General features: G+C 40.0%; 3 protein-coding genes and 2 long non-coding RNA genes across 6 annotated transcripts; 2 read left to right on the top strand and 3 right to left on the bottom strand.

Moving 5' to 3' along the window:
* Window positions 1–45139: 45139 nt before the first annotated feature.
* FAM199X (family with sequence similarity 199, X-linked) lies at window positions 45140–72720 on the bottom strand. Its single transcript, XM_068533701.1, has 6 exons — window positions 72211–72720; window positions 64182–64401; window positions 54704–54853; window positions 54165–54326; window positions 52820–53086; window positions 45140–51533 (listed from the first exon to the last, which is right to left on the bottom strand). Exons 1-6 carry the CDS (start codon window positions 72405–72407, stop codon window positions 51363–51365), a joined length of 1167 nt encoding a protein of 388 aa, XP_068389802.1. The 5' UTR covers window positions 72408–72720; the 3' UTR covers window positions 45140–51362.
* Window positions 72721–84669: 11949 nt separating this feature from the next.
* On the bottom strand, window positions 84670–85945 carry LOC137756714 (uncharacterized). 2 transcript variants are annotated; one of them, XR_011072250.1, is made up of 3 exons: window positions 85660–85945; window positions 85111–85177; window positions 84670–84995 (listed from the first exon to the last, which is right to left on the bottom strand). It is a non-coding gene; the product is annotated as an uncharacterized lncRNA (long non-coding RNA). The 2 variants fall into 2 exon arrangements; XR_011072249.1 differs by having other exon boundaries at window positions 85726–85945.
* Window positions 85945–106080, top strand: LOC137756713 (uncharacterized). The gene is made up of 4 exons (XR_011072248.1): window positions 85945–86033; window positions 99773–99999; window positions 103937–103986; window positions 105770–106080. It is a non-coding gene; the product is annotated as an uncharacterized lncRNA (long non-coding RNA).
* Window positions 106081–121261: 15181 nt separating this feature from the next.
* On the bottom strand, window positions 121262–122499 carry ZCCHC18 (zinc finger CCHC-type containing 18). Its single transcript, XM_068533180.1, is given in 3 exon segments — window positions 121262–121858; window positions 121860–121961; window positions 121963–122499. Coding segments are annotated over 3 exon segments (1236 nt in total).
* A 1631-nt stretch (window positions 122500–124130) lies between these two features.
* Window positions 124131–133687, top strand: SLC25A53 (solute carrier family 25 member 53). The gene is made up of 2 exons (XM_068533478.1): window positions 124131–124211; window positions 131179–133687. The coding sequence occupies exon 2, from the start codon at window positions 131190–131192 to the stop codon at window positions 132108–132110; it is 921 nt and encodes a 306-aa protein (XP_068389579.1). The 5' UTR covers window positions 124131–124211; window positions 131179–131189; the 3' UTR covers window positions 132111–133687.
* Window positions 133688–144179: the final 10492 nt, after the last annotated feature.

Raw genomic sequence — 144179 nt, 5'->3', positions numbered from 1 at the left:
CGATTGCAGGACGCTTGAATTTGCCTGAAACCAGAGTGCAGGTCAGTAAATCTTAATTTTAAAATTGGCAGGGCAGCCATTCTAAAACATGCTTTAGGTTTTGTCCTGGAAACTCTCAAGTTGGTGTGTTTTGTTGTCTTTTCCGTGTTTAGCAAATAAGTTTTGAACAATGGGCGCTTTGGGGGTGGGAAATAGGACAAGTAAGTTCGAGCTTATGGAAATTGTACTTTACCAGAGGGAATTCGATTTCCTAAAGGGAAAAATATAAAACACACACCTCTCTCCTCCTCTCTTTATACACACACACACACACACACACACTTTTATTTCCAATAAATAAAGTTTATCTCCCTCTAACACTGGCATCCTTTAGGAAGGATGTTAGTACTCCCTAAAGGAATATTTCTATGTGGAATTTATTGGGGCTCAGTCTCACCTGGGAAGTATTCAAATGAATACACTGAAGAGCTAGGTTATAAGAAAGTTCAACTGTACTAAATTATTTAAACTACTTAAAACCAGGCATAAGCTCTTGGCTAAATGAGTGAACTTATAAATATTTAGACATTGGGGTGAGGGAGTAATTCAAACACAGAACATAGTACATGAGTAACTAATACACATTTAGTTAAACTGAAACTGATGGCCGGGGGTGGCTAAAAAGTCCAAGTCCCAGGGCCTAATCTTCCTGCTGCTGTTTTTAAGTGTTTTGCAAATCAGTGTAGAGAGTGGCAGTCTTAAATTGTAATTTTTTTGGAAGACTTTGATGTCAGCCTGAAGACATTGCTAAAATACTGCAGTTACGGTGGTAATGGGAAAAGGTTTGTAAGCTTTGGAAAATTATCCTCAAAAAATGAATCCAAAAAAGAGAAAGAATAATTTTGAATAAAGTTCCACTGACCTAAGAAGGAGTGAAATGTTAGAGAAGAATCGTATACATTCAAATATATGCATCGCAGGTGACATACAAATTCAACTTTATGAAACTACTAAATGCATAAGTGAATATTCCCTTGAAGAATTTTTAACATCTAAGATTTTTTTATCCTTTTTGGTGGTATTGTTTTGAAAAGGTGGGTTTCCGGAATTTGATTGGTTGTGAGGGTGATCTCACTTCAGGCCAGATTCTCACCTGTGTTAATTTAAAATACTTTTTCATTTATTCAGGCAGTGATTACAAATTTGTAGATCATGGAATCAAAAAGTGACTATTTGAGGTCATAGAATACCATAGTTACATCAAAGAAGTATTTTCCCCCCTCAATATAAATATATAAATAAATGAATATACATATATATATATATATCAGATGGCTTACTTGTTTTGCCCCAGAGCACATGCATGAGTACAGTGATGGAAACGTACTGCCCATCTGTCCGTGGTATGCAGAAAAGCAGGCCACTGGATGGTGGCATCCTAATGCCACAGGCTGGACCAACAGTCAGGCTTGGTCTCAGGACGAGTCTCAGACAGGCAAGGTAAACCCAGAGGAAAAGAAAAACAAGGTTTGCTGAATTGCTTTTCCTCATGCCTTGGTTTACATAGTCCTCTTAATGGATTTCTGAAGGGAAAATGAGCCAGAAGACACAAGTAAGGAAAAAGACAGTGTTCTCATAAATTTCCAAACACTACAGCATGTATTTCCCCAAGAAACTTAATAGATGCTTCCCCCACCCATCTTGTGCAAATATAGTAGATCTCTTTTATGAAACCAGTTTTGGGAATATGGACCTAATATTGGCCCATACCAAAATTTGCCATACGTGGGCTTTTGGTTATGTTTAGGGAGATTAGACCACAGGTACATTTGAATCCCTCCAAAATGAGCTCTATTACAGTGGCCTTCTTCAGACTATATATTCATATAGTAGAAGGACACCAAATCCTAAAATGGGAGAGAGAGAAGGTGGCTTCGGGCAGGCAGAGAGAAGAGGCCATTTGTCTCACTTAAAACCTGCCATTTGGGCACGTCCAAAAAGATTAAATACAATGTAAACCCCATCAACTAGTACACTAAGAGGACACTAAAGTCTAATTGATAGCTTGTTTGTTTGTTTGTTTGTTTGTTAATAGTTGGCAAGCGTTTAGGGAGAAGCCTCTTTTGTGACCCCTGTCCCCACAGGATTGAACATAATTGGACCTTCCTGCCTTAGGAATGAGTGATGGGATTGGGGACTCCTGGTTAAGGAGTGGAGCTGGCAGGGCCTTGGGTACCCTAACACTCTGGGTAACAGTGGCTCCTGTCCAGCATCCTGAAACTGAAACTGGGACCAAATGAGCTGACCTTGTCCTGAGTCCAGAAAGGTTTGGAGGGTAGGGCAAATTGGAGAACACAAAATTGACAGTGGTGACAATAGGGTGCCCAATATCTTATCTGGGGAAAAGGATTTTGGGTTTAGTGAATTTGGGTTTAGTTAAGCTAAACTTTCCTTAACACTAACGGCTGAAATATCAAGGCAGTGTCCAGGGCTTCAGCACCTCTCATGTCCCAGCAAGACAAGCCACCAAGTCCCTGGGACCCCCATGATCAGGCCTCCATTGACATACCATCTGTTTTGAGTCTTACGAGGTTTCAGAGAAAGAATGATCTGTTAAACATCATTGAAGGAAACCTGTCTAAAAGTGCACCATGCCCCTATGGATTAGTTACTTCAGACTGAAGATGGGCTTTTCAAATAGGGTATGGTTCCCCTCGGTATGACTTTAATTGGACCCATCTTTATCCCACACTCAGCTTCCCTCACAACCATGATGACACTACTCCTGGTGAGAAGGGGGTGGAGGCAGCTGGACAGCGATAGCCCAACATTTCTTTACCTTGTTTCCAGGCATAGACATTAACAGCAGGGACCCGGTGCAATTCATCAGTTAGGCCTGCATCCAAGACTCGGAAAAAACCTATTAAGGAATATTAAAAATGAGAGATAAATCAATGTGCCAAAGTCTGGACTAGGCTTGGTTCACTAAGGGTTAGCTGAGGGAGGTGTGCTGTTTGCTTTCCTAAGATATTTTAGCAATAAGGGAATAGCCTCTCCTGCTGCAGTGTAAAATCTCAATGGCAGACTTGCATGGTGTGTGTTTTCTATTATGACATTAACTGTTCAATATACTAAACCAATCTCTTTTTCCCTCTGATTGAAGGTTTGGTTTCAGAACAGAAGGGCCAAGTGTAGAAGAGAAGAGAGGGCACTGATGTTCAGAAATGTGCCCCCCGTTGCCTTGGGCCCCCATATGGGGATAACCTTTGATGAGCCCTATCAGGCAGTCCCTGTTTTAGAGCCTCCATGGGGATATGTTCCTGCAGTGCCACAGCCAGTCATGGCACTTGCACCACCTGTGCTACCCGGGCCACCACCTCTGCCACCCGGCCCACCACCTCTGCGACCCGGCCCACCACCTCTGCCACCCGGGATGCCTTTGCCACCCCCACCACCTGTGCCTCCCTTTGCTGTGGGCCCTGTAGGTATGGCATGGGGCCCTGTCATCAATGGTCATCTCATGGGTCCCATTTTCTGAATATGGTATTCATGACAGTTCTTCCATAGTATCTTTGTACCAGATAGAAGTTGTTCACAGAACATCAAAAGCAATTCAGCAAAATCCTGTTGGATAAATTGAATAAATGGACAAAATCAGTACCTGTTGTTTTTGGAGAAAACATTGTGTTTTCAATAAAGATGCAAGTTAGCAATATATTGATTTTTTGGTGTCAAATGGACTAAGTTGGGTACGCATGGGAATGGCTAAGGCAATGCAATTCAAACAGAATGTCGAAGAAGCTTCCTTTCATAATGTAATAGCTCTGAGTCACCAGAATAGGTAACGGAGTCCTCCCAGTGCCTGTGGCAGGTTTACACTGACCACACGTTCTCCTCCCCCCATCCCCATCTGTACCCTGACCCGTTGGGAGCACATACATGTGCAAGGTGGGAAGGGATGACCCTCTGGTGAGAGTACAGTGTGTTTCCAGGCAGGGACATGTTCTATTCAAGGAGCTCAACAGCCATGGACTCTAAGGGAATCTTCCTAAGAGGCTGCTCACAGGGCTGTAAGGAAAGGACGTGGCAGCCAAACATCCATCTGATACTCTCCAAATTCTGTTCACTGCCCTCCATTTTATGGAGGTGATAGGGGAATAGGAACCATTCTGGTTCCAAGACACAAGAGGGGGCTCCATTAAGATCAGAAAATGGTTCTCTGTTTTCTCACCCCGCACTCCCAGCCCAAAAGAACCTATTATTGTAGCTTCCCCAGCCCAGAGGCAGACAGTCACACTTTGAGGTGTATTTTGTCACCCTCAACATCTGAGAGATGGTCCCCTGAACAGAGTTCCAGAATAGGCACTCATTAAAAAGAAGCAGATCTTTGCTTTACCCATAATGTCGTCTTCATGTAAAACTGCCAGGTGAGAAAAGAAAAACAAAAATGGGAGGTGGGAAAAGGAGGCCAGGCCAACTATTTTTAAAATATTACTTTCTTTTCAGTAGAACTCATGCTTCTGATCAATTTCTAGCAATGTACAGTGATTTTATGAACAGTCATGCTATGAAGTGACTGCAGTGACTTCAGATAGGGGTGTCACAGTGACACCAGAATTTCCTCGCACAGGAAGTGGGTTGGGGAGAAGGGACTTACCGAAGACAAGTTTCACAGCAGTTACATGTTCCTAGTTTGAAGGGAGGCTTTATTTTCATGGAAAAGCATATGACTTTTGCAGTATTGTCCAATACTTTGCATTCCTTTCTTCCCTCCCTTCACACATATGGATGCCAAATGTCAGCAAGGTGGTTGTATCAAATGTGGGACTCCTGCAGAAAAGAGGTTATTGCTACTGCAGAGGCCCCAGCCCCTGTTGGGAGTGAGGGACCTCCAGGATGCGCCTGTGCATACCCATTGCCATCCTCCGCCAGTGATTTTGAAACAACCATTCTCATTTCCCATTTTTGCCCCCTTTCCTTGTTGTTAAACATCAGGTTCCTCAATGCTGTAAGTCCTCTTGGAACTATGGGATCTGTACAAATTGAAGCTCCAGGACCCCATACAGCCTTGCCACCCTGAGACTCAAACAGTACCCAGTGCACAAATCCCACAGTTCACCCTCAGCTGCAGTCTGGCAAACACAGAACATTTTTTCATCTCAGGCTGCCTGGAAGAAGCAAAAAAGTAAATACCCTTCCCCATAAGTGGATGGGGTCTTCAAGAGACATATATACTATTTTAAAAAACACAGGACTTCCCTGGTGGCTCAGTGGTTAAGAATCCGCCTGCCAATGCAGGGGACATGGGTTCGATCCCTGGTCTGGGAAGATCCACATGCCGCGGAGCAACTAAGCCCGTGTGCCACGACTACTGAGCCTGTGCTCTAGAACCTGCGTGCCACAACTACTGAGCCCACGTGCTGCAACTAATGAAGCTCGCGCACCTAGAGCCTGTGCTCCGCAACAAGAGAAGCCACTGCAATGAGAAGCCCACGCACCACAATGAAGAGTAGCCCCCGCTCACCACAAGTAGAGAAAGCCCGCACACAGCAACGAAGACCCGATGCAGCCAAAAATAATAAAATTTTTTAAAAAACCAAAAAACAAAAAGGAAAACACATCTACTTCTTCCAGGTGCCAGATGATTTAAGGAAGGATGGTGGGATGGGGGCAAAGGAAATATGCAAAAAGTTTCTGCGTAAGATAGGTTCCGCTCAGTCTGGGTTTTAAAAGGGAGAGGTCTTTTAAAATAATCTCACAAAGAGCATCCTCTTAAAGTGCATTTCAAATATCCCCAAAGCATAGATCAGAAATTAATTATTTTAATATAAGGAAATTATTTCCATTTATTAAAAATCATTAGAAATTGACTATGGGCAAATATATTTACCTGAGATAGATGGTCTATAAAGACCTATAAAGGTGGCAGTTTTGGGTGACAAATTTTAAAAACATAATCTCAGGAGAAGTACAAGTGCTTCAGCATTTTACAGTAATAATTCTGGATGTGCTCTTTCTTTCTAAAGTTGTTTCACATTGATGAACACATGACAGTTTTCACAATAGTCATTTTTTTTTTAATTTTTATTTTATTTTTGGCTGTGTTGTGTCTTCGTTGCTGCACGTGGGCTTTTCTCTGGTTGCAGTGAGCAGGGGCTACTCTTCGTTGTGGTGCGCGGGCTTCTCATTGCAGTGGCTTCTCTTGTTGTGGAGCACGGGCTCTAGGCACGCAGGCTTCAGTAGTTGTGACACATGGGCTCAGTAGTTGTGGCTCGCGGGCTCTAGAGCGGAAGTGCAGTAGTTGTGGTGCACAGGCTTAGTTGCTCCGTGGCATGTGGGATCTTCCCAGACCAGGGCTCGAACCCGTGTACCTTGCATTGGCAGGCAGATTCTTAACCACTGCGCCACCAGGGAAGCCCACACAATAGTCATTTTTGTGGTCAAATTAAGCAGGGAGAAGGTATGAGGTATTTGGGGGGAAAGAAAGCTTTTTGGATTAGAATTAGATTTATGTAACCTGGATCTTGTTTCAAACAAATCTAGTCAGAACCTTGGAGGTCTAACTTGGAAGAGCCTGAGAATCAAAATCCCAGCCATCCTTTGGACTACAAGTACTTAGGAAAAAAGGGCAAGGAAAGGAGAGACTAGAAATAATTATTTGGTTGAGAATACAAGTATCTTCCTTGAGATCGGTGTGAAAAGTGACTTTTTAAACAAAGAGTTACAGTACTGTAAGTGTATTTTTATTTATTTATTTATTTTGGCAGCATTGGGTCTTCGTTGCTGCGCACGGGCTTTCTCTAGTTGCGGCGAGCGGGGGCTACTCTTCGTTTTGGTGCACAGGCTTCTCATTGCGGAGGCTTCTCTTGTTGGGAGCATGGGCTCTAGGCATGTGGGCTTCAGTAGTTGCGGTGCATGGGCTCAGTAGTTGTGGCTCACGGGCTCTAGAGTACAGGCTCAGTAGTTGTGGCACACGGGCTTAGTTGCTCCGCGGCATGTGGGATCTTCCCAGACCAGGGCTCGAATCTGTGTCCCCTGCATTGGCAGGCAGATTCTTAACTACTGCACCACCAGGGAAGTCCCTGTAAGTGTATTTTTATAAAGGGGAAGAGAGTTTGATCTGAGTTGTTTTCAAAAAAACAATCAGACATTTGCTTGCATTCTGAACATAGGGTAATATGCTTAAAGTTGGGCGTGCTCTGAACACATACAGATATACTGTTTTCCCACCCAGACATTTAGTGCTGGTATGACTCTCGGAATTGATGAAAACCTGAAAGTAAAATACCAGAGTCCTTCCCTGTATTTCCTGATTGGTAAATCCTACTTTGTCTAATTTGAATCCTGTAGCCCAGGGCCTCCTGTTGATGGAGGTGGGGGATCTGGTATAAAGTGGTACATAGGCAGGGGTTCTCAGACCTTGAGTGGACACTTGCTGGAGGCAAATCATATCATAATGTAACTCTCATCACATGCCCTTCTTCCTAAGAATGCTGCATGAAATTATCATTTGGGGATTCATTTCAGGCTTTCCTAATGCTCCCTCCCAACTAGTCAAGGCAATAGAACGTCCCAAAGAGAATGAACTCTTGTGTCAGACACCTCCTCTTCTTAGCAGACACTTTCTCATCTTCCTTTAATGTACTTCCACACAAGGTCACGTTAATTTGGCAAATGAGACAAATGTTCACAAGTCCTGCAGTCAAAGGACAGTGATGACAGAGAATCAGTGCAGTCATTTCATGCCACTCTTCCAAGCCAAGTGCCTTTCTTTTTCTGAGGGATACTCAGCTTAGAGGAAGAGACCCTGGTATTCTCTCTGAACTGGAGGGGGCTTTCACGGTCATCCAGTCCACCCCCTTCATTTTGCAGATGAGAAAACACAGGCCCAGAGCAGTGGAGTGGCCTGCCTTGGGTAGCATGCACAGTTCATCCTGGAGAAGGCCAGCCTCTGTGTGGCCGTACACTCCCCTGGGCCCAGGATTTCCAAGCCAGGGGCAGCACACACGAGGCCAGGTTCAGCTCCTCTGTGCTCATCACCTCCATCCGCCCAGAACTCTTTCCTTCAAGGGGCTACAAACTCAAGGTTCCTTCCCAAGCTTCGGCACTGGGCCATTTTACCTCTAGGAAAAGTAAGCAGCTTCCCCTGAAGGCATGCAGTATCCTGGTGTCTACTCTTGAACACTGAACAGCAGGGGCTTGAGAGAGTGATGCAGTTTGTACCCTCCTCACAAAAGGCCAAGTGTGCTTCCGTTACAATAACCCGCGTTTCTCCCAATCCCCTGGCAAAGCTGTGCCTGCCAACTGGCAGCACAGAACATAAGCCATAGCCAGCTCTGGGCTTGTGTTGAATTAACTTTTTTTGTAAAGTAGGCTAATAGTTTGGAAACTGTCATTATGCAATTAGTATTCATTTTGAAATGTGGTTATTTATGCTTTGCCTTGATCAATGTCACACTCTCTCCTTCTCAGATGTCACTGCAATGCTCTGGGGCAGGGACCCAAAGTGCAATGGTGTAAATTTAATTTTCAAATGCACCCCGATGGTCTGCATGCCTCCCCATGCAAAGCATAGATCTTAAGGAGACTGTCTGGATTCCCAACATTTACATGCAAATATTTTTAGACTCTAGGAATACAAAAGACTCCCTCTGAAAGCACACTCTGTTGTGCTTCACAAACAAGGGGACACAAGTGATTGAAGAGGCGGCACCCAGGCATGGGCAGCATAATTGATACACCTGGACCCTTCTGAACCACAGCCCAGACAAAACTAGGGCCTCTCTGAGAACTGCAGAGCTGGAACACAATTTTCTATTCTTGGCCCAAGAATCTTGGTTTAGGAAAAAACAGGAGGCAGAGTAGAGATTAAGGAATAGTCTGACCAGTTCCCCTTGAACAAGGGAGACAAAGAGATGAAGCAAAAGATGTTTTGAAGTCAGGAGTGGAAATAAAAGGCCTTGGTGACCCACGTGCATGGCTGGGCCCTGAGCTGTTGCTGGGGAGTAGGGAGCTGGGGAGTTAGTGGGCACTGGCAGCTGAGTAGTGTCTCTGGGAGGTAGCCAGTGGGGCACAAGGAGGTGGCCCTGGCTAGCTGAGCTTTACAAAAAAGAAGAAAGGAAAAACAGAACTCAGGTTAATATGCAAATCAGTCCCTAATATCTCCGTCCATAGTCCCCATCACAAGATAAAACAAGGCGGCAACTCTTTCTCTTTTCCTCTCATCTCTACATTCCTTTAACTCAAATGATCACTTCAAGGGGTCTCACCAGGATTGAAATATTCATGAGGAAAGAGGGAAAGTCAGCACAGAGAGGGAACCCTATTACCATGTGATTGCCCCTGGCCCAGGTCCCCAGCCCTAGCACCTCAAAATAAAAACAAACAAAAAACCCCACCCAAAATGGTTCTATACCTTCATTTTATCCTGAAGGAATTTCTAAGGGTGTCCAGTGAATTCCATGGGCTCACCTACCATGTCAAAACCTCAACTCCAACAGGGAGTCAGATGGAAATATTGCAGGGTGCTAAGCTGGTTCTTCTGTTGTTTATTTAACACAAAAGCTTAGACTTCAGGAATCTGCATGGCCAAATCTGTTCTTGCATTAGGTGAACATATTCTAGAGCCTCATAACTCTCTCAGCTTAACACTCTATTTAAGAGAGTGATAGTTTAATTAGGTCCCGTTTGTTTATTTTTGTTTTTATTTTCATTACTCTAGGAGGTGGATTGAAAAAGGTCTACCTGCAACTTATGTCAAAGAGTGTTCTGCCTATGTTTTCCTCTAAGAGTTTTATAGTATCCGGCCTTACATTTAGGTCTTTAATCTATTTTGATTTTTTTTTTGTATGATATTAGGGAGTGTTCTAATTTCATTCTTTTACATGTAGCTGTCCAGTTTTCCCAGCACCATTTATTGAAGAGACTGTCTTTTCTCCACTGTATATCCTTGCCTCCTTTGTCATAGATTAGGTGACCATAGGTGCGTGGGTTTATCTCTGGGCTTTCTATCCTAATGAAACTTCAAAGCTTTTGCACAGCAAAGGAAACCATAAACAAGCGAAAAGACAACCCTCAGAATGGGAGAAAATATTTGCAAATGAAGCAACTGACAAGGGATTAATCTCCAAAATATACAAAGAGCTCATGCAGCTCAATATCAAAAAACAAAAACCCAATAAAAACTGGGCAGAAGATCTAAGTAGACCTTTCTCCAAAGAAGACATACAGATGGCCAAAACGCACATGAAAAGATGGTCAACATCACTAATTATTAGAGAAATGCAAGTCAAAACTACAATGAGATATCACCTCACACCAGTCAGAATGGCCATCATCGGAAAATCTACAAACAACAAATGCTGGAGAGGGTGCCAAGAAAATGGAACCCTCCTACACTATTGGTGGGAATGTAAATTGGTACAGCCACTATGGAGAATGGTATAGAGATTCTTTAAGAGACTAAAAATAGAGCTACCATATGATCCAGCAATTCCACTCCTGGGCAGATATCCAGAGAAAACCATAATGCAAAAAAATACTTGCACCCCAATGTTCATTGCAGCACTATTTACAATAGCCAGGACATGGAAGCAACCTAAATGTCCATCAACAGAGGAATGGATAAAGAAGATGTGGTACATATATACAATGGAATATCACTCAGTCATAAAAAAGAACAAAATAATGCCATTTGCAGCAACACGGATGGACTTAGAGATTGTCATACTGAGTGAAGTAAGTCAGACAGAGAAAGATAAATAGCATATGATATCACCTATATGTGGAATCTAAAAAAGTGGTACAAATGAACTTATTTACAAATCAGAAACAGACTCACAGATGTAGAAAACAAACTTGTGGTTACCAAGGGGGAAAGGGGGGGTGATAAATTGGGAGATTGGGATTGACATATACACACTACTATATATAAAATAGATAACTAATAAGAACTGACTGTAGCACAGGGAACTCTACTCAGTACTCTGTAATTGCCTATATGGGAAAAGAATCTAAAAAAGAGTGGCTATATGTATATGTATAACTGATTCACTTTGCTGTACACCTGAAACTAACACAACATTGTAAATCAACTATACTCCAATAAAAATCAATTTTTTAAAAAGTGATCAATCCATTCATTCCAAACAGAAAGTAAGGAAGCTGGTTACCAGCTGTGATCCTAGTAAACATGTGGGACATGAAGAGATGAGGAAGTCATCTTCACAAGTCATGAGATCGCTGTCCAGGAGTAACAAGCAAAGTCAAGGCCAGAAACCAAGGTCCTTTAGCCTCACCCTACTCCTCCTTATCATTCCCTCCCCTGAGAACCATGAGAAAGCCTCAATTCACTGGCAAAAATCAAAAGGTATTTTTTTTACATCTTTATCGGGTTATAATTGCTTTACAATGTTGTGTTAGTTTCTGCTGTACGACAAAGTGAATCAGCTATATGTACACATATATCCCCATATACCCTCCCTCTTGAGCCTCCCTCCCACCCTCCCCATCCCACCCCCTAGGTGGTCACAAAGCAGCGAGTTGATCTCCCTGTGCTATGCAGCTGCTTCCCACTAGCTACCTGTTTTACACATGGTAGTGTATATATGTCAATGCTAATATCTCAATTCGTCCCAGCCTCCCCTTCTCCCGCTGTGTCCACAAGTCTCTTCTCTACATCTGCATCTCTATTCCTGCCCTGCCACTAGGTTCATCAGTACCATTTTTCTAGATTCCATATATACGCGTCAAACGGTATTTTTAATAACTCTTTTAATACCTCCTCTGCTACATTTCAGGGACCTGTGCACAAGTGTAGCTTCTTCTCCCATATAACTGATAAGCCTTATAACATTATACACCATCCTCTCAATTAAATAACATCACATTTGCAAGGAACTTCAGTTTATCAGGACTGTATATTTATTACAGGAAAAAACAAATTGCCAGGAAAGCCTTTTTCTCCCTTTTCTCCGTTTTTTTAAATTTTAATTTTCCTGGGGTTTTTTTCCTGTTGCTTTCATTGTGTTATGCTTTGTATAATCTTTTAAAGAAAGTCCCAGGGGTCAGCACACATTCAGTCTAATTGCCTACATCTTTCCCAGTTACTGTCTCAGCAAAGAAATTTGCTCTCCAGAATGATAAGTCTGAAATACTACAACCTCACAGCCTATCCCCAGAACATGCCATGCTCATTTCTGACCCTACGTCCTTGCTTGTACTATTCCTGTGCCCTCCCCTCATCTAGCTGAATCATTCAGGGCTTACCTGCTTCTCTTTTGCCTTTTCCTCCTTCTGTCACTGCTCCTTCCTTTCCTAATCCCTCCTACCCAGCTGTTGCCTCCCTTCCCTACATTCCTGTAGGCTTGAGGTATGGATCAGAACCTTCATAGCTTCTGGCATCTCACTGAAACTTAACCATTTCATAGATGCAATTCTTATATCCCTTACCTGCACAGGAAGCACCTGAAATTTCTGCCCACTGCGTCTCCTATTTTCTTGTTCCCCAATTGCACCAAGGATGTTGCAGAATTCAAAAAACAAAAAAACAAAACAGTGGTAATGGATGGTAACAGCTAAAATTTCCTGAGGGCTTATGATGTGCCAAATACTGTGCTGAGCAATATGCATGGATTACGATGATCACTATTTTGCAGATAAGGAAACTAAGACACAAAGAGGATAAGTAACCTGCCCCAAATCACACAGCTGATGAGTGGCTATAATAGAATTCAAACCAAAGTCTTTTCACTTTGATGTATACATACTCGTTGAAGTAAACATTGAATTTTGTTTACTATGCTCTAAATTTGAGAGGAAAATGGACTAATGAATGTTTTCACAAGTTTTTCAACAGAAAAGATGGAAATACACAAAAACATGATTTTCTTGTTAAATTTCAATTCATCGGAAAGCTCCATTAAGAAGAAGAACCCCATTTCTTGGACATTCTGATGTATTAAGCATTTACTTTAATATATCATCATGTAATTTTCTGGATAAAACTTAAGCAGGTAAAATCATTCTGTATCAACCTGGCTTTTTTTTTTTAATTTGTTCTTCTACCTGAACTATTGGATATTTAACTGCATCCCTTTTTCTCTGTTTTAAGCTGTCCTTTTTAAAAGAGAACATGATCTCCCTTTCTCTGGGTGAATTATAAGCAGTCTATGAACACACAATATCATTGGAATCTGGAAGTGTCATACTTTAAAAAGCAAGGCAAAATCAGAGGATGAACGTGACCAACTCTCTCCTACTTTGAATCCAATGTTTCCAAAATGTTCCTATTTTAGTGGGTTTGTGTGTGTGCATGTTTTTTTAGTTTATTGGTATGGTTTGTCTGGCAATACTTATAAAAGCAGTTCGTGGATCACATATATGGCCAAATGATTTTCAGCAAGGGTGCCAAGACCATTCAATAGGGAAAGGACAGTCTCTTCAACAAATGGTGCTAGGAAAACTGTATATCCACTTGCAAAAAAAATGAAGGTGGACTCTTACCTTACACCATATCCAAAAATTACCTCGATGTGGATCAAAAACCTAAATAACCTCTTCCCTTAGGGACCTGTTGCACTCAGATGCTCTGTCCTAGTCATGCTCTGAGCTCTGCATTATTGGCTCTTCTCTCTTTTTTTTTGGCATTATTGGCTCTTTTCTCTTTTGCACAAACGTGCACATGAGATCTTTAGCTTGAAAATATCCCAATGGTCACATCAGTCTATTTCATTCTGTGCTTCTTTTGGGCATCAGAATGTCCCCCACTAGCTGCCGAGTTGCTCCCAGTGAGGTCAAACAAGAAACAATTGTCCATTTATGGCAGAGTTTTTCCAATGTGAAATTCCAACTGGCTAACCCAAGGAATTCGGGAAATATTTCGTAAATCTAGTGGCCTAATACAGGGGTCCCCAAGCCCCGAGGCGCGGACCGATAGCGGTCCGCGGCCTGTTAGGAACCGGGCCGCACAGCAGGAGGTGAGCGGCAGGCGAGAGAGCAAAGCTTCATCCATCGCTCGCATTACCGCCTGAACCACTTCCCTCCCCGCCCCGCACCTACCGTGGAAAAATTGTCTTCCACGAAAACCGGTCCCTGGTGCCAAAAAGGTTGGGGACCGCTGGCTTAATATCATCAAACTCCTTCCTATAGAAAACATGAACAATTCTTCATCAGAGAAGAAAGCCTGGTGAGCCAGGCACTGACAAAGCCAGCGCCCCAGAAGGGTATCCCTGCTCACAAGTCTGCATTAACTAAGAGGTATTCAGGAAGGAAATTTTTAAAAGTCCTTTCAAAAACAGATTAGTGATTAAATTTTTTTTTTAGTCTTGCAATCTTTTAAACAATTAGTGGCATAATTGGTAAGGACCCACATATTCAAATGGACATAGACTGTAAAAAGCCCCACCCCCACCCCTACCCCCGCCCTCCAGTCCTACCCCCAAATCTCTGCCTTGGGGCTCTGGGTGCCAGCCACAGCCGCTAGAGGGTCTCAGATTGCGAAGAGGGGTAGCGAATGGAAGCCGAATGCCCCCGTAGCCCACGACACACAGTGGTTTAACTTCAGCGAAAAGGGGATCAGTGTAGTGATTCTGGAAATGAAAATGATTCCATCCTGTGGGCTGAGCTGAGCTTCCACTGGAACCGCCCGCGGCAAGCACGCCTACACTGGTCGCCCGCGCCTGCCTGCCCGTGCGCTCTGCCGCCCCGGGTTTCCCATTCAAGAAGCACGTGCTGCTGGCCTCTCGGAGGGCGGGCGGGCGGGCGGGGAGGGGAGGGAGTGTTCTCTCTGGGACTAAAGCTCTTACCCACCAACCCTGGGGCGCGTAGACCACCACTTTTGCAAAGTTGGCTTTTATAGGCAATCAACACTAAAACTTACCCCCTGGTTTCGCCAAGGTCAAGCGACAGGGTTCCCCACTGAAAAAGTCCTTATTAGAAATTTCCCGCAATTCCCATCCCAAGTCACAAAACTTTTCTGATTAAATTTAGCTCATGAATCTCACCCTGTGACCAGTTGTTTCTGCATAGAGGATATCCAATAGTGTGGTCAACTTTTTTTTTCCTTTAACATCATTTCATAAATTCTTTTACACATTTGATCATATTCTTCACATTGATCATTTTAATGTTTGCATTCGTATATTGGAATTTGCTTATAGTTTTTCCCCCTGGTAGATTATGAGCAATCAATAGCTATTTGTTGAATTAGTAAACATCTTTGTGTGCATAGTTAGATATAGACATGGATATAGAGAGGTTGTTTTTTCTTTGAAATTATTTTCGCAGGCTACATTTATGGGCCTGGAATACATTAGTCAGAGGGTAAGAATTTTTTCATTGCTCTAGTTACATATTGCTGTAGAAGGAGTTCTGCTTAAAAACACAGGGTTTGGACTTCAACAAAGTTTGATTAAGCTGGTTCTGCCTATACTAGCTATGTGAGGGTGGACTAGTTACCCCACCTCTCTGAGTCACAGTTTCCTCCGTTATTAAATGGGAGAAACCAAGTCCCCCTGCACAGAAATGTTATGAGGAATGTGGGTTGGTTACTGCAGTTATTATGATCATCATTTCTAACATTATGTATTTCCCCCAGCCTCACAAATATTGGGTTTTATCTTTCAAAACAATTTTTTGGTTAAGTAGGTATACAATGGTACTTTTTTGTATTTCTACTTCATTGTCCCATAATGAGGTATACATATTTTTCAAGTATTGATTTATGCTATGTGCTTTTTTTGTTCTGTGAATTGTCTGTCCTCTTCCCCACAGTTGTAATTATACTTTATCAAATAATTGTGCTTATGAAGAGTTGTCTATTCTATCCTTAGATTTGATTTTACCTGATTTTAACTCAGTGAAAATCCCAGCTGTGATCAATTGTGCTCTATAGTAGATGTGTAGTTCTAATTTTTTCTGCATTGCTACCCAGTTGTTTCAAAGTGCTTACTTAATATAAAATATTTTGCTCATTGCTTTATGGTGTATATTTGACATCTGTTAATGTTATATATGCTAAAGCTACTTCCAACCTCTCTCCTCTGTTCCATTGATAAATATCTCACTTTTGAGCCAGCATGACAGTCTTAAAGATTACTGCTTTGTAGCTTGCTCTAATTTGTGGTGAGATGAGTCTTCCTTATTACTTTTAAGACTATTTTTTGGTTTTCTTGCTTATTTTCCCCTTTTAATCGAAATTGTGTTAAAGTTAGAAAATCATTGGGAACAAATTGTCATACTTACAAGTACGCTATCTTCCCGTTCAAGAGCAGGTGTATAGCAGGCCATTTTACAAATAACACCTGAAACTTAAATAGTCTGTTGGTATTGCTGAAGTCCCAAAACTGTCCCTAATCTATTCTCTCTTTAGTAAGAGGGGCCAATTCTCTTTCTAACATTCAGCAGCTGTGGTAAGCAGAATAATACCTCCTCCCAAAGATGTCCATGTCCTATTCCCTGGAACCTGTGAATGTGCTACGTTATATGCCAAAGGAGAATTAAGGTAGAAGATAGAATTAAGGTTGTTAATCAGCTGACTTTAAAATAGAGAGATGATCTGGATTATCTGGATGGGCCCAATGTAAGCACAAAGGCACTTAAAAGTAAAAGAGAGGGGCTTCCCTGGTGGCGCAGTGGTTGAGAATCTGCCTGCTAATGCAGGGGACACAGGTTCGAGCCCTGGTCTGGGAAGATCCCACATGCCGCGGAGCAACTGGGCCCGTGAGCCACAGCTGCTGAGCCTGCGCGTCTGGAGCCTGTGCTCCGCAACAAGAAAGGCCACGATGGTGAGAGGCCCGCGCACTGCGATGAAGAGTGGCCCCCGCTTGTGCAACTGGAGGAAGCCCTCGCACAGAAACGAAGACCCAACACAGCCAAAAATAAATAAATAAATAAATAATAATTAAAAGGTGCTAATAATTAAAAAAAAAAGTAAAAGAGAGAGGCAGAAGAGTAGGTCAGAATGATGAGATGTGAAAAGGACTCTGAATGGCCTTGCTGGCTTTAAAGATGGAAGAGAGGGATCATGAGTCAAAAAAAATGTAGGCTGGAAAAAAGACAAGGAAACATACTAGTCTCCAGAGCCTCCAGAAGGGAATGCAGCTCTGCTGACACCTTGATTTCAGCCTAGTGAGACCCATGTTGGATTTCTAACCTACAGAGCTAAAAGATAATAAATATGTATTGTAAGCCACTAAGTTTGTGATAGTTATTTACAGCAGCTCTAGGAAACTAATTCATTAGCTAAGTGAAAGCTGTGCAAGGATTCTCCTTATATGGACCCTTGTGCTCTCTGCCCTTAACCTTATTTCCCTGAGGCCAATAAAAATTAGCAGGCCTGTCCTTGGCCCCTGCCTTTTTGGCTCCCAGAACACAGGCAATATCTTTCCAAAAATTAGTTGTTTCTGTTTGGTATATTCTATACCACTTTGTTTAGCCCACCCACTTTTGCTCTTTGATCTCATCCCTAAAATACTTCAGAATCTGTAGGTGCTAAGAAATGGGGAAAAGTGAGCAGGGGACCTTGAAATCACCCTCCCATTATACCACCTCCCTGGGGTGGGGGGTTGGCGATTGATCAGATTTGTGACATGTTTACACCATCTCAAGACTTTCTCAAACATACGTCTTCCCCTTAAACTCCAGAAAAGATTTCCAGAATCACTTGGCACTAGTTTTCAAGTATCTGAGAAGTTAGCTCTTAGGATGAAAAGCCAAGAGGCTTTGTGGCAGACTGGATTATGGAATTTCCACATCAAACCTGTTGTGCCTTTGACAATTAAAATCTTTAGAATTAGAATGAAAAATGCTCTTTCATTTCAAAGTATAAAGCATACTTTCATTTTACTTCCCATATAAAAATGTATAGAAACACCAATCGTGAACCACATGTTGCTGGGATAACGTAAGATAGAACTGATCCTTTTGCTGAGGCACTTTGGTGGCTATAGTACTATTATAAACCTCCCTCTTTTGGTAGCTTTCATTTATTGAGCCTTTACTCTGTGCCAAGTGATGTGCTAAATAATTAAAATGAATGATCTTATTTGATCGTCCCATTAATCCTAGGAGTTAGGTACTATTATTTCCATTTAAAGATGAGGAAAAAAATAAATAAATGAAGATGAGACAGTTGTTGCCCAGTCACAAAGTGAATAAAAGCTAGGATTCGAAGTCAAGTCCGTCTGACTCTAAAGCCCTTCCTCTGTCAAGATTAATAATGTGCTAAAGCACTGGGATGCTAGTGTTAGAGCGATCTGGCTTCCAGTCCTAGCTCTGCCGGTTGTTTGTTCCAGCTATTTGTTCCTGAGAAAGTTACCTAACCTCTATGTCTTCAGCATTCTTCTCTCTAAAATTGGAATAATAGAGAACTGATGAGAGGAATAAATAATATAACTTATGTACCTATCATAGCCCCTGGCCACAGAGTTAGTGCTCAGGAAAGGCTCACTACTATTACTCTATACTGCGTCCTATCATCACATATGCCTTTCATATGCGGCACAACAGAAAGAGGCCTGACTACGAGTCAGGTGGTCTGGGTTCTTGTGGCAGCTCTATTACTATCTCTGTAATTTGCAAAACCCACTTAACCCATTGTATCTATGTGGTTTCATACAAAATTGTGAAAGCAAAACCCAGCCCCATGTAAACAAAGTTGTTCTAGGGAGCAAGTGAAATCAGACATATTTTTTTAAAAAATCAGAAACGTATAAAGGGATAAAGATCTCACACAGACACAAGGAATCATTCCATCTGTTACTTTCTAGAGAACAGGATATCCTAGTCATATTTCTACTCCCATTCCCCTTTCCTAGACCAACCCTTCTTATTCTTATTTCTCCTCAAAGAAAGAGAAAGGAAATCAAATGAAGTGAATAATATGGAGAAGAATTAAAACGTTAGAGTGGATACTTGATGATAATGAAGAATTGGTCATGTTTTGGCTGTGATAGTAATACTATGGTTCTGTTGATTAAAAAGGGTCTATCTTTTAGAGACACATATTGAAATATTTACTGATAAGATGATATAATGTCTGGATTTGCTTCGAAATAATCCAGGGGTAGGAGGTAGCAGTGCTGGAGAATGGGTGAGGGCACTGATGTAACAAGATTGGCTATGAATGCAGTTGTTAAAACTGGATGGTGTGTGCATGGGGGTTCATCTTATGATTCTCTCTACTTTTGTATATGTTGGATTTTTTCCATAATAAAACTTGAAAAAAATCAAGGATTGCAAACTCACATGCCTACAGAGCCAGGCAGGTAACATAAATAAGTGAAGCAAATTGGATGGGAACTGTGGAAAACTGGGAAAGAATATGTCTCATCCAAAAGGGACGGCGGTACTCAGTTCCAGCTGACTGTTGCTGGATGGGAACGTGGGCCTGGGCAGCCAGATTTTCCCATTTTTTTCAAGAGAAGCCAAAAATAAAAAGTTTTATATGAAATCTTCCAATCCTTAAATGTTGGTAACTCATTCAAATATGTTTTATAGACACTGTGTTGGCCAACTAAAACAAGTTTGAGGACCAGATCCAGACTGCAATTGCCAATTCATAACCTCTGCCTAAAAGGCTAACTTTAGGCAAATTTCACAACTCGGAAGCAGTAGAAAGTAATGGAAAGCCCTTCCAAAATCAACAAAATTAGAATGCCATCATTCTGCCCTGATCTTCCTCATTACAAGTCCTGCTCCCATATATGTGTTGTTCTCCATCTTCCATTCCTACCTCTGAGTTTGTCTGACTTTATCTTTTACTCTTATTACCTAGTTCTGATCTCAAATCCCAGACCACTGAGAACCAAGACATCATGAGGTTCCAAGACAAGAGGCCTCACGATAAGAAACCAAGCTTTAGGCCCCACCTGACCTGACTCTTCTTTCTGGCACATTTTGCTGCTCTTTTTCATGATAAGCAGGTAACTTGGCAGAGTCTTAAGAAACACTGTGCCCCAAGGGGCAAGAGAATGGGCTGGGAAGGGCAAGGCATCCTAGGGGAGCAGCAGGTCTTGTGTTATTCTTGAAACCCAAAGTAATTCACTCCTGACCAACAACCCACAGGGCAGGCCTTTAGTCATGGCGGTGGAGGGAGAGGGTAGGTCTGTTCTGAGACCTCCACTCTCCCTCCCTCCCTCTCCCGTGACTGCGAGCTTATGAGATGTCTGGTGGGGTGATAAACATACAGTTTTTCTGAGAGGTCAAGGCAGGCTTCATTGAGAAGCGATGTTTTAAGCTCACATGAGAAGGATGAGTAGGAGTTAACCAGATGGCAAATGGATGGAAAAGGATTTCAGGCAGTGAAGACAGTGTGGGCAAAAGCCCCAAGGTAGGAGAGCAGTTGGCACTTTTGAAGAATTGACAGAAAGCCAGTGTGCTGTGGAAAGGAGGAGGGTGGCTAGAGATTTGGCTAAGGTAGCAGGCAAGAGCCAGATCATGCAGAGCATTGTCAGACCCAAAATGGAGAGTCCAGTGAGTCCATGACACTGTGCTGGACATTATGGAGGCTACAGACACAGGGCAGACCTGGTCCCTGCCCTCCATTGGCAGACAGTAGCCAGCAGGATATTAGGCAAGTGCCACCAGGGTTGCTGAAGAATGTTATTCAGAGGTATTGAGGAGGAAGCAGTTACTTCTGAATGGAGGGAGAGAAGAGGTGACGATTACTTGAACCTTGAAGGATAAATGGAATTTCAACAGAGAAGGTGGGTAGAGAATTTCTGGCAGCGGGAGCAGCCTGCACAAAGGAGCAGAGGCAAGGCAGTTCGGAGCATAGTGGGGAAGAAAGGAGAGCAAAGTTGGGGGTGGGAACAGTCTTTAAGAAATGATGCTAGCCTCTAGTAGGTCTGGTAGAGAATGGACTTGAGGACGCAGGGAGGAAGGGTAACCAGGGCCAAAATGAGAGAGTAGCATGTACATATATACACTACCAAATGTAAAACCGATAGCTAGTGGGAAGCAGCCGCATAGCACAGGGAGATCAGCTCGGTGCTTTATGACCACCTAGAGGGGTGGGATAGGGAGGGTGGAGGGAGGGAGATGCAAGAGGGAAGAGATATGGGGATATATGTATATATATAGCTGATTCACTTTGTTATAAAGCAGAAACTAACACACCATTGTAAAGCAATTATACTCCAATAAAGATGTTAAAAAAAAAGAAATGATGCTATCGTCGTACAATACAACTTTGGGGAGGCCTTGAATGCCAAGCTAAGAAGCTTTGTCTTCATTCTGTTGGTAGTGGAGAGTTACTGAAGACTTTTGACTAGAGAAGGCCTGTGTTTAGGAAACTCTCTCTGGCAGCAGTATGGACAGGGAGAGAAGCCATAGCATCAGGCTTTTCTAGCAATGTAACAATGCCTAAATGTGGCTGGCAATAGGGAATAAGATCTGCCAAAAACAGGTCTAGATCTAATGATACCTTAGGGGAAAAGGATACTTTTTGTGGCTGTGATGGTCCAGTTTGGGGAAAGGGGGAGGTCCAAATAATGAAATGTAGTGACAGGAACACTGTCTATTCTGTATAAGTGGTTGATTTGGGGCAGGGGGGGAGGGACAGAGAGACTGGAGTGAGAATGAGAATCTTATTTATCGTGGATCACGAAAAAAGAATAATCTGCCTGACTTTTCACACAAACATCTGCCCTGGCCCGATCAACGATAAAAAAGAAGAACCATCAAATACGGTGAACAAACTGACATTGGCTACTGTACAGCAAGACACTTACTACATAATCAAAGTAAACTTTCCAAGAGAAGCCGACCTGGTATCTCCAACACTTTATCACTTCTTTGACTGAGAAGAGCTGGATGTCACCTACAAGTATAGGATAAAGCAAACAAATTGCCATGTTACCTCCATAGATACTTAGATGGTAAATGGGGAAGGTACTGAGAATCCGGTATCAGAGCTAACAGTAATTTACTGGGAGATCATTCCTTTTGGTCCTAAAATCACTTGCCTCCTGTAAGCACAGGCAAATAAAGCTGGGTCTAACGGAAAATGAGCATGATAATATCACTCTTTAAATAGTGTTAACAATATGGAAATACAATAGACACATATACAAGATATATAGCAAACACTTCCCAAAAACATTTATGTTTTTATACTACCTCAAATCATGTTAGCTTTTCAGTTTCTCTCAATACAGGAATATTATTCTTTTTTAAAAAAAAAATCAGCAATAATGAAACAAACCAAAAATTTTTTTAACTTTTGAAATTACCTCAGCAAATAAGTTAGGACCAAAGCTAAGCCATTATCTCCGGTTAAGAATATTTAGTGAAAACTTTTGAAATCTTCCATGAGTTGCTGAAACACACAGTTTAAGCATTCAAAAATCGGTGTAATTACCATATTAACAGACAAAAAAGAAAAACGGTTTCAATAGATGCAGAAAAAGCATTTGGCAAAATTTAACCTCCATTCCTGATTAAAAAAAAAAAACCACTCTTAGCAATCCAGGAATAGATGGAAATTTCCTTAATCTGTTAAAGGCAACTATGAAAAATCTCCAGTTAATATTGTAATGGTAATAGACTGAATGCTTTCTGCTTAAGAACAGAAGCAAGGCAAGGAGGAAGTTGAGGGACTTGAAGCTATAGTCTCAATTTTCTCTGTGAAGGAGGTAATATTCTCTGCCTATACCCGGTACTCTAAGTTTATCACTCTGTTACTGTTCACAGATATTGAAGAACTAACAAAGAAGGAAAAGAACACTTGGCTTTGGCAAGTAATGTAAAAGCCAGTCATTTATTAGAATCGCTTGCTCTGTAATAATTCACTAAGCATCACTGTGCCAAGCACTACACAGGACACGATACGCACCTCAAGGATTTCTGCTCTAGTGAGGTAATAGTTCTCAAACTTTGGTATGCATCCAAAACATCTGGGAACGTATTAAAGTGTATATTCCTAGGCCTCACCTCCAAAAAGTCTAATTCAGTAGGTCTGGAGTGGAGCCTGGGAGTCAGGGTAGCTGTGTTTTTAAAAGCTTCTCTCAATCCCTGGTACTGATGAAAGTGGTTCCTAGAGTCCATTGGATACATATTGTAATAAAGACATCACAAATATGGCAACCTAATTTTGCTGTAAGGGCACTGGATGACTACGCTGTCACTTGGCATTCCAGCTTCCAAGTCATCAGTTTATAGCATCATAAACCACAAAGACATAGTCTTCAAACTTTCTCTACCCCTGCTTCCGAGGACCCCACTCTCTTCCGGGCTTCCTCCCTGTTCTCTGGCTGCCCACTTGACAATTTGATACGGACTGGCTATGTATTGAGATATGTGAAATTCCCAGAGGGAGAAGCGTTTTGTGGACCCCTCCCTGCTGAAATCATATTTGTTCCTGCTTCTCTACCTTCTTGGTCATTCCTCCTCTCCTCAGCCTCTGAAGGAGTCTGACAGCACCGCTTGCTACTGGGATCATCTCTCTTCATCAGCAGGGCTATCTATGTACAAAACCATGGATCACATTATATGTGTAATTAAGACCATTTAACGTCAAAAGTAATTGTATGCAGTGAAAAGATACACTGGTAAACTGGCCCAAATTACAACTGTTTTCTGTCCACATTAATTTGTTTCGTACATGCCAAGTGCAGTTGAAAGAACAGCTGTCTGACAGGCCCTGAAAAGCGGCACTTGCTGTGAGTAATTTAAATTTAGCACTATTATCGTTTACAGATTGATTCTGCTTAAAATCAATAAGGGAAGGCCTGAAAGTTTTAAGTTGATGCTAATCACTTTGGTTCGGTAACTCCTTGTAGTTAAGTTATATATTTTTTCCTTCGTCTCTTAGTCATTGTAGCCTCTTGGGCAGAAAACCGTTTAACTGATCTTTAAATATTTCACAAGTTCTCTTTTCTTTCCCATCCCTGTCATCAAATTTAGCATCTAGAAATTTTTTGCAATAGAAAACTTTCTTCGGAGAGAGTTGATCACAAGTTCCGGGGGGTGGGGGTGGGCGGGAGAAGCAGCTAATAGAAATAGATCTTGAGAACAAAATAGGGCTGGTACCTATGGTAACTTTATTATGCCCTATTGACATCCTCTACTGTCGACACAAGTCTTAGAATGAATATTGGCCTTGGAAGGACACTTAACAGATCATCTGGTTCAAGCTCCTTTTCTCAGACAGGAAAACTGAGATCCCAGCGATTCGAGCCTTGCCTTTCTTCTTCCCTCCTGTCCTCCCTCCTGCTAGCCTTCACTTGCCTCTGAGCCAGCCTAGACTCTAAGGTTAGCCATTTAAGTCATTTTATGCCTAGAACGCAGGAACCCCTGACCCTTTTGACCTGCTTTGTCAGTCCCCAAAACTGGGGAACCCCACTGGTTGCATTTACTGAATCCTCCTTGACTCACTCTCTGGGACTTGCATCAACCTACTGCCAAATCTAATGATTCTACTTCAGCAGTATTTTCCAAGTCAACCCATGCCTTCCTAATTCTTAATGCCAACAATCAAGTTCAGGGGCTTAGCGCTTTCCCCTGAATTATTGGCACAGCCTCCTAACTGTTTCCTATCACCAGTTTCTTTGTCTCCAACCTCATCTCCACTGCCACCCTCAATACAGCTGGAAGGCTAACATTCCTAAAACCAAGTCATCTTATGACAACTTTGCTTGAAACCTGTCAGTGGCTCCCTGTAATGGACAACACAAAGTCCCAACTTCATGGCCTGATATTCGAGTCCTGCTAAGAATTGATCCTCATTTATCCAGCCTCATCTTCTATTCTCCTTGCTGTACCATGTGTCCCAAACTAGACTACTAGCCTTTTCCCAAATGTACCCATGTTTCCTCTTATCCTCACCTTCATTATTAATCTTTCTAAGGACCAATTTAAATGTTCCCCCTGCCGCATGACACGCTAGAAAGTCTCTCTTCTTCCTCTTTCATAGTGCTTAATTATAATACAATTTTAAGAAAAATTTTGATTCTTTTATCCTTCCTACTCAAACTATAAGCTTCTTGACAGTGTGAACCATCTGCTTAATCTCTAATTCAAGCAAAAGTTGTGGTTTTAGCATGCAGCCACTGGAGCAGATCTGTGCAATGAAAATATAATGTGAGCCACATGTGATTTAAAATTCTCTAGTAGCCATATTAAAAAAGTTAAAAGACATAGATAAATTTAATTGTGCTCATATATTTAAATTCATATCAAAATATTAACATTGCAACATGCAATAATATAAAAATATCATTGAGATATTTTATATTCTTTCATACTACATCTTTGAAACCTGGTGTGTATTTTTTAAATTTATTTTTATTGAAGTAACATTGGTGTATAACATTATGTAAGTTTCATGCGTACAACATTATATTTCTACTTCTGTATACACTACAGCATGCTTATGCCCCCCCCAAAATTTAGTTTCCATCTGTTACCATACCCATTTCACCCTCCCCACCACCACCCCTTCCCCCCTGGTAACCACTACTCTGTTCTCTGTTCTCTGTATCTACATATTTGTTTCTGCTTTTTCATTTATTTTGTTTTTGTTTGTTTGCTTTTATATTACACATATGAGTAAAATCATACAGTATTTGTATTTCTCTGTCTGACTTTTTTCACTTAGGATAATACCTCAAGGTTGATCCATGTTGTTACAAAAGGTAAGATTTCATCTTTTTTATGGCTGATTAGTATCCATTATGTGTATGTATATATATATATATATATATATATATATATATATATATATATATATATATATATATATATACCACATCTTTATCCATTTGTCTGTCGATGGGCACTTAGTTTGTTTCTCTATCTTGGCTATTGTAAATAATGCTACAATGAACATAGGGGTGCATATATCTTTTTGAATTAGGGTTTTCGTATTCTTTAGATAAATACCCAGAAATGGAATAGCTGGATCATATGGTAGTTCTATTCTTAATTTTTTGAGGAATCCTCCTACTATTTTCTATAGTGGCTGCACCAATTTATATTCCCACCAACAGTGTATGAGGCTTCCCTTTTCTCCACATCCTCACCAACACTTGTTATTTCTTGCCTTTTTGATAATAGTCACTCTGATAGGTGTGAGGTGATATCTCACTGTGGTTTTGACTTGCATTTCCCTAAAAATTAATGTTAAACATTTTTTATGTGTCTATTGGCCATCCATATATCTTCTTTGGAAAAATGTCTATTCAGGTCCTCTGCCCGTTTTTTAATTGGGTTGTTTGTTTTTGTTGTTGTTGAGTTATAGGAGTTCTATATTTTATGGATATTAACCCCTTATCAGATATATGATTTGCAAATATCTTCTCCCATTCAGTAGATTGTCTTTTTGGTTTGTGGCTGGTTTCCTTTGTTGTGCATAAGCTTTTTCGTTTGATGTAGTCCTATTTGTTTATTTTTGCTTTGCTTTTCTTGTCTGAGGAGGTATATCCAGAAAGATTGCTAAGACCGATGTCAAAGAGTATGCTGCCTATGTTTTCTTCTAGAAGTTTTATGGTTTCAAGTTTTACATTCAAATTTTTAATCCATTTGTGTATAGTGTAACATAGCTGTCTAGTTTCATTTTTTTCCTTGTGGCTGTTCAGTTTTCCCAACACCTTTAATTGAAGAGACTGTCTTTTCTCCATTGTATGCTCTTTGCTCTTTTGTCATAAATTAGTTGTCCATATATGTAAGGGTTTATTTCTTTTTTTTTCATAAATGTAAATATTCTCTCTTTTAAAAAAAAATTTATTTATTTACTTGGTTGCACCGGGTCTTAGTTGCAGCATGCAGGATCTTCGTTGCCATGTGTGGGATCTTCGTTGAGGCATGTGGGATCTGTAGTTGCAGCATGCAGGATCTTTCAGTTGTGGCATGTGGGATTTAGTTCCTTGACCAGGGATCAAACCCGGGCCCCCTGCGTTGGGAGCATGAAGTCTTAACCACTGGACCACCAGGGAAGTCCCTTAAGGGTTTATTTCTGATCTCTTAATTCTGTTCCCTTGACCTATGTAACTGTTTTTCTGCCAGTACCATGCTGTTTTGATTAGTACAGCTTTGTAATATAGTTTCAAATCAAGGCATGAGATACCTCCAGCTTTGTTCTTTCTTCCCAGGATTGCTTTGGCTACTCAGGGTCTTTTGTGGTTCTACATAAAGTTTAGAATTTTTCGTTCTATTTCTGTGAAAAAAATGTCCTTGGAAATTTGAAATGGATTGCATTGGATCTGTAGGTTGCTTTTAGGTAATGTGGACATTTTAACAATGTAAATTCTTCCAATTCAGGAGCATGGAATATCTTACCATTTATTTATGTCTTCTTCAGTTTCTTTCAACAATGTCTTATAGTTTTCAGTGTACAGGTCTTTCACCTCCTTGGTTAAATTACCAGGTGTATATTTTAAATTTACAGCATGTCTCAATTTGAACTAGTTACATTTCAAGTGCTCAATAGTCCCTTGTGGCTAGTGGCTAGCAAATTGGACAGTGAAGCTCAGAGGTCTTGCTGCCATGGTTCAAATCCTGGCTCTGTAACTTATAGCTGTGTGATCTGGACTAATTGCTTAACGCCTATGTGCCTCAATGTGAGTATCTATAAAATGGGAACAATAATAGTACCTACCTCTGCAGTGAAGCTAAATGAGAAAATATGAGTAGAGAGCTTTAGTATCATCATCTTTGTAGTTACTGCAGGGTCCAGAGAACATCCATGATTGCCAACAATGAAGGCTTATTGAGTTGAACTGAATTCTGCTGAGTTCCTCAAATAGTGGACGGATTAAAAAGTAATGCTTTGGAGTGAGAGGGCCATAGGTTTAAACTCTAGTCCTGCCCCTTCTTAGCTCCATCCCTGACCCCACTTCTCTCACCGCAGCACCCCTCTTGTCTTTTCTGCTCTGTAACACCACTTTAATAGCTATACCTGCTCAGGTAGGTGCCTATGCTCCTTTATCTCTGGACAGGAAAAGCCCCTCTGAGATTGATAACCATCCCCACTCTCCACATCTCCCCCTTACTGCGCATGTGCAGTTGGTCAGTGGAAGCCGTTTTGTCTCACTTTCCTCCCTGTCCCCCGACCTGACATGACTTTCTGAACTCTTCCTCAAACATGGTTGCTAAGTTGTTAGAAATCATTGCTCTGACCAGCAAGCGCCTAGGTAGTGTATTTTATTATAAATGATTTATCCATATTCCAGGCTTTGTAGCAACATCAGCCCAAATGCACAAACTCAGGTGTAAAACCTCAGTCCCAATTGCCCTCCAGTCATCTCTATGACCTTAAATCAGTGATTCTCAGTGTGGTATGGGGAAGACAAGAATCAGAGTCACTTGGAAGAAAGTGTTAAAATATAGATTCCCAGGTCCCACCTAGATCTGCTGGATCAGAATCCCTAGGCATAGAGCCTGGGGATCTGACTTTTTTTTCTTTTTCTAAGCAACTCTCAATTGCAAATCCACATGAGGATGGAAGGAAGGGTAATGAGAGCATGGAGGATTGTATAGAAAAAGAGGGTGGTAGTGTCAAAGAAAAACTTTGCTTATCTCACTCTTTTTCACTTATTACTTTTCTGTTCCCCCTCACCCATGAAGGGCAGAGCGTAGGCAGTGGCAGAACTGTTGCTGGTTATTCTGACTCTGCATCCAGAACTTACTGGGAAGCCTGCTCCTGTGTCCAGGTTGTATATACACTTAGGACAATTTGACTAATCAGGTTATAGAAGTATGCTAAAAGGAAGTAATGGTATGGCATGTTCCCCTTCCTAGGGCTGTAAACTTTTTAACAGGATTCTAGGAAATAAATCTTAAATGCAGGAATGACCTATGATAGAATTTCAACCCTGCAGCAGATTGGTGGAAAGGAGAGGGAGCAACTGAGAGGTGGAGACCCAGAGAGAGGAGATTAAGGAGAATTGTAGCAATTCTTTTTTTTTTTAAATATGTATTTATTTATTTGGCTGCATCAGGTCTTAGTTGCTGCACGCGGGATCTTTCATTGCGGCTTGTGGGCCCTTTGCTGAGGCTTGTGGGCTTCTCTCTAGTTGTGGCATGCGGGCTCCAGAGCACTTGGGCTCAGTAGTTGTGGAGCACACGGGCTTAGTTGTCCCGCAGCATGTGGGATCTTAGTTCCCTGACCACGGATGGATGCCGCATCCCCTGCATTGGAAGGCGGATTCTTAACCACTGGACCACCAGGGAAGTCCCCGAGAATTGTAGCAATTCTGCTGATATACTGTGCTGGCAATTAACCCATAAAGGGACTCATTTTCTATGTTGCTCCCTGGAAACAACCCTCTTAGGGAATCACTGGCTGCTGCCAGGTAGCATTCTTGTTTAGCCTGAACCCTGGTCTAAAAAGCATCTCGTTCCTAGGAAGTGTGTGCCCCTCTAAAGTGCACTGTGCATATGATGGTGGCTCCATGAGTCCAGCTGGACCTTGGCAAGACCACAAGGCTTGGTTAGCAAATCCAATGGAAGTGGCTGGTGGCTGGCCAGATCTATTTGATGACCTCAGTGGTTCTCCCTTCTCTCGTCTGTGTGGGTATTGAGTTAGGTCTAGTGTTATCAATTACAGTGTTTGTATGGGAATGAATTTTTTAAAAATCATGAACCATTTTGCCTAAAGAGTCATCACATTTTAACTAGAAAAGCCATGGTAATAGGCAGCCATCCTTATGTGTTCAACAGGAATCTGCAAAGCGCCTATTTGGTATGCAGTACTGTGCTCTGTGCTGTCTCTTTGCCCTAGTGGGTCCCTTTGCCAAGAATGCATGACTGCTTCCTAATCTTGTCTTTTAAGACAAAGCTTAAATTTCTCCTCCTCAGTCTTCCCAAGTCTTAAGTGACTCACTTGCCAGTCACTCTCCATCACATTACCTGATTTTATCTTCTTCATAGTGCTTTTGTGTACCTGAAATTATCATTTCCTTTTCCCCTCTCTCCCTCCTTCACTTTCTCCCTCTCTCCCTTTCTCTCTCCTTCCCTCACTTTCTCCTTTTTCTCTCTCTTCCTCTCTCTTCCCCCTAACCCCCTAGAATGTAAGCTCCAGGAAAGAAAGCACGTCTTGTCTGTCTCTCAGTTCAATATTCCCAGTGAGTAGCCACTCAAAAATTATTTGTTGAGTACATGAGTGAGACACTTGGAAGATAGGAGTCTTCAGCCAGGTCTTAAAGGGCTTGTCCACGGATCAGAAGGGAAACTAGCTTTCCAGGTGAAGAGACTAGAATAGAAGGATCAATGACCTGAGTGTGTTGGGGGTTGGAGGCGGATCAGAGGGGAGCAGCCAGCTCATGGCCCAGGGGCCAGGTTAGGAAGCATTGAATGCTGTCATTGGAGGAATGGGAAGGTATGGAGGGAACAGGAAGAATACGTAGGATGCAAAACCACAGATGCTGTGGTGAGGATGTACATGATTTAAAGAGCAGTGAGGAAAAAAATCATCTGGTTATTGAATAGGAAGAAATAATGAAAACAGGGTTTAACAGAGTTTATCCTAAAAGAACAAACTAGAGCAAAATCCAGTCAGGTTCTACAAGTGCACTTGTTCCTTAAGTAAATCCTTGTGGGTGAACACAGCCTAGAACAGGTAACTGCCTCAACTCTCTCATGCTTCTTTTGTCCTTTCCATAGAACAGGAACTTAAGAAATGTCATCAACAATAATGATACAATAGCAATTCTATTGTCAGGCGCTAATCCATACAACAGCCTTATTAGATAAGTGCTATCATTAGCCCCATTTTAGAGATCAAGAAATCGAGACTTGGCGAGGAGATTACATAATTAGCCCAAATTCAAACCCAGATCTGGTCCAGAGTTCTATTGACCACTCTGTAACTTGGAGGTTTCAAAGATAAAAATCCCATTTGGAAACTTACTGCAAAAAGATACCACCTTGAAAGAAGCAAAATAAAGTTAGAATAGGAATTTCTGACCACCAAACCCTGAAATGAAAATGCTGTATCTGTATGCTGCTCTGACAGGAAGCAAATCTAAATGTATTATGAGGTACTATGTACTCTAAATGTATTATGAGGTACATCATAAATGTATTGTGATCGTGTTAAGAGCAAGGGCTTTAAGAATTTGGGAAACCTGAATTTGAATCACAGCTCAACTACTTCCTGGGGGTCTGATCTAGGTTAGTGAACAACTCTGAGCCTCAGCTGCCTCATCTATAAAATGAGGATGATACTAGTACTGAGGTCATAAAGATGTAGTGAAGATTAAGTAGACTAACACAGGTAACTTGTCACTGTAGAGGACAGAAGCACCAGCTTTAGAATCAGGGTTCAAACCTAGTTCAACAATCTAGTAGCTGCGTGACCTTAGGCTGGATACTTTACCTTTGTGAGTACTGGTTTTCATATGTGTAAAATGGGAAAGATAATATTTGCAACTCATTCTACCAACAAATATGTATTAAATGCCTGTGGTGCCAGGCATTCCACTCAGTTTGAGGGTAAAAAGATGAATAATCTTTATCTGCAAGGAATTTACAATTTTGTAGTAGGAGACACAACCAACACATAAGAATATTATTACAAGGATTATGATACAGTAAGGGACCAAAGAAAGGAGTCTACAACTCTATGTGGAGGAGTTAGGAAAGGCTTCACAGAGGAGGTGAGGAAGTTGTGAGAGCCAAATTGGATATATTCTGGAGTGTCAAATGAACAGTGAGTGAAAGTAGGTTGGAATTGGAGAATGAGATATAGAGATTTAATTTTTTTAATAAATTTATTTATTTTATTTATTTATTTTTGGCTGCATTGGGTCTTTGTTGCTGCACACGGGCTTTCTCTAGTTGTGGCGAGCGGGGGCTGCTCTTCGTTGCAGTGTGCGGGCTTCTCATTGCCGTGTCTTCTCTTGTTGCCGAGCACGGGCTCTAGGTGCGCAGGCTTCAGTAACTGTGGCACACAGGCTCAGTAGTTGTGGCATGCAGGCTCAGTAGTTGTGGCACACGGGCTTAGTTGCTCCGTGGCATGTGGGATCTTCCCGGACCAGGGCTCGAACCTGTGTCCCCTGCATTGGCAGGTGGATTCTTAACCACTGAGCCACCAGGGAAGCCCAAGATTTAATTTTTTATTGTAAAGTATAACACATACAGGAAAGTGCATAGGAAGTAAGTGTACAACTCCGTATATTGTCACAAAGTCACTACAAATGTGTAACCAGCACCCAGATGCTCCCCCCATGCCCTCTCCCTATTACTACTTATTTCTTCTTCTCCAAAGGCGACCATCACTTTCACTTTTAACAGCAGAGAATAGTTTTTCCTGTTTTTGACCTTCATATAATTGGAACCATACAATAGGTTCTCTTTTTGTGTCTGGATTGGTTTTTTCCACATTGTAACTGTGATATTCATCCATACGGTTTTGTGTACACTATATTATATAGTATGCTATTGTCTGAAGACAACACATTTAAAATTTTTCCATTCTTTTGTTAATGGAGATTTAGACTGCTTTCAATCGGGGTTGTTGCAAATAATGCGGCTATGAATATTCTTGGTGCACATATGCATGCATATCTGTTGTATATATACCCAGGGATAAATTTGCTTTGTCAAAGGGCATGTATATGTTCAAGCTTAGTAGATAATGCCAAGTTCTTTTCTAAAGTGGTTGCACCAAAATACACTTTCACAAGCAGCGAAGTCTGGGAGTTCCTATTGCTCCATATCCTTCGCCAACACTTGGTATTGTCAGTCTTTTTAATTTCAGTTATTTGGAGGAGTATGTAGTGGTATCTCATTGTTTTAACTTGTATTTTCCTAATTACAAAAGAGGTTGAGCACCATTTCATATGTTCATTGGCCATTTGGAGATGTTTTGTGAAGTACCTAAGAAGTCTCTTGCCCAGTTTTTAGTCTTTTTCCTGAATTGTCAATCTTGCCTTTTATCTTCTTTACCATATTAAGGATAGTTATTTTAAAGTCCGTGTCTGATAACTCCATTATATGGAGTACTTGTGAGCTTGTTTCTATTGTCTGTTGTTTTTCTTGGTTTTTGTTCACAACATTTTGTTCACTTTTATACATAGCTATTTTTGAATTTGTGATGAACACTGCATATGAACAATTGCAAAAGATAATTTGAGACCTAGAATGAAATCGCCTTACCCAGAGAGCTTTCTTGCAAGTGGCTAGAGTCCCAAGCAATCTGGTATTATCTTAATCCAATTTCAAGGATTGAGATTATTGGAAGCTGGGCTTTTGTTCCTGCAAGGATTGGTCTATTTCTAGTTTCCCATTATTCCTAGGATGTAGCCTTTTGAAGTCCAACTAAAAGCTTTGGGCAGAGTTGTCAGGCCCTTCTCTCCTTGGTGAGCTCTGGACTGCAGCTTTTTTATCTCCTTGCCCCTTGAAGCTGTCAAAGTACTGCTTGGCTTCTCAGTCATAGAACAGTGTCTTCTGGAATCAACAGAGGCCTTATAGGAAAAGCCGCAAATGTCAGACTCATCTCTCTGAGTTTCCGCCTTTTCTTGGCCCTCTAGACCTTGGCCTCCAAATTTCTTTATTGCTTTGAAGCAATGTATGTGTATGTGTGTGTGTGTGTGTGTGTGTGAATGCATGCATGTACACACACACATACACTTTTCATGGTATCCCTCAATGGGAGCGTTGTCCAAATTCCTAGTCCACCATTACCAGAGTGGAAATCCTGCTTGAAACATTTATTTTAAAATATTACCTCACATAAGCCTCACAATAATCCAAATTATTCTCTCAGCATCACATAGCTAAAAAGTGGGAGACACAGCAATGGTAACCTAGTCTCTCTGATTCCAAAGTATAAGTAATAAAACAAAGGGCAACGTAGCAGCTTGCGTGGTACATGATTAGAGCTGGCTAATTAGTTTCATTAGTTTCATTCCATCTCTAACATTTAATGCTAATTCAAGTATTATAGGAAAAGGAAAAATCTAAGTGAGTTATACGTTCAAGAAAGAAATATATCAAGATAAGAATGGCTAATATATATATTTATGTGTATATATATATAAATCTCAGAAAAAAATAAGTTGAGGCAAGTGGCTTCTACAAAATGAAGAATGCATTTGTCCCCCCTTTCCATCCTCATTACCATTGCCTTAGTTGAAACTCTAATCGTCTCTCACCTGGATTTCTCTCTGTAAGTTCTATTCTGCAAAAGAAGATAAGGATGATCAGACTTCCTAAGGCACTAATAGAGTCACCACCCTGCTTAAAAGCCTTCAAACTATAGCTCTAGTATTTCCCTTGATGCCACATGTCCCTCCAACTACCCCTCATTTCCCTGCTCCCTTTCATAGTAAAGTGCTTCAAAACAGTTGTCTCTACACTGGCTATCTTCATTTCCTTACTTCCCATTTTTTTCTCATACCCATTTCATTCTAGCTTCTGCTCCTGAACATTAAAAAAACCAAAAAAACAAAAACAAAAACCTGCTTACTTTTTAGGTCACCAATGACCTCCATGTTGCCAAATGCAATGGACCATTTTCCTACCTCATCTTAGTCTCAGTAGCATTCCACACAGTTGTTAACTGCCCCTTTCCAGAAACACTACACTAGCTCCTCTTCTGACTTTTCTCCCTAACAGCTTAATGTTGTTGTCTCAAGTCTTGGTCGTAAGAAACACCTCTCTATCTATATTCCCTTGATACATGATTCCATCTAGGCCTAGGTTGAAATACTACCTATCTGCTGTCTCCCAAATTTACATCATCAATCAGACCATTACTGAACTTTAGCCTCATTTATCTAACTTTTTATTTGGTATTTCTACTTGGATACCTCAAATTCAACATGTCAAAACAAAACTTTGATTCTCACTCTACTCAATCCCTCTCCCAGTTTTCCTCATCTCAGAAAATGTCATCTTTCCCTTTCTGCCACTATCATCCTAGTCCAAACTACCATCATTTCTTGCCTAGACTATACCAATTGCTTCCTGACAGATATTCCTCCTTTTATCTTTGTCTTCCTATAATACAGTCTCCACAGAGCAGCCAGAGTAAACCTTTAAAAACCTAAATCAGAACATAGAACTGCCCTTCTCAAATCCCTGTTTCTTCTGTACACCCAAAGTGGTTACACGTAGTATGAAGAATAGAATTTGTAAGATAGCCCTAGAATCATATGTATTTGTGCGTATGTCTAACTCTTCCTAAAAGAAAGCTAACATATAACTTCATAGACTCCACAGTGCCTTGCATATTTCTAAATATATACTAAGTCAGGGGTCTGCAAACTTTTTCTGTAAAGGGTGAGTTTTTAGACTTTATAAGCAATATAGCCTCTATATTTTGACTACTTATCTCAGCCACTGTAACATGAAAGCAGCCATGGACAAGAAATAAAGGAATAGGTGTGGCTATGTTCCAATAAAATTTTATTTACAAACCAGGTAGCAGGCTGGATTTGGCCCACAGGCCATACTTTGCTGAGCCCTGTACTGTGTCCTGAGTCTCATCTTGACAACATCAAAGAAAAATGAATACTGTGGTAGCCATGAAGGTGCACCAGTCAGAGACAATCAGCCTCCAAGAATGCAATCATCCAACAGCTTCTACATGCAGGTTCCTCCTTTAGGGCCTGCTGTTTTTAAGCTGAGGCCATGTGCTTCTCAGGCAGCTCTCAGCCTATGACTGAGCATGGTAGTGGTACAAAGGCTTGCCATTTCTGGCCAGCACAGGACAATCTTTGCACACGAGTAATCTTTGCAGAGCGCCCCATTCAGCTGGCCAAGATTTTTTAGAGCTGTGCTGCAATCTGAGGCTTTTTCTTCCCCAATTCTCCTTTCTTCCCTCTCTGTTTTCACATGTGTCAGAATTGCATCACAGTCTAAAGGCAAGTGATGTGATGGCAGCTTAGACCTCAGTGGTAGCAATGCTAGTGGTGAGAAGTGTTCAAGTTCTGGACAAATTTTGCAGATAGAGCCAACAGGCTTTGCTGATAGATTGAATGTAGATTGTGAGTTAAAGAAAGGATTCAAGGATGATGTCAAAGATGATTCTGTAGAGTGAAGCTGTGTTTTCTAGTTCATTTCTGCTATTTTTATTATTACTTGCCTTCTGTTCTCTGTAGTTTTACTTGGTTGTTCTGTCTCTGAATTCTTTTTTTTTTTAAATTTATTTATTTATTTATTTTTGGCTGTGTTGGGTCTTCGTTTCGTGTGAGGTCTTTCTCTAGTTGCAGCAAGCGGGGGTCACTCTTCATCGCGGTGCGCGGGCCTCTCATTATCGTGGCCTCTCTTGTTGCGGAGCACAGGCTCCAGACGTGCAGGCTCAGTAGTTGTGGCGCACGGGCTTAGTTGCTCCGCAGCATATGGGATCTTCCCGGACCAGGGCTCGAACCCGTGTCCCCTGCACTGGCAGGTGGATTCTTAACCACTGCGCCACCAGGGAAGCCCATGTCTCTGAATTGTTAACTTGTACACTTAATGAATTAATTTTAAGCCTTTCTTCTTGTTTTAATATAAGCATTTAAGGCTATAAATTTCCCACGAATAATATTTAGCTGCATACCATGAGTTTTGATGCATAATATTCTGTTCCATTCAGTTGTAAGTATTTTTTAATTTCAGAATTTCTTCATGGACACGAGTTGCTTAGAAGTGCATTTTCAAACTTCCAAAACTATGGGTTTTTCCTAATCATCTTTTAAAAATTTCTAATTTATCTGCATTGTGGTCAGAGGAAGTGGTCTGAAGAAGATTTTTTAAAAACTTTGTTCAGATGCTGTGTCGGCTTGCTGAAAATTCTGTAATAATTTGGCATAGTGTTCTATATATTCCATTAGGTTAAGCCTGCTAATTGTGTTGTTCAAATCTATATCTTTATTGAATTTTTATCTGCCTGGTCTAAAAAATACAGAGAGAAAATTGTTCAAAATTCCCACTATGATGTGGATTTGTCAATATCTCCTGTAGTTCTGTAAATTTTGCCTTGTATATTTTGAATCTAGGTTGTTAGGCACATTCAAGTTTAGAAGTTTTGTATTCTTATGGTGACTTAAAACTTATTACTTGTGATCACCTTCTTTGTAGTAATGATATTTGCCCTCAGGTCTATTTTGTTTGATATTAATACAGCTAAACCACCTTTCTTTTGATTAATATTTGCCTGATATATGTCTCCCCACTGTTTATATTTGCCTGATATATGTCTCCCCACTGTTTGACCTTCAACCTTTATGGGTCTTCATGTCATAGACATGTCTCTTTTTTAGTATAATTGACACACAGTGAAATGCACAGATCTTAAGTATAATCATCCTTCCTTCTTGAATATCAGACTTCCTTCTCGGATTATTTTTTTTTTTCCTGAAGCACATATTTAGAAACATATTTAGAGAGTCTGTTGGCGGTAATCTCTGCTTCTGAGTTTTAAAATGACTTTATATTGCCCTCATACTTTTAAACTTTTAGTTATTAAAATATTCAAACGTATTTAAAAATTGAGAGAATATAATTAACCTCCATGTACCTCCTGCCCAGCTTCAACAATTATCCAATCATACCAACGTTCTTTCATCTTTACCCCACATACTTTACCCACACCTGAATTATTTTGAAGGAAATTCCAGACATCATATGAATTCATCCATAAATATGCCAGTATAGATCCCTAAAATAAAAACTTTTTAAAAATTAAAGATAACTACAATATCATTATCACACTAGGAAAAATTAATGATTATTCTTTAATATTTGAGATTATTGAATATCCAGTCAGTGTTTTTGGCTGTGTTGGGTCTTTGTTGCTGCACGCGGGCTTTCTCTAGTTGCGACAAGCGGGGGCTACTCTACGTTGCGGTGTGAGGGCTTCTCATTGGGGTGGCTTCTCTTGTTGTGAATCACGGGCTCTAGGCACGCGGGCTTCAGTAGTTGTGGCTTGTGGGCTCTAGAGCGCAGGCTCAGTAGTTGTGGCGCACGGGCTTAGTTGCTCCATGGCATGTGGGATCTTCCTGGACCAGGGCTCGAACCCGTGTCCCCTGCATTGGCAGGCGGATTCTTAACCACTGCACCACGATGAAAGTCCCTCCCATGTCTCTTTTAATTGATAGGATTCCCCCTCCATCTTCTTGTTTTCCTTGCAATTTTTTGTTCAGGAAATTGGGTTGTTTGTTCTGTTGTGTTTCCTAGAGTATGGATTTGGCAAATTGTATCCTTTTGGTTTCATTTGAGTTCATTCGAACTCAAACCAACTAGCTATGTACAATCCTGAATCAAAGAACACACATATAAACCAGGCCATCAAAATTTACACTTAATTTCTTCCAGAGGTATGCAAACAAGGATGGCACACTTCCATCCAATGTGAAGTGCTAGGTAATCAGGCATCCTCCGTGTTTACTTACTATTCCTTTACAGTGTTTTACATGTATACCAAATGGTGACTTAAAACAACTAACAAGATTTAACAAAAAGATCAGATATCAGATAGAACTGGTAGACAATTTAATTTAAAAAGTGAGGAAAACATCAACTACTTGAAGAAATGTATGTGGTAACGTGGGGAAAGGTAGATGGAGAATTTGAAATTTTTAACTTAAAAACATATTTCTTTAAAAAATCAAGGAAAATGAGAACCTACTGTATAGCACAGGGAACTCTACTTGGTGCTCTGTGGTGACCTAAATGGGAAGGAAATCCAAAGAAGAGGGGATATATGTATGCATATGGCTGACTTACTTTGCTGTACAGCAGAAACTGACACAGCAGTGTAAAGCAACTATTCTCCAATAAAAATAAATAAATAAAAATATACAGTTAAGACAAAAAAAATCAAGGAAAAGCTAGGTGTCAAACTCCTCTGCTACAAATGATGGTGTTTTAAATTATATAATAAAGTATTTACTTAATCTGAATTCTTTGGGGAGGTTTTAAATGGTCATACTCTCAATGGAAATAAATCTTTTAATAACTGTCTTATTTAGATATAGTCCTCTGATGACAAGGCAATTTTCTGATTGCACATGAGATAAATGGAGTTAATACCATTAAGCAAACATGAAACTTTTGTTGTACTGTGATCATAGATGAGTCACTAAGTAAAATGATTAATCACAAATCAGTGTTGCTAGGTTCACTGAGTGACTATTCTTCCCTTGCAAGGCAGTTAGAAACTCTAAATTTATAAGCTAATAAGTTTATTCTAGCTATAAACAGACACAAGCATCAGAGTATTCAGGAAATTTGTACGCAATTAACCTAAAATGATGACTATCTTAAAATATATTTTGACATATTTCTATCATACAGGGTATTGTACAAATATATAAAATGAAATCAAATACCTGCAGATAAATTTTGAATAATGGAATACTAAGAGAACTATTTTAATGGAAGAAAATTTTAAAATAAGGGAATTTCAATACATGTCACTACAACATTAAAGAATCATAAATTATCTTCATTTCATCAGACTATAAATGGCTGTACTTCATGTTGCAATGACTAGAACTTGTAACCTTAATAAGTAGCATTATCATGACCTAAATCATGTTGAAAGGAACAGGGCTTTACAAAGAGACAAACAGTATTCGTGCTTTCAATAAATATCCTCTTTCAAAAACAGGAGAAAATGAAGAACAACATTGTTTGGATTTTGTAAAGAACTCTATTTGATTTTAAATCTTCATTAATCTCAGATTAACAAAGCTATTATTAATATTAAATTAGCAAAGTTCTTTGCACATGTGCAAGGAAGGAACCATGGGGATGTAAAAATGAAAATGAAGACTAGTGGGGAAGACAAATAAACCCTGCTAATTGTAAGAAAGAATGGCATACAGGCTAAAGCTCCTTTAGATTACTTCCTTCCTACTTTCTTGGCATTAAAAAATAGCTTTCCTTTAATGAAATGCATCTTGGTTCCATCTTTTGTGAAACTCTGAAAACCAAAGCAAAATAATGTAAGCTGTGTGAGGGCAGAGACTGTGTCTGCTTATTTACCACTTATCTCCTAGTGTTTACCACAGTGCCTACTATATAATAAGCATTACATAGATGAGGAAGCAGCAGCTGAGTTTTCCTTTGCAGGATAACAAGGATGCAACAGGAAGTTATTTCATTGTATATTTAGTAAATAATGTATGAGTTATCTATTGCTGCATAACTAATTACCCCAAAATTTAGCAGCTAAAAACAACACACATTTATTATCTCACAGTTTCTGTGGGTCAGGAATCTGGACATGACTTAGATGGGTGCTTGAGCTTAGGATCTCTCACAAGGCTGCAGTCATTCCAAGGCTCCACTGGGAAGGATCTGCTTCCTAGCTCACTCACGATTGTTGGCAGGATTCAGTTCTTCATGGGCTGAACAGGAGCAGCAGCATTCATATCACCTAAATACTTGCTAGAAAGACAGAATCTTGGGCTCCTACCACAGACCCATTTAATCAGTCTGCCATTTTAACAAGATCCTATGAACATTAAAGTTTCTAAAATGCCGCTCTTGTTGCTAAGAAGGAGAAAACAGCTTCCGTGAAAGGATTGAACGTGGAAGGAAAAGGAGGAGAAATGAATCAAAGATGACTATGTTTTTTGAAAATACAAGATCGGATTTGGTCTGATCATGGCATTAGGAGATTTACAGAAGAATATGGTTGACTCTCAATATCAGTGGTTCCCACACTTAATTCTGCACTAGAATCACCTGAGGAGCTTTTCAAAAGCTCCTTGGAGAAATTCTGATTCTAGGGCTGGAGCATCATGTAGTGCCAAAAATAAAGCGCTAAAAATACAAAAGGATAGGGGTAGGTCAAAGGGACACTGGAGCCAACCTTTAAGATGGGGGGGGGATGGAGGTCCAAGAGGGAGGGGATATAGGTATACATATAGCTGATTCACTTCATTGTACAGCAGAAACTAACACAACGTTGTAAAGCAATTTTACTCCAGTAAAAAAGAAAAGAGTTCCCGACATCCAAAGTTGCAAAAATGTGAGCAACAAAATAAATAACATAGTATTAGGTTATAACCCAAAGTATAAAATAAATATCCATGAACCCATACTGATATAAATGACTGAATAAATAAATAAATGGAGAGGCAAATCTCCAGGAGGTAGAATGTATTTCCTCTCACCACTGAGTATGGGATGGACTGAGAGACTTGCTTCTGAAGAACAGACTATGAAAAGGAAAACATAGTAGCTTTGCAATGGCTAACACTAGCCAGGTGACCAAAGCTAGCATGACTAGTGTTAAAGTCATGTTGATAGGATGCACCCTTCAGGATGATGTGATGAGAATGGTACCTCACCTCCCCAAATCTCAAAACCCCAGTTTAACCATGAGAAAAACTTCAGACAAACCCAAACTGAGGATGACACTCCACAAAATACCTGACCAATTCACCTTATATTTGTCAAGATCATGAAAAACAAGTGAAGACAGAAACTGTCACGGACTGGGGGAAGCTAAGTAGATGTGATGATTAAATGCAATGAGGGATCCTGGATTGGATTCTGGAATAGAAAAAGGATATTAGTGGGAAAACTAGTGAAATCAAATCATGAATGAAGAAATAACTCTGAATAAATCTGTAGTTTAGTTAATAGTAATGTACCAATGTTGATTTCTTAGCTTTGACAAATGTACCATAGTTATAAGATGTTAACATTAGGGCACTGGGTAACAGGTATACAGGAATTCTCTGTGCTATCTTTATAACTTGTCAGTAAACCTAAAATTATTCCAAAATAAAATGCTCATTACAAAACAATAGATGTCCAGGCCTCACTGCCTGAGATTCTGGTTTAATTTGTCTGGGTGGGTGAGGGGGGTGGGTGGTTAAGCACGATTATTTTTTAAAAATTCCCCAGGTGATTCTGGTGTTCAGCCAGAGTAGAGAATTATTACTCTATACTAGTGGTTCTCAAACTCAGGTATGCGTCAGAATTCTCAGCAGGGTGGGGGTGGAGCGTGTTAAAACACAGATTGCTAGGCCCCCATCCCCTGAGTTTGTGATTTGATAGGTCTGGGGTGGAGCCTGAGAATTTGCACCTCTTAAAAGTTCTCAGGTAATGCTGATTTTGCTGGTGTGGGGTCCACACTTTAACTACTGCTCTATACCAAAATCTTATAGTGATTTCTCTCAAAACAGTGTGAAAAGTAACAGCATGATACAAAGCAGTGTTATACAGTGCAAAGAGCACTAGTCTATAGCTCAAGAGACTTGGATTCTAGTCCTTAATTTGTCATCATTCAGCTATAGGACGTGGACGAAGCACTTCATCTCTCTTAGCCTCAAGCTTCTCATCTACAAAATAGGGAGACTGGTTTAATGACCATTAAATCAAAAAATCTATACCTCTTTCAACTTTTCAGATTACCATCTAGTTCTGTTATCTCAGACTTGATAAACAATTCCATAAAATCTAACCCAATATTTCTAAAACATTAGTGGAAGATTTTCCTCTAGAATACATGCTATGATTATGAAGTAATGAAGGCTATTTTAATCAATAAGCCAGAGCTAATATATTCAAATTAATAAGATCTACATTTCATGTCATCACCAAACACCTAGTCCAATGATGTTGTCATTGCCCAAAATACTTTTGGAACTCTTTTTTAAATATACATCAAAGCCAGTTTTTAGGCCATACAAGAAAGACAATCTTTTAAAATCACACTTCATTGACCAAATTTAGCCAGCTTTCTCACCGGCACGTAACCACCAGACAGCCCTCCAAATGACCCTTGGTTATTTCTAAAAACCAAAATTGCCCTAAAAGAACAGAGTCTTAGCCATTAGGGGAAAGAAAACTCGTTTGAGAACTTGATGAAAGATACACAGGCCTCCCCAGAAAAGTACATCAGAATGCAAAAAATTTTTGCTGACAATTTTAATCCCTAGACTCTAACTCAGAAACTCCCAGTCTGGGGAAATAAAGATGTACCACTACTAAGAAAATCTAAATGTTCTGAAAAGACTCAGAAGGAATCCTTTGGAGGCACCTTCTCTGAAGGAAACAAATGCACAATAGGAAAAGCATTGGGCTTGGGGTGTGAACAAGGCACCTCAGGATTTGGATGATTTGGCTGTGTCACTAACCAGTTTGGAGCGAAGAAGTCACTTTCCTCTGAGTGTCAATTTCCTCATTTGCAAAGTGGAAGAGGAAAAGGGATTGAGCTACATCAATGGTTCTCCATGTGTTCATTGGACCAGCATCAGCATCACCTAGGAACTCATTAAAAATGCCTACTGAATCAGAAACTCTGGGAGTGGGGCCTGGCCATCTGTGTTTTAACAAGCCCTCCACGGGATTCTGATGTACACTCAAGTTTGAGAACCACCAAGCTAAATGATCTCTAAAGTCTCTTCAAGCTCTCAAATTCTACAATTTATTTGGAAAGTATAAACTACAGTAAGTTAAAATAGAAAACCAGAACCAATAGTCTCGGTCACATCTGTTGAAAAAGATTTTCTAAAATTAATTTCTAAGGGATAAAAGCATAAGAATCTCTATTTTTACCTTATGTCCCCTATAGCACCCATGCATAACTCTTTACAAATACTAGACATTCATATCTTTACCATGTGGTCCAATTTGGCTGAAAAAGAAAATTTTTCAACCCAGAGGTAGGTGAGACAGAAAATACCTGGTTCAGCTTATCTTGAACAGTTATTTCCCTCCCTTCTGCCTGCTATCCAAATTATTCCATGGCTTTACTAACAAAGTAGTACGGAAAAAATCTGGACTTTGTTTTTATCTAAAAGCAACAAGTATCTCGTTTTCACTGAAAATGTGCTCAAGACACACCATCAGGACTTATCAAGCAATAATAAAAATTATTATTCTACCTTAGTGCTAACAAAAGCAGAATGATTTTGAAATTAAGACTAATGGTTATGGTTTTGATTTCAAACAAGTAAACCAGATATTTGATATTAAGGAATTATTTTTAATGAGATATGATGATATCATAGTTATGTATAATACAGAAGTATCCTTATCTTTTAAAAATCTGATACTGTAATATTTAAAAATGAAGTATGCCACCTGAAGTATGCGAGCTTTAGTATCATCAGTGTTAAGGTGAGTGGGTAGAGAGGAAAAAGAAAACAAGATTGGCCATGAGAGAAGAGTTGAAATATGGGTATGTGGGGATTCATTTTACTGCCCTACTTCAAAATTTCTATAAGACAAAGCAGAAAATGTACCAATTCAATTATCTGCTGTTCTTAAGAGAAAAAAAAAAGCATATAATGGGATCCTGGCCACCAAATGAATAAACTGGAATGTTAAAAATGTTATTCACACATTACAAAGGGAAGTAGCATTGTACCTAAATCTAGTATCTATCAAGCTATTACTAACAAACACAGATAATGTAATATAAATATTCCACTTACCATGAGATTCATACTGATAGTGAGGGAGAAGGTAGAGATTGTCAGACCTAAGTAAGAGTGATTCTATTAAGGCTCTCACATCACAAGAATAAAGAAACACTCTGAGGGATGATTCTGAAATTTACACTTCTACGTATTTGTAAGCCCAGTTTGTAAAAAATGGAGTCTTTAAAAATTTATGTCCCAGTATTGTCACTTAAAATTGATTTTGCATCAGAGAAGGATAAACTCATAGAAAGCTCCATGGTAGCACTCTTTGAAATAATCAAAACAGAAACTGGCACCCAATTTCCACGTTATTCAAACATTAAATTGTATTCATAGTCAAATGAAATAGTCAATATTTGAGAAATTTCTCCATTAAACCACCAAGTTCCCAACATAGATAGTGGCTTTAATGAAGTAGAAAATGAAATACAGCTCACTCTTCCTCTCACACCAATCACTAATAAATGATTAGTGGGCAGCAGTTCTGAGTCACTGATTACTGTTTACTGGTAAAATGATGATAGTGGTCACTGCATAAAACATCAAATATCTAGATCAGTACTATCCAACAGAACTTTCTGTGATGATGGAAACGTTCTGTAGCTTTTCCAATATAGTAGCCTCTCACCGTATGTGGCTACCGCGCACTTGAAGTGGTGCTAATGGGACGAAGGAACTAAATTTTAAGTTTAATTTTAATTCATTTAAATAGCTACATGTGGCTGGGGCTACCATAATGAACAGCATATACAGCTGTAGACTACCTAAGAAGCACACAGACACAGACACTTCACTTAATATCTAACTCACATTTATTAAAAATTGAAGATTACAGAAAAGCATGAATATTGGCTTTATTAAACAAGCTCAATTAACTTACCTTTGACTAACAAATCAGAGCATTTAATATCACAAAAGGAATTTTGAGCATGAGGTCAATTCCAACCTCTGAAATTAAAAACAAAAGAAAAGCAGCTAAGACATTTTCCGAAGGAGAGAGCAACCACAGACCTCCCTCTGGTGGCAGGAGATAAAGTTGCTGCTGAAAAGCTGATCTGCTTCTGTACCTATACATAAAACTGCTCACAGACATTTATATAATTATAACTTAAAAAGACTCTAGAACAATATATAAGGAAAATAGATCTGGTTTTTTGTAAACAATGTTAGACCTAATGTTCACTTACTATGAATGCTAATCTCTCTAGAAATCTGATCTTTCCAGGAAAAATAATGATTTGCCAATGACATTTGGGAAATTGGAGCTTTCACAAAACAAGTTTATGAAGCCTTAACCAAACCATGAGCAAAAGAAAAGAGAGAAATTCTTCTCTGTTGATAAATGTTCTGGGATGAGACATGAAAAGGAGTAGAATCAGAAGTATAAAGTAGTAAGCAGCAGTGGGTTTGTAAGAATTCATGGTACATCAAAAGAGACAGTTTAAAATATTACAAGAGTTCTTAATAACCAAAACACTTTTCATTCTGATAATCAGTTTCAAAAGACAGCTCTGCCACATTGCCATTTTAATTACAACCATATATACTCATTTAGATTTAACTACTGAACTACTACTTTCAAGTACAAGAAGAAACTCAAAATAGAAATGACTTGCATTACAGCTATTGCTTTTCCCTCACAGCTTCAGGAAAAACAGCTTTTATATACACTGTAGTAAGTACAGAATGTACAGAAGACAGTTATATATACAAAAGTGCATTAATATAGTAATACATTTAGCAGAAATACAGGAAAAAAATCCTGGTTAACAACCTGATACATTACAGTATTTAAGACTACTTGAAGATTCTCCAAACCAGTCAACTTCCTACTTGCTTTGGTTATGATATTGATGCTACATAACTAACCTTTGAAACTAAAACAAAAAATTGAAAGTTTTAACCGTTTGTGAAATGTTTTACATATACTTGTGTTTATCCTTAATAGCTTTTGAAAACAGTTCTATAAAACTCCCAACACAAAGATTTAGAATGGATAATACCTATATCTAAATTAGAGTACTCAAAGGAGAAATTAAATTGATCTACTATAGGAACAGACATGGTCTGCTCCATTCCTAAAAGCCTCAGCTTGATAACCTAACCCCAAAGTCTCAACTTAAATCCAATTGGTCAGCTACTATTAAAGAGCAAGCAGCTCCACAAAACAAGCCATGGCTTCAGGCCACTGTTCCTTAGAACAATTCAGAATAGGTAAGTGTTAACTTGTCATTTATACATATTAATTCTACATCTACCTTTATATAGTCAAAATGCATATGTATAATTAGAACAACTCTCCTCTTTTCTACCCCCATCCCTCACCACAAAAAAAGAACACAGATTTCCACAGGTTCCATTGACCACAAAGATGTAACAAAGAAATTTAACAATAAAAAGTATTACATATTGAAATCAGAGAAGACCAAATCAGTTCCTCCAAGTTCAGTATGAATATCTAATTAAAAATTAATTTACCATTATGTGATCTAGGTTAAAACATTAATAACCTTAATTTAAAATATAATTGTGAAGGGGGGCTTAAAACAAATAATTTTAATATTAGAAAAAATATGAAAATAAAATTTTAGTGAGTCAACTCAGCTATACCATGCAACCTCCTTACTCTTTTTTATCCTTAAAAAAAATTTTATCAAAGTATAGTTGACTTCTTACTCTTAATAGCCAGTTAACCTAGAGGAATTTTCAGAGTTCCTTCTAAGCCTTTTGGAATAAGTAAATAAGTAAGTTATTTTCCAAAGAAATAAGAATTAAGCATTTCTAAGGAGCTATGTTCCAGATACTGACAGGGATGCCTAGGTCTAAATATCTCTCAGATACCTCCTGCCACTTAGCATAATTTCATTGTAAAGATAAAACTTATCTTACTTTGTCAGACTTAAAATGAATCCAAAGTTACCACAGTACATGTGTATACAAATACTTATTTTCTACCTAATAGTCCTTTTAAGGATTAAATTTACCTCTAAGTTTAGACATGTTGAATGTCAGTGTAATCAACATCACTACTACTATTTGAATGTAACTGGAAATTTTCCTATCAACCATCTCAAACTATATACTGACTTTAAGTAACCCCCTCCCAATTCGAAGCAAACATTTTTTCTTCTAGATAGAAGTGCTAAAAGGTAATTTGTTAAAGGGAAAAGGAATGTTCAGCTATTACATGAATGAATACAAAGAATTCCTAAAGTTAACAAGAGAATCAACTTGCTATATAATCTCTGTTCTTGAAGTACTTTTGCCTTGAAAATTATCTTTCCAGAGTTATCTGGTTTTAAAAAGTATTCTCGGGAATTCCCTGGCAGTCCAGTGGTTACGACTCTGTGCTTTCACTGCCGAGGACCCGGGTTCAATCCCTGGTCGGGGAACTAAGATCCCGCAAGCCACACAGCGTAGCCAAAAAAAAAAAAAAGTATTCTGGTTTATGACTTTTTTCAGGGGAAAAAATAAAAGAATACATTAAGCTATACTTTAGTTGACTTCAATGTTCTTCCATGACCTAGCTGGGCCAAAAATCAAGTTATGCAAATGAAACTTGAGATCTGAAGGTTTTTGTTTTGTTATACACTCTTATCATTGATTACGTGGTTTGATTTAATGCCTTTGCTTACTGATATCCAACAGCATGGGCATTTTATAAAACGAATTACAACATTTAGATTACTTTTGAGTTTGGAACAGCCTGATATTGACGAAAAGTACAGAGTTCACCTTTAAGGCACATGAGGCTATATAGAGTAAGCCACAAACAAAAAATTCTGCTAGAGAATCCTGGGAACAAGACTTCTATATTTGTCATGTACTAACATTTTTGGCTTAAATATGAAGACATTTGATCAATTTCACAATTTTTAAAGCTCATCAGAATCTGGATACCTTTATACAATAGTTTCTTGAAATTTTTCCTTCATGAGGGGTTTTAGCACTTTTAAGAGCGAAATAAAATGAAATGTCCACCCAATTCATGGAGTCATCGAATTACAAGTCAGTTTCTGGGATTAATTCAGCAATATCTAGTTAACCCAAAGGACTGACGAAACGGACAAAACTGCCAACACACCTAACTAAAAATAAGACAAGTCTCAAGAAAAAAAAAGTTATTTTACTCTAAGTTCTTCTTGGGATAGAATGAATTAGCCCTTTATACTCCACTACACATTATACTACATTGCCTTACTTTAACTCCATTGCAAAACTGTGGAAAAAGACATGCCATTTTGTTTAAACTCAAGGTTCACACTTTTAAAAGCTGTGGTAGGGACCGACAGGCTTCTACGAAATCTTTTTTTTTCCAGTTTTGTTGAGATATAATTGACATACATACGAGATCTCTAATAAAATGTTTCTGGATAAATCTGATGTGACTTTATCATGCCCTTAGTTAACAAGGCTTATTTTTTATCATGCCCTCAGTTAAGAAGGCTGATTTTTAAAAGGAAAGACTTATTTGCTCCAACATCAACTCTCTACAGATGAGAACTGACACTGGAGCAAATAAATCTCACATTTTTATTAATTGGTTAGTTGGGGTTTATATTTAAAAAGAAATAAATATTGAGTTGGATTTGTTTTAAATTGAACTCAGAAAGAGACCAGACTGAATTTATTACTTATTCCAAGAAAGAATTCAAACTTCAATTACCTACAGGAGGCAATAAAACCAAAAAAAAGTATAGCACATTAACAAAGATGAGAACTTTTTGTCTTTTTCTGCTGTTTATTTGTGGGGGGGTAGGTAGAGAAAAACTTTGTAATCTCCCTCTTCGATGATAAGCAAACCCAAGTTGCTTAATTTCTTTTCTTTTCATTCTTTCAATCTCTTCCAAGCCAACTTAATGAGCTCTCTCTAATTTATGGTACCGTAAAAACAGCGCATCCAGTTTACACAAAATTTCAAGGCGCACTTTACTATAAACACTCAAACCTTTATAAACTTTAAAAATTGGCTCTGTGGTGCTTTGGTAAACTTGTTTAATAGTGACTTAAGTTAAATCTAGGGTAGTAAGACTACGTGATTGTTGGGAGAATAGAGGAATTGGTCTTATTAGGATTTTCTTCTACTGGTCACTGTCAAGTAAACTGTTGCCAAGTGTTTAATAGATAAATGCTGCTCTATGATCTCCAAAAGTAGCCTGTTTTCCTTGAAGAGCAGGTAAAGAGAACAGGCAATCATTCCCTGGAATTTTGCTTTTGCTAAGAGCAGGTAGAGAATTCACCTGTATTTGCTCTTCTCTCCATTTACTCTTAATATATTTGGAAGGGAAAACAACGAGGTGGACCCTTTCTGTCTTCCTCAGAATATTCTGGGATCTATCCCCAAGCTCTCTTTGGGCCCTCTAAGCTAGTTAGAAGCACAAACAGGGGGTAAGAGGAAAGTCAGAAGGACTACTCCAACTGATAACCATATATACGTATATACTTTTTAGTAAAAATTTGAAGTATGAATTTAGTAGTCTTCGAAATGTTACAACCATACCACAGTCCTCAGCAAAGCTGCAATATATCAATTTTTTCCTCAGTTTCAATTCTTTAACCTTCGGGGAACCAAAATAAAATCAAAATTTCAAAACACATGACTGTAAGAAAAGGTTAGGCCTTTCTATCAACTGAGAATTAAGAATCTAAGTTGTTAACCTTTTTAACAGGTTACTTGATATGATACAATGTAAAAAAAAAAAAGTAGGACTCTATCAACCGCTGACTCTAGAGTTTAAAAAATTATTGATTACAACTCCTCCTACAAAATTATGATTACCTCCCAAGTTTCCACAACAAAAAGAAAATTATGAAAGTCAGAAAGCAGCTTGATTGTCAGTAGTATCAGTTTCCTTTTTTTTTTAACCCATGTGAATGTTTAAAGATTTGTGGAAAAATAAAAGGAATCACACTACTTCTAATGTTCATAACAAACTCTCCATGAAAACATTTAAAGAGACTCCATGAGTTCACATTTAAAATTAGAGTTCTATTAGTAGCCAAGAAGCTAAGTTTTTTTTTTATATCTCACTGCTCAGTGTATTTCTAGCGATTTATAGAGTTTAGCAGAACTGTAAGGGTTTTCTTTAGTTAATTTTGAACATTAACCTGTTCACATGCCAGAAGCTGTTACACCAAATAGTTAAAAATTAGAGCTGTGCTGAAAATAAAAAGACCTACAAAAGAACTTGATAGAGATATTTTCTGCCTTTAAAACCGTTTCACAGCCTAAAATTTCAAAAAGCAGTGGAAAAGTAGAATTGGTTGTTTTGCTTAATTGATTTTGCCATTTGAATATTAATCAACATAGCATCAAGTCTAAAATTCAGCCACTAGTAACATTATTTTCTCAGTAGTCATCACTTGCAGAAAGGATTCTGAATTTACATAAAGTGAAAAACAAAAACAAACCTAACGAAAGATATCAGGGCCTGTTTTTACACCTTTGAGTTAATAATGAATGAAAACAGATAGAACTAAACCTAATGAAGGCACTATTGTAAACAGCAATCCACACCCTACCCCAACCTGGAAAAAAGATGTCCACTAGGAATTGAGAATTATGCTACGGCCCTTTAGAAAAACTAAACTAAGAAATCATAACATTAAGAAGGAAACTGAATTATGATCTCTACATATGTATACTGACATAATAGACTATTTGTCAGCAGTACCTTAAAGTCTTCTAAACTGTAAAAGTACTAGTCTTTGAAAAAGCCCACTTAACCACCCTGAAGTTTAAATAGTCAAAACATTTACTAAATCAGTGGTTCTTAAAACTAGAGTGTGTGGCAGAATAACCTAGTGCCTGTTAAAACACAATGCTAGGCCCCTCCCACAGCATTTCTGATTCACTAGGTCTGGGGTGGGGCCCAAGAGTATGCATTTCTAATAACTTCTCAGCTGATGCTGAAGCTGCTGGTCTGAGGACCACCTGCTGAGAACCACAGACCTAAATTATGAATAGTACATCAGCACAGCCCTAACCAACAAAAGTTTGGTCAAGATGCATGTAAACAAATAAGGATAGAATAATGCTTAGAAAGAACGCGGATAAATTCACCCTTATTACATCAAAACATCTACATCTGCTTCGTGGTCTTCCTCAGTCACTTTCAAGGACAGCACTTCTTCATTAAGGAATAGCCCACTGAGCCTCTCCTTCCGAGCCTGCCTCTGCTCTTTCAGCTGCCTCTTGCGCAAGGCCTTCTGCTGTAACTTCCGCTGCTTGGATCGCTTCTGTCAAAATAAAAATTTCTAAATCAGTGAGGTTCAGTTCTGGCCTATCTACCCCAAAGTATTTTATGGATCAAATTCTATATTTTCTGATTAGAGATGTTCAAATTCCTCTGCAGTACAATCCTGGTTCCAGTAAGTGAGCCATTAACTTAGACATGAAAATGATTCTTCAAGATTCTATTTCAGTGGTATTTGACCAGTGAATCTTCTTATAAGGAAGGGTTGAAACTTGATCATTTGACTAGTTATGGATAACCAATCATTTCTTAGACATTTTTATATCAAATTAAGGCACACTGGTGTCAGTGCAGAGGAAACATGTAGTGAACAATACTGAATACAAATATAGAGAACATTGTCAAAATCTCTAATGCTTATGCTTTTAAGGTGCCTTTCATCCAAAAGCACTAGCAATTTTACAATGGCTGGGAAAGAACCATGTCTTTTTCATATTAAGCAAATACCATCTTAAAAGTCCATTAGAAACCCAGTGGGTACTCTATTCCTTGTCACTGGTGAACTGATGCCAAAAAGGAATGACCACATATCCAAAGGAAACCCATGGCAACCAACATATCTGGCTATGTTTCTGCTACTTTGGTAAGAACCAGGGAAGGAATCACTGTGTATCCTTGTCACCACTGGGTTCCCAAAGAGTTATAGAGAAACCCTTATCATCCATAAGTTGGCTCCACACTGTCGCCACTGCAAGGAACCGAACTCCCCTGCTAAGCGTCACAGAACCATTCTATATACATTTAAACTTCTTATTTATGTGCCCAATAATATTATACAGAATTTTTTCAACTGTCAGAAGAGTAGACAGAAATTAGAGAAAGCATTATTACATTTTAAAAAGAGCTAAGAAGGAACATTCAAGATTAAAACATTAAGAAAACATTTAACACACACAAAAAACATACAGAACATTTTTAGGAGCTAATAGACAGCAACATCAGCAACATGGTAAGGTCCGCTTAGTAGTAAGCTGCAGTCAGTATTGCAATCTTGAGACTCACTCATTATTTCCATCAATTTATCTTACTTAAAACAGACATAAAAATCAGATAAAATTGAAGGTAATATGGCTGTGGGTCAAAACAGCATTTCAAAGCACTCAGCCTAGAGGGCTTTGATCAATAGGAGAGAATCCTGCTTGTTCAATTAAAACCAAAACCCACAGGCATCTATACAGCAGGATAATTATAACTCTTCAAGAAATTTATATGAAGGAATACTAATGTTAATATTGAAAGGTAAAGTTTTGTATTGATTAGACGTTTTACTTTTGAATCCCGAATCCGCTCTGCTGCACTTGCAGACAAGTTGCTGTCACTGTGTGCTCGACTCATGTTGGCACTGGAGTTTGAAGCAGAGTTTCCAACACTGGACCCACTGCTGCTTGCAGAACTGACCATGCTGGCACTGCTGCTGCTGGCACTGGCACTGGCACCGCTCACTCCACTGGTGCTTGCGCAACTAAAGTTGCTTCTCTTCCAGGCCTCTCTTGCAGGCCGTAGGCGAGGGCTATGCTCCTTGATATAGTTTCTGACCTTGGAACAGACAGACAAAAACTGGTTACTGCTGTTCCTCGACATTCTGCCTTCAAAATAATGGAGAAAAGAAGAATATTGTACTTAAAATTGTCAAAAGTGCTACAGATGCACATAGGTAGAATATAAAGACAAAAGAAATCTCTAAATGTAGAAACAAGTACCAGAAAAATTGACAATGTTCAAAATTCTAGAATACATATTATGAAGTTAGATTTTTAAAAGCATATAAAATATAATCAGTAAATGGAAGGCTACTAGCCTCTAGAATTTAGGATTATAAGAAAATAACACTCAGAAACAGAAACTAACAATAAAATAAAATGCATAAGAGTAGGCATTTTTTAAAGGTTGCACCTTAAGATGATTTAAGTAAGCTGCTGATTATATCTAAGATTAGAGTGTTTCCTAGATCTTAGCTAGGGGCCCACAGTACCTGTCTTCAAATGCAAGGCATCAATTTACCATACTAATGAAAAATGGGCTGGAATGTAGAAAATTATAGTATGTCTGTTGAGAGAAATACTGAGAGAAATTTTTCATAAATGATGATAAATGCAAGAAAATAAAAATTAGAACATAAGTACGCATTCAGCTATGCATCAGAGAAAGAGAAGTAAAGAAGATACCAGAAATGTGTACCTCAGAATAGCAGAAGGAAAATTCATTGTTTTATCCTAGCCAGGCTCAATTACAGCATAAGACTATTCAGATCCCCCAGCTCAGATGTTCACTCAAGTACAGCTCTCAATAATCAGTATTTTGATTCTGTCAATTGGTCTTCTGTAAACTGAGTTAGAATAAATCTATACTTTAGCATAACCACCCCTTAAATTGTGAAATTAGGTTTCAAAATCTGCATAACTAAAAAGCAGGTTCTAGATCCACATGGTCCCAGAAAGGTACAGCCAGGTGAGATGTACATAAAACTTCTTAAAACCACATGTTCTAATATTACATTTCACAGCAGTGATTTTGACCTTAATTATTTATGTATTTACATATGACTATTCAAGTATACATGTTATAAAACAATGGTATTTTCAATAGCTGTACAATCTGTATTTTCTTTACATACCTGCTTCAGTTTTTCATCTGTGAGACAGTTAAGTTCAATAATAAACTCACTGTCTGTAGGGGAGATTTGAGCAGAAGGATCAATTATTTTAATAATATCAAGTTGCTCCCGAAGACCCATCTCAGTACTGACTTTACGACTCAGATACTCAATATATTCCACCTATATGATGAAAAATTATAATAAACAAGATCAATGCCAAAACCTCTGATCTTTTAGTGTGTAATTTTTAATGTTTTAAATATCAGAAGCACTTAATATTATATTTGTTCCCTGCAAAACAATTAGTTAGAGCTCAAATTCATATTTACTAAGCAATCCACATTTATCCAGTAGCTTTAAATAGGCAATAAATCAAGCTTCACATATGTGTGGTTTTTTTTTTTTTTTGGCCACACCAGGCGGCATGTGGGATCTTAGTTCCCCGACCAGGGATCAAACCTGCATCCCCTGCATTGGAAGCGCGGAGTCTTAACCACTGGACCACCAGGGAAGTCCCCCACATATATGCTTTTAACTAAGAATGTTGAGATCGCTACCTGTTCATCATTTGTCATTGCACTCCAAGGAAGTTCATCTAAATTCCGGTGCTTGTTTTTCTTTTTAGGAAGCAGGCAAGGTGAACATGGAATACTGGGTATGACATCAGAAAGTACATCACTCCCACTGGCAATGTCACTGCCTGGTAACTTTATAAAAATAAGGAGAAGGGGGCAGGGAAAGAAAAATTAAAATAAATTTAAATGCCACATGTTTTGCATTGATTAAAAATGACTTTAATAAAAGACTAATGACAAATACAGAATCAGAAGACACTAACTCTGATCCACTCCTATGTTAGACAAAGCAGCAACATCAACATACTCTTTGTATATACAGTCACTTATTCAATGAGAGATATTTTCCAAAAGCTTAAAATCACAATCAAGGCTTGTTAAAATGCTAACTTAAGAGTCAATCATCATTAAGGTTTTAAATTCATAATGTGAATGTAGGACCCACACAGCATAATGAATAAGGAGCACTAGTCTCCATCTCAAGAGACCTGAGTGATCTGCCACCACCTGGCTCTTTGCCAGACACTGTGCTAGACATACTGCCAATATAAAGACAAATCATGGCCCTTGTCCTCATGTCTGTATTCATAACCTCGAGACAATTAAACTAATTTAAAATATGTTGTTAATATAAAGAAAAATACCTTAAAGACCAGAAGTATTATAAAAGAAAAATTAGAAAAAAATGGCAAGAGACAACGTGTAGACAAAGGAGAAAGCAAGCAAGCCTAACACACAGAAAATCAAATCAGCAAAAATATGTGCTATAATTTTATACTGACCATTAAAAATCAGTTAGAATGGATTTAATTTTTTAACAGCTTTGTTGAGCTATAACTGATATACAAAGAACTGTACATATTTCATATATACAATTTGATGACTTTGGACATATGCATACACCCATGAAAGCATCATCACAATCAAGGTAATAAACATATCCATCACTTCCAAAAGTTGGAATGGATTTAATTTTAAATAAATGTGTTTAAGTCATTTTTCAGAAAGATAAAATATTTTCTTCTACCATGGGTACATAACAATCTTCAAAAATAATGTTTTCATTTTTACAATGCACAAAACAGCACCTTTTTGTTGTTTTGGTTCTATAGACTTTGCAATTATATCTGAACTCTAGGTGATTACTAGGCTTTTGAAGTTACCAAAACATAAAAGCCATTTTATCCAAGCAGATTACTGCAATCACATGTGTTTGGCCTCCTATTGTATCCACAGCACTTTAATAGGTACAGGGAATCCAAAGGAGTGTAAGTCGTGGTCCTTACACAAGAACTTTATATTCTACTTGGAAAGATAATACAATAGCACAAACATATAATTTTTGTGCTATAATATAAACATAGTGTGAGTTGAAGCTACAAGATTAAAGCTTAGAGAACTACAAGGGGGCAGGCACTGGGGAGTCAACTGCATAGAAGAGATGAGTGAAGCCACAAAAAGGGGGTTGATCACTACACAAGGTGACCATGATGTTTAGAATGAAGTTATCCACGTTAGCTATTACTCTTAAAAACCACATTTTCACTTTGACTGTCATTGATGAATCTAAGCATATAAGTGACATCCAACAATCTGTATGACTTCCTTTAAAATCTCATTAACTAACACTGCTTGTTCACCCTTAGCCCAAATGTTACCTAGTCAGTGTAATGAAAGAATGATTGCTGAATGCACACATGAAGGCCATCTCTTTTCCAGCCTTTAACGTCAGTAAAACATTTTGCTATTTTCCCTTTGAAAAACTTCAAATCACAACATTACTATGTTAAAGATCTCCCTGGGGTTCCTAAAACAAAATGAGATGCTCCTTATCAGATGAAAGGCCTCCCCTACTTCAAGCTCCTTTGATAAATTAGGTAGAGAAAGGAACTCTCAAAGTATCTATACTCTCAAAACTTAAGAAAAGAATTCATCTAAATCTTTAGCCTATATCGGCTAAGTGCCAGACTGTATGTTAAGCATTTTAATTTGTGCCTTTAATTCTGTTTACATGTTTGTTGGGGGGTGGGTGGTAAAAGATAGGCAATTAATGATTCTTTGGCCATTTTTTTCTGGGGAGAGGTTAAAAGATCCCAAACAGAGTTCAAATCAAATCCCAGCCCCACTGCTCACTAGTCATGTGATCTTGTGTAGGTTAGTTCCCTTCTTTGAGCTTCAGAGTCTTCAGTAAGTTATGGTTACTGTCATCCATCTCAAAGGACTGTTGAGAGATTTACGTAAGGTAACATGCCTGGCACATGGGTGATACTCAATAAATCGCAGTATGTCCCTTTTTCTACACCTTGCCATAGTTTTAAACCCTTTTAAAAAAGGAGCATAGGGCTTCCCTGGTGGCGCAGTGGTTGAGAGTCTGCCTGCCAATGCAGGGGACACGGGTTCGAGCCCTGGTCTGGGAAGATCCCACATGCCGCGGAGCAACTGGGCCCGTGTGCCACAACTGCTGAGCCCGCACGTCTGGAGCCTGTGCTCCGCAACAAGGGAGGCCGCGATAGTGAGAGGCCCGCGCACCGCGATGAGGAGTGGCCCCCGCTCGCCGCAACTAGAGAGGGCCCTCGCACAGAAACGAAGACCCAACCATAAATAAATAAATAAATAAATAATTAAAAAAAAAAAAAAAAAGCTCAACCTTCAACATTCTATTAAAAAAAAAAAAAAGGAGCGTAAACCCTCAGAGAATACCTCATGTTGCTAAAGTGGCTGGGTTAAATTTCACAAGGTAGTCTCTTGGAATGACAGCATGGGGAAAAGGAAAAGGTATTCAGGTAAGGAGAATAAGTTAATAAAACCATAGGTGGAAGAAAAAAACATAGGATGAGGTTAAGGAGACCAATATAATTAAAACAGAAAATCAGTGCTAGGGATTTGAAAGTTTAACAAACGAACTAGAGCTGTTATATGATATGAAGAAGTAGGCCAATAACATTTCTAAGTAGAAGTAGTAATGATGAAATTGGTCTTGAGGGTAGATGAGTTAAAAAGCAGTATGGGGACAAAATAGAGGAAAGACTGGAATTAGGAAGCTCTTTTCTTGTGATCTGGGCCTGGACTAAAGATGGGAGCACATAGGGAAATTTTCAAATGAAATATAATTTATAAGATTATTTGATAACTGAATGGATAAGGATAATAGTCAAATGGCCATATGTGAGACCAGAAGAAAACTGGCAACATTTCACGGTCATACAACCCACCCTGGTTAACATACAACCCTTAAAGACCTCATTTTTTATGGCAAGAGACCTGAAGTAATGTTACATAGATCTTCTAGACCTACACCTCATTTTACAAATAAGGGAAAAATGATATCCAGGGAGGGTCATACGGTTAGTGGCAGCATCCAAAGAAGGACACAAGTCTAGTGCTTTCGACTATGTCAGCCTGTCCTGCCCTGCAGGTAGTTTGGAATGAGAGAAGAATGCAATTTGGGATATGGAGAGTTTGCAGTGATAATGAGAAAAGCAAGTACAAGTGTCCTTTGAAATGACAATAATCATTTTACAATACACTATAAGACATGTCACAAAGCAGAGTCTTTTTTTTTCCCCCATGGAAACACTGTAATTGGAAGTTGCATTACTGATCAAGGACTCAGCATCAGATAATGGGCTAGCACTAAATAATAAGGTCATTCAACTGGAAATGTCAAGTAGTCAATTGGAGATATGGGATTAGAGCTGCAGATGTACAGGAGAATTAATTGTATGTGCTCCTGTGTATTTATTAGACAGCAATTTTCCATTTTATAACTGATAATATACTTCAGGGTAAAAATGCTTAATAATTCTCATCTCGTATTTTTCATGGACAACAATATTTGGTATATCTATATTAGAATCAGTAATTGTGACAAGTAAGGAGAATTAAATCAAACCTCTGCCATATTTTCTGCAGTATGCAGCAAAATTTTATGAGTAAGCTCATTTCTGTACCAGCTGATGCGCAATTTCAAATTGTACCTAGGTTTCAAGCATGACAGCTGAATTACTCACTCTTTAAATTTTATATGCTTTCCTGCTCAACAATAAAATAATTTCTCAAGTTCTAAGACTAGTCAAATATATCTTTAATAGTTAAAGGACTGCAAGCAAAGAAAACTATCAGCAAGGCAAGATGTTTTCATGCTACTTCAAATGCTAAAATGCTACTTCATTCTAAGGTTAAAATCCTGCCTTATCAAGCAGTTAGCATTTCTCTTCCCAGAGAATCTATGAATCATTTATATTTACTTTAGTAGTAACTGAAACATCTGTTTAAAAGAAAGATTTAAACAGATGAAGATTTTAATCACAACAGAGGTAATACGAATTTTTAAACTACAGTCAACGATTTTTAGCCTACATTAATCCTAACACATAATTTGTAATTATCTTCTGGGGTAATTTATTGTTCATGATTATGAGATCCCACAAAGACAAGAGAGCATTTTAAACCTTTCAGCATATTTAAACGGCAAATATCCATGGTAACAGAGTACCTACACTCCAATTTCAGAAGTGGAAAACACATTACTAAGGCAGGCCTTATTTTTGTTTCAGTGTTGTCAGTCATGTGCATTAACAGTGAGTGGTCGGGGATAGTTTTCCACTCTACTCATAAAATGAGTGAAGAAGTCAGCAATTAAAATTAAAAAGCGCCTGCCATTTTGCAACATTACGGATAACTCTAAATTAAGTCACATGAAATAAGCAGAAAAAATATTTATCAGAATTATCAGAACTCCATTTGCTTATACTGTGTTAAGAATCCTTGTGGTCTTATTTTCAATACAAAGTGTGCACTTTAAAAAAATGAGGCACTGGGAAGTAGGGAAGGGAAGGAATGGGAGCTTGGGATTAGCAGAGGCAAACTATTATATATAGGATGGATAAACAACAAGGTCCTACTGTATAGCACAGGGAACTATATTCAATATGCTGTGACAAACCATAATGGAAAAGAATATGAAAAAGAATATATATATATATATATATATATGTATGTATGTATAACCAAGTCACTTTGCTGTACATAAGAAATACAACATTGTAAATCAACTATACTTCAATAAAATTTTTAAAAAATGAGGCACTGAAAAATAAAAAAGTACCCACACAAAGATGCTCACTGCTGTGTTATCTATAATAGAAAAAGAACTGAAACAGACGTAAATAGTGGAATGGTTTCATAAGTTCTGGCATACTAGAGTACCAGGACTATTATGTAGTCATTAAGTGAATAATTTGCAGATCATGAAAAAGTTTATATGTTAAATGAGAATTTTATTATAGTATCTTATCCAGAAGAAAAGGGAACACTGCCCAACTCATTCTATGAGGCCAAAGTGATACAAACACATCACAAGAAAGGAAAACTACAGACCAATATCCCTTATGAATACCGATGCAAAAGTCCTCAACAAAATACTAGCAAACCAAATCCAGCAGCAAATTAAAAGGATTATATACCATGACCAATTAGGATTAATCCTAGGAATGCAAGGGTGGGTCATCATACAAAAATCAATGTAGTACATCAAACTAACAGAATGAAGAAACTGCGTGATCATCTCAACAGATACAGAAAAAGTGTTTGACAAAATCTAACACCCTTTCAGATAAAAACACTGAACAAACTAGGAATAAAAGGGAAATGCTTCAATATGATAATAAAGGACATTTGTGAAAAACCTACAGCTAACATACTCAAAGGCGAAAGACTGAAAGCTCCTCCCCTAAGATCAGGAAAAAAACAAGGATGCCTGCTTTTGCCACTTCTATTCAACACTGTACTGGAGATCTAGCCAGGGCAATTAAGGAAGAAAAAAAAAACTATCCAGATTGGAAAGGAAGAAGGAAAACCATCTCTATTCAGAGATGACACGATCTTAAATATAGAAAACCCTAGAGAATCCACACAGAAAAAGAGAACTATTAAAGCTAATATGTAAGTTCAGCAAAGTTGCAGGATACAAAATCAATATACGAAAGTCAACTGTATTTCTATACACTAGCAATGAATAATCCAAAAAATGAAATTAAGAAAACAATTTCATTTACAACTGTATCAAAAGAATAAAATGTTTAGGAATAAACTGAGCCAAGGAACCATAAGACTTAAACACAGAAAACTATAAAACATCATTGAAAGAAATTAAAGAAGGCTTAAATAAAGACATTCCAGCCCATGTTCATGGATTGAAATATTTAATAATACTGTTAAGACAGTAACATTCCCCAAATTGATCTACAGATTCAATGAAATCCCTATCAAAATTCCAACTTCCCTTTTTGCAGAAATGGACAACCTGATCCTAAACTTTGATAAAGAAGAACAAAGTGGGAGAACTCACACTTCCTGATTTCAAACCTTATTACAAAGCTAGAGTAATCAAAACATAAGGATAAGGATTTCCTGGCATAAGGATAGATATATGTATCAATGGAATAGAATCGAGAGTCCAGAACTAAACCTATAAACACCTATGACCAATTCATTTCTACAAGGGTACCAAGACCATTAGATAAGGAAAAAATTAGTCTTTTCAACAAGTGGTGCTGGGACAACTGGATATCTACATGCAAAAGAATGAATTTGGAAGTCCTACCTCATGCCATATACAAAAAGTAACTCAAAAGGATCAAAGATCTAAATGTAGAAACTAAAGCTCTAAAATTCTAAGAAGGAAACAGATGAAAAATCTGCATGACCTTGGATTAAGCAATGGTTTTTAAAATATGACATCAGAAGCACAGAACTCTAAGAAAAAATAAATTGGAGTTCTATAAAATTTAAACTTTTGTGTATTAAAGGACACTATATCAAATGAAAAGACAACCTACAGAACGTGAAATATTTTTGCAAATCATGTATATGATAAGAGCCTAGTAGCCATTACATATAAAGTACTCTTACAATTCAACAATAAAAGACAATGCAATTTAAAAATGGGCAAAGGATCTGAATAGACATTTTCCCCAAAGAAGATACACAAATGGTCAGTAAGACATGAAAAGATGCTCATCATCATTAGCCATTAGGGAAATGCAAATCAAAACCACAATGAGATACCACTTTACACACAGTAGGATGGCTATAATAAAAAAGATGATACCAAGTGTTAGAAAGGATGTGGAGAAACTGGAACTTTCATGTATTGCTAGTGGAAATGTAAAATGGTACAGCCACTTTGGAAAACATTTTGGCAGTTCCCCAAAAAGTTAAACATAAAGTTATCACATGACCCAGCAACTTCCAGTGTATATCCAAGAGAATTAAAAATATACATCCATATAAAAACTTGTACCTGAATGATCATAGCAGTATTATTTATAATAGCCCCAAAGTGGAAACAATCCATCAGTTGATGAATGAATAAACAAAATGTTATGTATCCATAAAATGGAATATTCAGCCATAAAAAGGAATTGCTATGGACTAAATGTTTGTCACCCCCCAAATCCATATCTTGAAGTCCTAATCCCCAACATGATGATATTTGGAGGTGGGGCTTTGGGAGGTAATTAGGTTTATACGAGTTCATGAGGGTGGAGCCTGTGTGATGGGATTGGTGACCTTATAAGAGGACCAAGAGACCAGACCTATCTCTCTCTCCCACCTCTATGTGAGGATACAGCAAAAGGCAATCATCTGCAAACCAGGAAGAGGGTGCTCACCAGCACCTGTCCATGATGGCATTCTGATCTTGGACTTTCAGGCTCCAGAACTGTGAGAAATAAGTGTTTGTTGTTTAAGCCACCCAGTCTATGGTATTTGTTATAGCAGCTCGAGCTGACTTAAGACAGGAATGAAATACTATATGCTATAACATGGATGAACCTTGAAAACATTATGCTAAGTGAAAGACCCCAGACACAAAAGGCCACATGTTATATGAGTACATTTATATTAAATATCCAGATAGGTAAATCCATAGAGAAAGTAGATTAGTGGTTGCCAGGTGATGGGGTCAGGGGGAAATTGGGACTATCTACTAACAGGCATTGGTTTCTTTTGGAGTGATAGAAATGTCCTGGAATTAGATAGTGGTGATGGCTGCACAACACTGTGAACATATTAAAAATCTCTGAATTATACATGTTAGAAATATTAAAATGGTATATTTTATCTCAATTTTTAAAATTTTTAAATAATTTTTATCCAAATCATATTTACAACTGTATATGAAATAGAAGCATTTGAAATAAAATAAAATTTAAAAAGAGGGGCTGTGGATTATATTTTCCTCTTTAAAAGCCTCTTAATTTTCAGTATAGCATTGTTTATAACAAGAAAAAACTGAAACCAACCTAAATATTCATTATTAGGGAACTGATTAAATTATGATGCAGTTATCAAAAAGAATGAGATATAGTACAGGTAGTTGAAAAAAGCAGAGGGCCAAACAGTGGCTGAAGTATGATCCCATTTTTGTGTGTCTTTTTTTTTTTTTTTGGTGGGGGGTGCCCTCACCGAGCAGTATGCGGGATTTTAGTTCCCCGAACAGGGATCGAACCTGTGCCCCCTGCAGTGGAAGCGCAGAGTCTTAACCTCTGGACCGCCAGGGAAGTCCCTTTGTGTGTTTTTAACGCTGTGCAAGCATACTTGTATCTGCACAAGCTCTTAACAGTGGTAACCACAGAAGAGTGGGACTTAGAGACCTATTTTTAATTTTATGCTATTTGGTATTATTTGATATTTTAATAAAAATTGCTTGAAATAAAATGTTTGATTCATCTTTTGGAAAACAACTTCAAGTATTTAGATGGCTTTCAAACATAGTAGATATTCAAGTATTTGTTGAATATAACAGTTGCTGTATGCAAGAAAAGCTTTTTCAAACGTTATTGTGTTTTACAATCAGAAAATGGATGTTGCCATAACATGATCTACATTTTCTGAAAGACTGTTTGGAAATGCTGCCTTATGATGAGTGCAATTTGCCACAAAGCCATTTTATGTGGTATATGTGCCACAGAAGAAAAGACATTGTTAGGTGAAAAACATCTCTACATATGAAGAGAATACAGAATGAGAAATTATATTCCTAATAACAATGAAAAATTATGTATTATGTAGTGGTTTGTGATCTTAGATATATAACGTGACCTTGATGTAAAGGTATTGTGCCTATAAGGACATGAAGGCCATTTATCAATAAAGAGAAAATTTGCTTGGATTAATGCACAGAAAGGTACTAATGATATATAATAATAGGAACATTATACAAGTATTAAATTACATGAAAATGTACAAAAGGTACCTGTAGCGTGAGAAGCCTAAAAGGTACGTTAGCAAAAATAAAGGATACATATTTCTTCTAATTCTTAATGCTGTCAGAGAATCTCCAAGACTGAATAAACACTGGAGAAATTTACTTTAAGGTAGAGATGAAAATACCAAAACAGAAATTCATACTTCTACTTATGGAGTAATGATGGCAATATAAGAAAAAAAATCCTACCTGCCATTCAAATTCGCTATCTGACCAATCCCAGTATGTGCTAATAGAAGAAGAGACATCACTGCAGACACTCCCCTCAGGGAATAAATCAAAAGACGTGAAGTCCTGATCATCTAATAGGGAATAGCAATCATCTTGATCTCCAACAGAAACTGATGAAAACAGCTCCTCACTGCATTCTGAGCTGGCCACACTTGTTCCACAGGAAGTTAAGTTCCACCTTAAAAACAACACAAAAGAAATCACAACAGAAACTACAGAATCCACACAATTTTAAGATACAAATAGGATACGATTAGTACATTTATGAGGAATATGAGCATATTTTTAGATACGATAATGATATTGTGATTATTTTCAAAAGAGCTCTTATCTTTTAAAGATATATACTAAAATATTTATGAATGAATATGTCTGGGATTTGTCTCAAAATTATAAGGAAGGGGCTGAGGAATGAGTAGGGGTATAGATAAAGCACACTGCCATATGTAATTGTTGAAGCTGCACGATGGGTATATGGGGTTCATTACACTATTCTCTACTTTCATATCTGTCTGACTGGAGCCGGACTGAGTTCAAATTCTTGCTCTGTCACTTGCCTGCTGTTTGATCTGAAGCGAAACAAATCCTCCCCAAGCCTGGGTCATCATCTTTAAAATGCGGTTACTATTTACATTATATGAGAATGCATACAGAGCACTCAGCAGACATAAAATGTGCTCAATACATGGCAGCTATTAATATTAAAGAAGAGAGTAGCCAGTGCAGGGCAGAGAAAAGCACCAACAAAGTACACAGGTAGAAGCTCAAAGTGTTTCTTATATTTAAATAACCTTTACATATTGATGATATACAGGATCATTGCAAAGATGTTGGAACAAGAAAGGAGTGACGAATAAGATTAAAATGACCAATAATTCCACTAACTAACAATAACTGATCCATAATGTTTTGGCACTTTTTTCTACATGCATATGTATATTTTTACAGAATCAGCATTGTGTGTGTGTGTGTATGTGTGTGTGTGTAGATAGATATTAGTATCCTACTTTTATTCACTTAACATTATATACTGAACATTTACCCAACTATATTACTTGAAAACATTTTAATGCCTATATAATATTCCACTGATTAAATGTATCATAATTTATTTACCATTACTCCTTCAATAATAGGTACTTAGGCCGTTGCCAATTCTTTTATTGGTATTACAAATAATACTGAGATGAAACCGTTTTGTTTATAATTATTTATCTAAATATATAATCTCTCAACATAGATTATTTGAAAGGAAATTACTGAGTCAAAGAATATGAACACTTCTAAGGGTGACAGTATACTTAGCCAAGTGCCTTTTCCGAAAAGGCTGCACTAATTTGCCTTCCCCAAAGCAGTCCATAAGAGTGCTCATTTCACCACAACCTTAACAGCACCAAAATTTTCATTTTTAAAAATTTTACCTAGCTGATAGGAGAAAAACATTTTTATATCAATTTTTATTTCTTTGATTACTGGCAAGAGCAAAATTAAAAATAATTATTAGCTATTTTGCTACAGCATTTTACTAGGTATTACTATTTTCCTTGTTGATTTTGTTAGAGTTCTTTATATGTTAAGGATATTAACATTTTGTCTGTATTATTCGTTGCAGTATTATATATTTTTATTTATTTTTTTTTTTTTATCTTGAAATCTACAAATCTGTTTTCTTTTATAAATTTCCACTAGCTTTATATTATTAATGAGATAATCTTCATTGCTTTGGCAGTAGCCTAGGGAAATTAACCCTTAAGACAAGATTTAGTATATCTGATACTAATAAGGTACTAAAATAATGACTTCCTGAAGAAAAGCTTGTTATTACCTATTATTAGGTTGTTTCTCACCTTTCATTAAATCCAGTTTTTTCCTGAATTGTGTATTCATTTTTTAAACTTCCCCTCTTATTTTATATAGCTAATCTTAATTCCAAAGTTCTTGATTTACAAAATTTGGGCATCCTGACAATTTTATGGCACCTTTTCCTTTGTACTAAAGGTAGAGTATTTTAAAGCACTGAAACACACACACACTCTAAACTATTATAGTTCAGTAATATAAAAGCAGAAGTCAACAAACTTTTATAGATAGGCAAAAACCTAAAATTCACCTAAGAATCCTAGAATACCTTGTAATATTACCTAGTTTCATCACGTGCTTGCTAGGTAAGCAGTATCCTCATTTTTAAAAAATCAACAAACCTGGTAGAATTAACCAAATTGCCTCAGTCATGCAATAAGGCAATAGAAAGCTGTGAATGACAATTACAGTGAAAGTTCTGTCCTTTCACACACTCAACAAACATTTAGTCAGCATCTTCAGTGCGCCAAAGCACTGTGTCATGTACTAGGAAAAGCTGTTAGATAATTGTTTTTAATGAGAATTTCTCTTTAGCTTCGAAAACTTAGTAGAAATGTGTTTCCCTTCACGAGTAATAATGACTCTTTTTTAAAAACTAAGCCATATTTAATAACCTAATCATTAGATCACTGACAAGGGAGTCAGGAATTTGCTTGGTTTTGTGCTCTTACCTTAGGGCAAAATCAGGATGTTCCTCAGTTTTCCAGATCTATAACTTTATAACAGATATTACAAGGTTCTGGGTATTCTTAGAAGCCTTAGCTCCTTGTTCTTTTTTTTTTTTTTTTTTTAATTAACAGCAGCAAGGAAATTGGTCTCATACTTGAAACAATCATTTACAAAATAGAAAAATAGTACTTTGAGTTTTTAAAAAATTCTATTATCTTCTAATATGCAAACATTCTTATTCTTATTATTTTAAGACAAGGTAGATAAAAACCAAGTAGGAAGTACTTTCATCCACTGCTGGTGGGAATGTTAAATTGGCACTGGCATAATCTTTCTGAAAAGCAATTTGGTAGTGTATATATAAAGAGCTTTAAAAAGGTTCATTCCTTTGGACTCAGTAATTGCCTTGCTAAGAATCTATCCGTTTCCCCAAATAGAATTTTGGAAAAAAGATGTATACACAAACATGTCCAAACAATATTATAATAGCAAAAAAAGGAAAAACAAATGCCCCCAAAACATTGGGAATAATTAAATGATATATCTATATCTGAATAATGGTGTTTTAAAAATCATTAAAGATCATATTTTCAGGCTATTTATTGAAAAAGAAAAGAAAATGTAACTGCAAATAACCTAGTCACAAATTATATATATAGCCGGATCCTGATTTTTAAAATTATGTATGTAAAAAGAAATAACATTAAAAGTAACAACAGGGAATTCCCTGGCGGTCCAATGGTTAGGACTCGGCACTTCCACTCCGGGGGTGGGGGTTTAATCCCTGGTCAGGGAACTAAGATCCTGCTAGCGATGTGGCACGGCCAAAAAAAAAAAAAAAAAAAAAGGTAACAACATCAAAATGTAGACAGCTGTTATCTTTAGTGAAAAGGATCATAAGTGGTCTTTACAGTTTCGTATATGCCCACAATTTTCTATAATGAACTTTTATAATAGAAATTTAAGAGATGCTTTTAGACTGTTCTGTTGGTTTCAAATGTGTAATGGAAGGGCACTGTGCACATGTGCTCAGCACTGAACTCTTCAAATTTACAAAGCCCTTACATCTTACTCCACTAACAGAAAACTACCTAACACTAAGATCCTAGCTATAACCATGCAATTATTCACAAAGGAGACTTTCTCCATATTTTAAAAGAAACGTTGAAAAGAATCCATGAAATGGGGTTTAACTCAATAACTAGGCTTGCTGCCCAAATTTTAATTTAAAAAAAAAAGCCAAGAACATTTATCTGCAAGGCTTTTCAGCAAGAATACACAGATGAAAAGATTTCAGCGGTATTTTTCTAAAATTAAGAAAAGCATGTGCACCACATACATTCTTCTGCAGCCCTTTCTCTCTCAGGTAGACCTATTACCTCCCAGGATAAGAATCCAGCCAATGAGCACTGTGGAATACAGTCCTACTGTCAAGTTAATGAAAGTCATTCCAAATCCATGCCATTTATTCTCAGTTAACAGTCCTCTTTGTATTCCTCACTGACTCCCTGCCAGAATCCCCATACAGCCACCCTGACTTCTGCTACTCCTCTGGAGCCCAACAGGCCATCAAGGTCCCAAGTTAGAGCAGATGACACAACCCCCCTACTTTACTCATTCAAATTTCCAACTCTCCTCCCAGCGACCTCCATTGTCTTGGGATCCTTACCCATCCCTCCTACCCCCTCTACAGTCTGGGAAGTAAACAACATTCCATGTCATTTCTAAGGCTAATTCTTCCATTTGGCCTTTTGAGTTAATCCCATCCATCTCCTGTCATCCCACCTGCTCTTGTATTGTCAATTCCTCTCTTTCCTGTGGGCTGCTTCTAAGGAGCTAAAATATCTGTTCTTGGAAAATACATAAATAAACAAGGCAAAAAACAAACGAAGAAACCTTCACTTTTTTTTCCCAAATTACCACATCTCTCCTTCCTTTCCCTGCTAAATTTATTGAAAAGTGTCTTCTATTCTCTCAACCTCTGTAACCCCACAGTTCCACTCCTATCACACTACTGGAATCTCTGTTCTAGAAATCTACATTTCTAGCCTAAATAGTTCTCCAAAGCCTGATCCCCATTCTCAATTTGTCACAACAAGCCCCCAAACCAAATTCCTCATGCCTCTGTAATACATCTCACTTCATGAAACGTGGTTCTCCCACCTGTAACTCACAACTCTTCTGCACCTCTAATTCTCTAACAAGACAGGAAAACTGTGGGTAGAACAAAAGGCACACGGTAGTCTTGGGCTTCTGCTAGTTAATGGTGATTGAAAATGGGGCTCTGAAATCACAGAACTGAGTAACTGCTTTATACAATACGTAGTTCATTTTGTATCCTGCCAATAGGGTATACAAAAGTGAGGCACTGTCCTCCTACATGCTTTTCACAATTGTTCAATGTCAAAGTACTGATGTACTCCTGAAAGAGGAAGAGAATAACACAATGAGTAGTTCATATTAACCTCCTTCATCTCGCAACTTAATTACATGACCTACCAATATCATTATATTTTTTTTCAATTTGCTAAATGATATCCTTTTTTGATGACAGTGGAAGTTACCGTGGACAAATGCTAAGAGAAAACCCACAATTACACCAGAAAAATCCTGTCCCCAAACTAAAAAAAAAAAAAAAAGCCTTAGAAACTATATATATATTCCATATTGATATTTCAATTAAAAATGAAATGTTTTAAGTTTTTTTGGCTTACTGAAGTTTATTTTATTCCCCCCAAATTCTAGACAAACCCAACTTGGTGATAAAATCCTAAAAGATACTCCTAGAAAAGTGAATTCTCAGGAAGCTGGCTATGTTCGTGTAATTTATTTTCCACTGAACCCAGACCAGTGACACACCAATCTAAGTCACAGGTGACTCTAAACGCAACAAACATTCAAACTTAGGAATCATAAGTAATAGTGCCTTGACTCTTTTGATTAATGAAGACTGCATAGATACCCCAGAGTCCAGTAAACGAGCAGACACAAAATCATCATCACCATAAGACCCTTATCGACAGCATTATTTAAACAATCTCCATAGTTTTGTTATCAGGTAACAAGGAAGAAGCAAAATAAACGTAAATCAAGTACCTACCCACTGACAAGCTTTCTATTTTCAATGAAACTTGTTTTATAATGATTAAACCCAAGGCACGATATCAGAACTCAACTATTCAGATCTGATTTGTTTTGGATTGTTGCTTGAATTGGTGAATGATGTGCTGTGACCCATACAACTCCAAAATAAAAGAACTCCCTAAACTAAACTTTGCCCACATACATGATTTAGCTGTTTTCTTCTCCCTGAAAAGAAATAACTGGAAGCATATGGTCCTCTCAAACGCCATCCTGAGGAGCGGGGTAAGAAGGCAGAACGTTCCAGAAGGAGAAAAGATTTAAAAAGCAAGGTAGCCTAGGGCAGAAACATCACCTGCTGTAAGAATTGCTAATTCTGCTTCCCCTTATCTCAGCTGAGGAGGGTACAGAGCAAGATAGACTAGACCTCCTGCTACCATTCGAAGCCTTGTGAAAAGTAGGGTAAGAGAGGGGGGTTTTAAGAAAGCAGGCAGTAACTAGAAAAAATGCTTGACTTGGGAAAACTGGGGCTGAACAAGAACCTCCCCCTCTATCTTCACCACCTCATGCTGGAAACAACCTTGACCCTACCAAGGTCTGTAAGACAAGGGGTAGAAAAACACAAGGAAAAAATGGGGAGGAGGAGAAAGAACAGAACAAGCTGTAAGAAATGTATTATTCACCATGCTTCCCTCCCCATCACCCCCACACATTTTGGCAGCACTTACCCTCAGCCTCTGTCCCCACTCCTTTGCCCTCATCATCAGAGCAGGCTAATTCTGAGATCATTTAACTTTCCTGTGTATATGATTTATTCCAGTGCTGCAAAACTTAAAATATCCAATACGTGCACAAGTATTCTTTTACCTTATTTTCCAATGCAAACAATTCTAAGCACACTTGATTTCATAAATATGTTACATTCATGCTATAGTCACATCATGGGTTTCTGTGAGTTAGTCTAAGAAACCATAACAACCATTTATAACACTGGAGCCATTAGTTCTGTTCCAAGTTTCATCACTGGCTCCGAAGGAGTAATCCTGGCTTTGCCTGACTCGGTTTTATTAACTTTAACACAGTCTTTTCTCTCTGGGCCTCAGTTTCCTCATTTTTGCAATGAGGATTTGGAACAGTTGTAACAAGTTTACTACCGTTTTCTTTTCAAATGTGTTATAGCGATGTTCTGTATGATTATTTAATTGTAACACCTTGTTTCCAGACTATAACTTTCTTTTAGGTAAGAATCATATTTTATATATTCCTTGTACTTGGTAGAAGGTTAGTAACTCTGTAGATTGATTTAAGGGGTTGGGGGGAGCATGCAAAAGGCATTAGAATGTGGAAGGATTTGTTTGTGTTCATATTGTAAAGTGGACCAGAAATCAGAACTAGACTCCTTAATGCAACTCCAGTATTTTCCATAGCTGAATCCCTCTCTCTCTCCCTCCTCCCTTGTTCTCCACCCCCTCCCAGGCTTCTGTGTGTGTGTGTATACACACATATACATATAATATGCACCTATGTTATAGGTTGGGGTATGTGTAAAACATCTTCAAATCCCCCACATTTGATATAACACAAATGCCTGCATCAGAGAATTCTCCAGAACACTCTACCTTCCAATAAAACCAGTTAGGGGATGCACCCTCTGAATAAATTTGTATAAGCAAGCCCATCCTAAGCTTCGCTGCATCCTTCCACTGGGGGAGCAAACCAAAGGATGTGCTTCAGGAAGGAATCTTCCAGATTTAAGCTTATACATTTTGGCAGGGCCTAAAGCGCTAGGGCAAAGAGTTCATTGAGCAAAGAAAAAAAAAGAATCGCCTGGTTTCCTAGAGCTTCACTAAAAAATGGGGGGTTGGGAGGTGGAAACAGGGCTATGAGACAGGTTAAAAATTGGGAAAAGGTAGATTCTAGCTTTTAAAGTGCCACCTTTCAAAAAGATCGACTTTTGATTTTGAGCCATCCGAAATCCTCTCTATGGAGGACTGGATTGTACCGGAAATGGAAGGGGTTAAACTTTTGAGGGTGGATGAAAACAGGGAAGCATCTAAGAATCAAGGGTTGGGGTTTGGGATTCACAGGGTACAGATGGGGCGGGAGGGGGAAGGGAGGAGTCGCTGGGTCAGAAGATGAATGGGGGAAAAGAGAGAGAGTAAAATGCCGGCCAAAAGGAAAATCGGAGGACAGGGGTGAAATAGGGAGGGGAAGAGGGAAGGAGCCCGGGAATGAGCGCTGGGCGGAGGAAGGTGGGGGAGGGGGCGACTGGAAACGCAGACCCGAGGCGGAGGGCCAGAATGGGGGGAACCCGGCGTTCTCCGGCTGGAAGCAGGGGTGTGGGCAGTCTGCCCCTGCCCTCAGCGGAGGTTTGTACCTGTTGGTGTGGAAGCGGTGGAGCGGATCCGTGCGATGGCAAGACGAGAGCTGACAGCCGAAGTCGCTGATGTCCAGGCAGCCCGGCTCCTCGCTCGGGCAGGTGCCCACCCCGCGAGGGGGTCCCAGAAGCGGGAAGGGCTCCTCGGGGGTTAGAAACTTCTCGTACGAAGTGGTGGCTGACGCTTCGTCGGACATGGTTGGAGATGGCCTGGCTCGGGCTCCCTCTCCGGCCCCCGACTGCTCCCGCGACCGTCCCTGCCCCCACTCTAACCTGTCCGCTGTCGCCGCCGCCGGGGTGTGCCCGCCGCAGCTCCCTGGCAGGCTGCGCACCGCGGCCCACCGCTGCCCGGGGAGTGCCGAGCGGCACGAAGCGGCTGCTCGAGGCTACAGACGCCTGCCGGCCACTCAGTCAGCGCCTCAGTGGCCTCTTTAACCACCTCAACCGTCGCTGCCGCTGCCCGGCCCAGCCCAGTCAGCGCAGCACAGCGCCGCGCCGCCGCCGCCAACCGGCCCGCCCACTGCGCTCGCCGCTCGCAACTGCAGCACTCAGCCCGACACCCGCAGGGAAGGGAAAGGCGGCGGGAAGCCGCTCCCTGTGCCCCCTGTTGGCGCGGAGGAGGAACTGAATCTCCGCCCGCCGCAGCCCGCGCCTCCGGCTCCGCCCCGCCCCGCCCCGCCCTGCCCTCCACGCGTCGAATCAGGGATTCCAGGCGCTGGAGAGGCCCGGCGCTTCAGGTCAACCTCCTCCTCCGCTTTCTCACCCTCGGCTGATTACTAAGCAGCAAGCCGCAGTCCTGAGAAAAGGGACTTAGCTAAGGTCACACTGCGGTGCGTGAGAAAGAATCCGGAGGCCCTGGTTCCCAGCACACTCGATCACCCTGTCCCAATTCAACAAGTAATTATTGAGCTTCTGAAGTGTGTGTGCCCAGCACTGTGCAATGACCTGCAGGGGAAGTGGGCCAAGTAGGAAGAAATAGTCCCTGCTTCACCCTTGATCACCTAACCCCAGAATTGCGCAACAGCCACCAGGCTACTTAGAGTTGCTGGACACGTAGTGTTCTTTTGTGCTCTGTGCTCTTGCACGCATTATGCATTCTGCTTGGAATGCCCTGCCGTTTCTCCACTGCTAATCCTTAAAGCCCAGCTCAAACGTTACCTCCTCTGTGAAGCCTTCCCTGACTCCCAAATGAGACTTAGGTATTCCCGCCAATGCTCCCGTAGAAGATATATTATGGCGCTAAACTTGTTCAACTTAAATCAACTTACATGCTTTTCTTTCTTCCTACCTGTTTCTCTTTTCTCTGTTTTCTAGACAGTGGTTCCAGATCTTGGACACGTAAAATTTTTAAAAATAGTCGGAGGAAAACACAACATTGCCAATTACTTATTTTGCCAAACAAAGACAATTTTTAAAACTACCTACTACTATTTTATAAAAGGAAGCACATTTTAATATAAAATGATAAGGGCATAATCTCTCAATAAAAAAATATATTTAGCTTCATGGGAAAACATCACAATGAACTTTGAGGGAAGCATAGAACTAAAGTAGGTGGAAAGGAGAGGAACAGTGAAAGAACGCAGGAGGAAGGGAAGGAGAAAGGGGGTTGGAGAAGTGGGGAGTTTTCACACGAGCCCCAAACAGTCTTAAACTCGGTGCCTTGTCCTACCAATGCAACTTATAATGAAAACAGTTCCTCAACCACTCCTTAAAATTTACGTCTTGCTTCAGTTATTTGGTTACCCAACTGTTGAGTATGTGTGTCTTCTTTCACTTAATTTAGAGATCGTAGAAGTGAGAGTGATGATGGTTTGACCTGTGGTCCCAATGCACCCATTCTCAGGGGCCTGGGACTAGTGAGACAGAATGGCCCATAGCTTAGTCCCCACAAACAAGAGACTTGATTGTCCAAATGAAGCAAGAGTCAAGTGCTGCATTATAATGTAGGTACTCAGGTAATAGCACCAGAAAGTATTAATAAAAAGCTAACAAAATAGCCTAATTTAAACATATATTTTGTACACATACTTTAATAGGACACTGTTTTTCAAACTGGAATCCAATGACAGTCTGAGTTTTTCTACAAGCATGTCTTACTTTTACATCCAGTGTTAAGCATATTCTGGAGTGCCTGGATGACTGAATGATAACAGCTGCCACATAATTTGGACATGTATTTGAGTCTGTTTTTAAAATCAAGTTGGCACAAGGTAATACTACTTTGTCATAAGTTAGTGAGAAAATAAATGAGGTGAACCTCCTACTTCATGGCTTACTGTACAAATGAAGATTTTCCAGTAGTTTGCGAGAGGAAAGTGATGGGAAAGGAGAGTCCTCATAAGACATACAAGCATGCTGAAGGTCAAGAGCACACACTGGCCAGTCAGTAGTATGTTCAGGTTTCTAAGGGCAGTTTTGTCTCAGCAAACATCATGTATCACATTAAATGAACATTATTTTTTATTTGTGCATAATTTGTAAATTTACGTTGGTGTTGAATTTGTATAAGAGCTTTATGAACAGCAGAGTTCATATTTAGTTTTGTTTGTTTATATTTAAGAAATAGTAGTATAAAAAGAATTTACATAAATGATTGGGTCTGAGAGAATGTTTTTCTTTTAAGAGTTCCCTTGAATATATTTTTCAGCTGAGAAACAGTGATATAGATAATGACAGTACATAGAGTCTGTGCACTATGTGTGTAATGTTTACTTAAATACGTGGTAATTATGTACTAATACATCTTTACTATGCTCTTAGCCACTAGGAGTTGATGACTGTTGTGCATCCTCCCTTCTTGCCCCACTTCAATTTGTTTGGTTTGTCCCTTGGGTGTACCTAGTCTGAATGCATTTACCCAATTCGTCCCTCCCTTCCATTATAATGGAATGGAATAATTCTAATATGTATGTATTAGTTCCCTACCTTCTTTGAGGGTCTGGGCCTGGAAGGAAACTCTGGAGTGATCTACCTTCCTCAGATGCATAACTTAGCACCCAGAGAGTTGATGAACTGCAAGAGTGTTGTGAGAGACTGAACAGGATTGAGACTTGCCAACCAATCTTTATCGTTTTAGTTACTATTGGATAAAAAAATATTGAACTTGACCCAATGATCTATGATCTAACCCTTATAATTTTTTCATGTGATTGATGGATGCAACGTATGAGTGTGTATGTATTGACATCTATATCTACATCTATATATATTAAATAATATATATATTATATATATAATAAGCTCCCCAAATATCACCAACACAACCTGAAAAACAAAGCTTGAGTATATTACTTATCACAGCAAGGGAGAACATCTATTCCACAAAGATTTGGCAGTGTCTCAGAGGGAAGAGGTAAGGATAGAATTCATTAAAATTGGAAGTTTGGTTTAAAGTAGAGATTTCAGTGTGGAGACTTGATTAGGATTCAGAATCATGATACAACAGTCCAAGAGTGGTGGAAGCAGCAAGGCAAGAATTGAGGTAAGAAATTCAGAGAATCTTAGGGTGCAAACTTTGTTGATGCTTCCCATTGAAGAGTTAGTGGGTCTTTTGGGAAATTCTTATGAAGGGTATATGGTCTGTGTCTAGACTAATTTTTTTGCATGTGGATGTCCAGTTGTTCCAGCACCATTTGTTGAAAAGGGTATCTTTTCTCCATTGTACTGCCTTTACACCTTTGTTAAAGATTATTTTATGTGGGCCTAAACTGGGACTCTTTGTGCTGTTCCACTGATCTATTTGTCTAGTCTTTTGCCAATACCACACTGTTTTGATTACTGTAGCTTTTATAGTAGGTTTTCAGGTCGGGTAGTGTCAGTTCCCTGACTTTGTTCTTCTTCTTCAACATTGCGTTGGCTATTCTGGGTCTTTTGCCTTTCCATATAAACTTTAGAATCAGTTTGTCGATATCCACAAAATAATTTGTTGGGATTTTGATTGGGATTGCATTGAATCTATAGATCAATTTGGAAAGAACTGACATCTTGACAATATTGAGTCTTCCTGTCCATGAATGTGGAACATCTCTCCATTTATTTAGTTCATGTTTGATTTCTTTCATTAGAATTTTAGTTTTCCTTATATAGATCTTATATATATCTTGTTAGATTTACACCTAAGTATTTCATTTTGGGGGTGCTAATGTAAATAGTACTGTGTTTTTAATTTCACATTCCACTTGTTCATTGCTGGTATACAGGAAAGTGACACTTTGTATATTAACCTTGTATCCTGGGGAAGTTCTTGGGATGAGCAATCAAACCATTTACCTGGGCAGGACAGTTCTGAAAATAAAGAGATGCTCATGAAGACAGAGGAATAGCAAAGTTATATTAATATAGACAGTAAAGCATAGTTTTCGTTCTCAGAGTCCAGGCTGAGTGTGGGGCTAGTTTGGGCTCTCAGTTTTTCCTTAAATACATCATTAATGTCTAAGGTGTGATCATTCTTGATTTTCACTGTTGCTTGAGGTGTCACAATCATATTTCAAGTTTCTGTCTATGGTTGTTCCAGTCTCCAAGTTTCCCACAGTGGTTGTTTATATCTCTGTATCAGGTTTTTCTGCTCTTTCTGCTATATAACCATTTGCTCGATTGTTTGACAGAACAACAGCTGTGATGGAGATCATAAATCTGAAACCGCAAAACAAACAATACTAAATACTAAAGGAAGGATTGTGATCAGATTTTGTATGTTTGATTATGATCAGAGTTTGTGGTACACTTCTCAGCCAGGAGCCAAGAGTGCCTATATTAAACCAAGGGAATATATCCCATCTCTGATCTGAAGAGTCTGCTGAACCAGCTATGAGGTCATTCTCCAGATTACCCAATTTCTGATTTCTTGGTTTACTTCCTGGATTTCTAGTAGTATCACAGATCTCAGAGAAGTCTGCAGGGATGTAAGCACAACATTCTACTGTTAAAGTAGCTCACATTCTCCCTCAAGAAGCCAATCATATCTGAGACAGTTCAATTCTGAACCATGGCCTGCTCAATTCTATGAACTTCTGAGGCAAGAAGTTCTATCATCTTAGTGGCTGTATTAGTTTCCTAAGGCTGTTATAACAAATTGCCACAAACTTGGTGGCTTAAAACAACAGAAATTTATTCTTGCACAGTTGTGAAGGCTAGAAATCTGAAATCTGGCAGGACCACACTCACTCTGGAGGCCCTAGGGGAGAAGTGGTTCCCTGCTTCTTTCAGCTTCTTGTAGCTGCCCTGGCATTAATGGGCTTGTAGCCTCATTTCTTCAACATCTGCCTTCATCACACTGCCTTCTTTGTGTGTCTGTCAAATATTCCTCTGCCTCACTTTTATAAGGACACTTGTCTTTGGATGTAGGGCCCACCTGGATAATCTAGGATAAGGTCTCCTCTCAAAATCCTTAAATTTATCTTTTTTTATTTTTTTTTTGCTTACCATATATTGTAATATTCAAAGATTTCAGGGATTAGGAAGTGAAAATATCTTTCAGGGGGTTACCATTCAGCCCACTGCAGTGGCATTGTCTAAATCGCTTGATATTCTCTGAACCACAGCATGTAGGATTTGCTCTACTTTCTGGGCCTTTTATAAAGCATGAAATTAAGAGGCCTGAGGAGAGGAAAAAGAAATCCAGAATTCCCCAAAAGTAGTTAGGGTTTCAGTTCTCTAGTCAGAGTCCCCCTCCCTTTTTTTCTTTCTTGAATTAAATTATCTGCTTATCCTTTTTCCTAGAAGACAAACCAATGGGCCAAAATGCATGATATAAAAGACAATCCCGATAATAAAGCCAATTCCCAAAGTTTTAGACAAAATATCTATAAGGATAATGATTGAGCTTATTTTCATCAGACAGTAAATGTTACATCTGATTTACAAAAAAAGATGAACATAGTTAGAGGAAAAAACTGTAAGATATGTAATAATACAGAGATATAATGTACATTCTATACCATGAATATACCAAACATACAGGAAGAATATATATTGACAGAATATCAAGAACACCAACTAAAGAGATTCAGTAAATCTGGAGCAGGTACCAAAAAACCTTTATTTTAATGGAACTCCATAGGTTAAGTCTGATGCACATCCTCATTTAAAACCCACTGGCCTTGAAGATGCCAGATTCAAATTAATAAGAAGTAAGGTTGTGGCCAAGAAACGGTTTAAAATAGTAATTGAAATTATAACTGATAATGCTATACTGCTATTGCCTAATATTCTCAGGCAAAGAATCACCAGGACTCTGACAAATAGAAACATCATGGAGACCAAGGGCCTTGAGAAATCTCTAGGTACTTCCCATTTAGCATACAATTTTGAAATTTTTATGTTAATAACATTTTGCCCATACAGATTTAACCTGGAGAAGGCTGAGCATCTCTTCTGATTAGATAACTCTTCCCATGCGTCTCATCAATAGTAACATTGAATAAAGATAATAGTTTCTAGCATCTTTTTCCAAGGTGAAAGAACAAGTTTTTGATTGTCCAGGGGCCTGGTGGAAAATATATCCTGAAAGTTATTTTATTTCATTTTACATTTAGGAGTCAATCTTAGGAAGGAAACAAAATCAAAAGTCAGGAGATTTGGATACTTAAAATAGGAGAGTTGGTGAAAAGAAACGATATTTGGCTATTCATATGAAAGGAGCAATAAAGCATTTAAAAATAAACAAAGAAGTAATATGACTATCAAGAACATTAGCTCTTTCATAAGTGAGGAAGCTTTGTTTTCTTAAATAATCAAGGACATGATAAAGTCAATACAAAGCACAGAAAATTATTCTGGTAAAACATGAGATCTTTTTTATCTAGGCAGATTACATGGAATAACCCTTCATATTGTAGGTGAAGGAAATGAACAGCAAACAATGTCTTGTACTATGCTAGGCCCTGGAAATACAAAATAAATGTGACATACTCTAAACCATCCAAGATTTTACAATCTAGGTAAGGAAACATAAATGAATTTTTAAAAAGTGAAAAAAATGTGACAGAGATCGCTAGTTGTCTATCACATACCTTTCTCCCCATTCTTTCTAAGTGATAAAATGTGGTTTTGTTGGGGGGTGGCTATGTACCCAAATGGGAAAGAATGTAATTTCTCAGCCTTCCTTTCAGATAGGGGTGCCCATGTGACTAAATATAGGTCAATGGTACGTAGGTGGAAGTTGTTGGGTGGGGCTTCCTAGAAAGCTTCATAATTGTGTCCATGTGTATGTGTGTGCACATACATGCACTGGGGTGGGGGAGGAGGAGTGATGGTGCTTATGAAGTTGCTAAGCTGGGAGGCATTACCTTTTTACTCATTCTTGCCTAGGACACGGGTGTGATGGCTGGAACTACAGCAACCATATTGTTACACTGAGGAAACTTTGCGTTAGGAAGGCAGAGCTTGAGCTTGGAAAACATAGCAAAAAGATGAAAGGAGCTGCTGTAACAATATTGAACTGCCTACCTTCGGATTTCTTTTATGTGATAGAAAAATAATGGGTTTCTTAATGACCGGCAGACACAATTGCTAATTGATGCAACATATAATTATAATGTAGTAAGATGTAAGGTCTAAAAGAGGTATGTATAAAGACCTATGAATGCACATTTAAGGAAAGGATGAATTCTGCATAGGAAAAAGGAGACTGGGAAGGTCTTCACAGAGGGAGTGATATTTGGCCTGGGCTTTCAGAATACGAGTATCTGTCAACTAGGCCAGGAAAGATGGGCATTTTGGATCAAACAGTGACACTGAAATTTCATATAATTTCTGTGGTGAAACTGGTGAATGTTGAAAGATAGATGAAGGACTTAGAAAATGTTTTTTTATTAGAAATGGATGATGTGATATTAATCATATACAATCATGGAAACCCTTAAGGGTTGGTGGCCAGAAAATGTTTGAGAAATACCAACAGAGGGTACTATTGTAATAAAATGTACATATCTGCCCTCATATAATTTTCTTATTATTTCTGAAAAAGAAATAAGATATATCATTCCCCTGTATAATTCTATCCATTCCAATGTTTTAGCACTTTAAAATTTTTAATGAGTAATTCTCCATTCTTCAATTGCTCTTACCAAGACTTCATTTAACCATTATTACAAGTAAGTTAGGAAAGTCATCTCTCCTCTTCAGTATACCTGTGTTATGCAAGTTAAAATAGTATTCTTTCCTATGCTATACTGAAAATCTTGTACAGAACTAAAATACTACATAAGACCTATAAACATTGAGATTTATTTGACTAATGTAGAAAGGGCTTTTCAGAAACAACCAATATTTCTCAGATTAGTATAAATTTTTAAATAATGATATTTTATTCTTATGAAATAGGAAACGCTTATTTCAGTTACCAAATCAAAAACAACCACTTAAAAGACCCTCCATAATCTGACTTTTTTCAAGGGAGGATACAATCAATATATTTTGCTAAATAACAAATAAAAAGGAATTGAAATAAATAATAACATAACATACAAATAAATACATGTAAATAAATAAAAATAATAAATAAAAAAGGGAATTAATGATGAGAGGTAACACTAAAAGGAATATATTCAAATATACACAGAAATAAGTTTTCAGATATGTTTGGGTCTTAATTTAGATGGAATTTAATTGAGAGGATAATCCCAGTGAAAAGAATTGCCTTGGCTCTTTTATTTTAAGCCAGAAGAGTGGATTTAGTTAACTGTTTTGGTATGGGTGGCTTTACAAAGGATATATAATAGGATTTATGTGTTGGAGGAAAAAAACCGAATGTGATACCAGAAGTTAAGGATTTTGTATGTCTGCAAATGTAATTTTAAAAATCTGGTCACTTTCAACCTGAACCCTTTTGCAACCTGAACCCTACTCAACCAATACCTATATACTTCTACAATATTATGATCAAGGTTTATAATAATGACCCCAATATGTCTTCTGAGTCATAGCAGAATTATTAAATTAGGATATATTTTTATTATTTGCAAACTGGCAATCTGGTCTGTTTTTTTAACACTTCTAGATTAATCAGAGCATCTTTATCGGGTATCCAACCTTGGGCTTGTTCTTTGGCCATCTTCAGTAACAGTTTACAGTTAACAGAAATGAAACAACCAACAACTGATAAATTTAAGATGCATGTTATTAGAGCAAGAATATCTATCACAAAATAATTACAATCTAACCAAATTTTTAAGGAGTGTCACATAGCTTTTTCTAACAATTATAAGATTTTTTTTCAGATTCTGTATTGAAAAAGAACTACAATGAAGCATGAACGAATTTACTTTCATTTCTAATTTCAGAGAATGTAGTCTGTTAATGTCAGCAAGACAAGAGATGTTATGAATAGGCTGAGCCTCATTTTCATTTGTTAGGTCATATGTCCAAGTTTAATTTGAGGGTCCCTATCTAGTTGCATCTTAACTCACCCCTGGCTTCCCCAGAGATGGTTATGACTGTTCTGCCTACAATGGGGGGGCCTACAGAGGGCCTTGCTTGCTTAGTCCTCTGATAAACATGAGATAAAAATAAGTCTTAGGAAAGGAAACCCTCCTACACTGTTGGTGGGAATGTAAATTGGTACAGCCACTATGGAAAACAGTATAGAGTTTCCTCAAAAAACTAAAAATAGAGTTGCCATATGATCCAGCAATCCCACTCCTGGGCATATATGCAGAGAAAACTCTAACTTGAAAAGATACATGCACCCCAATGTTCATACCAGCACTACTTACAATAGCCAAGACATGGAAGCAACCTAAATATCCACTGACAGATGAATGGATAAAGATGTGGTGTATATATACACAATGGAATACTACTCAGCCATAAAAAAGAATGAAATAATGCCATTTGCAGCAACATGGATGGAACTAGAGATTATCATACTAAGTGAAGTCAGAGAAAGACAAATATATGATATGAGCTGTATGTGGAATCTAAAAAAATGATACAAATGAACTTACTTACAAAACAGCGAGAGACTCAAAGACATAGAAAACAAACTTATGGCTACCAGAGGGAAAGGGGGTGGGGGAGGGATAAGTTAGGAATTTGGGATTAGCAGATACAAACTATTATATATAACATGGATAAACAAACAGGTCCTACTGTATAGCACAGGGAACTATATTCAATATCCTGTAATAAGCCATAATGGAAAATAATATGAAAAAGAATATATATCTATATATATCTGAATCACTTTGCTGTATACCAAACTAACACAACATTGTGAATCAACTATACTTCAGTTAAAAAAAAAAGTCTTAGGGAGGGTTGCCTGAAGCAGAGCCTGAGACTGAGGTGCGGGGAGTGTGGGTTCTTCATGTGATTTATCGGGGGAGTGCTCTCAAGTGCAGGGGAGTGAAGGAAGCAGGATATGGCAGGGGGAAATAACTTAAGCCTACTGGAAACCAGCTTCAACCTGACCCCACAAGGAGTGCTGGGATAGGTTTTGCACCACAAAATTGGTCTACCTTGAGGTAGTCTGGCATTATATACTCTCATCATCAGTCATTGACTGCAGGTTGCAGGGGTGTGTGGGGAGTAGAAGTCTTGTAGAGTACTGAAGCTCTTATTCTGCAGAGTGCAATTATCCAGAAAAGGAAGCGGGTATAGTTAGCTGCTAACACCCACAGCTGCTGGGGGTGCGTCCATCTGCCTTGCAAAGGGGGCCTGAACTGGGCACCAGCAGTGTGTGTACACTACAGTATAGAAACACTGTCATATGTGTATTAGGACCCCAGATCAGCCCTTAAGAAACATAACTGAAAAATACCACAGAAAGCACTGCAGAACTTGAACACAAACTATGTATGACACTTTCTAAAATTATGTTATGAGAAAAACTGGGATGAGATGATGGGAACACATCTCCCTTTCTAACATTGGGTTTAGGAATATCCTCTCCCCTTACCTACTCTCTTTGCTAAGCAGTAGCAGCTGGTGGTGGCTTCTGTGATCAGGGTAAGATGCCCAGCAGTGAAAGAACAGGGTTGGTTGGGAGAATTTAAAGCAGATGAAGTCTCTGGAATGGGGATATGTGGTTTAGGGTGAAAGGAGCTGTAAGGGCAGGGTCTCTTGTTTGTGTCTGAGATCTGCACCCAACCTCTCTGCTTTGTTTATTTCTACTGGCCCTAGGGACACCCTTGTCTGCTTGTTTTCCCTCTGTCAACACTTTTGCTTTGCACCAGGCCTCTGGAACTGGACTTCTCTCAGCTTTACCCTTATGCTGACATTTTCTAATAGTTTGACACTAGAAATAATGGAGGAAATTAAGTTAAAAGCTTTCTCATGCTATCTCTCCTTCTTCTTTTTAAACTTAGCCACTTTTTTAAAAAAATTTTATTGGAGTATAGTTGACCCACAATGTTGTGCCAGCATGACGGCCTATATGGGAGAAGAATCTAAACTTAGCCACTTTACGTAGAAAACCAAGCCCAGACACGTGTGCTATTGTTGGGTGTTGTGAAGAAAAAAAGGCAAGTTGATTCTTCTGCAATTCAAGCCCAGAGGCTTTCCTGGGTGTGCAGGGTAATGAGTTCTGAAGTGCCATAAAGGAGTAAAGAAGGTCAGGGAGCTACAAAAGTGGTACAGAAGTGGAGACAAAGCAGTACTTGGTTTACCTTCAGCAAATTTGGGGACTTACCTTCTTCTCCTTCCCCAGTCCCTTTATCATCACCAGTCTTTCTCCTGAAAACAACCATTGTGGACGGCCTGAGAATAAGTTGGGAGGTGGGAGTGGGTAGGTGTGGAGCAAGCGTAACAAGACCCTGGGTACTGTAGGTTCTGAGGGAAAGGAGGGTATTCCTTTTTTGTTTTTATCTGGGAAAGAGGAGATTTCCCTGTGCTCTTGGGCTGAGGTAGAAATACCTTATTCTACCTGCTGCTAATGTGGAAATTACTACCACTTTGTCTGGAGTCAGAAGAGTATATTAAAGAGTCTCTTGGTGCTGTCTTAAAACAAGCAAAATCTTTTATAATATCCAAGTTTTAGAGACTGATGGGGTGAGTTGGGGGTCCTGCACCTTTTATCTCCGGTGGCCTTAGGCAGTATGGGCAGTAATGGGGCCTGTGTGGCACAATAGGGCACAATAATTGAGCTCACTCTGACTTGCTATTTTAGTCATCTTTGCTGTCAGCCTTCAAAGGAGAGACACTTGCTTTATTGCCTGCTGTCCCTTCTGTCTCTGAAGAGAACCTAGCCTTCCTGACCTGCATGGATATTGAGGCAGCTCTTAGGGAAAAGAAGAGGACTCAGAAAGAATTTACGGCCGTTTTCTCAGTGACATTTGAGAAGGGCCAAGACATCTCTGAGTTTAAGTCTTGGCTCTATTTGTTATTAGCTCTGTGACCGTAGGCAAGTTATTGAGTTATCTGCTATCTCACTGGCCTGAATTTTCTCTTTTTTTTAAAAAGATATATGAACCCTTATGTTATTTTTTTAAAAATTAATTTATTAATTTATTTATTTTTGGCTGTGTTGAGTCCTTGTTGCTGCACGTGGGCTTTCTTTAGCTGCAGCGAGTGGGGGCTACTCTTCATTGCAGTGCACAGGCTTCTCATTGCAGTGGCTTCTCTTGTTGTGGAGCATGGGCTCTAGGTGCACGGGCTTCAGTAATTGTGGCACACAGGCTCAGTAGGTGCGGCACGCAGGCTCAGTAGTTGTGGCGCACGGGCTTAGTTACTGCACAGCATGTGGGATCTTCCTGGACCAGGGCTCGAAACCGTGTCCCCTGCATTGGCAGGTGGATTCTTAACCACTGCGTCACCAGGAAAGCTCCTGGCCTGAATTTTCTTAGCTGCTTAGAGAAACAAAGAGGAGGAGAGAGAAGGATAGTACTTACAACTACCGCCAATTATCATGAGGATTAAACAACAACAACAAAAATGGGTGTAAAACACTTAACATAGTACCTGGTCCACAGACGCTCAAACGTTAACCATGATTGCTGTTTATTATTTATCGGCGAGAAGGTCTTAGCTGAGAAGACATATCCATTAATGTCAATAATTATAATTTCTATTTCAATATACCGCTTAACTCTGTGCTAGGCAATGTTTTAGGTGCTGCTTGCATGTGACTTTTAAAATTCTCACTACAACCTACTATCATACCCATTCTACAGATGAGGAAGCCAAGGAATAGCGTGCTTAAATCCCTTGCCCAAGATTCCACGGTTGCATAGTGGTAGAATGGAGATTCACACCCAGAAAGTCAGGTTTACAAAGCCTGTGCCCTTAACCATTGAGGTATGCAGTTAAATAATCAGACAAGAATCAAAAGGAGATGGGGAATGGAGGGTAGAAAAGGCACAGGTTCAAGGTGAACAGTTAGAAACAGGAAATTTAGAGTTTCGGTAGGTCCGGAAGCTTAAACGCATCATTATAAACCGTTCATGTTGTCAACTTAACAAGTTAAGCTCCTATTTAAAAATGAGTTAGTAAGCTTACAAGTCAACTTACAAGCAAGTTGAGAAAATCTTCGATAACTATAACTAAGGGACAGGCCCGGTCTTTTATGTATTTTACCAATTAGGTGTCCGGGATCTCACGAAGCAATCTGCGTGCCAGGGGGCGTCGATGGGCCAATGAACATGGACGTGAAGGGGTTAATACCGGAGTTTGGGGGTGGACCGAGCGGAGGCGAAGAGGACTGTGGGAGCTCCGTTGTACGTCGCCCCAGGGCGCCTGGGAAATATCCAGTGCGCGTCTCTATTATGACCAACCCTAAGTAAGGGCCATCGGCAGGCTGGATCTGGCCACTGCCGGCACAGCTGCTCTCAGAGGCCGGAAGGCAGGGGCCGTCGGCCGCCACCGGGAGGGCGGACGAGGCGGAGGTTTGTAGCACTTGTTTTGGGCTGAAGGCGTAGGCATGTCCTGCCTCCAGCCGCGCTGGGACAGGGGAACGGAAGTGAGAGGGGGTGAGGAGAAGGGGGAACTGACAGAGTGACGGACCCGGCGGCGAAAATTGAGGGCGTGGGTGTCGGAAGGGGGCGTGTAACTGTGTTACGTAGGTGATGAGTTGTGTGAATCTTTTGGGAAGTATTTGGGGATGGGAGAGGTGGCGAATAGACGAATGGAGGGTAAAATCAGCAGGGTGAAAACGTGTTGTTAGCGGGACACCAGCACATATGAATCGTACCTATATGGGATGATTTTATTGGAGTGATTTTATTGGGCTCCTGGTTTCAGATTCTACTTTTGATGGGTTGACTCCCTTTAACAAATTACCAAGTACTTGCTCTGTGCTGGGTACTGTACTAGAAGCTCTGTATGAGGAAAGGAATTAGCCTTTATCCTCGACACTTACAGCCTGTCAGTTACTATATGCATTTGGAGACAGGCAATTACAGTACAAGGAGATAGAGATACCCCAAGTGTTTCGATAACCTGCTGGGTGCCACAGACTCTCCTGAGGTTGCCATCTGGGATGATCTTTGATGTGGTGATTTGACATATATTTTAAAGATAAAATAAGCAGGGCAAAACTATGTGCAATTTTCTCCAAGCGTGTTCCCTCCCTGTTTAGCTCGGGTGCAGCTACCTGGAGGACTGAGTAGCACTTAAGGCCCAAACTCGTTTATTCCTGGTGAGAACATTTGTCCATCACAGTGGCACTTCCAGGACCCCTGCTGGAGAGTCACTCTTAACTTGAGATCAAGGCCTCCCCTTGCACGCATAGCCTGCAAGCTCTGGGTAGGACCAGAGTGCAGAACTCAAGGGCTCTCTGCCTTAACCATATGAAAGACTTCTGTGCCAGCTCTTTGGTTTTCTAGCATACTCAGTTCATAGCAGGGAATTGTGAATTTACCTGGAATCCTAAGCAATCTTTTTAAAAGTTTGAATCATCAAACCTGCTGCTTTGTTTACCAGAGAAAAAACAGTATAGCAGACAGTCCAAGTCAATGGTTCTCAAACTTTCCTGTGCATCAGAATCAGCTGGGGGGCTTGTTAAAACATAGATTACTGGATTCCACCACAGAGTTGCTGATTCAGTTGGTCTGGGGTAGGCCCCCAAATTTACATTTTTAACAAGTTCCCAGGAGATGCTGATACTGCTGGTTCCGGGACCACACTTGGAGAAGTACTGGTCTAAACAGAACTGAGATGAGTAAACCAGAAAGGACATCTCTAGGGAAGACTGGGCACACTCCTAAAGGTTAGACAAGTCTGAAATAACTCATGGTAGATATGAAATAAAACGGATGTGTTTTTGTTGTGCATTTGTATGTTTTGAATGGAAGAGCAAAGATGAATCTTCCTGAACTAAACAAAGTAAGGTTTGCATCAGCTTTTTCTTCACTCATGGGGTTCAGAGTTGCTTAAATTGTTTAAAAAACAAAGTATTTATTTCCTTTTCAGATGCCTTTCTGAGTTATATTCAAGTAGCTAGTTATTTACAGAACTCACACCCCTGCTTGTGTCATCACCCCCCCAAAAATGAGGTGTTCTAACTTGTGGTAATAAATTATGTTTGAAGTTTAAAAATGAAAAGACAGTTGGGACAATCTAATGAACACAAAGATTTGTATAAGCAGCCAGAATTGAGATGGTGTGATAAGTAGTTTTATTTATTTTTTCACCCTCAGTGAAACCCCTTCCTCTTCAGAAGAAATAATCAGTTTATTCGCTGTAAAGCACAGAAGGGACCAGAATTCTCACTGTGCCAGAGATTAACTTGAAACCTTCCTTGAGGGATTGACCTAAACAGCCTACTGGATGGTGGCAGTCCCCAGTTCTACCTACCCTCCATACCCTCCCACGAGCCTGAAAAAGGCCAGGACAGATTTTTAGAAATGTCACTCATTCTAGACCTGTCAATGTTGGATCCCAAATTTCCCCACAGGCCAGTTACAAAACCAAACCAAACCCCAAAACCAAACATGCAGACACACATAAAACACACAAAAAAAGTCCAAATAAACTGGCCTGGGTCTATTGTGAGCCTTTTCAGGGGCCAGCAAGATGCTAGGATGACCAGTGCCCTGGATGTTTCAGAAATCTAAAGGGCTGCCATATCCACATTGCAAGGGAGTCAGCAGGACACTGTAGGGGAAGAAAAAGTTTTCCTTGACTCTCTTAGGGTCCCTGGCTGGGTCTGAAAATTAAACTGACAAAGACAGATTAACAAGAGAGAAGCATACAAATGTATTTAATGTAAGTTTTCCATGACACAGGAGCCGGCATAGGGAAATGAAGACCCAGAGAAACAGAGCTGAGTATTTTATGCTAGGTTTGACGAAGAATGGGAAGTCATGGAGAAATATGACAAATTAAGGAGTATGAGGGAAGTGTAGTAAACTGGGGGAGACTTAACAAGTCCTGTTTGTTAGGATTTTTCTCTGTATCCCTTTGTATTTGGAGATAAAGATTCTCCTTTCCTCTGGATATAGGGAGGGAACCTCTCACATGAGGGTTTTATGACCTGTCTCAGGGGAGAAGAGGGGCAAGAGGTCAAGTGTCCTTCTTGTTTCTGCCATTTACTCAAATTCCTTCAGCTTTAAAATATTCATTGTGCCACGGTGCCATATTTTGGGGTAGCGTGTTCTGAACCTTGTCGGCAGTCACACACACGACTCTTGAATATCAATTAAATTTCACTTATGGTTGGTGAGCTTTTCAGTTATACTTGTGCACTGACTCCTCCCCTCCTCACCAGTCCTCATCTCTGCCTAATTCGCACTTAGTCTTACAGACAGTATAATTTTCTATGAAATATGAGGAGATAAAAAGGAATAAAATAAACCTATTATTTTGAACTATGTATCACTGTGTCCTGAGTGATTCCTAAGCAGGAATGATTTAATTTTGTTGCTTGAACACTCAATAGCTTATGGACCCTGTGAGCAGACAGATGGATGCTGAAGAGAATTGGGGGCCATCTGTGTCAGAGCAGCAAACACATGATTACTCCAGAATTCAGATTCAGACAGGATTGTTTGCAGTCCAGACTTCTTGCTTGTTACAGCTGATTCCCTAAACAACTTTAAATCAGTATGTATCTGTCACCTGAAGTGGAGTGGGGTTTTAGGTCTGGCACTTAACCACAAGGCTATGGATGTCATTGTTTTGTTTGGAATGGTTTTTCTGAGGATGAGACTTCTTACATCAAGTGAGTGAGAACTATAAAGTAGAGGGGAGAAGGGTGATTATCATAATTAATATCACGTTTCTTTGCAAAATAAGATTAGAGGAACATGAAGAACTCACTAGGAGGAAGAGGAGGCAGAAGTATATTCTGGAATCTGGAATCTGCAACTGATGAGCCAGTTGCTGCGTGTATAACTTATTGCTTTTCCCACAATAGAGGCCTAAACACCCATGTGCCTGCAGCCAGGTTCCCCTTAGGTCCTGTGATCTGTTGTGGACAGGGTGGCTATTGCCGCTATTTATCATGGTAACTTTTCTGCACTTGATAAGGTGATGAAGAAACCCTGATAACCTAATCTCATATAAATATGTATTTTTTTAAAACGATGGAAGCATTTTAATAGCCTCTGGAGATCCAAGGAATTCATATAATTGTCTTCCAAAACTGCATGTAAAAGAGCCAAATCCAAAGTCTTACTGAAAGCTGGAGTTCAGGAGGTCAGAAATGGCCTTGCCAGAAATGTGTTTTCTAATTTCAAGGTCCTTAGAGGAGTTCCAGTGCCCTGCAGCCAAAGTCCACCAGGAACATATCTATGGTTTAACAAGTCGGGTTGATTAGTTAGTGAGTTGAGGGAGAATGCACACCACGGGGAACTGGTGAAACGTCTCAGAGGGTGTTAGAAAGGACTTATTACAGGATTTGGACTTGTGTTAGGTGATTTGGGGGAGGATTTAAAGAAGCGAGGCTTTGCTCTGGGTTGGATTCTGTTAGGAAGTAACAGACTGTACATAAGGGTAATTGCTTATTATTACCCCTATGTAATACATAGGGGTAATTCCATGATTGGGTATCTTAATGAATCTTATCTAGGAGGATAGACTAGAAGGAGGCTCATCGGTAAAGTAGCAGCTATTAGCCAGGATAGGAGGACGTCTGCTTATTTTGTGGTTTGGTCAAAGTGCATGTTTTGTCTCTTTTCAGACATGACTATGCAGTAGTCTTGCTTTTGTCACAGAGTGGCCTTGTCTGATGTTGATGGTCTGTGAAATTGGTTACGCTCATCAGGAGAACAACAAGGCCTAGCTGTGAGGGCCAGGACAGCTCCCATATGTCAGTGGCTGCTTTTCTCCTCAGAGTGATCAGTGCCAGGTCCAGCAGCCTGTAGGAGACCAAATTCCCTTTCTGCCAGGAGCCATATATAGCAGAGAAATGGTTAGATGTGTTGAACAGGAAAGATTGAGGGCTGGGTGTGGATGAAAGCATCTGGTTACCCTCTAACAGAACTTAGGAGCCTCAGTGAGAAATAGCAGTCTCCTGAGATTGTTTCCCTTTAAAAAAATCATAAGAGTATACTTAAGCAAGGTAAGTGGATGGGAGAATATAGCAGATTGTATTTTTCAAAGATGGCCAGAACAGTACCTCTCATCCCATGCTCTCTTCTATAATGTGACCTTGCCACCCTTCCATTGAGAAGTCGGGTTGACGTCCCCTCTGCTCTGAATCTAGGCAGACTTTGATTGTCTAAATCAATAGAATAGGGAGAGATGAGACTCTGTGACTTCTGAGGCTAGGCCATAAGAGGCAGTGTGGCTTGTGCTTTATCTGCAGGGACATTGACCTTTAGAGTCCTGAGCTGCCATGTAAGAAGTCTGACTACCCTGAGACTGCCATGCTTTGAGGAAGCCCAAGTTCATGGTGAGGCCACCTACAGGTCCTCTGGTCAGCAGTCCCAGCTGATAGCAAACATCAACCAGGAGACCTGTTAATGAAGACACCTCTAGATGATTAAAGCCCCCAGCTGTTGAGTCTTCCCAGCTGAGGCTCCAGACATCATGGAGTAGAAGCAAGACATCCCTGCTGTATCCTGAGTTCCTGAACAGAATCCGAGAACAAAATAAAATGATTGTTTTGCACCACTGAGTTTTGGATTGGTTTAGCACAAAGCAATAGTAACCCAAACAGAGGTAGAAATGTTGGTTAACACAAAAGAAATGGAGTGAAAGGAGCAAGGAAGGCAAGTAATTGTAAGAGGGAAAACGGGCTAGGGACAAAGCATTTCGCTTTGCTGTTGCTCCTGCTGCTGCTGAGCTCTTTGATTCCAGAGTGGACGGAAGAGGGAAGAATGGAAAGGGAGGTTATTCAGTACACTAAATGAAACTTCTGTAGATAATTGCACCTCCTTTTAAAATAAGATCTGGAACTATTTAGTTATTTCTTTAATTGAACATCTTGATTAACAGAAGTATGTGGGTTTTTTTTTTTTTCCATAAGGAAACAAGTAGTGACCCTAATTAACAGTATTTATTAACCAGAGGGTGAGGGATGATGCTCTCCTCTATATCATTGTATGAGGTTGGAGGAAATCACAGTGTTATTTCCAATGACATGTATAGAAGTTTTATTCTTTTAATCTGGCAGAATATGGTTCACTTTTAAAGCCTCCATATGTGTCTATATTTTACACACACGAATAGCTCTTGCTGGGTAAGTCATTCAATCTGTAAGTTAGAATAGAAGTCCTAGTACTATTACTGGAATTGTGTAATCGGTGGGCACTCAGAAGATATTGGTTATAAATGTTGAGTACCACCACCAACTGACCTCATGGTTATGGGCCAAGTACAGAATGTCTGAGTCTCTTGTTTCCTTGTAAAAATTCATGTGAATTTGGTGTTTGGCTCTTTCAATGTGTTCCAGCCACACTGAACTCCCCCATTTGAACCTTGATCACCCCTCTCCTACTGCTGGTTCTGCTTATTCCCTCTACATTCTTCCTTGAAAAGTATTCCTGTCTGTTCACACATATCCTAATCTTTTCCAACACTCAAGGCCCAAAGTCAGTGAGCGCCACTTGTTTGGAAACCTAGATCTCGTGTTCTCCTCTTCATAACCTTTCCTTGTTTCTCTTTTCTGCCACCTTCTGTTTGCATTATAGTTATCTGGGCATGTGTCTGGCCCTCCTACCAGTCTGTGAGCCCCTGGAAAACAGAATCTATATTAGATTGATTTGGGGGTTCCCCACAGCTCCAAGAGGGATGTTTTGTTCATCTTTAGGATCTGCAGAGAGGACACCTGAGCCTGGAGATGCTAATGAAGATCATATATCCAATCAGTGGCAGAGCTAGGGCCAGAACCCGGGTCTCCTAATTCACCGCTTGTTTTCCACTAGATGCAGGAGAAGAAGAGGAAGCAGGCAGGGGAGAGGAAAAGCAGGAGGAAGTAGTATGCTTCATGAGCGCAAACCTTTGGTATCTGTTTCATTCACTATTGCATTCCCCAGTGCCTAGAGCAGTGCCTGGCACATCGTAGGCACTCAGTAAATATTTACTGAAATAATAAGCAATTGGGGTAAATAGGCATTCATGTACAGGGATGATAACAACGACCTTAGGGGACATGGGTATTGTTTACTTATCACAAGTTCTTATCTCATGCATTGCTTTGATGCATGAAAGGAGAAACACAAAGCCAGAAAACCCCAGCTTTTCCTGCGCTTGTATTTTTCCACTGCTCTCTTGCATCACTTATCTTTCCCTGGTAGCAACTCTGAGGACTGTGAGACAGCTCCCACTGAACTCTTGCATTAATGTTCTGATAAAAGAAAAATATGATGTGCTGGGCACAAAATGTCATTTTATGTAAAAACCTTGGGAAAGTTAGTATTTCTTTAAAAGAAAAAAAAAAGCAGAGCTCATTACTAATGGCTGCCTTTTATTGGCCTTGCTGGGGGCATCACAGTGGGACAATATGGCTGGGGTCTAGGGTTGCCCAAGAGGTCCTGCTCTCTCAGTAGAGTTGACCCCAGGTAATGGAGGCCATAGGTGTGGCTGAAAAACAGGTAATAGGATGGATAAAACCATATACCTTTTAGCCCCTGTACTTACTGGCCTGTGGTCATCATCCTGATAACTCCTACCTCAAATCTCACTAAGGAAAATCCCATATGCCCTCCCTTCCCAATCTGAATTCTTCCTCCTTTGGCATAGTGATCTTTTGTTTCCTTGCCTTTGCTTATTCGGTTCTGAAAAAGGTATCTTTTCCTTAGCTCTACTCCAATCTTTCTTCTTCCTGATTCCCACACCCAGGGCCAAAGTGATTTTGACTAAATTTGTATAGGAAAAGTATCTCCTTGTCTGTGGTACCTGAAGGTACAGTTTGTAAGATTTAAAATCTGGGGCAGTGGGAGTAGGAAATGCACTTTGGCCTCAGTCTAGTCCTAAGCCACATGGTTTATAAAAACCCCTCCATCTGAGGAGTTAAGGGAGCTTGCCCAGATGAAAAGCACAGCCTCCGGAGGAAGACTGCCTGTGTTGCAGTTTGGGCTCCACTCCCCATAGGCTTTGATGACTCTGGGCAAGGTAGTAAACCTCTCTGTGCTGTAGTTTTCTTATCTGTAAAATAGAGAGTTGTTAGGGGGATTTGCAGAGTTAATATAGGTGAAGCACTTAGGATGGTGCCTGGCAAACAGTAAGTGCTGTTTATTTTATTCTTTTTTTGTATTAGAGTATAGTCGATTTACAATGTTGTGTTAGTTTCAGGTGTACAGAAAAGTGATTCAGTTATACATACACATATATCCATTCTTTTTCAGGTTCTTTTCCCATATAGGTTATTACAGAATATTGAGTAGAGCTCCCCGTGCTATACAGTAGGTCCTTGTTGATTATGTATTTTATATATAGTAGTGTGTATATGTTAATCCCAAACTCCTAATATATCCCTCCCCCACCTTTCCCCTTTGGTAACCATAAGTTTGTTTTCGAAGTCTGTGAGTCTGTTTCTGTTTTGTTTTGGATTGTTTGTTTGGTTGGTTGGTTTTGGCTGCGCAGCGCGGCATGCAGGATCTTAATTCCCCAACCAGGGATTGAACCTGTGCCCCCTGCAGTGGAAGCACGGAGTCCTAACCACTGGACCACCAGGGAGTTCCCTGTTTCTGTTTTGTAAATAAGTTCATTTGTATCATTTTTTTTTTAGATTCCACATATAAGTGATATCATATGATATTTGTCTTTCTCTGTCTGACTTCACTTAGTATGATAATGTCTAGATTCATCCATGTTTAAACAGTAAGTGCTGTTTAAATGTTAGGTGTCATATCTGTCATTATTATTATTATTAAAATTATTAAAACAGACCCTTGTGTGTATGTGCCATCAGAAGCCTAAGGGGAGACGTGAGTGGCACCCCACATACGTAATAAATAGGTGTTAGAGAAGCCAAACATGCTGAACAGATCCAAAGAATTAAGGAACTATATCTAAGAAAGTGTTTTCAGGAGTTTTATTTTGGTTGTTTTAATCTTGTACTAAAAACAAATCTCAATTACAAGCCATCGCTTGTGCTTTTGGAATCATGTCTAAGACACAACTGCCTAATCTAAGATTGGGAAGATTGACACCTATTTTTTCCTCTAGTTTTATATTTTAATCTCTTACATTTAGGTCTTTGTTCAATTTTGAGTTACTTTTTGCATATAACGTGAAGTAGGAGTCCAACTTCATTCTTTTGCCTGTTAATATCTAGCTGTACCAGCACCATCTGTTGAAAAGACTATTCTTTCTTATTGAATGATTTTGGCACCCTTGTTGAAAATAAAGGTCTGAGTTTATTGCTGGACTCTCAATTCTATTCCACTGATCTGTATGTTAATCCTCCGCCAGTGCCAGTCTTAATTACTATAGCTTTGGGGTAATTTTTGAAAGCATGAACTCTGAGTCCTATTACTTTCTTCTTCCTTTTTTTTTCAAGATTGTTTTGGCTGTTCTGGACCCTTTGAATTTTCATGTGATTTTAGGATCATCTCATCCATTTCTGCAAGACAGCAAGGAGTTTGATAGGGATTGCATTGAATCTGTAGAACAATTTATGGAGTATTGCCATATTAACAATATTAAGTCTTCTGATCCATGGGCACGGGATTGTTTGTATTTATTTAAACAATTGTTTTGTAGTTTTCAGTATACAAGTCTTGCACTTCTTTTGTTAAATTAGTTCCTAAGTAATTTTTATGCTATTATAAACGGAATTGTTTTATTAATTTCCTGTTTGGAGTGTTCATCGCTACGGTATATAAATGTATTGGATTTTTGTATGTTGACCTGCAACCTTGCTGATTTTATTAATTATAATAGGACTTTTGTGAATCCTTTGGATTTTATATGTAAAAGATCATGCCACCTACAAATACTTCTTCCTTTCCAACATGGATGCTTTTTATATCTTTTTCTCCCTTCATTGCCCTGGCTAGAACTTCCAGCACAATGTGGAATAGAAGTGGCAAGAATGGAAATCCTTGTCTTGTTTCTGGTCTTATGATCTGTCTAGGTGTGAATTCCTTTGAGTTTATCTTGGAATTTGTTGAGCTTCACAGATGTATAGATTAATGTTTTTCATCAAATTTGGAGAATTTCAGGCATATTTTCTTCAAATATACTTTCTGTCCCTTTCTCTTTCTCCTCTCCTTCTGGGGCTCATTATGTGTATGTTGGTATGCTCATAGGTCTCTGAAGCTCTGTGCATTTTTCTTCATTCTTTTTTCTTTCTGTTCCTCAGTCTGGCCAATCTCAATTGACTTGTCTTCAATTTTGATGATTCTTTTTTCTGCCAGCTCAAGTCTGCTGTTGAGCCCCTCCAGTGAATATTTTATTTATTGTACTTTTCAACTCCAGAATTTCTGTTTGGCTCTTTTTAATAATTTCTGTCTCTTTATTGATATTCTCTGTATGGTGAAACATCCTTATCATACTTTAAATCTCTGTACATGGTTTGATTTAATTAGTTCTTTCAACATACTTATAATAGGTTATATGAAGCCTTTGTCTAGTAAGTCTAATGTCTCAGGGACAGTTTCTATTGACTGATTTTTTTCCTGTATTTGGGCCTTCCTTCCTTCCTCCCTCCCTCCCTTTCTCTCTCTCTTTCTTTCTTTCTTTCTTTCTTCCTTTCTTTCTTTCTTTCTTTCTTTCTTTCTTTCTTTCTTTCTTTCTTTCTTTCTTTCTTTCTTTCTTTCGTGTGTCTCATATTTTTTGTTTAAAAGTGGACATTTTGAATACTGTGGCAACTCTGGAAATCACATTCACACTGCAAGGGTTTGTTGTTGTTGCTGTTTTTTGTTGTTGCTATTTGTTTAGTGTCTTTCTTGGACTAATTCTGTAAAGTCTGTATTTCCTGTTGTGTGTAGCCACTGAAGTCTTGCCCAGTTATATCACTGTGGCTTAGTTGTCAGCTAATAATTGGTCAGAGGTTTTCTAAAGTGTCTTGAACCAATAACCCTCCCACTTTTTGCAGAAAGGCTCTGCGTGTATTGTGGTACACTGTCAGTGCTCTGGTAAGCGGTTCACAATTATGCCTTAGCCTTCACTTCCTGTTTTCACAGACTCTCAAGGTTAGCCAGAGGTGAGACATGGGAGCCTTCTAATGTCTTTCCTGGGCATGTGCACAGCCCTTAATGTGTGTGTACTTTTAGATCCTCAGGAATGTACTGTAGCTTTTCAAAGACCTTTTTGGACATCTCATTCTCCAGATCTTCCTTTTAAGTTTTTTGGTCAGTCTTTTGTTTTTCCCAACAGGTATCATGGCCTAGGCAGCTGTGATGTTAAACAATTGCCACTGATAATGTTTGGCAAATGCCCTGTAAATAGGGCTTTTCCCACTATCTCACGCCCTGCTGAATCATGTCGAATAACTACAAGCCATGGGAAAGAGGCTTTTTCAGGGAGCTGACAGATCAAGTAGTCATAGTGCTCTGAGGATGGGAGTTTTTGAGGAGCTCCAGGCTATTCTGCCCCCACCAGTGACTGTTAGGCAGCTGGCTTTCATGGCCTTTTACCATGGGTGTGAGGCTGCTGGTTTTCAAGGCTACCACTGAACAGGAGAGAGGGGGTTGAAATAGGGCAAGTTAAAAGGCCCCAAAGATCAGTGTTCTTAGCAAGACTCAGTAGTTTTCTTGAATAAATGCTCCTCAGATTGTCTGCAAACTTTTGAATCATTTCCAGTTCTGAAAAAGTTGATTTTAACACTTTTTGCCAGTGTTCTCATTGCTGTTTTGCAAGAGTGGATCTTCAGAGGTTCCTACTGTGCCATTCTGAAAGCTCCTACTCATAGATTTTTATTCTGTTTAGGGTACAATCAGATCTCCATCTAAAATAACAATCTTGTGTGGCTATTTGGCTCAGAACTTCTTAGCAGTGGGCAGGATTTGGACTAACAATGAAAATGCTGAAGATGGCCTCTTCCTGTGTCTTCAGGACTCTAAAAGACTGTCCTGGACTGAGGCTGGGCTATGATCATGAGTAGGACAGTGGGTGAAAACTATGGGCAGCCAGTGAGATAATGTTGTTTTTTCCCCAACTAGGTTGTTTCTTTCTGTGCTCATAGGCATCTGAAAACCTGGAGATATGTTTGAGCCAAACTTCTCCAGAGATGGGCCAATTCCCCTTTACTGTTCACCGTATTCCCCAGAAAGTTTATTGGACTTGGACCTTTCCTTGAGAAGGAATTTGGGAGAGAATGATATTAAAAAGGGGGAAACAAACACTTACTGAATGACCCAATGAGTAGTGGGCTGGAGAGATCAGGGAAGGCTTCCTGCAGGAGGCACGGGTTTGATCTGATCCTGCAAGAATGGGTGCATGTTGGTTAGCTGAAGGAAATGTGTGGTGAGTAGGAAAGCAGTTAAATTTAATGCAACTGACTGAGATATCTGTAATTAATTCCCCTCACTGAGCCACTGTAAGAATATATCCCAGGCTTATCCCTGGGAGAAAGCCAGAGACTAGGCAATGATCAAAAAAATGGGGGAGGCAGTATATCATAATGGTCAAGAATTCAGGTTCTGATGTCAGACTGCTTAAGTTCAAATCCCAGACTTTCTGCTTATATGCTTATTAGCTGTATGATCCTGGGCAATTTAACCTCTCTGACCCTATTTATCTGTGAAATAGGGGTACCTTCCTGCCTCACAGATTTGGTGAGAAGATTAAATGGGATAATGCATCAATAGTGCAAAATACAATGCCTTGCACAGAGTAAGTGCTCACCAAAAGGCATCCATATATTTTTTTCTTCCAGTTTTGAGATATAATTGACATACACCGCTGTATAAGTTTAAGGCATACAGTATAATGATTTGATTTACGTATATCATGAAGTGATTATCACAATAAGTTTAGTGAACATCCGTCATCTCATATAGGTACAGAATTAAAGAAATAGAAAAAACAGTTTTCTTTGTGATGAGAAGGCTTAGGATTTACTCTATTAACAACTTTCATATATAACATACAGCAGTGTTAATTGTATTTATCATGTTGTACATTATATCCCTAAGGCAGCCAGATTTTTAATCTGAGTCCAGCCACGAATCCAGATACCAAATGCACAAAGCTGGAAACCATGTCGGTATGGTCAGAATTGAAATTGTTTTCGAATGCTTCCTGCAATTGCTTTGTTTATTTCTGTTCAGTTCACCTTTAGAATTTGGTAGCATATTATTGAAAATGCCAGCATGTTTCCATATGTTAGGAAGAATTGTATGGAGTGTTTTCTGTTTATGTTTGAGCGACAGAACATTAAACAGGGCACTGCAATAGAGGCAGGGATCCCACAGAGAGAACCCCCAGGGCCTAGGTGAGATTCAGAGGGATGGAATCAAGTCCTTGATCAGCTTAACCTCCTGGGAGTAGATTCTACTACCTGAGCTTTTCTCTCCTTGGGTTTCAGAGGTCCAAGGTTTTTATTTATTCACTCATCAAACAGGCACTGGGGAGGGTAGAGGCGCAGTGGTATTTTTTTAAACTAGAGCAGGGGCTCTGGACCCAGGTCAGGCTTGAATCTGAGCCCTAACATTTCCTAGCTCTGTGACCTTGGGCAATTTGCCTAACCTTTCTGTGTCTCTGCAGGATAATATCTGTCTCACAGAATTACTGTAAGAGTTAAATGAGTTAATACATGTGTACATAAAGGACTTAGACAAGTTCCTGGCATATAGTAAATGTTCAACAAATGTTAAATGTAACTAATTTTATAGTGGGTGGGAAGGTGATTATTTTAATTTTCTGTTTACATGTTTAACTCTGTTTATATGCTCAATTAAACAGAATTCAACTGTTCACTCTTGTGTCTCCCATGCCTAGTAATTTTGTTAGGTGAATGAATGTTCACTGGTAAACAATCCTCATGTAGTGAGAGGTGCTATAACAGAGCTTGAGTACAAGGCACTTTGCAGGACATGAGGGATATGATATGTTATGCTCAACTTTGAGCAATTCAGGGAACATTTGGTTGAGAGGGGCTGTTCCCTTCTAGAATTCTCAGTGCAGTCAGATCTCTGAGAGCCAACTGCATCCAGGAACTAGGTAAAGCGATGCTAGAGAGCCACCAGGTGGCAGTACTGCACAGGGATTCAAGTAGCAGAGGAAAAGAGGAGCCCTTTCCAGCCAAGAGTTCATGTTTATGTCTGACGCAGTTTTTCTCTCCTCTCCACAGAAATTCAAGCCATGATTTCTTCCCGTTTGTCGTGCTGTTTTGGAGCACTGCTATTCCTACCCAAGGCTGCTTGGGAGTCACCTGGCGCTCAAGCCGCTCTGTCTTTACCAGGCAGAGGAGAGAAACGATGCTGAGTATATTTCCAGTTCTTTGCATGTTGGGCTTCTAGCTCCCACACCACCGACTTGTTTCTCCTGCTTTGCCCTGGATGGAATTAAAAGAGTGAGGTGAGAAGCAAAACTAACATTTTTTGAGACAGCAGGCACTGTATCAGAAACTTTATATAATCATGTTGTTGAATTGCCACAGAACCCTGAGAGATTAATTTTGTCATTTATTTTGTCCATCATCTTGCTTCAGCAATTATTAACATAGGCGTGGCCAGGCTTGTTTCAGCTATACCCCCCATCCAACACCACTGGATTATTTTCAGGCAAATCCCAGATAATTTTTCACTGCATAATTTCATTTTTAAATACTTTCTTACATTCCTCTAAAAGGTAAGGATTTTTAAAGTATTTGTTTATTTATTTATTTATGGCTGTGTTGGGTCTTCGTTTCTGTGCGAGGGCTTTCTCTAGTTGTAGCAAGCGGGGGCCACTCTTCATCGCGGTGCGCGGGCCTCTCACTGTCGCGGCCTCTCTTGTTGCGGAGCACAGGCTCCAGACGCGCAGGCTCAGTAATTGTGGCTCACAGGCCCAGCTGCTCCGCGGCACGTGGGATCCTCCCAGACCAGGGCTCGAACCCGTGTCCCCTGCATTGGTAGGCAGACTCCCAACCACTGCGCCACCAGGGAAGCCCCTAAAAGGTAAGGACTTTTAAACACACCACAGTATCATTATAACACTTTAAAAAAAACCCAAGCAATAATATCCTAACATTATCAAATATATACCAAGTATTCAAATTTACCTAGTTGTCTCATTTTTAAAATTGCATTTGGTTCATTCAAATCTGGATTCAAACAAAGTTCATAGATTTAATTCATTTGATATATGAGCTGTGAGCCATTTTACATAGAGGGAAACTGAGGATCAGAGAGGATCATCAGTTCGGTATTCAGAAACAATTCTCTATTGAATCAGACCTGGTACCAGATGTTGGGGATACAAAGATTAGGAAGACCCCAGTCTCTGCTTCAAGGAACTCAGTCTTATGCTCCTGTAATGCTCTGTGAATATATCTATCACAAGACTTAATACATTATGTTATTAGTATGTGGTTGTGTATCTGTCTTCCCAGATAGGTGGCAAATTCCTTAGAAGGCAGGGGCCAGTTCGTGGTCAACATTGTAATCTGTAACATCTTATGGAAAAACCCGAACGAACTTTTTGGCCAACCCAAAACTTAACATAGTCCCTGGTACATAGTAGGTATTTAACAACTATGGGGAAAGGAATAATTTTGTCTGACTGGGCAGTGGGAACCAGTGAAGAGGTTCAGGCAGGGCGGTGGCATGATAAGGTTATCACTGTAGGTAGGTGACACACGTCATCATTTGGATTGGAGGCAGAGAAGGGGCTATTGCTGAGTTCATGCTACAGAGGAGGAGTGCCAGACTAAAACAATGGCGGTGAGTATGGAGAGGAGAAGACAGACTGGAGAGTTACTGAGGATGTGAATTTGGCAGTATTTGGTAATTTCTTAGATGTAGAGAATGAACGTTTCTGGCTTGGATAATGGTGGTGCCACCAGTAGATTCAGTGCAAAGAGGAGAAGCGAGTAGGGGTGGAAGATGAGTTCCACTTTGGACATGCTAAGGTTGTGTCCTTGTGATCTACAGGAGGATGTGTGAGACCAGAGCTCAGGTCAGTGGTCAGGAGTGAAGATCAGGGGATCACAGCGTGTAGGTGGAGCTTGAAAGCCTGACGGTAGATGCCATCACTCGGGAGAGGACATGCAGTGAAACAGGGAGTGGACTAAGAAGGGAACCCTGACACTTACCAAGGGAGTGGAAAATGAGAAGCCCATGAGAAAGATGAAAAAGGAACAGCCGGGGAGACTGGAAAAAAATCAGGACAGTGTGGTGCCACAGAAGCCAAGAGAGGAAAGAGTTCAGGAGAGAGAGAGTGGGAGTGGTTGACACTCTTGAGGCAGGTAAGGAAGTGGTGGTAGAGGATAGCTCAGTGCTGCAGCCAGGGTGTGGTCGGTGGTGGAGGAGTGGCAGGTGGTGAGCCAGTGCCAAATGCCAAAAAGGCCTTGGTCACCCAGCTGTGGAGTTAAGACTTCATTCTGTAGATAATGGGGAGTCATCAAGACGGTTCAAAAAGGAGTGACCTGGTCAGATCGGGGTGCTCTAGAAAAATCAGGCTGAGGCAGTGTGGAGGATGCTGTCGAGGAATAGGACTGGAGGCAGGGCTCCTTGGAGTGGAATAAAGTGGCACTTGGGCAGTGGAGGTATGGACTGTCTTCCAGGACTTTCAGTAGGTAAAACTGGCAGGCATTGAAAACGGTAGCTAACACTCACTCAGCGTTTATTATGTGCCAGGCGCTACTCTCAGTGTTTATGTGAATTATCTCATGTAATTCTCACAACCGATCTATGGGGTAGATAACATTATTGACCTCATTTTATGCCTGAGGAAACTGAGGTACAGAGAGATAAAGCAATTTGCGGAGGATCACAGAGCGGGTAAATGACAGAGCCTAGATTTAAGTCCAGGTGGTTGGTTCTAACCCACTCTAACCTGTTTCACTGCATGCCACTCTTAACTTCTAGGTTGTTTTGCCTTGATTAGATGTGGGGAGTGAGGGGGTTAGGATTAGGTTCAGCTGTGAGCTATCAGACATCCAAAATAACAGTGGATTAAACAGGATAGAAATTCATTTCTCTTTCATTAAAGAAAGAAATTCATTAAACCCTAGAAGGCTTAATGGCCTGTCATCTCCACAGTGTGACACTTGTCCCCATGGTACAAGATAGAGTTTTAGTCATCACGTTCATGTTCTAAGCAGCAAAATGCTGGGTGGAGGGAAGGAAAGAACAGATAATGGGGACAACTGGCAGTCTCTGCTATAAGAGAAGTTCCAGAACTCTGCCATGGGTGATTGCAAGGAGGATGGGGTTACCAGGAGTTGAGGTAGAGAATACAAGAAACCTGTTGGACCTTTATTATCTTTGTTTGTTTACCCAGGGTCTTTCTCTTCCCTTGGAAACAAAACCCTGTTTATTCAGGGAGAGTGCTGCTCCTTTCCTGTCCAGCCATGGAGTTCTAGTTGGGGCTTCCAGTCCAAGTACCCTATCATCTCCCCAGTCACAGTTGATTTGATTGGTTGACATATGGGCGTGTGATCTAGATCAGAACAATCAGAATCCTTCTCTTCAATTTTTTAAAACCAACTTAAATGGGGGAAAGTATTGTGTCCCACTTTTGTGGCATAGCTTGGAGATGTGTGGCCAGGACCTCTGGGTGGCCCTTTTACAACTCCAGGGAGGAAGCTTGTCTGAGAAAATGCAGTCAGCATGCAGGATGAGCTGTAAATTCCTATTAGTGTTCAAGTCTCTGGTCTTGTCCTTGAGGCCCATCCACATCCTTGCCCTTTGTATGATTATGTGAGACTTCCAATAAATTCCCTCTTGTGTTCAAGTCAAAGTTGTGTTTCTGTCACTTGCAACCAATAAAGTCCTGATTAAAGCTGTATTCTAAAAGTTAATTCTGGAATCAATGTAGATGTGCTTAGGGTCTGTGTGTGTGTGTGTGGGAGAGGGTCATAGTAAATAGTAACCAGAAGCAGAAAGATAATTTATGAGACTGTTTTAATAGTCTACATGAGAAACAATGAGAATCTGAACTAAGGGGATGTCAGTGGGTACTGTCGCTCCTGGCCAGTCTTGCCATGTCTCTTCTACACCTTGAATCAGTTGCCTATATCTACATATTGATCATCTCTACCTGGATGGAATGCAACAGGTTGCTGTTCATTTTGAGCATGTTTTCCTCTGTATCCTTGGACATAGGTATAATAGCTGCTTAAAAACTCCTCTCTGTTAATTCCAACATCTATGTCATCTTGGGGGCTAGTCTTCATTACCTTTTTTCTTCAGTATGGGTCACATTTTTCTGTTTCCCATATGCCCAGTCATTTGGATTTGTCAGAGGACATGTTGTAGAGAATCTGGATTCCATTGTGTCCCTCTGAAGAGTATTGATTTTTTTGTTTTAGCAGGTAGTCAACTTGACTGAACTCAAACTCCATACTCAATTTCCCCTGCAGTAAGTACCAGCTGAAATTTCTATTTAGTTCTTTTAGTTTTATCTGAGCTATTTGGAGACTGCCCTGTGCGTGCATGGTTCAGAGGTTGGCCAGAGAGTTGGACAGAGCTTATACACAGAATTTAGGGCTCCACCTGTCAAGATCTCTCCATTCCAGTATTTTACCTCCATAGGCTCCAGCTGCTGAAATCCTGAATTCTGTCTTCCGGTAAAGACTCAGTTTTACAACCTATCTGGTCACTGATTGGGGCCTGCTCTGTGGCTAAAAGCCTTAAAAATTGGGAATCTCACCTGGTTCTAATCCTATCCTTTAAGTGTAGTTTCTTTTCCAGTTTCTGCATGCTTCAGGTTGTTAGTACTTTCAGGTAGTTGTTTTTTAATATTTTGTCCAGAGTATATTGTTGTTATATCTGAAGGAAAGGTGGCTTGATAGAAGCTACTCGGTCATTTACTGGAAGCCAGAACCTGCCTGGTCACTATTGTATAACCTGTGGCCAATGTAGCAAGACTCTTCTAGTCAGGTAATAAGAAATTATACCCAGATTATATCCAGATGTTAGCTCTCAATGATGTGACTTGAAAAAGGCAGTTTTATAACCGGATAAGCTAAATGTGATGAAGTTTCAGGATGACAGGTTTGGAGGTATGAGAAGCTTGATAAGCCCCCACCTGGGCTTTCCCATGAGCTAAAATGAGTTCACTCTGGACAGGCAGGGCCCTGCTGCCACAAACCTGAGTGCCTTTTTCCATAAGGAGATTCACTTTTTAAATATCCCCTGTCCTGATATCTCTTAGTCACCTCCTCTTTAAAAAAAGTTATCTGAGTTTATTGTAGTAAATGTAACTTCTATATAATTCATAGATCAGAATGAGAGGCCAAGGCCCCTACCCAGTCCTCTGCCAGATCTAGTATCTGGGATGGTGAAGAGAGGATAAATTGCAAAACATTTTAGCAGGTTGAATGGTTGGGGATTGGTGACAAAGTATTTGAGGTGGAATTAGAGGGTAGAGTTAAGGACGACTTCCAGATTTCTGCCTTGGGCATCTGGAAGGATGGTCAATACAAAATAGAGGATGTAAGAAAGAGAGCAAGTTTAAGGGGGAAGATGAATTCAGCTTTGGCCATGTTTGAGGTACCTGTGGGACATCCAGTCAGAGTACATCTGAGTCTGAGGACTGGAGAGAGATCTGGGATGGAGATGTATAATGGAGAATCTCCAGTGGATACGTGATAGATGAGGCCATAGGTCTAGATGATGTAACCAAATAGCATGTACAGGGTGAGAAGAGAACTGATAACAAAGCCCAGTAGTTAAGGGGAGAGCATAAGAAATGAGTCACTCTAGGAAACTGAGAAACAGTCAGAAAAATTAAAGACAAACAAGGAAAGGTGGTATACAAAAGTCAGGGGAGGAGAATTTCATGAAGGAGTTAGTGGTCAGTAGGGTCCAGTTCAGCAGAAAAAGCAAGCAAAGCAAGTACTGAAAAGCCGGCATTGGATTTAACAACTAAGAGGTCTTTACCTCAGAAATTGCAATTTCGGTGGAGTGGCAAGGAGTGTTGCCAGATTGCAGTTTGAGGAGTGCATGGGTGTGGTAGACTTTAACATGTGTTTTCTGTTAACCATTCCTTCCAGTAATCATACTCCTGTATAGTCCCCTAGTCTTGAATCTGGTGAAGTCTCTAAATAAGTTTAACTGATAGAAGGCAGGGAAGTGATGGTGCTTGACTTATGAGAGTAGGTCATAAGAAGCCTTGTAACTTTTGCCTTGATCTTTTGGAGCTCCGAGCCATCATTTAAGAAGTCTGATCACCCTACTAGAGAGACCACATGGAGAAATTGTGAGACGACATGGAGAGAGAGAGAGAAGCCCGGCTGCACCCAGGGTTCCAGAAATCCCCACCAAGACGCCAAGCATAAAGGAAACCAGAACCATCTTGGCTCCACCAGATCAGCCTAGCCGCCAGCTGGATGCCACTGAGTGACTCCAGTAGATGCCACATGGGGCAGAAAAACTGTCCAGTAAGCCTTGCCCAAATTTCTCACCCACCCATTCATGACAATAATAAAATGATTATTGTTTTCAGTCCCAAGTTTGCGGGTGGTTTATTACACAGCAGTGTATAACTGGAACATTGGGCATTGAAGTAATAGAGATTGTAAATGCATGTTATACTTCCAATAAGCTTGGAAAGGGAAAGATCAGATGGCAGCTGGAAGGTCTCATAAGATTGTGGTAGGATTTTTTTAAAGATAGTAGGGACTTGAGAATGTTTGCAGCTAATGGGGAAGGAGCTAGGAGACAGAGAAGGTTGAAGATACAGAAGAGAGAGGTGATGACTGATGCATGAAATTTCTGAGAAGGCAAGGGATGAGATCCAAAACTCCAGTAGAGGAGCTGATGTTAGACATAAGGGTAGTGGGGCACTTTAATCTCTAAAATAGGAGATGTCTTCCCTCCTCTGAATCTTTAAAAATCTCAGGCTTTCCCAGGTACTGGACATAAGAGAGTATATGAAGGTTGGTTGGACAGTAATGGATCTCCCAAGAATTGGTTGACTGTGGTACTTTCTTTCGCTTACTCACTTAACCTAGACCAGGAAGTGACTAGAATTCACATCCTTAGTTCTGTTTTTCCTGTTAACAAAGAGTTTATTCTGTGTACTGAGAATGTTGGGAGCAGGAATAGGTATTGGGCTTGAGGATAGTGATGAAGATTTGGAAGAGCTATTGTGAGAAGTGAGAGCAGGAACTGACTGAAGTTTTGTGGGAGGATTTCCAGGTGGTATTAGATTGAAAAACCACAAAAATGAGAGAGTACTGATCATTATACCCATAATATTTTCATTATCAGTTCTTAGAACCCATAGCATAAGATAGAAAAGACAATTCTTGTGTGGATTCAGAGCTGATATCTTGGGGGCAAGGTTTGATGAGAATATTGGTCAGAGAGGTTGAAGCGATTGATTATAAGATATAGAGTAAAAAACAAGGAAATGGGAAGCCATGCTGGGAGGAAAATGGATGGATCAAGGAGGTCTTGATAAGATTGAAGAGTTAGTGCAGTGGGGATAAGAGAGAGAATGAGCTGGAGAGACAGAAGTAGACTAAAGTTCACTGTTTCAAGAATAAAGAATTCTAGGTGATCACAAAGTTCAGGGTATGGCCATGAAAGAAGGTCATTGGAGACAAGATGATCAAGGGAGTGAGAGGCCAGGGTGTTGGACGAGTAAAAACGTGGAACTTGAAATTACTTTTGGTAATGGAAAAACTTAGGGGTGGAAAAGAAGAAATTAATTGAGATGCCATAACCCTCAATGAATATAAGGGAGTGAACAGAGTTCATAAGCTGACACAGCAAGAAGGCTGTGATGTACCTTACAGAGAAAATGCATGCATTGGATAAGCTTCACTCAGGCATGAGTTAGTGATGTTGACTGTGAGTTCAATTTATTGATTTAACAATACGGTACATCCAGAAAAGGGAAGAGGAAATTTGCTGACCTATATGTGACACCACTCCAGAAATCACTAAAATACCATTTGTGTGCGATGAAGCTATGGCAAAGATGGAAAAGCAGCTAAATTGTGGGTTCATAAGATGACAGCCAAACTTTCCAAAGCATAGTAAACAACATTTTTGTGAGGCTGAGAGCCAAAGAAATTTAAAGTCACGTTACTTTAAATTTAAAGTCATTTTCCCGGGTCAGGAAAACGTTAGACCCTTCTTGGTATTATAAAGAAAGAGTGCAGGGACTTCCCTGGTGACACAGTGGTTAGGAACCCACCTGCCAATGCAGGGGACAGGGCCTCGAGACCTGGTCTGGGAAGATCCCACATGCTGCGGAGCTGCTAAGACCCTGTGCCCCAACTACTGAGCCTGTGCTCTAGAGCCCGTGAGCCACAAATACTGAGCCCGTGTGCCACAACTACCGAAGCCCGCATGCCTAGAGCCCGTGCTCCACCACAAGAGAAGCCACTGCAATGAGAAGCCCGTGCACTGCAATGAAGAGTATCCCCCGCTCGCCACAACTAGAGAAAGCCCATGTGCAGCAACAAAGACCCAATGCAGCCAAAAATAAATAAATAAATAAATAAATTTATTTTTTAAGAAACTGCATATAATTCATTATTTTAAGAAATATAAAATAAGGTGTCTTTAAACAGAAACACAGGTGAAACAAGGTTATATGTTGATTGGTTGATGAGAATGTGACCAGGGGCTTGCAGGAACCTCAGTGACTCAGCATTTGCTAGTTCACTGCTCAAGGTAATTTTATTGAACATGACTACCATGTATAATGAGAATTGACGTGTATATGTGTATGTGTGTGTGTTGGAGTATTTTAATGCAAATTTCAGACATCCTAACATTTCCTTTGTAAATATTTCAGTATGTATCTCCAGCACAGTGGTTCTCCAAGTGTGGTCTAGGGACCCTGGAGACACCTGACACCTGAGACGCATTCAAAGTTCCGGGAAATCCTCCTTTTTCCCACTACATATCTCCATAAGGTTGGATTTTCTTCATACACATCAACCAAAATAACCACAATCATATCACAATGATGAAGCAAATACAAGAGTCTAGCTGTCTTGTATTAAGGCAGACATTACAGGGGTTTTCAAAAATATAAAATATTTCTAAATTAGTTTTTGTTTTGGAAAATAGTTATTTTAATAAAATATGTTGTTTATGTTAACATGTGGGTTTATTGTTATTTAATGAATTAATAAATGTTTTTAGATATTTTCAGTTTTGATTCTGAATATAGTAAATATTGGTAGATCTATAACCTATATAAGCAAAAGTCTTTAGGGTCTAAAAACATAGTAGTGATCTTTTTTTTTTTTTTTAAGTAGGATCTTTTTTTACCATGTGCATGTAATTTTATTTTAAACTGTATTATAAAAAAGCTGTCAGAATTTTAAAAAGAAGCACTAGTGTACTTCCTTTGAGCACATGTTTGCAAAACTTGCCAAAAGGAAAAGGAATTTTAAAACTACCCCAGCTATGCATGAAAAGGAAGTAGCACAGAATGATTCTAGTAATTAAAGTCACCAAGGCTACTTTTTGAAACTCTGGAAATCCCACAGTAGCTTTTTAAAAAAACTTTTTGTTTTTATTTATTTTTCAAAAACATTTTAATGCTACATTTTATATACTTTTATTCATTATTATTATTTCTTGGCCACGAGGCATGTGGGATCTTAGTTCCCTGACCAGGGATTGAACCCACGCCCCCTGCATTGGAAGCCTGGAGTCTTAACCACTGGACCACCAGCGAAGTCCCCCCTTTTGCTTTCAAATAATTATGGCCTCACAGGAAGTTGCAGAAGCAGTGCTGAGAGGCTCAAGTGCCTGTCACCAAGCTTCCCTCAATGACAGTGTCTTATGTAATTACCATAAAATATCAAGTCCAGGAAATTGATATTGGTACAGTATTGTTAACTGGACTACAGACCATATTCAGTTGTCATCACTTTTTTTTTAAAATTAATTAATTAATTTATTTTTGGCTGTGTTGGGTCTTCGTTTCTGTGCGAGGGCTTTCTCTAGTTGTGGCAAGCGGGGGCCACTCTTCATCGCAGTGCGCGGGCCTCTCACTATCGTGGCCTCTCTTGTTGCAGAACACAGGCTCCAGACGCGCAGGCTCAGTAGTTGTGGCTCACGGGCCTAGTTGCTCCGCGGCATGAGGGATCTTCCCAGACCAGGGCTCGAACCCGTGTCCCCTGCATTGGCAGGCAGAGTCTCAACCACTGCACCACCAGGGAAGCCCCTGTCATCACTTTTTACATGCATTCATTTTCATGAGTGCATGTAGCTCTCTACAGTTTTACCCCATGTATAGATTTGTGTAACAACCACCACAGTCAAGATATAAAACTGTTCAGTTATCTCAAAAGTGTTCCCTTGTGCTACCCCTTTATATTCTCAGCCCCCTGCTCCGTCCTTATACCCTGGCAACGATTAATCTCAATCTCTATAGTTTTGGCATTTTGAGAATGTTATATAAATGGAACCCTATAATACGTAACCTTTGGGGATTGACTTTTTTCACCAAGTGAAATGCCCTTGAGGTCCGTCCTAGTTGCTGTGTATATTAATAGTTGGTTCCTTTTTATTGTTGAGTAGTATTCCACTGAATGGATGTACCAGGTTTGTTTATCCAGTCACTAATTGAAGGACATTTGGGTTGTTTCCTGCTTTTGCTATTATGAATAAAGCTGCTACGAATATTCATGTACAGGTTTTTGTGTGAACATGTTTTCATTTCTCTGGGATAAATGCCCAAGAGTGTGCTTGCGGGGTCATATGGTAAATGCATGTTTAGTTTTATAAGAAACCGTCAGAATGATATCCAGAGCCTTACTATTTTATATTCCCAGCAACATTGTATGACAGATCCTATTTTCCACATGTTTGCCAACATTTGGTATTACTATTTTATATTTTATCCATTCTAATGAGTATATAATGGTAGCTTATTGTGGTTTTAATTTGCATTCCCCTAATGGTTAATGATGTTGAACATCTTTTCATGTGCTACTTTGCCATCTGTATGTCTTCTTTGGTGAGATTCTATTCATGTCTTTTGCTCATTTTCTAATTGGATCGTTTGTTTTTTACTGTAGAGTTGTCAGAATTCCTTACATATTCTAGATACCAATTATTTGTTGGATATGTGGTTTGCAAATATTTTCTCCAAGTCTATTGCTTGTCTTTTCATCCTCGTAACAGGCTCTATTTCAGCACAATAATTTTTAGTTTGGGTGAAGTCCAGTTAATAATGCTTTTTTCCATTATGTATGTCATGTTTTTTGGTGTCTAGTCTAAGATCTTTTCAGCAAGATCGAGGTCCCAAAGATTTTCTCTTATGTTTTTCTGCTAAAAGTTTCATAGTTTTACATTTTATACTTAAGTTCATGATTCATTTTCAGTTAAATTTTGTATCTGGTGTGATGTTCGGGTTGAAGTTTTTTTTTTTTTTTTTTTGCCTGTGGATGTTCGATTGTTCAAGCACCATTTTTTGAAAAAGCTATTCTTCTATTGATTTGTTTTACACCTTTGTCAAAAATCAGTTGGGTGTATTTGTGTTGGTCTCTTTCTGGGTTCTCTATTTGTTTCCTCTGATCTGTATCTCTCATTCCTCTAATATCACACTGCCTCAATTTACTGTAGCTATATAATAAATCTTATCATTGGATAGAGTGATTCTCCCCAGTTTATTCTTCTTTTTCAAAATTGTTTTAGCTATCATAGTTACTTTGCTTTTCCTCACAAATTTTAGAGTAAGCTTGTCTATATCTATGAAAAATCTTTCTGGGATTGTGATGCTAATTATTTTAAACCTAGAGATCACTTTGGGGAGAATTGACATCTTTACTATATTGAGTCTTCTAGTCAATGAGCACTGCATGTCTCTCCATTCATTTAGATCTTTGCTTGCTTGCTTGCTTTCATCAGTTTGGCAGGAAGAGATATACCTATGAAACGAGAGGACTGGTAGTTTCTCAGTGGCTTTATCTTGCTCTGTAAACTCTGTAGCCTTAGTTGCCTCCTTTGTGGTGACAGCTCCCTCATAATGTCATTGTGAAGATTTAAAGAGACACTACAGGTCTGAGTCCTGATTCTGACATGTTTATTTTCCTACTTATTATTCCTCTCTTTAGCTTTTGGGCCTCTCAAGTCCTCTGTCTGTGAACCCACGTGCAATAATAGTGGGACTGACTTCCAAGGGCTCGTTGTGAGAAAGTGATGTGAGAATTGAAGTAAAGCACCGAAGAGACTGCCGGACACAGAGTAGCGGCACCATGAGCAGTGGCTGTATTAATATCATTATATGAATGTAGGGAGGTAAAACTATAATTTTTCCCTTTCACTGAGAGAAACTGTTGATAGAAATCAAGGACCTAGTCCAAATACCTGCCAGCACAAGGCAGGTAGCAGGATCTCACTGAAGGTTTGGGAGAGTGGAGGAAGTTCATCCCAACACAGCAGACAACACGAAAGAGAATCTCAGAGCCAAGTGCCTGCTATGACCTGAATTTTATATAAAGGAACAAGAACATATATGTTTGTGTTTGTGTAAAAGCAGATCTGGAAGAACATACACCAGACTAGACAGCAGGGAGTTGGGGTAGCTTTCACTTTTACTTTGTTTCTTTCTGTGTTTGAAAGCTGTTTCATTTTAATTGAGCATATGCTACACTAAACAATGTTAAAACAAATTATTTTTTTTAAAGGCCAACCAATAAACAAATTAACCAATCAACAAATTACACGAAAGAATCTTAAGGCAGTTTCACTCATACTTCTCTTCCATTCAGCCTCCTTCCTGGCCCTTGGTCTGCCTCACCTCCCTGGCTTAGCAGCTCCCATTCTCCAGAGTTCCTTCTGCAGAGAAGTATAGCTGCTGTCTTCCTCTAGACCCAGGCCATTTCAGCTGGGTCCAGAGAGCCTCACTCACCTCGCCAGCTAAACAAGCATCCCTGCAGGTGTATTCCAAAGCAAAGACAGTTCCTGTTCTGAGAGGAATTATTTGGTTCTTACAGGATTTTTATTCTCTCCCCCCTTCACATGAGTAAAGTAGCCTAAGGCTACTGAGTTTAATAAAATTCCCTGTGAAGAGGCTGAGAGGGAGGGCTTAGGTAATCCATCTACAAGCCTATTCAGAAAGTTTGGAGAGAAGCGTTTGGTGCAGTTATGATGGTAGTCTGTGGCACAGTGCTTGAAATGTACCAGGCACTCTAAAACTTTGCAAATGCTCACGCATTTAATTCTCACCACAACCCTTTGAAGGACTTCCTGTTATTACTCCAGTTTACCAAGGAGGAAGCTGAAGCACAGAGAAGTTAACTACCATACACAAGTTCACACAGCTTGTAAGGGAAGGAGCCAGGGTTTCAAGAATGCCCAAATCAAGTCCCTCCTCTCTTGATCCAACTGCCCAACCCCTCCATAGGCAACCTGACTGGCCACTTTTACACAAAGTACAGTATTCAGATTGGAATCACTATATCACTTCTCAAAGAGCTTAGCCAGTGCCCAAACAGCTCATCCAGTGCCCAACTCCCAAAAGCTGGATTGAGGAACATGGTTTAGTCGGTACAGTGTAGCAACATATTCCTGCTTGAAACGAAATTTCTAATTATCTTCTTTTTCATCCATATGTCATTGAGGGTAGTTGTGTTATCACAAAAGGAGGATTTAGGGTAGCCAAACAAAGAAGGGGGTGATGTAGTCTCATTCCAGAAAATGCAAGTGAGATCATCCTTTTATTTTGGTTGAGTACCTCAAGATGTGGTATTCATCAAGGGTGACGGTAGAGTGGTTGGGACTGTGGATCTAGAAGTTTACAGAAGCCTGTAACCATCTTGAGGCTAAATTCTGCCATTGGTCTTCAGCCAGAGAAGTGCCTCCATCTGCTGGAAATGGATAATAAAACATGTAGAACTGAATGATAATGAAAGATCTGATTTTCAGGCAAGCTTGTAGAATGCACCTCAAACAGTACTCAAAAGCAAATTTAAAGCCAAAGTGTGTATATTTAAAATGAAGACTGCAAAAAAGACTGAAAATATGTGCAGCAAATGTCCAGTATAATAATTTAGTTAAGGTAGAAGGGAACATCCGATAAAGATAAGAGTAGAAATCAATGAAGTAGAAAACAAACAGTAGAAAATTCAGCTAAACCAAAAGTGAATTTGTCCAAAAGACTAGTAAACAAACCTCTGGGAAAATGTACTGAGAATAAAGAGAAATTTTAAAAATGGATGTATTCCAAATGCCACCAGATTGTACACTTAAAAAGGTAAATTTTATGTTACACGAATTTTACCCCAATAAAAAAATATTTGGAATGGAAAAGGGGAGATATAACTATGGATAGAGTACAGAAGAATCATACCATTTGATATGCTGTTTAGTAATTGCTTTAAAATACCCCATTAAAAATATAAAGGATTATAGATGAAACAAGATGCAAAATGTTGATAATTCTTCAAGCTCGGTGATGGGAACATGGGCGTTCATTATACCATTCTCTACACTTTGTGCATGTTTCAAAAGTTCCATTAAAAAAGTTAAAATACAACTCCCCAAACCGTTTGAAAATTTAAGTAATTTGGTGATTTCTTAGAGCTAATTGACCTTTAAATATTACATATTAAAGTCTATAGGGACTTCCCTGGTGGTCCACTGGCTAAGACTCTATGCTCCCAATACAGGGGCCTGGGTTCAATCCCTGGTCAGGGAACTAGATCCCACATGCCGCAGCTAAGAGTTCCCATGCCGCAGCTAAAGATCCCGCATGCCACAACTAAAAGATCCCATGTGCCTCAACTAAGACCCGGAGCGGCCAGAATATAAATATTTTTTTAAAAAGTCTATAGTAGCTCAGGGTTAAAGAGTATTACAGGCACATTAAGAAATGAGGAAGGGCCCTGAATATGAACCATTGCTACCAAAGTAGGTCATGCCATGGGCCACCTTTCCCTCTGGTTCCTGTAGAACATAGTCCTTCATTCAACAACTCTACCTCTAGGAATGTATCCTCAGGAAGTAGTGGTTACATGTGAAAATCTGCATGTGAATGAGGATGCTCTTCTCAGCAGGTTTATAATAGGGTAACATTGGAAATAACGATATATAAGGAGTCTGGTTCAATAAATCATGGTTATTAGCAAGTAATTGAATATAATACAGATACAAGAAATAATCTACTTAAAACACCTTGGACCTCATTTTCCTTGTTTGTAAATGGAGAAAACCAAAGGAGGATAGGAAAAAAAGGTTGTACTCCTCCACTAATTTTATTAGGCCAGCAAATCCTTGATACCACAGTCTGATAAGGATATTACAAGAAAGGAAAATTACAGGTTAATATCTCTTATGGACATAGATATAAAAATCCTAAAAAAATATTAGCAAATTGAATCCAGCAATATTTAACAATTATAATAAATCAGGACCAAATTGGATTTACCAGGAATTCCTGGTTATTTTCTTACTAGAAAACCAAACAATGTAACTTAACATATTAATAGGTAAAAGGGAAAAATGTGATCATCTTAATAGATACAGAAAAACATTCAATAAAATTCAACACCCATTGAAGATTTTAAAAACTTTTAGTAAATTAGGGATGGAAGGAAACATCTTTAATCTGATAAATGGTATATCAAAACCCTGTAGCCAATGTCATACTTAATGTTGAATTGTTGAAAGTGTGTTGAGCTCAGGAATAAGACAAGGATGTCCCCCATCACCACGTCTTGCATTCTAGGTCCTAGCCAGTGCAGGAAGGCAAGAAAAAGAAATAAAATGAATATGGATTGGAAAAGAAGAAATAAAGCAGTTATTATTTGAAGATGATATGCTTGTGTATGCAGAAAATCCTAAAGAAGCTACAGATAAAAATTTACAATTATTAAGAGAGATTAGCAAAATCAGCATACAAAATCAATATCAAAATATCAATTATATTTCTATATACCATCAACAAGCACTTAGAATCTTGAGAAAGAAAAATGGAGCTGGAGGATTCAGGCTCCCTGACTTCAGACTATACTACAAAGCTACGGTAATCAAGCCAGTATGGTACTGGCACAAAAACAGAAATGTAGATCAATGGAACAGGATAGAAAGCCCAGAGATAAACCCATGCGCCTATGGTCACCTAATCTATGACAAGGAGGCAAAAATATACAATGGAGAAAAGACAGCCTCTTCAGTAAGTGGTGCTGGGAAAACTGGACAGCTACATATAAAAGAATGAAATTAGAACACTCCCTAACACCATACACAAAAATAAACTCAAAATGGATTAAAGACCTAAGTGTAAGACCAGACACTGTAAAACTCTTAGAGGAAAACGGAGGCAGGACACTCTTTGACATAAACCACAGCAAAGTCTTTTTTGACCCACTTCCTAGGGTAATGAAAATTAAAATGAAAATAAACAAATGGGACCTAATAAAACTTAAAAGCTTTTGCACAGCAAAGGAGACCATAAACAAGATGAAAAGACAACCCTCAGAATGGGAGAAAATATTTGCAAATGAAGCAACTGACAAAGGATTAATCTCCAAAATATACAAGCAGCTATTACAGCTCAGTTTCAAAAAAACAAACAACCCTATCCAAAAATGGGCAGAAGACCTAAATAGACATTTCTCCAAAGAAGATATACAGATTGCCAACAAACACGTGAAAAAATGCTCAGCATCACTAATCATTAGAGAAATGCAAATCAAAACCACAATGAGGTATCACCTCACACCAGTCAGAATGGCCATCATCAAAAAATCTACAAACAATAAATGCTGGAGAGGGTGTGGAGGAAAGGGAACCCTCTTGCACTGTTGGTGGGAATGTAAATTGATACAGCCACTATGGAGAACAGTATGCAGGTTCCTTAGAAAACTAAAACTAGAACAACCATATGACCCAGCAAGCCCACTACTGGGCATGTACCCTGAGAAAACCATAATTCAAAAAGAGACATGTACCACAATGTTCAGTGCAGCACTGTTTACAATAGCCAGGACATGGAAGCAACCTAAATGTCCATTGACAGATGAATGGATGAAGAAGATGTGGCACATATATACAATGGAATATTACTCAGCCATAAAAAGGAATGAAGCTGAGTTATTTTTAGTGAGGTGGATGGACCTAGAGTCTGTCATACAGAGTGAAGTAAGTCAGAAAGAGAAAAACAAACACCGTATGCTAACGCATATATATGGAATCTAAGAAAAAGGTACTGATGAACCTAGTGGCAGGGCAGGAATAAAGACGCAGACCTAGAGAACAGACTTGAGGACACAGTGGGGGAGGGGAAGCTGGGACGGAGTGAGAGAGTGACATTGACATATATACACTACCAAATGTAAAATAGATAGCTAGTGGGAAGCTGCTGCACAGCACAGGGAGATCAGTTTGATGCTTTGTGACGATCTAGAAGGGTGGGATAAGGAGGATAGGAGGGAGGCTCAAGAGGGAGGGGATATGGGCATATTTATATACTTATAGCTGATTCACTTTGTTGTACAACAGAAACTAACACAACGTTGTAAAGCAATTGTACTCCAATAAAGATTTTAAAAATTTAAAAAATAAAAAAAACAAAAAAAACAAAAAAACAACAAAAAAATTTTTTTAAATAAAATGTAAAAAAAAAAAAAAAATAGGCGGAAGACCTAAATAGACATTTCTCCAAAGAAGACGTACAGATGGCCAACAAACACATGAAAAGATGCTCAACATCACTTATCATTAGAGAAATGCAAATCAAAACTACAATGAGGTATCACCTCACACTGGTCAGAATGGCCATCATCAAAAAATCTACAAACAATAAATACTGGAGAGGGTGTGGAGAAAAGGGAACCCTCACATACACTGTTGGTGGGAATGTAAATTGATACAGCCACTATGGAAAACAGTAGGGGGTTCCTTAAAAAACTAAAAATAGAACTACCATATGACCCAGCAATCCCACTACTGGGCATATACCCAGAGAAAACCATAATTCAATAAAACACATGCACCCCAATATTCATAGCAGCACTATTTACAACAGTCAGGACATGGAAGCAACCTAAATGTCCGTCGATAGAGGAATGGATAAAGAAAATGTGGTACATATATACAATGGAATATTACGCAGCCATAAAAAGGAATGAAATTGGGTCATTTGTGGAGACGTGGACGGATGTAGAGAGTGTCGTACAGAGTGAAGTAAGTCAGAAAGAGAAAAGCAAATATCATATAATAACGCATATATGTGGAATCTAGAAAAATGGTATAGATGATCTTAGTTGCAAAGCAGAAATAGAGACACAGACATAGAGAACAAATGAGTGGATACCAAGGGGGAAAGGGATGGGGTGGGAGGAATTAGGAGACTGGGATTGACACATATACATTATTGATACTATGTATAAAATGGACAACTGATGGGTACCTGCTGTATAGCACAGGGAATGCATCTAGTGCACTGTGGTAATCTAAATATGTGGCCATTAATAGTAATTAAATTAATAGTAATAGTAATAGTAGAAAGTAATAGTAATAGCTATCCTCTGAGGTTGCTATGAGGATTAAAGAGCTATACTGCCTTTAAAGGGCTTAGAACAAGGGTTCCTGACATGTAATAAGCTTTCAATAAATCACAGTTGTGGTGATTTTAATTTTTATCACTATTATTATGGAACGATCAGGAAGAGAAAGAAGATTCAACAAAGGAGACTGAGAAAGAGGCACCGAAAAGATCTTAGGGGGGGAACTGTGAGACAGGTGTCATGGAAGCCAAGGGAAGATAGTATCTAGAAGGAGGGAGATAATGCAAAAGAAGGTCATTCAAAGGCTAGTTTCTCCTGACGAAAGACTCATTTTATCTCTTAGCGTCTAATGAGACTGAAGGGAAAAAGGAAGGGAGAAAACCCATAATCTTAAATGAAGGCTATCAGACACAAAATTATTTAAAAGCTTTCTTTTGGCTATAACCCTCAGACTGATCTGAATGCCCAGGTCTCCCATCTCTTCCAAATAGGGAAATTACATACTTCCCAAATAAGGAAAAGCCAATGTCACACAAAGTGAAATAAAATATCGGGTATGCATCATTTTGGTGAAATAAAAATTTAGACAACTTCAAGTTTATATGACATAGAGAAGGACTGGGGGCGGGAAGAAAAAGGAATGGATTAGAGGATTTCAAAGCAGTGGTCTATACTGAACCCCCGAGCTAACTCCAGTGAAAAGGAAGGGCCTGGTAGGTGTAGCATTTATTTATTTTTCTTTTTATTCTACCTGGTCCCAGAAAGAAATTATGACAGCATAAACTTTATTTGGGTAAATCATTCAACAAGTGTTTATAGGGTAAAATTGAGAAAAGGTGAGCAGAAAGAGTAATATTTTAATCTAGGATAAATGAGTGGGCAGATTCCCTCCAAGGGTAGATTTAGAGAAGGATACAAAGGAAGCTACAGACCTACAAGAGTCAGAGAATGTTGGGTGCCCCTGTGGCTTTGGGGGCCTGACTGGAGCTACCTCCTGCTCAGGGGTGCGGGAGGGGTCCCCTTTGGCTCCAGAGAGATGGAGGTGGCTGCCAGGGGCCCAGAAGTGCCCCAGAGGGATGCAAGGAGTGGGCCTCTTGAGCATTTGCTCCTGGCCACTTCTCAGCTAAAGGGTCCAAGGCAGAGGAGCTCTCCCAGCCTCCTTCTGGCCATGAGGGTTAAGGAACTGAGGCTTAAGGCACACCTGGACTGCTGGGGGTGGGGGAGGGGTGGTGGCAGAGCACAGGAGACTGTGCCCCACCCCCCTCCACCTAGAGAGACTGTGGCTGAGGTGGATTGTAAGGTCAGTTGTGGAGTCACGGATGCAACAGGAGCAAGAACCAGGGAGGAGCTTAAGGGGGGTGATTCTGGAAGGAGAAGCACTTCAAGGAAGGTTCTGAGTGCGGCAGCGCAGGGAAGGCTGCAGGGGGCTTCTTGCAGTGCCTGGCTTCTAGCCCTCCCTCAGTGCCTCAGCCTGTGGGACCCCTTTGTTTCTATGGAACAGGCTAGCGTAATTAGAGCCTCAACACCCCTCTCCTCTTGGGACCACACAGCCCAGGGTTCTGTGTGAAACCTCTGGGTCTGCAGTTCCTACCAGGCTTCCTGTCGATCTGGATGTGAGTCCCCTGCCCGACCATCGTGCCCTGTCCCCCTCTCCCGCCTCTCCTACCCACACAGCTTCCTGTTCCTCTCCTCCACACACCATTCCCGGCACAGCACACCCTGTTCTCTCACCCCTAGTTCCTTCCTGACAAACTCCCTCAGGTCTGCATTCATTTCACTCCACACCCTGACTTAAATGAAATCATCCCCCTACCAACCTTGTCCTGTTCACAAGGATAGGAACTAATGATATATCTACAAAGAACATGGGACCCTCAAGGACTGAGGTCATGTCAGTCATTTTTAAAAATCATCTCCAATCTGAAGCCATGAGATGGGGCAAGATCAGGTGTCCAGGAAGGTCTCTCCCCTATTAATGCCCTCAGTTCTGAAAGGCTATGTGGGCTTTCTGGCTTTCTAATTCCTGTGTTTTCACATGCCCTGGCATCCATATTGCTTTTCATCTTTCCATGGTGATTCCCATTTCTTGGGTCAGGGGGAGGTTAGCTGGGAGTCCTTGGGCTTCTGGTGTCCCCTAGCATGTAGCTAGGGTAAGGCTTGGGCCGTGCCAAGCCTCCTGGTACTGAACTCTCATAAGTAGCTGCTTTCTCTGTAATTGAGGAGGAGCCAGAGGGTAGTGTCAACCCAAAGGACAGTCTTGTTGTTGCCACCAGGTGGTGTCCAGAAGCAGTAGTAGCAGCAATCTAGGGAATCTGCACAGGGAAGGGAGAGCCACCCCTTTCCAAAGTGAACAGGAATGGAGCGCCTGAAATACCCATTTCTCATTTCTGCTCCCACCCCTGTCCTGTCATCAGATTTCTCAAGATGCATTAGCTAAGAAAGCATTGGGGCATTATTAACTAGTGGGTGCAAATTTGACTCTGTGATATAGGAGAAAGGTCAGTTGTGATAAGGGACTCTTTGGGAGATAGCTCCTTTCAGCTTCTCTTTTCCTCATCTTAAATGAGGTTGATAAACCACCACTTCACAGTATGAGCTCCCCCCATTTATAGTTTCTATATCTAGTTTTCTTATTATTTTCCTTCTATATTCCTAAAAGTAATATCACACACAGAGACAGTAAACTTCATGATTATATACATTAATTGACATAAAAATCCACAACATACATTGTTTGGTAAAAAAATACACAGTATAGAAGAGCACTTATATTTGATCACTTTTATCTATTATCTATCTCGGTACGCAGGAATAGGGAAATATCTAGAAGGACATTTATCCAAAGACTGACAATGGTTATACAAGGATGGAGAGTTTCAGGTAATTTTTACTTTAGTTTTTGTATTTTCCTTCATTTTTTGAAGGTTTAACAATGACTTATACTCCTTTCACAAAAAGAATAAAGTCATCAAGGAAATAGACACACACACAGAATAGATCCTTCGGCAGATAGAGGGGGGAGCAGGGACAGAGGTCAGGCTGTCCCCTCCATTTTGCTGGTGTTCACAACCTCTTCTTTCCCAATGAAAGTCACTTTGTGGATTAATTCATGCACATAGAAGCCTCCCCCACCCCCTCCCCTGTTTTCCCCATCACCAGTCTCTGAATACAGTTAAGGGTTCACTTAGGGCTGGGTCTAGCTCCTTACTGTGGCTCAGAGAGGTCACTGTGTTCACCAGGAACCTCTTTCGACTTCTCCTCCTCTGTATGTGTCAGCTCCTTCAGGGTGATGATCACATTCTCAAACACCTGGGCCTTGTTGCTCTCATTGTCACAGGTTTCCTTTGAGTGGCCCTCCTCACCACAGTATGAACAGCGGGCTGTATATTTTCTCTTCCTGCCTCTACGTATATCCCCAGGACCATCATTCTTATATGCAGAACCACCACTGGTAGAAGGAGATTGAGCCTGGGAACTCTTTAGGGAATTGATGACCAGTATTTGAGCCTGAAGTCTGGCCCTGACTCTGAGGGGAGGGGCACCTATGGATGTAAGTGGAGGGTTCTGAGACTCTACCAGGATCACATCCTCATCTGAGTCACTGAGGGTATCATCTACCTCTATCACATCGCAATCAGCAGTGCTGATGGCTATTGGCTGGGGGCCCTGAAATGCCACAGGGCTTGCTGCCCTCTCCATGATTAGCTCAGATCTTTTGGGCCGCTTCCGTTTCATAAAAGTGTCATCCCAATCCTCTTCCTCCCTTATCATCTTTTTTTTTTTTTTTTTCCCTTATCATCTTGATTAACTCCAGGAGATTGGGAAGCCGCTCCAGATCATTTGCATACATCCTGAGAAGATGCTTCAGCCTGAAGCGCAGGTCCCCATTCAGCTCAGCCCCTAAAAAGGAGCTGGTGCAGGCGAGTCTGGTTTGTATCTTTCTCAGCTATGATCCCCGCCTGAATAGCATTCTGGAGCTGCATCTCTAAACGGATCACATAAAGGGAGGTTTTCTCCCCTTGTGCCTGCAAAGTGTTAAAAAAATTACCATGGGCAGTGACACTGCTTTCAGAATCCCCAAACACCAATTTCATGGCACGCAAGAAATCTGCCACACTTAGGTTGGGGTTGGCCGCCTGCAGCAAACGCATGACCTCCCGCGCGGGGCCCCTAAGGGTTTTCATCAAGCGCTTGAGCGTTTCCTCCTCAGACATATTCCAATCTGGCAGGGCCCCACTGACTTGGATCAGCCAGTTTTCAAAGGTTTCTTCCCCTTGGGCTGGCACCACCCTCCCCGAGAACAACTTCATGTTTCTTTCTGCCATATTGACCCTTAAAGGACCAAGACTCCTCCCTAGGGACCTCAACATGGAATGGGCCCAAGGTGGCAAGGGTGTGTTCTGCCGCCGGCTATTACCCACACGTGCAATGATGCTAGCCATGACGGACGATGATCGTCTAGCTGAATATAACAAATTGCTCAGGCTTTTTAGAAAAGCCTAATCCGCAGGAGAAATCCCCAAAACAAAGTTTCTGGGCTCTGCCTTCCTTGTATCTCAGTAGGGACTGTAAAGAAAAGGTGGGGGGGAAAGGTCAGTAATGTAGTAGACTGCAGGAAAGCAGTCAGCGGTCGCTTTCTTTACCTTCCTGAACACCCTGAGGTACATTTTCCATTTGTCCACTGGCTTGAAAATATCCTGCAGGAAACTGGCAATTACAACCTTCAGGAGCTAATGGGTGTCCCCGTGCTAGCAGGGTGCTTTTCAGAGCTACAACCATCCCCTCCTGCCAGTTCTCCAGGTGGGAGAACAACTGTTGCTTAGAATTCTAAGTGAAATAGTCAGTGTGTGGAGCCGATATTGGGCTCTCAAAATAGAGTGCAATGGTCTAAGTCTCACAGATTTGTGGTAGCAAGTAAGATCTCCATTAAACTCATGGTCTCACGTCTCAACCACACCCCCTTCTCAAAGTTTGCCCTGTTATTTCTCAAGATTCTTTTATGAGCTCAGAAACAAGTGCGCGCCTTTATTTCACGTTCAGTCTCTGCAACAGGTGCCTCCGTGAGAAAGCTCGATTCCGAGGTAGGTCTACCTCTGTCCATATGAGGTTGCAGATCCCAGTCCTCAGGACCATCGCGGAGGGCAGGGCAGGGAAGGGAAGGGTCAGAAGCAGTCTCATCCCTCATCCTGCTCCCTCGACCCCTCCTCCGCTGTAGCCAGACGGAAAATTCCCTCTCCCACCTTGTGAATACAAGCCAAAGCGATTTCCCCACACCCCACCCCGGGAAATCGTTGGCCTACCAGCTCCGCAATCAGCCGCACAGAATTCAAGTTCGGATTCGGCTTTGATGGCCTGCCACGGAGAAAGGGAATGGGAATTGGACACGGACACCCACATATCCCTCACCAGGAAGGGATCAGGAGATGCAAAGGGGGTTCAAGGCAGACAGCTTGCGATTCCCCCACCCTTCCCGCCCCATTACCACCCCCGGAAAACGCCCTCCCGCCAATCCTGGCAAATCCTACCCATTCGGCAGCATCCAGTGGAACCCACCTCCTTCCTCAGCGCAGCGGGGCCGCGGGAGTGCTCCTTCCCCTGCCTCGCAGTCCCCGATTCCCCAAACGGGGAGCCGCCCAGTCCTGATGGGGCTTTTCCCTCCTCTCTCCGGGCCTGGCAATCGCGCCCCCTTTCTTTACCTGTGTTGGGCTGGTGAACAGCCCATGCTCCGGCGTGGACAGCTGTGGATGCCGCCTTCCGGTCACCGTGGCCCTGCAGGGGAAAAAGATGACGCCTCCTCAGCCGCTAAGCGACCCAGAGCCGCCAGACGGAGCCGCTTCGCCCAGCTAAGGGTAGCCGAGTCGAGGCAGCGCGGTTCCCAAGGCAGCAGCGGCTGCCCCCGCCCACCCGCTGGGCCCTCCCGGCAGCCGCCGCTTCTTTTAGCCGCTGCCCATTGAGACAAAAGAGCAAGATGAGTCGGGCGGCGCGGCCAATCAACGGGGCGAGGGGGCGGCCTCCCCGCGCAGCCTCCTGCCCGAGGCCATTGCTAGCAAAAGGGGGGAGACGGCCGGCTGGGGCTGCGGCACACAGGCGCGGGAGCCGGTGCGGTGTCAAGTCCAGCTCGGACTCTCGGACTGGGCCGATTTGCATTTTACCCGTGAGTTTGCTGCTTCCCCCTCGCTTCCTTTCTCCTTCTCCCCTTACACCTCTGTGGTCCTCCGCGCTTTGAGACCGGATGCCTTCAACACGAGGTGGGACAGAAATCAAGTGAACAATAAGAGTTCCTCACCTTTGTATAGGGGGAAGGGAGGAAAATCATTTACTGAGCGCTTTCTGCGTGCAAACGCGCTTGCACGGACATCTCATTTATTCGTCTCAGCAGCCTTGTGAAGGAGTAGCATATGCCCATTTAACAGAGAGGGGACTTAAGCATCCAGTCACTATGGTTAGGAAGTGCAGAGCTACGAGCTCACACCCAAGTCGACTTGACTGATTTCAAAGGCTGCCCCTTGTAAACACTCCTCTCTACTCTCAGATTGAGGGTTAGTTGAGAAAAGCCAAAGCCAAAGTGGAGATGGGAAGGCCCACTTGGAACTACTATATAGAACTGGTGAGCAAGGGCCATCATCTCCATTTTGCAGATGAGGAAACAGTCATAGAAAGGTTAGGCGTCTTGCCCGACATCATACAGCAAATAAGTATCAGCATCCGGTTTTACACCCAAGTCTGTTCTCCAGATGCCAACGATTTGCCCTGCTGAGCTGCCCTGGGGGCATTTTTTAAGCAGGTGGTCTTAAACCAGCTCAACAGCAGTCTTGGTGTGCTGGTAGTGCTGAGAGAGGGCTTGGGGAGGCAGTGGGAAGAGGGCAGTGGGGAAAAGGTAGGGAACTTTTATGGTACCTATTGTACAGAAGAGGAAACTGAGACACTTTTCTTTCTCATTTTTACACTACAACAAGTTGCCTGCTTTTTCTTTAAGTAAAAAGTTATTTTTACATCTTATGACCCCCAAAGGAGATAAGACTCAGAGAGGTGAAATGACTTGCCTGAAATTACAAGGTGAAACCAAAACTTGTATCCCATTTCCCTGACACCATAATCCATGCTGTTAACCAAAGTATGGGTACAAGGCTGGCTGCCTCAGAATCATTTTTAAAAGCCTGTTAGAAATGTAGATTCCTAAGCTCTACCTCTGGGGAATTCGGATTTACTAGGACTAGGGCTGGGGAGGATGATTTATATATTTAACCAGTGCTGTAGTTAATTCTGAGGTGTAGAGAGGTTTGTGAACAACTGCTGGAGACACCACGTTATGCTGGTGGTAATAAGTAAATGGGGCTGTGGCCAATGTATCTGTCCATACCATATCCGTCGTGAAATGTAACTCCGGAGCAGAGTTTCCTATCTAGGGTCCTTCCTGAAATTGTTTGCAAAGAGTAGAAGTTGGACTCTGTATATTCTTCTGAGTCTTAGCTTTGTAGATTTTCAAATGAGTCTGTGGCCCAGAAATGGTTAAGGACCACTCCCCTACAATCTTTCTTCCTAACATTTTCTCTCTCAACTTGTACTTGAGGAAGAAGTGTGAGAAATGAAGCACAATTTGACCTAACCCCGGAACTACAGCTCTCTGCCGCTGATATAGCGCTTTCATTTCTTAGCTAGAGGACACGTTGCTAGGTTGCCCTTCTGTGAGCTCTTGAGGGGACCTCTCCTTTGCTGGATTTGGCATCACTGGCCCCAGAGAAGGAGCAACTCCATGGAAACGGCACGCAGGGCTGTCCAGAGTGAATGGGCTGTGAAGCCAGTGGCAGAGAAATCTGTACCATTTTCCATGATTTCTGGTTCTTGAAGAGCAGGTCTTACTTCCCTTAGGTAGATTGTGGTTAGGAGGCCCCTTTCAGGGCTTGTTCTTGACTCCTGATGCGTCGAAGCAAGTGAACAATCTGATGCCCTTCGACTGCTGTTGGGTTGTCTTCGACCTGCGTACTTCACCTTCTCCTTTCTGCTTTCTTATTGACTACCTCAATACCTAGAGTCCCTTGGAGTAAACAATGCACATTTGGAGATGAAGCATCTTCCATCTGAGGACTGTGGGCTTGTTCCTGGATGGAAGAGTGTGGGGGGTTGGAGGGTGGAGGGTGTAGGAAGTAAAGAGAAGGCTCACTTCACACAATCAGGGGTGATGCTAGCAGCAGCTCTAGGGTTTCCTTCAGACTCTTGCTTCTGCTCCCCAATATCATGACATCTGACCCTGGGTCTCTTGCAGATTCTTGTTCTGTGTTTAAATTGGCTTCATCGCTAAAGTAGGTGATCTGCAGTTGGACCTGGTGGGTGTGGGATCAAATAGGACAAAGAATAGATCTTATAGCTCTGACAAAAAATAGTGGAAGGAAACAGATTGTGTACAGGTGCCTGGATTGGGCCATTAGAACAAAGTGAGGGTCTCTTCCTGCAAGACTGGGAGGCGGATTTGCTAAGCTAGCTCCAATTAGATATAGGGCATCCCTGATCTCTGGCCTCGTGTGTGGGAGTGTGTTCCAATTCATGGCTCTAATGAGACCACATTTTCCAATTTCAACAAAGAAACCTAAAAAGCCTGAAGGTTAGAGAGGTAAAGCTATTAGTTGAAGCAACAATAACTGCCCTTGGCTGCCTGCCTCCTCTGTGCCAGGAACTTTCCATCTGTTATCTTATTTAAGTTTCTCAGCAACGCTGTTGAGACAGGCATTGTTATCCCATTTTGCAGATAGGAAAACTGAGTTTCAGGGAGGTTAACACACTTTGTAAGTGCAGGCACTGGGACTCTAGTCCGGGGCTGTCAGACTCCTAAGCCCATGAAGGACTCTTCTCTGTTGTCTTCCAAACAAGAAATTTAAAAAAAAATCTTCCTTCATTTTATTTTTTATCAGTATTTTTTAATTGAAGTATAGTTGATTTACCATGTTGTGTTAATTTCTGCTGTACAGCAGAGTGATTCAGTTATACATATATATACATTGTTTTTTAATATATTCTTTTCCATTATGGTTTATCATAAGATATTGAATATGGTTCTCTGTGCTATACAGTAGGACCTTGTTGTGTATCCATTCTATATGTAAAAGCTTACATGTGCTAGCCCCAACCTCCCACTGCATCCCTCCCCCAACCCCCTCCCCCTTGGCAATCACCAGTCTGTTCTCTATGTCCGTGATTCTGTTTCTGTTTCGTAGATAAGTTCATTTCAAACAAATAATTTAAAATGTACTCTGCAGATGACCCAGTGCATTAGACTGATTTCAGCCTTTAAAACAATGTTGTTGTAATCTTACCTATATTACTGGGATCTCATTTTTTAAAATCAAGCTACTAATATAATTTATGGACCAACTTGTATACCGGGTAATGCACTAAGCATTTTACATACTTCATAACATGAAACCTTCATGACAATCATTTTACAGATAAGGATACTGAGGCTCAGAGAGAGGAAGAGATTTGGCCAAGGTCATAAAGCTAGGAAGTGGCACAGCGAAATTCAAACCCAGGGCTGTCTGACTCCAGAGGCTGTATCTTTATGCTGTAATGCACTGCAGTGGGGAAAACAAACAAGGCCCTCATTTTACATCCGCTCGTCTCTGTCACCCACAGATCTCTCTTCTTCCCACAGCCTGTATCCAGAGCCAGGTACCACTCATGTTTTAGGCATCTGTGCCTTAGGCCTCTTCCTCAGCCTAGAACTCCTGCCGTCACTCCTCCACCTAACGAGAGCCTGCTCATTGGTTAAGGATCAAGTCAGATGCCCCTCCTCAGAGAAATTGTTGGCTGTTCCCTATCCTAGGTGAAATAAATTGCTCTTACGTTTTGCTCTGACCTTGATTAGTGTATGCTTTATTTTACCTCCCAGTATAGTTTAGCTCATGGTTGACCTGTCTCCTCCAGTAGATTCCCAAGCCCTCGAGGGCAGGTACCAATTCCTGTTCACCTCTGGCTCCACAGTGACTTACCTACAGTGATTTCGTAGATGATCAATATGTGTTTGTGAGCTGGCCAAAGGACTGGCTGAAGGATGCCGGAATGAACAGAGAAATGTAGGGCTGGATCTTGGCGCAGTCATGCAAGCTGTGCATCTGGGCTAGACTGGCCAGGGGAGTCTGGAATCCCCTTGGCTCACTTTACTAGGCTGTACACATAGGAGGCACATCATGGGGTCCAGGGGGTAACTGCTGTAGGCTGACTCCAGACTCACTCTGTGGCCTCTATTTAGAAATTCTTGTTTAAGGGGCCAGGCTGTCCTGGATTGTTTATATAACACCTTTGCATTCACAGAAGAAAGGTCTTCCTTGCCTCTCATGTGAACACAAGATACCACTTCATCTGGTTCTGAATATTCTGCAGGAGTGTCTGCAGCATCCTCACAGATGATGAGGTCGGGAAGCATCTTTTTTAAAAAAATACTGTTTACTGAGGCCACCATGCCATGGATGGTCAACCACTTTATCTCATTTTATTTTGTTAATCTTTGCAACAACCTTTTGAGGGAGGTCTATTGTCCTTAGTTTGTAGCTGAAGAAACTGAGACTGAGGAAGTGTCTTGCCTAAGGTCACACAACTAAGCAAGTGGTGGAGGGAGAATTCAGGCTCAGGTCTGTCTGCCCCCAAAGGCTGGCATTTTAACGGAAAAACACATGGGAGTAAAGTAGACTCCCTCTCCCCCATAAAACAGGAAGAATTAGATTTATAAAATGATGACAGATATTTAAGGTAAATTGTTTCTAAATTATTGTTCAGCTTTAATCCCTGAAAATGACTGGCAAAAATGGCAGAAGGAACCCGGGATGGAAAAAGCACAATTCCTCTATCAAATACTGGCCTGAATTCCCCCACGTCAGCCGCCTGCCACATGCACAGTATGAGGATGCCTAGAGAGCATTCCTCCCTGTCTGCTAATTTTATAACTGAGATGCATTACACTCCAAGATGTCAATATATTTCTAAAGGTCACACGAGAAGTTGATAAGAGAACTGGCACTGAGAATTCTGGTCTGCCAAATTCTAGCCCAGTTTTCTTTCTGCTAAATCAGCCCTCCCTATGCAGTCAGTGAACACATGTTTACAGGTTACTCAGGAAAATGTCGGGAGGAAGTGGAACATTACTGCACTCTGAGATAGAAGAGGGGACAAACGTTTCCCTCGCCACCTGACCTTACGTAGGTGCAGGTAAAACTTGGGGAAGAAATCCTTGGTAGGAATGCTGGGTAATATCAGGCGCCCCTGTGGCTTTGGGGGCCTGACTGGAGCTACCTCCTGCCCAGCGGTGCAGGAGGGGTCCCCTTTGGCTCCAGAGAGATGGAGGTGGCTGCCAGGGGCCCAGAAGTGCCCCAGAGGGATGCAAGGAGTGGGCCTCTTGAGCATTTGCTCCTGGCCACTTCTCAGCTAAAGGGTCCAAGGCAGAGGAGCTCTCCCAGCCTCCTTCTGGCCATGAGGGTTAAGGAACTGAGGCTTAAGGCACACCTGGACTGCTGGGGGTGGGGGAGGGGTGGTGGCAGAGCACAGGAGACTGTGCCCCACCCCCCTCCACCTAGAGAGACTGTGGCTGAGGTGGATTGTAAGGTCAGTTGTGGAGTCATGGATGCAACAGGAGCAAGAACCAGGGAGGAGCTTAAGGGGGGTGATTCTGGAAGGAGAAGCACTTCAAGGAAGGTTCTGAGTGCGGCAGCGCAGGGAAGGCTGCAGGGGGCTTCTTGCAGTGCCTGGCTTCTAGCCCTCCCTCAGTGCCTCAGCCTGTGGGACCCCTTTGTTTCTATGGAACAGGCTAGCGTAATTAGAGCCTCAACACCCCTCTCCTCTTGGGACCACACAGCCCAGGGTTCTGTGTGAAACCTCTGGGTCTGCAGTTCCTACCAGGCTTCCTGTCGATCTGGATGTGAGTCCCCTGCCCGACCATCGTGCCCTGTCCCCCTCTCCCGCCTCTCCTACCCACACAGCTTCCTGTTCCTCTCCTCCACACACCATCCCCGGCACAGCACACCCTGTTCTCTCACCCCTAGTTCCTTCCTGACAATCTCCCTCAGGTTCTCAGATCTGCACTGAGCATTCATTTCTTCTTGATCCCAAATTTCCTTCATGGACCCTGGCTCCCCAGTTACCTTTCATGCAACTCCATCTGCTCCCAGACCATTCTGGGGTGGGAGCAATATTTTGGAATCCTTGAACGGCCTCTTCCCTCTAGTATAGTGGTTCTGAACCAGGGGCAATTTTACCTCCTCCCTACCCCCCGGGGACATATGGCAATGTTTTTAGATATTTTTGTCTGTCAGAGCTGGGTAGGTCACAACTTGTGCTACTGGCATCCAGTGAGTAGAGGCCAGGATGCTGCTAAACATTGCACGATGCACAGGGCAGGCACCTATGACAAAGAATTATCTGGCCCCAAATGTCAGTAGCAAGTACGCTGAGAACCCCTGCACTGTTATATAGCTACAGGTCTACAAGGTTAAGCTTGGAAACTGTCAGGTACGGAGCCTTTTCATGCTAAACTTCCAGGAACAGCTAATCTTTCTGTTCCTCAATTGGGAGAGGGGGGCGGGGTGTTGCCATGAAACAGCTACCACATCGTCAGGAATCTGCAGAAAGAGAGGCAAGGAGATTCCCCGCTCCCTAAATTTACTACCAACTTTTAGAGAAAGTACTGGACTACAACTTTTGAATGCCTTTCTGTCTCTACAAGGTAGTGCCACTTTTTGGAAAGAGAATAGCAACTTATTATTTTAACAGTTTATCAAATGCAAGATTTCACGTGGTGAATGCAGTAAGGTTTTGGAGCCCTCCTTTCCCAATTTTATTTTCTTCAACCTTCAACCTTCTTTGAATATGAGACTATTTGCTGGATCAGAAAAACACTGTAGAGGTGTCTCTGTTCAGCAAAACTCACTGCCTTTGTTTTAATTTAAAGTGGATGAATTCTTTCTTAAGAGCGCGCTTGTTTCTCAGAAACTGGCCCCCCAAGTTGCTTGTTTCCTTAGAGCTGAGTTTCTTGGAACTCTGTTTCTAACTAAGCAATGAAAATGCTCACCAACAGATTTCATTGGTCAGTCTAACCTCTTTTTTTTCCACTCTTGCCAATCTCTTCCTTCTGCACCCAGTTATCTTCAGCATGGGGGAACAGAACCACTCTCCTCGGAAGGAGCTTCAGCACTGGACACGAACAGAGTCTCCAGGAAAGAGAAGCTGGCACTCCCAGGCCTACGCCCTTGGGGCCGTTTCCAACTTTATGTCTACTTTTCTGACCTTTCCTATCTATAAGGTTGTGTTCCGGCAACAGATCCATGCTGTGGCGGTGTCAGAGGCTGTGCGGCAGCTTTGGCATGAAGGCCCTCAATACTTCTACCGGGGAATCTACCCGCCTCTTCTCTCCAAGACGTTGCAAGGGACTCTGCTGTTTGGGACTTATGATAGCCTGCTGTATTGTCTCTCCCCTGTTGGGCCACACTCCCTGGGACACCGCTGGGCTGCAGGGCTCATGTCTGGTGTAGTGGAGGCTGTGGCACTCAGCCCCTTTGAAAGGGTGCAAAATGTGCTCCAGGATGGTCGCAAGCAAGCTCGCTTTCCCAGCACCTTCAGCATTCTCAAGGAATTCCACTCTTATGGGCTTTGGGGGCGGCTGTCGCTGGGTTACTATCGTGGTTTCTGGCCTGTCCTTCTCAGGAACAGCCTGGGGAGTGCTCTGTATTTCTCCTTCAAGGATCCCATTCAGGATAGCTTGGCAGAGCAAGGCCTGCCCCATTGGGTTCCTGCCTTGGTGTCTGGGAGTGTCAATGGAACAATCACCTGCCTAGTTCTGTATCCTCTGATTGTGCTAGTTGCCAATATGCAGTCCCATATTGGCTGGCAAAGCATGCCAAGCCTGTGGGCCTCTGCCCAGGATGTGTGGGACACTCGGGGCCGAAAGGTGTTCCTGATCTACCGTGGAGGTTCCCTGGTCATCCTAAGGTCCAGCGTGACATGGGGGATCACTACTGCTATCCATGACTTCCTCCAGAGGAGGTATCGTTCCAGGAAAGAGCTGAAAGACTGACTAGCTGCAGGCAGTGTGGCCATGGCAGCTTGTTATTCTAAGCCTTCCTGGGTTGGTTTAAATAGCTTACTTCTTTAGCTTGGTCACCTAATACAACTATTCTTTAGCATCTTTCAACTGTCAGTGCACTCGAGAAGTTCCCAACTACCAGCCTGTTGGGCAAAGACAAAGCCAACAGTGTTCCTTGGTTAGCAAAAGAAATTCACCCTGGTCTATCCACAGCTTCAACAGGCTGAGACCCAGGAAGCCTTTAAGTAATTTGTAACCCACATGAAATGTAATTCCTTTAAGGAATTCACTGACTCTAAAAGATGTGAATAAGAGGAAACTCTAAAAGATGACCTTAATTAGGCACTGTGAGTTCTGGGACCCCTCCAGTTGTCCTCTGGACCAAACTGAGTGGAGGACCAGGAATTCCAATTTCAGAGAACTAAGCTTGACTCTTAGGATGGGGATTCGGTAGACTTTCTCAGATGGGTACATTTTCATGACATTGTTCACTACTCCTGCCACCACCACTCTCACTTCTCAAGGCTGTGGGTACTAGTTTCAGGGTAGCAGTTATGGCTGGAAATCCTGAGTTAGACTTGCCTCAACTGATCATGTGCCACAAGAACTGGTGGGAGTGGGAAGAAGTGTGGTCCTGGATGGATGGGAAGAATAGACTTTGAGGGAAGAGGTTTAGTTGCATGCAGAATAGAAAATTCTACTATAGGTTGATAGGTGTTAAATGCTGGGACATTTTTGATAGCAAGGCAATAACATTGCCTAGAAACCACTTGAGTTTCCCTAAGAAATCTGGAACTGAAATGACTATATCTCTTCATAAATAATTGCATATTTTATTGCTGTGGATAAATATAGTTGCTGTGACATAAGTTAAAGATCTGAAATTATAGCCTGTCATTCAGAGCCATTCAAAATATGGTCCCCATAAAACTTGTAGCATTTTATCACACCATTCCCACTTACATAGATCCTATATCCTAGCCAAACTGGACTATTGTTCCCTCCCCAAACATGCCACTAGCTTTCCCATGGCCATGCTTTGGCCCACACTATTTTCTCCACCTGCAATACCCATTCTCCACATGCCAGTCTGCCAAAATCCTTCCAGTTTCTCAAAGCCCAGCTCAGATGCCCCCTTCTCTAAGGAGCATTTTCTGATTGCCCCTAACTGAATGTGACATTAGTCTCGTGTGATGCCCCTCTCCAATATTCATATGTGGCACTGATTCCATTATGTCACTGATTTCATGTGGTCCTGTGTTCTTGATGTTCTTCAATACCTCCTACTAGACTGTAAAACTCCTTGAAAGCAGGGATTCTTGTACACATTTTTAAATCTCCCATTGTGCTTAGGTGCTCAATAATGTTGGCTGAATTATTGAATTGATTATCAAGCTGTGATATGGTCTTTATCCTCAGGGTGCTGTCCCTTGTACATGAAGATAATGTTATTGATTCGCTGTCATTAAGACCTGCCTTTGGGGTGTGGTTTTTGCTTTATTAGTGGATTTAGTTTTGTGCTAATGATAATGATGCTGCTGCTGATGATAATAATAACAATAATTAAAGATGACTTTCAACTGGGACATTTGATGAGTTTGTGTTATTGGTGACATGTTTGTTGTTGACAACACTGTAGGATCTGAAATTTCACAGAGACATTGCCTAATGGTCCGATTCATCTTAACTCTGGAATTTTGAGGATTTCCAAGATGACATATGTTGCAGTTTTTCCCTTATAGATGATATCATGTAATGATCTCCACTTGCACCTCCTTACCAAACCAAAATTGTCATTTATAATGATCTGACTGTAGATCCTGGCTGTGGGGATTCCTCACTGAATATCAAAGAAATTAAAGACACAGCTATAAGCAATATGAGATCAGAAAGCATTTGCCAGCAAGGTCAACAGAAAATGGCTGGTCCAGAATCGTTGTAGATGAGTTCCCATGTCTGATCCCTGTGCAGACTTAGATGGGGTGGGACAGTACTCTGCTTGCAGATTCAAGTATGGGGAACACAGAGTTTGTACAAGGGAAGGAAAAGTAGAAGAGCAGCTATTTCTATTTAAAGGCTAGCTTTCAGAATGAAAAAAAGTATTTACAAAAATCATTACTTAGCTAATGGCTTTGGTTTTCAAGCTGAAAAGAAGGGGATAAACTATCGTACTCCCCCAATTTTTTTATTCAAGAGATGCATTTATTTCCAAGTACACTGTCCATTCCCACTTATGTCACTGTGTCAGTCCATGTGTCAGTTCTTCATTTTAACTTCTTATTTAGAAATAATTTTGAACTTCTAGAAAAGTTGCCAGCATAAGTAGAGTTTAAAGAATACCCATAAACCCTTTACCCAAAGTCACCTACTATTAACATTTTACACCATTTGCTTTATTATTTGAGCACTCATTCTCTGTCTACACACACATGGTATTTTTTCCTGAACTATCTGAGTTGCAATTTTTAATATTTCTAGATTCAATATTTGTAGATTCAAATTCTTTTTAAAAGACTAAGAGCTTTATCTCTATGACACTGGCACTGTTATTACAGAATATTAGAAAATGAAAACTCATGGCATATTTTAAAGCTACATTAGTGATAATTGTTTAAATTTACTATATTTGCCTTTTTAAATACTTTACATTATGTGTGTTAATACTTGAAGCTATGCAATTATAAACATGAATTTACAACTAAAGCATGTTATAATTGAAATAGTTTATTTTTACAAATTGATTCATATAAAAACCTGGGTAAAATTCCAAAATTATATAGACCAATCAACTTTCCCCATTTAAATCTTCTAAGTAAAATTTAAGAGTGTAATGGTTTTCTAGTAATTTTAAATATCAATATTTAGTTTTGTGGTGTTAATATTATATTTTCTGACATTTAAAAAATGGCCTTTGGACTTGAGATCAATAAAATGAAGAGGTAATAAAAACCTACGTCTGTTTAAAACTTATAAAATATAGAAGTTAACACTAAAGCTACTTGGTACAAAAAGTTGAAAGAAAAAGAATTAAAAATCCCTGTCTGAGCTCTGTGTATTTTTGTCTAAATATAAACTACATCAGCTTCCTAACGCTCAAGGTGAAATAATAAGTAACTAATGTATTACAGCTGTTATCATAAGTATATGGTTTATGAAGACTTAATTTTGCTTTTAACATTTAGTTTTAAACATTAAACAGCATTATAATTTAACAATGTGTTTGGGATAACTGCATATAGTGTAGTATATTAAAGTTAATAAAATAATGTTATATAGGAGATAAAAAGCATGATAACTCAGGAAAAAAGTGAAAAGTTTTCCTAAAAGAATAAGGTAAAAAATACTGTATTTCCCTATTCTGTTCACTCTCCAACTTCTCTGTTTCTTTCATACCATCTTCCTTTTCCTCAAATCTTCAACACCTCCTCCCCCATCCTCAGTCCCAGTTCATGACCTTACTTTCTATTTCATTAGGAAAAGAGAAACATTCAGAAGAGAACTGCCAGTTAAAAGAACATTTATAAAGCTCTTGCCCATGTAATGACCACCCAAAACAAGAGATGCAACATCTTGATAACCGCCACCCCTAGTCCTCCTACACTCCAGGCCCCTCACTGATGACATTCCTCCACCCATCCTAGAGATAACTCCTATCCTGACTATTATGATATCATTTCTTTACTTTTCTTTATAGATTTATCTTCTTGTTCCCTGAAGGGGGACACCTTCAAGGGCCTGAGAGTAGGCTCTTGTCTAACACTCAGAAATGAATTGTCCGAGGAGACACACATACTGACAAAGCAAAAGACTTTACTGGGGAGGAGGACCTGGGCAGCAGGGTAAGGGAACACAGGAGAACTGCTCTGCCACATGGCTCGCAGTCTCAGGGTTTATGGTGGTGGGGTTAGTTTCTGGGTTGTCTCTGGCCAGTCATCTTGCCTATGCCCATATTTGGTCTGACTCAGGGTCCTTCCTGGTGGCGTGTGCATCTCTCAGCCAAGATGGATTCCAGCGTGAAGGTTTCTGGGAGGTTGGCAGAACATATTATGGGCTGGCATGTCCTCCCTCCTTTTGGCCCCTCCTGAATTCTTCTGGCTGGCTGTAGCTTGTCAGTTCTATGTTCCTTATCAGGACCTCCTGTTGTGAGATAACTCATGCAAGCAGTTATTATCCTGCCTGGCCAGGGAGGGCAGTTTCAGTCAACAGTTCCCTAACATTCCGTATAAGCATCCCTAAACAGCACAGTTTTATTTTACAGATATTTGAACTGTATATACTTTATGTACTTGGAATTGTGACTACTTCTTTCATATTATTTGTGAGATTCATCCATATTGTTGCAGGTAGTTGTAGTTATTTCATTTTTCTAAACTGTGATAAATTTACTTTAAAAAGATGTTTTTTAGAGAAGTTTTAGGCTCACAGCAAATTTGAGAGGAAGGTATGGGAGAGTTCCCATATACGCCCTGCTGCCACAGGTACATAGCCTCACCAATTATCAACATCCCACACCAGAGTGGTACATTTGTTACAAGTGACGAATCTATATTGATACATCATTATCACCCAAAGTCCAGTTTACCTTAGGGTTCACTCTTAGGGCTGTATATTGTATGGGTTTGGACAAATGTATAATGACAGGTAGCCACCATTATAGTATCATACAAAGTAGTTTCATTGCCCCCCCAATCCTCTGTGCTCTGCCTATTCTGCCCCCCTGCCCAACCTCTGGCAACCACTGATCTTTTACTATCTCCATAGTTTTGCCTTTTCCAGAATGTCATATAGTTGGAATCATACAGTTTGTAGCCTTTTCAGATTGGCTTCCTTCACTTAGTAATGTGCATTTAAGGTTGCTCCATGGCTTTTTGTGGCTCATTTCATTTTAGCACTGAATAATAATTCCATCGTCAGGATTTATCACAGTTTATTTATCCATTCATCTACCGAAAGACATCTGGATTGCTTCCAAGCTTCGGCAGTTATGAATAAAGCTGTTATAAACATCTGTGTGCAGGTTTTCATGTGGCTGTAAGTTTTAAACTCCTCTGGATAAATGTTAAGGAGCACAGTTGCTGGATTGTATAGTAAGCATATTGTTTAGTTTGGTAAGAAACTGCCAAACTGCCTTCCAAAGTGGCTATACCATTTTGCATTCCCATCAGCAATGAATGAGCATTCCTGCTGCTCCACATCCTTGCCAGCATTTGATGTTGTCACTGTTATGAATTTTGGCCATTCAAGTATGTGTATAGTGGTATCTCACTGTTGTTTGGTTAGTTCACTTTTATTTTTGTATGTACTATTGTGTGAATATACCACAATTTATCCATGAAAACTTTTAGGGACATTCTGCTTGTTTCCAGTTTTTGACTGTTACAAAACAATGCTACCATGACTATTCTTAGTAGTGTATATAACTACAGACGTCTCTAGGATATTTACCTAAGAGTGGAATTGTTGGCTTATAGGGTATGGGCACTTTCAATGTTACTAGATGATGCCTAACTTTTCCTAATGACTAACTTTTCCTAATGCTGTGCACCAATTTACACTTACTAGCAGTTCCCATTGCTCCACCTGCTGGCAACATTTGTTATTATCAGACTTTAAAATTTTTGCCAACCTGGTGGGTGTAAACTGGCCTCTCATTTGATTTTAATGATTTTTTTTTGTTCTTTTTCTTAAACATTTTTATTGGCGTATAACTGCTTTACAATGCTGTGTTAGTTTCTGCTGTATAACAAAGTGAATCAGCTATATATATACATATATCCCCATTATCCCCTCCCTCTTGCGTCTCCCACCCACCCTCCCTATCCCACCCCTCTAGGTGGTCACAAAGCACTGAGCTGATCTCCCTGTGCTATGTGGCTGCTTCCCACTAGCTATCTATTTTACATTTGGTAGTGTATATATGTCAATGCCACTCTCTCACTTCGTCCCAGCCTACCCTTCCCCCTCCCCGTGTCCTCAAGTCCGTTCTCCACGCCTGCGTCTTTATTCCTGTCCTGCCTGTATGTTCTTCAAAACCATTTTTTTTTTAGATTCCATATATATGTGTTAGCATATGGTATTTGTTTTTCTCTTTCTGACTTACTTCACTCTGTATGACAGACACTAGGTCCATCCACCTCACTACAAATAACTCAATTTTGTTTCTTTTTATGGCTGAATAATATTCCGTTGTATAGATGTGCCACATCTTCTTTATCCATTCATCTGTTGATGGACACTCAGGTTGCTTCCATGTCCTGGCTATTGTAAATGATGCTGCAATGAACATTGTGGTACATGATTCTTTTTTTTTTTTCTAAAGATTTTTATTGGAGTATAATTGCTTTACAATTGTGTGTTAGTTTCTGCTTTATAACAAAGTGAATCAGTTATACATATACATATATCCCCATATCTCTTCCCTCTTGCGTCTCCCTCCCTCCCACCCTCCTTATCCCACCCCTCTTGGTGGTCACAAAGCACCAAGCTGATCTCCCTGTGCTATGCGGCTGCTTCCCACTAGCTATCTATTTTACATTTGGTAGTAATTATATAAGTCCATGCCACTCTCTCACTTCGTCCCAGCTTACCCTTCCCCCTCCCCGTGTTCTCAAGTCCATTCTCTATGTCTGCGTCTTTATTCCTGTCCCGCCCCTAGGTTCTTCATGACCATTTTTTTTTCTTAGATTCCATATATATGTGTTAGCACACGGTATTTGTTTTTCTCTTTCTGACTTACTTCACTCTGTATGACAGTCTCTAGGTCCATCCACCTCACTACAAATAACTCAATTTTGTTTCTTTTTATGGCTGAGTAATATTCCATTGTATATATGTGCCACATCTTCTTCATCCATGCATCTGTCGATGGACACTTAAGTTGCTTCCATGTCCTGGCTATTGTAAATAGAGCTGCACTGAACATTGTGGTACATGACTCTTTTTGAATTATGGTTTTCTCAGGGTATATGCCCAGTAGTGGGATTGCTGGGTTGTATGGTAGTTCTATTTTTAGTTTTTTAAGGAATCTGCATACTGTTCTCCATAGTGGCTGTATCAATTTACATTCCCACCAACAGTGCAAGAGGGTTCCCTTTTCTCCACACCCTCTCCAGCATTTATTGTTTGTAGATTTTTTGTTGATGGCCATTCTGACTGGTGTGAAGAGATACCTCATTGTAGTTTTGATTTGCATTTCTCTAATGATTAGTGATGTTGAGCATTCTTTCATGTGTTTGTTGGCAATCCGTATATCTTCTTTGGAGAAATGTCTATTTAGGTCTTCTGCCCATTTTTGGATTGGGTTGTTTGTTTTATTGATATTGAGCTGCATGAGCTGATTGTATATTTTGGAGATTAATCCTTTGTCAGTTGCTTCATTTGCAAATATTTTCTCCCATTCTGACAGTTGTCTTTTCATCTTGTTTATGGTTTATTTTGCTGTGCAAAAGCTTTTAAGTTTCATTAGGTCCCATTTGTTTATTTTTGTTTTCACTTCCATTTCTCTAGGAGGTGGGTCAAAAAGGATCTTGCTGTGATGTATATCATAGAGTGTTCTGCCTATGTTTTCCTCTAAGAGTTTTATAGTGTCTGGCCTTACATTCAGGTCTTTAATCCATTTTAAGTTTATTTGTGCGTATGGTGTTAGGAAGTGTCCTAATTTCATTCTTTTACATGTAGCTGTCCAGTTTTCCCAGCACCACTTGTTGAACAGGCTGTCTATTCTCCATTGTATATTCTTGCCTCCTTTATCAAAGATAAGGTGACCATATGTGTGTGGGTTTACCTCTGGGCTTTCTATCCTGTTTCATTGATCTATATTTCTGTTTTTGTGCCAGGACCATACTGTCTTGATTACTGTAGCTTTGTAGTATAGTCTGAAGTCAGGGAGCCTGATTCCTCCAGCTCCGTTTTTCTTTCTCAAGATTGCTTTGGCTATTCGGGGTCTTTTGTGTTTCCATACAAATTGTGAATTTTTTTATTCTAGTTCTGTGAAAAATGCCATTGGTAGTTTGATAGGTATTGCATTGAATCTGTAGATTGCTTTAGGTAGTAGAGTCATTTTCACGTTGTTGATACTTCCAATCCAAGAAGATGGTACGTCTCTCCATCTGTTTGTATCATCTTTAATTTCTTTCATCAGTGTCTTATAGTTTTCTGTATACAGGTATTTTGTCTCCTTAGGTAGGTTTAATCCTAGATATTTTATTCTTTTTGTTGCAATGGTAAATGGGATTGTATCCTTAATTTCTCTTTCAGATTTTTTGTTGTTAGAAATAGGAATGCAAGAGATTTCTGTGCATTAATTTTGTGTCCTGGTACTTTACAAAATTCATTGAATAGCTCTAGTAGTTTTCTGGTGGCATCTTTAGGATTCTCTCTATATAGTATCATGTCATCTGCAAACAGTGACAGTTTTACTTCTTCTTTTCCGATTTGGATTCCTTTTATTTCTTTTTCTTCTCTTGAGCATCTTTTCATAAGTCTATCAGACGTTAGGAGTTATTATTTTGTAAGCATTTTTTCAATACATCTGCCAATTTTTTTTCTATTGGGTAGTGTGCCTTTTAAAAATTAATTTGTAGGTGTTATTTATATATTCTAACTTTATTTCTTTGTCCTTTATATGTGTTGCATATATCTTTTCCCACTTTGTCTCTTATTTTTTGGTCATTTTCCTGATGGTTTCTTTCAACAAACAGAAGTCCTTAATTATACTATAGTCAAAGTTATCAATCTTTTTTTCTTTATCCATAGTGCTTTTTGTGTCTTTTCAAAGTAATCCTTCCCTATCCCAACACCATGAGGATATTCTCCTTTATTAACATTTGAAATTTCTATAATTTTGCCTTTTACATTTAGGTCTTTAATATACTTGAAATTAATTTTTGTATGGAGTGTGAGAATTGACGTCCAATTTCATTATTTTTCCTTACAAGTACCCAATTGCCCCATATAATTTGTTGAAAAATCTCTCCTTTCCCCACTCATTCATAATGCCAACTCTGTCAAATGTCAAGTGTTCATATATTCTTTGGAATATTTGTGGCCTCTCTGTTCTGTTCCATTTATCTATTTGTCTAATCTTGTGCCAATATGGCATTGCCTTAATTACTGTAACGTTGTAATGAGTCTTGCTATCTGATAGGGAAAGTCTTCCCACCTCATTTTTGTTCTTCAAGAGTTTCTTAACTGTCCTTATCAATATCTACCAAAATAGTTGCTGAGATTTTATTTTCTACAAAAATTATTGTTGAGATTTTAATTTGAGCAAAAGTAACTGTTGAGTTTTAATGTAAGCAAAAACAATGGTTGAGACCCTAATTTTAATGTTTCTCAAAGTTTCATAATATTTTTCATAGTGTCTAACATATCTTCTGTTGGATTTTTACTAATTGCTGAATTTTAAAAAATTGCTAACAATAAAGAGGATTCTCAGGAATGGGATTTTAATATGTTTCTTATAGGTAATGCTCTTCTGTTTTGTTTTAAACAAGAATATACACCTTGTGTTAATAAATCAGTTTATATGTGTTGCTCCCTCATATTGACATAGTCATTGTAATAAAATATATATTGATTAATATAATATACTATTATCTATAAAGATGCCAATCATTCATCAAGTTTTCAAAAAGTAAACATTTCACCTTAAACAAATTACTATGTTAATGGAGAAGAACTGTGGGATGGAGCACAAAAAAAGCTCAAGGTGTCTATATCCAACTGCTTACTTGACATTTCCACTGAGATATTTTGTAGGCATCCCAAAGTTAATATGTCAAAGATTGAACTTTCTATTTTCCCCTACCCACCTGAACCTAGTCTTCCCACTTCCAGTGGTATCATCACTTTTTGATACTTTCAACAGAAAGAGTCTTAACATATAGGGACCTTGACTCTTTCATTCACCACTGTATTTCCAGTGCCCAGAAGAGTGTCTTGCATATAGTAGGTACTCAGTAAATATTTATAGAATGAATGAATGGTTCCTGCCGTGAAGAAATGTTTGATTAAAAATTATTCAATAATACACACAAAGCAGTATATCAAAAAAGCTGAGAGAATTCCCTGGCAGTCCAGTAGTTAGGACTCTGTTCTCTCACTGCTGAGGGCCCTGGTTTGATCCCTGGTACGGGAACTAAAATCCCACAAGCCATGGAGTGCGACCAAAAAAAAAAAAAAAGAAAATGCTGAAAGATTTCTGTCCTTTCTTTTCTGTTATTAGACCCGCAGCCCTTGTTCAGCCCCTTTTTATTTTACACCTGAACAACTGCCACAACTCTTTTTAACAGATCTCTTTACCACCTTCCAATGTGAACAGCTTATAGATAAAATCCAAATGGTTTAACATGACATTCAAGGTTCTCCATGATCTGACACCAGTTTACTGCTTCCACCATATTTTTCCCTACTTAAACATTATGAATCTCAATGTTCCAACCATACAAGACTACTGGGTATTCCCTGAGTGTGCCCTACACTTCCCTTTGTTCTTATTTTTCTCTCTTCACGGAATTCCATTCCTCCCATTTCTTCCTTCACCAAATGATACCCGTCTATTATAACACAATTCAAATGTCATTTCCTCTCTGCAGGCATCCCCGACTCTTCCAGGTAGAATCAGGTTTAACCTCTTTTCCACTTTCCCCTGGTACTTAGTAACCTTGATGTAGCACTTACAATCATAGAAGTCATACAATCATGTTAGACTTGGAAGTAATCTTGGTGATCATGTTCCAACTTCCTCATGCTATGGAGGGCCAGAGAGAAAATCCAGGTATTTTAATTTGCCTTGCCTCATGATTATTTGTGTACATATTTTATATCCTTTACTTGACAGGTCACTGAGGGCAGAGGAAGGGTCTTATTCATCTTTGTGTTCTCCATGATATCTAATACAATCTATTACACATTGTGGATATACAATAAGTGTGTTTTGATTGACTTGAGAATTAATACCAGAGGGATGGATAAAATAGAGTTACCATTCATAACAGTTAATGTATACTGAGTGCATACTCTGTACCAGGTACTATACCAAAGCTTTACAAGAATTATCTAATCTATCACACAATCCTGTGAGATAAGCACCATTACTAGTTTTCATTTGCCCAAGATCTCATAGTCAGTAAGTTATAGAGCCTGGGCCAGAATCCAAATTTATCTGATTCTAAATCTTCTGCTTTTAATCAGTGTGTTACAATGTAAAGCAACAGGTGGGAACTCAAATATTATGAGTTTGGGAAAGGGTTAACGGATAAGAGGCTAGTTCCTATCTCCTCGAGGACCAAACATCTGGGTTCAGAAAAATAGCTTGGGGCTAAATTGTGGATGACTTTGAATGCCAGGCATGGTATGAGAAGTCATCTCCCTTCCCTTGCTTTCCATCTGTACTAGTCTGGATGCTGATTAGCTTGTGAGGCCCAACTCAAATACACCATATGGTACGAGAACTTCTATAATCCTCCAAATCACATTGAATTGCCCCTACTTCCATAGTACTTTGTTTATATCTCTGCTATCATGCATAATATAACTTTCTTAATGGTAATAGTCTGTGGATGTTTTGGTCTTCTTCACATTTTATAAACTCCTTGAGAGCAGGTACCCTGTTTTATTGATGGTTAAATGCCTCTCACTCCTTATTTAGCAACTGATACATAGTAGATGTTCAATAAATGTTAATTGAACTAAATATTTCATTGGAAGAATACAGACATGAATAAGGCATGGTTTCTGCTCTCAAGAGAAGCCAACAGTCTGTTAAGGGAAGAATACATTATTCCATATGAATAGCTACACTAGTGATGTTTTAAAAGGATGTAGAATTCAACAACCAATTATAAAATTCAGTAGAAAAAATAACCCATTCACAGTAGCCCCCAAATCTATAAGGCAGCTAAAAAGATAGCTAACAAATATGAACAAGCCATTACGCATAAAAGTATAAAGTTGTACTAAAGGACATTTAAAAAATATCTGAAAGTGAAGAAATATACTTGTCAAGACCTGCACAGGGTCTGGGATTTTGCCTATATACAAGCTAAGACATTAGCCTGC

This window comes from Eschrichtius robustus, chromosome X, assembly GCF_028021215.1.
Source record: "Eschrichtius robustus isolate mEscRob2 chromosome X, mEscRob2.pri, whole genome shotgun sequence".
NCBI lineage: Eukaryota > Metazoa > Chordata > Mammalia > Artiodactyla > Eschrichtiidae > Eschrichtius > Eschrichtius robustus.
The sequence above is the reverse complement of the archived record's forward strand: the minus strand, read 5'-3'. Positions and strand labels throughout refer to the sequence as shown.

What these genes read in the sequence shown, in the direction of transcription:
- SLC25A53 (XM_068533478.1), top strand. Translation starts at nt 131,190, where the DNA reads ATGGGGGAACAGAACCACTCTCCTCGGAAGGAGCTTCAGCACTGGACA.
- FAM199X (XM_068533701.1), bottom strand. Translation starts at nt 72,407, where the DNA reads ATGTCCGACGAAGCGTCAGCCACCACTTCGTACGAGAAGTTTCTAACC. An exon ending in CACCGCTTCCACACCAACAG is followed by an intron (nt 64,402 to 72,210) that starts GTACAAACCTCC and finishes GTTGTTTTTAAG; the next exon opens with GTGGAACTTAACTTCCTGTG. An exon ending in AGCGGATTCGGGATTCAAAA is followed by an intron (nt 51,534 to 52,819) that starts GTAAAACGTCTA and finishes TTATTTTGACAG; the next exon opens with AAGCGATCCAAGCAGCGGAA.